At 31.0% G+C, this 125,292-nt stretch overlaps 1 protein-coding gene and 2 long non-coding RNA genes across 3 annotated transcripts; 2 read left to right on the top strand and 1 right to left on the bottom strand.

Annotated features, from left to right (window-relative positions):
- Nucleotides 1–5,200: 5,200 nt before the first annotated feature.
- On the bottom strand, nt 5,201–70,618 carry LOC123301347. The gene is made up of 13 exons (XM_044884085.1): nt 70,561–70,618; nt 52,798–52,886; nt 50,100–50,479; nt 45,894–46,352; nt 41,933–43,279; nt 41,620–41,863; nt 39,252–40,524; nt 35,675–36,934; nt 35,426–35,602; nt 10,579–10,979; nt 7,770–8,145; nt 5,981–6,116; nt 5,201–5,369 (listed from the first exon to the last, which is right to left on the bottom strand). The coding sequence occupies exons 1-13, from the start codon at nt 70,616–70,618 to the stop codon at nt 5,318–5,320; spliced, it is 6,252 nt and encodes a 2,083-aa protein (XP_044740020.1). The 3' UTR covers nt 5,201–5,317.
- On the top strand, nt 33,351–34,114 carry LOC123300815. Its single transcript, XR_006535405.1, has 3 exons — nt 33,351–33,410; nt 33,905–33,985; nt 34,050–34,114. It is a non-coding gene; the product is annotated as an uncharacterized LOC123300815 (long non-coding RNA).
- Nucleotides 70,619–121,666: 51,048 nt separating the features above from the next.
- LOC123300810 lies at nt 121,667–122,479 on the top strand. The gene is made up of 3 exons (XR_006535400.1): nt 121,667–121,787; nt 122,180–122,321; nt 122,389–122,479. It is a non-coding gene; the product is annotated as an uncharacterized LOC123300810 (long non-coding RNA).
- The last annotated feature ends 2,813 nt before the right edge of the window (nt 122,480–125,292 follow it).

Genomic DNA, 125,292 nt, shown 5'->3' with positions numbered 1-125,292 from the left:
AATCGAAAGAAAATACGCTTAAAGTTTATAGATAATTGCATATCAAAGTCATGGGCACAGGCGAATGTCCTATATTACCCTTAACAACTTTTAACAAAACCATTTTTTCGCATTCAGCGTGTTTTCTTTTTTTTTAAATCGCATTTCCTCCGAAAGTTGACGATTTTCGAAAAAATGGCATGAATGGTAAATGTTGGTTTTTTTATGAGGATCAACTTTCTAATTTAAGAAGAACTAGGTCCAATTTGATGTCAGAACATGATGTCCCTCATAAAACTCTGAAACTTTTGTTTAAGCTATTTTTTGATTGACTATCTACAAAACGAGCTTTTAGCCTTTATAGATTAAAATGACCCACCTTCTATTAGTCAGTGAAGATAGAAATAGATCAAGCTTGTTACGAAAAGTGTATTTAAGTTAAGAGGGAGATATAAGTTAGTGAAGATAGAAAGACAGAAAGTTAAGTTTCAAAAACATTACAACATCCGTGTCCTACTATAAGTATATCAAATACTAATGTTTAGACTGTCGAACACGCAGACTGGTGTCCGAAACCAGCTCATGTATATTAAAAAGGTTTTTTGTTTTTGTTTTTATTACTCGCACACTCGTTTTTTTTTTATCCCTCAATAATCTTTTATTTATTCTATTTGTAACATTTAGTTACACCAAAAGAGGGAGCTAAAGATGTTTTACTTCAGTCGAGTGATCTAAAGCACATTGTTTTTTAATCATTTAAACTTAGCAAAACTTTAATAAGCGGGCGAAAAACTTAGGGCTTTTTCAATTGGTACAAATATCTTCGAAAATATATAAGAGGTTAAAAAATTGAAATCAATTTTGAGAACATAAAATGAGAAAAACCAAGAGAAATAAGATAAGAGAAGAAAAAAATCGGTATAAACAAGGAAAGGAGGTGTAGGGGAGGCTATAGATCTTTCTATAAAATATTAATAAAATACTCATTCTAAACATCTTGTTAAACGAAAGAGTATTTCAGACCGAGAAAATATTTTCAAAGAATATTTAAGACTGAGAATTTATTTTTTATTTTCATTATTGTTTTAAGTTTTGTTTAGTAACAGTAATTATTTACTATTTTTTAATTTGATCATGATCGCCCTGCATCAAACGCTTATTGTGATTACAAATAAGCCATTCTGCATTACGTCTAAACTTTGGAAGCAGTATTGTTCAGCTGTTAGGCATAACGCTGTTCAGCTGTTAGGCATAACGGAACTGTTTTGTAAAACAACTAATGGTTTTGTAAAACAACTGACGCGATATTCTATCTGCGACATAATTCCATCTGCGACAAAGAAATTAACGATTTTTGAAAAAACACCCTAGTTTTCTTGAAAAGTAAGTGAGTGGCAAAATAAGAAATTTTACGAATAACTTACGGGTAAAATACGGTAAATTCTCAGTATGGTAAAGTTAGGAAAAATCCGCTAACTGTTAGCGGACCATCCCGAAAAATTTCACGAATGGTTTACAGATAATAAACAGAAAATTTTCCATATAACAATTTACAAAATTCGAAAAGTGTTCCACTACCTTAATAGAGGTTACTGAACCGCCTAAACATTAAAACTGCGAAAATTTGGTTTGTTTATATTTCGTTTTGTAAAGACAAATACAATAAATTTTTGAAATTTTATTATCAACAGAATTTTATTGGTTTTATCATATTTTCTTATTTCTCTCAAAATGATACCATCTGTCCCTAATAACACATTAAAATAAGGTTTATTGCCCGAATGACGAGTAAAACAGGAATATTATGACAAATTATGGCTTATAAAAATATAAAATGGAATATTATATATTGCGCTTACAATTAAAATTAATATTTTTCCATCGCTTTCCCTTATTGGTCCGCTCGAAATAACGTTTTTGCATCTAGTTTAAGACCCTACAAACGCGCACTCTCGAAAATGCTGGGGTTGCGATAATTAACGCTATATATACATAAAAAAACGCCATTTTAAGCCATCCGAAACCATCAACTTTATGAATAGTTTTAAACAAAAATTGTCGGTTTTGTGTTTTCCTAAGAAAATATGAAATCAAAAGTTCTGATGTCTTCAATCATTTTCCTGAAAATCGGGAAAAACGGCGAAGTATATATATTAATTTTGTAATTAACAATATCTTGAAAATAATTGATTTTATAACAGATTTTTTCAAACTAAAGTTTTCAGAAATTTTTTTCCCAAACAAAAAATATAGAGTGAACAATTTCGATATCTTTAGCCGTTTTCAAACGATCAATTTTATATATATTTTTTGTAATTAGTCAGCCATTATCCTCGAATTATGTGTAAAAAGTCCTGAATTTTGTTACTCGGGGGTTTTTGACGTCGTTGATTGGGAATATGACTATAAAAAAGATTCAGAGAACACTTGGAGATATGTTGAAATGTAAGAAGTCTCGATAATGTTATGTTGAAATATACTTAAGATATTTTTTGTAGTTATCCGGAAGGGTCTTAAATTTGTATATAAAACACAGATTTTGTGTTAAAATTAAAACAAATTTTCAATAAACTGGGCGATATTTAAAATTATTATCAGAATATGTGGGTATTAGTGCTTCACGACATTCGATGATGTAGATAACAAGATGAAGGTGCTTAAATTTTACACCTGGCCAAATATCGGGTAGTAATTCCTATAGACGACGTTGATACCAGGGCGTACCGAGGTGCGCTCTGGATCTTTTTTATAGTCATATTCCCAATCAACGACCTCAAAAACCCCCGAGTAACAAAATTCAGGACTTTTTACATATAATTCGAGGATATTGATTAAATAATTACAAAAAATATATATAAAATTGATCGTTTTGAAAACGACTATAGATATCAAAATTGTTCACTATACATTCGTTTTAGAAAAAAAATTTCCAATAACTTTTGTTTGAAATTTTTTTTCCAAATCAATTAGTTTCAAGATATTGTTAATTAGCATCTAAATATATACAGGGCGTTCTGTTAATAACTGAAGATCGTGGGCCTACAGAATAAGCTCATAAAGACGAAGGAAAAATTTATTTACCAATTTTGGATTTGAGCCCTAATTTGGGAGCTGCAGGTATGACAAAAATTTATAAATTGGTAAAATCACTGACTATCATTCGATAACCAGTAGCCAATGATAATCAGTAGATATTAGTAAATGTCATTTAATAATATTCAACTAAAGAAGGGATATGAACTGATTTCAATTGGATTATATTATTTTGAAAAAAACATTTAAAAATTATATTATTTCATTGGTTTTGTCAATTCACACTTTTTTTTTATTATTATATTTTTGCAAGAAAACATTAGATTATTAGTAAAAAAACAAATAACGTCACAGAAGGGGTGTTTTTAATTTAACGTAAACAAACAAAAAACGCCTTTTTTGTGACGTAATTTGTTTTTTTACTTATTGCATTTTAAGTTTTAATAATTTTGTTTGCTTACGTTAATGTTTTCTTGCAAAAATATAATAATAAAAAAAAAGTGGGAATTGACAAAACCAATGAAATAATATAATTTTTAAATGTTTTTTTCAAAATAATATAATCCAATTGAAATCAGTTCATATCCCTTCTTTAGTTGAATATTATTAAATGACATTTACTAATATATACTGATTATCATTGGCTACTGGTTATCGAATGATAGTCAGTTAATTTATCAATTTATCAATTTTTGTCATACCCAAATTAGGGCTCAGATCCTAAATTGGTAAATAACTTTTTCCTTCGTATTTATGAGCTTATTCTGTAGGCCTACGATCTTCAGTTAATAACAGAACGCCCTGTATATTTGGCCGATTTTTCCCGATTTTCGGGAAAATAGCTGAAGATATAACAATTGTTTTTTCCACATTTTTTTTAGAAAAACAAATTTGCGACAATTTTTGTTGAAAGTTGTTTTCATAAAATTGATGGTTTCCGAGATACTGACCAAAAATCTTTTTTTTTTTATATACATAGCGTTAATTATCCGATTCCGAAACTTTCCTTTTTTGCCTTTGAATAAGTTCATGAAATTGCTTTTTTCAGTTATTTTGAGAGGCCTATATTTGTCTAAGCACCGCTCGTTTGACATAATTCAGTACGTAAAATATTTTCTAGATATCAATTTCATCAATATTGTATTTTGTTTGATTTTAATTATATTTTATTAAATATCTAATATAAAAAAATTATTTATTTTTTTAATAATAATAATAATGACTGATTTCATTAATTTAATACAAATTTAATCTATATTTTTTTTATTTATATTTTTATTTATTTATTTTAAATTTTATTTTAATTATATATATTATTAGTTTAATTATATAATAATTCACTATTTTTAATTTAATTCATATCAAATTCAAATTTTTTTAAAAATAATTTCTATAATAAATTCGTAACTACAATTTCTCTAAAAAACAGAAACAACACATTATCATCAATCACATTCAACAATCAATTTTTATTTTAGCACTCGTATATTAGAATGGTTTGTATCTTGGATGAAATTATAATGCAATAGATCGCGAGGGTGCATTTCAGTTACGGATATGTTTTTTCTAATTTTTGAGCCATAAGTTTTTTTTTTTTTTAACAAAATATTTACACTAAGGGACCCGTATAAGTTTGGCACGACAATTTAAAAAAAAAAAACGGCTCATTATATAAATTCGCATATGGTTTTTTTGGTATCGTTGTTTTCAGTCAAAAAACTGTAAATAAAAATTGATCGATGTGCATTCTATTATATAATAATATAAAGTTTACAAAATTACAGAGTCCAAAAAACCTATACATTATTACATATTTTTTTTGTTTAATAAATTTTTTAAATATTTTTCTCCGACATAAAATACTTTGAAATATTTTTTTCTTAACAAACATAAATCTCACTAAAATTTTCGCATTCTCACCCAACAGTATCATCGCAAAATATAACATTAATTTATTGGAAAAAAACTTGAAAATTAATAAAAATATTAAAAAAATAAAACATTGACATTTAAAAAAAAAAGAATATATTAAACACATTTATATAATAATAAGTTATTCGAGAATAAAATTTCTTGGTTTCCAAATAACATCGAATATTTTTTTTTATAACATTTTTTAAATATATATATTTTTTTTGTATATATATAATATTTTATAAATAGTTATTTGTTTTTTATTATTCTATTCGCACGTATTTTTCGATCGAAATTTCTAAGCGCTCCGAGTCATGATAGATTTTTTTTGGTTAAATAAACGTATGTATAGTTTTTATTCTGTTGTCCGGTTTGAATCTGTACTATCGCGTCATCCTACACGAAGCCATCTATCGATTGAATATTCAAGTGCTGCTAGCCATCTGGTGACAAGAGTTAAGATTATTATTAGTTGTTACTTTAAGATTTCGTTGGCTGGCTGTGTTTATCGGGAGTGAGTGCTTGTCATTATCACTGATCTTTATATAACTGGATAGAGGATCTATATTACGTAAACAAAATTTAAGTGTTTAAATTGAAGAATTTCCAGCGCCTTCAAATTAGTGGCTGGAAACTACGAAACCATTATACTAAGTAAAAAATTACTACGATTTCATAAAAAGTTCAAATTTGTTAAATATTCGCTTGCAGCGTTTCGTTCTTTTTAGTTCTATCTTTCCATTTGAAGGCGCTAGTTTATAATTAAAATTTGAGAAATTTCCAGTAATATGGAGATGAGTGCCGCTTGTTAATGACATGAGTAGAACATTGAGCAAAATGGCGATTCGCTTAGCGTGAGCGCTAAGTGTCATTTTATTATTTTCTACCAGGATACAGCGTTCAATGAAGCACATGCAACAACAAAACTAACTGAGCAAATTGCCGGGCTATGTGAGCGCTGCCCTGGTCGAAAAGGTCCTAGTTTACTAAGCGTGAGTGAGTGATACCGGACCCTCACCTCCGCTAAACGCAGCCATTTATTTAGTTTATTTACCTTTTACGATCTAAATCTGATTCTGTATGAAAATATAAATGTTTTTGACTTGAATCCGGTGGTATCACTTCAAAAGCGTGCTTTTTACCTCCAGGTGCTGCTTGTTGAACTCGATAACCATGTAAACATGCCATACCTGAAATAATTCACTCAATACAAATGAAATTTTGTGTCTTTTTTGCATTTGCTGCATATCGGGCATTTTGTAATTTAAAAAATGGAAATTACTCGAAAAAAAGTTTTGCAGCGCAAATTTCTTTCACAGGAATCTTTTACTATTTTTCAAAATGTGTCATACATAGTTTAAGCTTGCTAACAATATAAAGAAGCTTTAAAAATAAGTAAAATATCCTCTTAATTTAAAAGTTATAATATAAAACTCTTATCATGGTCTGAAATGGAACACACAAATTTTTGAATTCGTAATTATTTGGTTTAAAAAAATTTAAAGGGCAAGGATAAATTTAAGAGTTGTTTTCTTTTGAAGTAAATAACTTTTGATTAGAAAATTTTTTTCAGTACCTAAACTTATTTTTCGACTTATTTACATTTTTAAAGTGGATTTAATTTCCTAAATCTGTTTTGTATTTTTCTGTGCTGATAATCTGTACTAATGAAGACTATATGGTAGTCGAAATACGTATTTATATAATACAAAACTGATCTAGAAAATTGGGGAAGAAATCGAAATTTAATTCGAAATAGCCTTGAGTTCTCATTGATTATCTTTGATATTACTTAAAAAATAAAAACTAAAAGTTTTCGAAATAATACCAGGAGGCCAAAAGTGTTTATTTTGCCCCACTTTATTTTGACTTTTAGTTAAAGTTTTAATTCTTGAGAAGCTCTGGTATATTATTCTACATGGTAGAAACGGCATATTTTCGAATTTTTGACGTATAATTCCACACGGAAGAGATACTCGCATAGATATATTATAGAGAGCCTTAAAATAGAGGTCTTGACAAAGATTTTTTATAATAAAAAAATTAAAAAAAAATTTATAGAGGCCGAGAAAATGGCTTAAACCCAATTTGGTCAATTTTCAACTGAAGTACCTCGTAGGTCTTTAGATAGCTAGTAGCTCAAAATGGTTCGATTTTTCAAAAAAAATACCAAGAATAATTTAGTAATTTTTAATCAATGAGCAAAGAAATGGATTTTCCGAAATTCTACCACTAAGGAGGTGAAAAATGAGAGCAAAGTTTGTATCGGACAACGTGACTCCGTGATCCAATCTACTTTAAATTTTGTATAAATAAACCGTCCAGCGAAGCGGGCAAGTATTAGCAGAGTCTAACAAATATGGTTTATATATTTTTACCCATGGCTCTGACATCTTAGCGTCAAAATTCCACATAAGCTGACGTAAAAATTTAAAAATATAAATAAAACTATTGTATCTTGAAAGCAGATTAAGATGGAAGAATCGCGCCTGATCGATCTTGTTGATTCGCTTGTATCTATAAATTACGAGATGGCATTCACAATGTTCATTATACTCAGCAGATAACCGGTATCGAGTCTCCGGTAAAACAACTATCTGTTTAATCTCTACTCACAGGTTTATTATGGTGATATCTTAGGAAATAATGGAGTAGAAAAAAATTGACCGAAAAAATGTCTGTAATAGTGTCCAATTTTTGAAGGGAAGGGCTAAAAACTTCAGAACCCAACCAACTCCTCTATAGTAGACAAACTCAATCCAAATAAAAATAATTTTCGGTTTATTTTTTCCGATTACCAGAAATAATTTGTGAAATTAAAACATTAAAAATAATCAACTCACCATAAGCATTTTTAGCATTAGCATCCTGATAGAAGTACAAACAAGCATCTTTTAATACACAATAACGTTTCACCCATGATTTCCATTTTGTTCCTAATTTATTTAAGTAACCAAAACAATCGGGTTTATGTATGGATTGTGGTGTTAAACGTAAATTTCGTCTAGTCGCTTCTAGCCATGTATCTGTGGCTGTTGAACGTTCAATTGCATGTGATATTACCGCCATCCAACGTGTCGTTGCTTCATCATTATCACCAGCTAATTGTAAACCAGATGCACCAGATTTTTCAATACTAAAACCATGAGGTTTACCACAATCTGGTGTACGTGTTATTTGATAATTTACTAACATTATGGCACCAATTGGTTGGGTATCCTAAAAAATAGTTTAGATTAATTTATAAGTTTAAGTAAATTAAAAAAATTTTAACCCTTAAAGTATTGTCTTGTCATCTTGTACTAATTGCCACTAAATTGTTCTTTATTTTAAGGATCATCCATAAATTACGTTACACAATAAGTATATAGTAGTCTCGATAATGACCTAATAAAATCAGGGCTGTACTGAAAACAGGGAGTGTATGGAAAAATTCATTATTCTTATATATAAAATTTCCATGTCACAATGTTAGTTACCGTACTCCTCCGAAACGGCTTGACCGATTCTCATGAAATTTTGTGTGCATATAGGGTAGGTCTGAGAATCGGACAACATCTATTTTTCATCCCTCTAAATGTTAAGGTCAACCCCTATTTTTCAATCGCGATTTTTATTCTTAATAATTTCCTTCAATTAAGATTATTTTCTCAATTCAATTTGATCTTCCACCTTCGCCGGTCGATAACCGATCAACTATCAATCGATCAGTTATCCTCGCTAGATGTCTACCGTTGTCACCTCTCATCCAGCAAACATCACGAAGTAGGGATGAGAACGAAGCCGGTCTCCTTTCTTATTCACTATAGAGTTTTCGGCCATTTTCTTAAACATTAATTTATTACCCTAAATGAAGCATACTTTTATTGTTTATAACGCTTTCGATTATAAGCACATCCCCGAACACTTATAGTAGATAGTTATTTTTAATGAACTAAAAAAATGTTTCCTAGAAATAAAATACATGGCAAAACAACGTTTGCCGGGTCAGCTAGTAATTTATAAATTAAAATAAAACACTGAAAAAAACACTATTGGAATCAACGTGTTTGAGCAAAACTGTAAATACTTATAATACATATACCCTGTATACAGGGTGACTTTTTTAAGTGGCTTATGCTTGAAACTCGAAAAACTTTTATCGATAAAAATGCTTGCGAAAAATGTTGGGTGTGTAGGTGGACATCTTACGCAGACATTAAACTTGACCCAGATTTTCAAGCTCACTCTACTCCATAACTGGTAATCGATAGATGAACACTTTAAATTATTGATTGAAAAAGTAACATTTTTTGTTCTCAACATTTTTCCGCAAACCGTACAGTTCAGGCAAAAACGGGCTGAAAGGAAAAATCTAGACACTCTTCGAAAAAAATTATCCATTAAATGTGGTTCGTTTTTCTAGGAAGATCCTCTTAGATCAAATTGAATAAACAAACGCACAAAAAGCTAGATTTTTGCTATTAATTACTCTCTAAACTATTCGGTTTACAAAAAATGTTTGCGTATTTATTAAGAACAACTTTATAATGTGAAGCGTTCATCTAATGTTTGCCGGTTATGAATCAGAGTGAGGTTTTAATTGAACCTGAAAACTTAGACCGAATTTGATGCCGGTATGATGCGTGCCTTCGAAACTAATATTTTTCGTTTGAAGCATATTTCCCTTGATTTAGTTTATTTATCGAGTTTCAAGCATATTTCAATTTAAAAAAGAAAAAAAACCTGTATATGGTATGAGTATAAAGGGCGACAAATTTTATTTTTGCCCGTAGCGGCTAAATAGCTAGATCGAGTCCTGGGGGTGGGAGTTATGTCAGATTTGTGACAATATATGACAGAGGTCTGGGCAGACCCGTGTACAGGAGTCAATATATTTATGTATATGAGCAAATCCATCACTTTTCGGCATAAGATGTGTTCGTGGGTGAGTCACCGACTTTGATGTCGATTTTTTCCTCGAAAGTACATTCGAATAGAAGATGATCCTGAAAATTTGAGCCCGATTCATGCAAATTTGGCATATTTTTGAAAAAAGTAGGCCAGTCAAGTTTGTATCTTAGCTTCGATTTTTCAGTCAAGTTTATACCTTAGCTTCTATATAACTTAAAGACTTGTTTGAGATGACATTTTTCTCTGGAAAACTACTTTTAAGAAAAAATTTGTCAATGGCTTACATTCAAGTTTGGTTTCAAAGCGTGCTGCTACCTACACCACTGTTTCAGAGAAGTTTTGCCTATTTCTAAAATAGGCTACTACAGAACGTCAATTTTTGAAATAGACGGTTAATCAGTAGCTGATATTTTTTGTTTAAGTATACTCTAAAGAAGTTTTCGGTTTTTTTCCTTGATTGCTTCTATTTCGTTAGTTATGGCCATCTAAAACCGATAGATTTTTGAAAAATCATCATAATGAGATAGTCAGAACTTTTTCTATCAACTCGAAATCCTTTGAAATATTCAGGGTATATACTACATTATATCCTCAAAGAATCGTGAAAATTTCAATTTTGGAAGAGAAGTAGTTTCCAAGCTATACATTTTTTAAAATATAATGATGAAAGTCGACCCTATTTCGGATCTTAGACTAAGATTAATTATTCAAATTATTTAGGCGGAAATTTGATACAAAAAATTTATACAGTATACTTACTCCATCCAATTTATAATAATATAAACAATTATCCCGTTTCAACACAAACCATCGACGTACCCATTTTTGATTATGCTTCGTTAATTTCCACAAATAACCAGAATATAATGCATCCTCTTTTACAGGAATACCACTTTCTGGCGGTGCTAATACATCACATGTGCGTGTTACTTGTAATTCTAATGTATCACTACCAGAATGAGCTATTTTTACTACTTCTGAATGTGATTTATCCAAGACATTTATACCATTCACACAAATTACAATATCACCAACTTCTAAACCACTTGTTTCAGCAGGCGTATCCGGTTCAATTGCTGATACAACAACTGGTTTTGAGCCATGTATACGAAAACCAAATTCACCAGCTGAACGTGTTACAGTTACAGTTTTATCACTTTCTGAAAATTATGATAATTATACTTATTATTAATAGAAAATAAAGTTTATCGAGAGGATTATTTCCACAAAAATGCGTGAAGAAGATTTATCTAATATCCTAATAAAAGAAATAAACAAATCATCTTGACTTGAACGCAAAAATTGAGATGCAAGCCAATACTGGCTTAAATTATAAGCTTTGGGCTTCTATATGAAATTCAACAATCCTTCGTGTTTGCCTCATACGGCCCCTTAAAGGCGGCGATAAATTGTTTTCGGATCTTTTATTATGTTGGGAAATCTTGGTTAATAATATTCGATACTCAATTCTCGAAAAAATTGCTACGTTATATACAAGGTGTCCCGTGATTCGATGGACATAGCTCAAGAGCGTTTTCTTTGGAAAATTTAAAGTCGAAAGAGCCTTATATACTTTTGTTAAAAACCCAATAGTTCAGGAGTTATGGGCACTATTGCTCTTTAATCCAATTAATCTACGAAACGGTTGACAAAATTGCTGTCAAAAAACAAAAAATACGTTGTTATAGAAGAAAACAAACCAAGAAACACAGCGTTTTTTGTTTAAAGCTAATCAATGGCTAAGTTAAGCTAAAAAATTGGCAAAAGTAAAAAAAAAACAAAACGGTTTTCTTGCGATAAAAAAAAGTTGACGTCCAATGCAAAAAAAATAGATGAGAATGAAAAAAACCTATCAATTGCCATCTGGTAAGTCCGATTTGGATGGGTAGATGGAGAGAAAACTTGAAAAAATAAACGAAAATGCCGCCGTTTTTAAATTTGCTAATAACTGTTTTCTCTTTCGATTTTAAAGTTGATATTTGGTGAGGGTATGAGTTATACATTCACAAACCTTCAGGCTTTTTTAGTAAAAATTTTGAAAATTTTTTGATTTAACGTATTATTTTTATAACTTTAAATTCGATTCTACAAGTATACTTGCCCATATAATCGTTATAACGAATATTACCAACATTTTTATACCGCAAAATTAGAAATAGTTGACAGGCCTAGTTATGAAACAAAGCGACAAAATCAACGATAAAAGTGATAAATTGATTACCTTGAGTGTACTAATAAAACTCCAAGGTTAGATACATTTTTATTATGTCAACTATACCTGTCTGAAAACATTTATTCAAAATAGAAAATTTCATGTTATTGTTAAGACATCAGGAAACTATTTTTGGCTTATATCCAAACAAACAAATATCATTAAATACAAAATACTTATTGTTTAAAAATTATGATATGGTACGTTTTTGTGAACCATTCAGTTATATAATGGAATTAATAGTCTAGACTAGACCAAGAATTGAGGTAGTTTTGTCTTGAATATTGTATTAAGAAATCTAATTTACGGTTTTCAAAAACCATTTCCAATTTTCATAAATCTGTAAGCTAGCTAAAGCTAAAATATCTATCATTTTGTTAATAGCCATAATCGACACATAAGTTTTTCAAAATAAATTTTTCTAATTATAATGAAAAAGTTCTGTTCGGTATGTTTTTTTTTTTTCGCAATATTAATAATTTAAGAAATATTAAAAACAGATTCTGAAAGAAGAAAATTCCCCACTAAAAAAACCTCCCAATAGCCGAAATACGTATTTTAATCCAATTAATAATCTAAGGAGGTCAATGTTAAATTTGACAAAAGTGCTACCAGAAAACAAAATAATACATGAGATCTCTAGGATAATTCGAAATAAATTTCGATTTTTGTAACAAATTTTCCTAGATCAATTTTTGTATTATATAAATAATCCAATTAATCTGCGAAACGGGTGACAAAATTGGTATCAGAAAACAAAAAATACGTTGTTAAAGAAGGAAACAAGCCAAGAAACATAGCGTTTTTGTTCACAGCTAATCAATGGCTAAGGTAACCTAAAAAATTTGCAAAAGTCAAAAAAACGGTTTTCTTGCGATAAAAAACAAGTTGTCTTCCAATGCAAAAAAGTAAATGGGAAAGTTCTAGATCTAAAATTTGAAAAAATGAGCGAGAGACAAATAGTCGTTTTTAAATTTTTTGAAATATCGAATTTTTTCGAAAAAAAACATCTCTTGCAAAAACTTTCTTCTTGGTCGAGGGATTATGGTAGAGCGGTTTTCAGCAGATTAATCTCTTCGCCTAAACTTCTTCAATCATGATATTTTGCATCAATTGACATTTTTTAATGTTTGATGCCAAAATCGGGCCCCGAAAAAGGGCATCTTTCGGGGCATGATCCCTGGATCAAGAGGGTAAACTTTACGAAAGGTGTTCTGAAACTGAAGTTTGGTGAGCCTATTACTTATAACTTCACCAAATACTAATTTTGAAATCGAAAAAAAGTTATAAACAAATTTTAAAATAACTATTGTCGTTCCAGTTTTCGAGTCACTTCCGCACCCAAATCGAGCTTACCTGATGTGAATGGATAGGTTTTTCATATCTAGAACTTTCCCATTTACTTTTTGCATTAGACGTCAACTTTTTTTTTATCACAAGAAAACCGTTTTTTGGCTTTTGCGAATTTCCTACGTTAACTTAGCCATTGATTAGTCAATTTTTTCATTTTGATACCAATTTTGTCACTTGTTTCGCAGATTAATTGGATTATTTATATACTACAAAAATTGATCTAGGAAAAATTGGGGCAAAAATCGAAATTTATTTTGAAACACCTAGAGATCTCATTTATTATCTTTGATAATATTCATACGATTTTTTTGTCACTTAAACTTGGCAACCCTAGTTGTACTATACAATAGATTAAACAAATATTAAAAAGTTAATCTGATCCATATTTAATATATTTGTTTCAAATGTTATTTAGGCCAAATAATTTATATTAAATTTTTTTAGTATATTATACTTATAAACTATTTTTAGTATTGATCTCAAGGTTACAAATAAAAAATATGTTTAATGCATACGAACACATCTCACACATCATGTTAATATTCTGTTAAAGAAATGTTAGTTTCATTCATAAAATTTTTACTTAGCAATATACCCGTTGGTTGTGCTGTAATAATTTTGATTGCTTCATTTTCTTTACACCAGACCATTAACATTAATTTAAATAAATCTTGTAGATTACGTTGTAATGAACCCACATCATTATTTGAGTTTATATCATCTAAACCGTTCATCATATTGTTGAAATTATTTCTGGTATGTTCATTATTCATAGCTGTAAAATTGTAGGTCGTTAGAATTTTCGAGTTTATTTTTTAACAGATGTATTATCTAACTGTCGCAAATGCAAATGACTTGGATCGATAACGTTCAATCACTTGCCTAGCCTAGTCATTTAAGCTTAGTTCCACATCCTGCTACCTGGCGTTGAAACACACACTGTCAATATGGCCCCGACAACCAACAATATTGTTGACAGTTTGATAAGTATAGTATAATTAATAAGTGGTTTTCACGACAAGAGTGGCAGCACTCAAACTATGACGACAAAATTTTAGAAAGTTCAATTTCTTTGAGAGATGCTGAGGCGAGTCAATCACCTTTTGATGCCAGGGATTTCAAAAATGTGTTGCCAGCTAGCTGTGAAACAGTGTCGCAATAGATGTGCTTGTTCAAATGTCGCAGAAGTTTAACTTTCGTTAACAAAAATTTTAATTACTTTCATATGTACTTCGTTTTTAAGTTACGCTATTTCGTCTATTGACTACCAAACAACAATATGTTTATCTAATGACAGATATTTCATCTTTTTTTTGTCAAATGGTCATTCTATTGTGTGAATGGTCTAGGCATTAGCCAGCCAATTCATTAAATGTTGTATTAGATCTTACGGGTAAATATCATTCAGGTCACTACTTGAACGGTGTCGTTTAGTAGAGCTAGGCTGTTAACCGAATAGCTAATTAGGCTAGTTGTCGGCGACATATATATAGAAAATGAAATAGGTGAAAGGATGAAATTGTACGACATAAAGTTTACTAAAATTTACGAATTTACAATGTATAAGATATACGTTATACTCAACGACAAAAAAAAAAAAAACTAAAATAACAAAAATTTAAACAAAATAAATAAATAAATAAATCTAAATTTGCAAATTTTAATGATTTTTGACAGTCTGTAACTTCGTTAATTATGGTAGCATCGAGAAGGAGAAATAGATTTTAAAGTTTTAAATATTTAGTTTTGAAATTTGGAAAGAATCAAATTTTGAAGGCTTGACGCTCGGCACTATCACATTAGGTAAACAGTTATTTCATCAGCCTGATTCTTCAGCTTGAGTCTGGTATGCTTTATTTTCTGTATGCCCACTTACCTCTTGGACGGTTAAGTTTGTCTTAGTGAATGTATAAGCGTATATAAATAAATGTGTATTGATGAAACATTAGCCTAGATTGTTATACTCTATTCATCTTTATATTTACCAGGAAAGACTTTCGAAAAAATTTCAAAACATTGCTGTTCTAAAGAAATTATCAATACAAAATTTCTGATTTCGCCCACAGTACATCTAAGTGATATTTTTCGTTGTTATGCCACTTCTATGCTTTCGCCAAGTAGCACATAGTTGGGCGATTTTGTACCCGAATCAAAGGCAACGCAAGGTACCCAGGCGAGTATATGGGCGTGTTTCATCTTCACATTATCGTGATTACTTAGTATCGTATAGTTCAGTAGCTGTTGTGGCATATACAAAACATGGGGTGTTGGCTATACATGGATAATTTTATTGTAATAAATATGAAGATAATTGTTCAAGATAAACGCATAGAGGGTAACCCCAGCAGCAGTTGCTATTTCGATGTTAACCAGATAGCAATAAGATAATTGCGAAGTAAGACAACAAATTAGTAGTGAGTGCTAATTACTTCGGCTAACTTAGCCGGTGTTTACTTGGCGAGGATAGTTCCCGACATTATGGATGAGAAGTTACCATCCACTTGAAACTATGGGTGTTCTTTCGTTATAGTCGCAGAAACAAAACAATAAAACCAGTAAAAATTCGAAAAACTTGAACAGTTAGTCCGATTTGAATGGAGTTTTCGGTATTCGATTCGTTAGAAAATTTTGTGGCTTAAACTTATTTATAAGAAATTAAAAATATGCAATTTGCATAAATAATATGCATTTTAAATTAACCGAAAATATACTAAATTCACAATTCGGTTAATAGTAATAAAAATGATTCCAAACTTGTTAAACGGGGGTGGTGCCCAGGGTAAACGGTATCCTCGCCGGCTATTGGATTTTTCGAGAAATTTTTTATATATTTGGTCCAAACTTGTTACTCGGGGGTTTTGGTGTCGGTGAACACAAATATCGCGGTGCTCTAGGCACCAAAAACCCCCGAGTAACAAGTTTGGACCGATTATATAACAAATTTGTCAAAAAATTCAGGAGACGGCGGAGATACCGTTTATCCTAGGAACCAGGTACCTCAGAGAGCAATTCTGACGTGATATTCGTGTTCACCGACCTCAAAAACCCCGAATAATAAGTAATTTAAAATGCAATTATAAAATGCATATAATTTATGCAAATTGCATATTTTTAATTTTTTATATATAAATCAATTTTGGCCACAAAATTTTCTGACGCTCTAACAACGCTCGAATGCCGGAAACCGCATTCAAATCCGACTTACCTACTGTTGAAGTCTGAAAAGAACTTGATCTTTGATTCCATGATTTATTTCGTCAATGACTCACCTTCTATTAAAATTTAAAAAATTGTTGAAATGCAAAAATTCTAGCCACGGTTAACACTTTTATTTTAATTGCTCTTTACTATCATTATTTTGTGATAAAAATAAGAAACTGTCATCAAACATCATATTATTATTATACCGTCATTTGAATAATTAAAAGACATGACGTTTAAATATTGGTAGAAGATTCATAAAAACAGATATCAATAAACAATAACTTGCAACAAACATTGTTATACGCCATAAGATAAAGACAACAAATAAAAACAACAACAGTTTAAGTATCAACTTCAGTTTCATAGAATAATTTTGAATAATGCTTGTAGATAACATAAATATATCAACCATATTTTTTCCTATATTTTGCAAGATTTTTTGTAGTTATATTTCACAATTTTAATTTAATCGAATTCATAGAAAAAGAAGAATTTAATCTTCTTTTTCTATGACAGAATGTGTTATAATAATAATAATATTCTTGAAAAATCTCCATGGTTTTATTCGCCATGGGAACTGATTCTAGCGCTGTCTAGTGGTAGAAAATAGAATTGTATATGACTTGGTACCTTTTTCGTAAACCGGAAGATTTCGACTCAGTAGGGATGCAAATTTTACTGTCGTACAGGTACTTGAGCTTTCTGTTACGGAAAATAAAGATTTATATTTATTCAATTTTACTCAAACAAATGCCGGAACATCAGCCAGGCAACCGAGGGTTGTAAGTCTGAGCGGAGAGCCAAACAAAAAAGCCAATTTGTGGTGTCTAGATATGTCTGCCAAGAGTAGGTATGTTGTCTAAAGACCCAGTGATTAGCCTGGTACCTATAAATAAGCTGTAACTAAGTAAGTGCTCCATTTTTAAAGAAAACTTCATTTGATTTCCTGAGCTTCTGGGACATTTAGGACGCCCCTCTCTCAAGTATTGTACTTGTTACCCGAGGACTCCATAAATAGTTCAATATCGGTAATAAATAACTTTTAAGTGAAAAATCCCCTTCACAGAAAAAATGTGGCCAATTGCTAGTCCAAAAATTTTGAGCAATTCTCGTATGCAAATTATCTGTCAGACCAAATAAGTATTAAAGAAATATTTTTTGGCTTATGCAAATTTCATTCTTTCGTTTACGTACAACGATTAACTTGTGCAAATTAATTTCCACAAATCATTTTTTCCAAATTAGGTACATCTTTAAAACAGTTGCAGTGTCTCATTGTTTACTGAACTAATTGGTTAAATTTTTTTTTACCAAACAACTAGTAGTGAACTCAGAAGAACAATTATTTCGCTAATAAAAAACACATTATTGAAAGCAAAAGCACATAATTTAAACAATGTTAAATAATTAAAAAAACAAATCAAATAGTTTGCACGGATTCTTTTACTCTAAATATATTTATTATTGGAATATTAATTATCAAACTCGGGTGGACTCATCGAAAAATTATTTTGGCCACATATGCTGTTGCCATTTGGTTGGTGTTATATACGACACTTAATAGCATGAAATACTCTCTAATTCTCTATCCATTAAAAAATTGACATCTTATCTTAGTCCTTTTACTCGTAAGGCGATCTGCTAGGGGCGGTCTTTGACCTTGACTCCGCTTTCTAGAAAGTTATCATATACATCTTATGAGAAAAGCCGCACTGTTCCGGCATTTATAATTGCATTGGAAAATTTATGTTTTCATATTCTTCCTGAAATTTTCAAGTTTCCTCACGTAAAATTTAAAAAACCAACTCTGTCTACCAGGCATTTAATTAAAAAGGGTAATTTCGGGTTTTTCGATTTTTGAGAGAAAATTGTTGAAGTTTTCGAAATTTTCACAAAGTTAATTATTGTAATTAGCAGAGATTTATCTCCATATAGGACTATTGGATTTAAAAACTTCAACGAAGGATTTTTCCACAAAAATTATTACTTTTTATCAATCAATCCGGAAGGGCAGATTGATTGATAAAATATAGCAACTTAAAAAAAGTATTAAAAAGAATAATGAATGATTTAATATTTTATATTAGGGTTGCTAACCGTCCTGGATTTTGAGTGAACGTCTCGAAATCTAGAACATTTTATCGTATACCACAGAAAAGTATTGCGGGACGGTATTTTTCCTGTAAAGTTAACTATTCAGATTTCCTAATTTTTTACAGAAATTAAAAAAAAAAAAAATTTCTCTCCACACGGCTCCATAAATATCTATGACCTGTAATAATTTTTTTTTATAAGTGGTCCTAGGTCTTCATAGATCCGTGTGTATATACAACTGAAATTTATAAAATTTAAAGAACCCCCGACAAATTTTTCGGGTACGGAACCTTCAACTCGCCCTTGAAACATTTCTTAGAACACTTTCCATTAAATTATCTTTTTCCTTCAAGCCTTTTCCAATCTGAGCCGATTTTGATGATCATTGCCAATTTTTTAGTTTTTGCGAGTATGGAACACTAAACTTTTTCACTTGAAGCATAGTTAAGAACACTCGTCATTGAATTACCTTTCAAACGAAACTAAAAAAATCAAAATCGGTTCATCCGTTTAGGTGCTACGATGCCACAGACAGACACACAGACACACAGACAGACACACATAGCGGTCAAACTTATAACACCCTCTTTTTTTTCGTTCGGGTGTTAAAAAGGCCTTTTAAAACGCGCGGAACAAAGTATAATTATAGCAACCAATCAAAATCATAAATATTATTTATATTTCTTGTTTTCTTATTTAAATCATTTATAATTGTTTAACTGATTAAAAAATTGATTAATAAATATTACAAAAGTCCCGGAATGACTTTTTAAAGTGCGCAACCCAAGTCAGAGCCGTTATTGAAAGTGTGCCACATAGCTGCAATTACTCGTTTAGAAAAGTTTGTAAAGTAGTTCAGAATTTCAGTGAAAAAAAAATCAAATAACACATTTAAACAAAACCAGAAACAAAGAATCAATGAAATTGTTGAAATAGTTCGCTTGAATACAAAAATATTAAAATGTGAAGTCTATCAGTTTAAAATCGTATTTACAATTATTACTTAATTTGTATAAAAATGCATCATTCACAATTTTTTTTTCGAAAAAAATTTTAATTTGTTGATTTTTATGTGAGGAATTCTATGAAGAATAATATTTACCTAAATTATTCATACATAATATACTCATATTCACTCAAAATCCAAAAACGAAACAACAATTTCACTTTTTCATCACACAACTCGCGAAAAATTTTAAAATTTATAAGAAAATTTTTTTTTTTTTAAATTTAAAATTTGACTTAACGATCAAATTATGCGTTATGCTATATAGAAAAACATTCAATGATATGCATATGTATATTATTATTGTATGTCTGGTATGCTTTCGTAAGCATACCTTTATAATGTAGTTGAATATCCTCGATCCGTGGCAGATTTCCTATAATATTTCAAAAAAACACCTAAACATTATTTTACCTACAAACTTGGAAACTATCGTAAACAAAATGTTCCTGTACCTAACTTTTTTAGAATCATAAAAATAAAATTTTATTATAATTTTAAGTAAACAGAATAATAATCGAAGCAAATTGGTGAAATATAGAAATATTCTTCGTGAAATTTGTGTAATAGCTCGTTGAAATCGAAATGATGTCTTGTAAAATGTGCAAGAAGCGTTTTTCAGCACATAAAAAATTGCAAAAGGCTTTTCGCCAGTATTTCATAAAATATTAATATTTAAGAAATTTAAAAAGATCCTTAAAGAGCAGGAAATTTCCAATAAAACATTCCCACACCTGAAAGTCTATCTCCATTCTGTATAATCTTAATTTAACGCAGAAAATATATATTTTTGCGTTATTTTTAGATTATTGTTATATCATTAAAAACGTTTATCTTACACTAAATATTTTTTTTAAGATATTAAATATTAATTTAAAAATTTGATTCGGAATACCCTAAAGAATTTATTACCGTTGGAAATTTATCTTAAAGTAAATTTTTCAACAAGTTAGACAATTGTGTAAACTAAAAAACTGTTACAATAATTGATGTAAAATTTTTTTAGGAAATATTGGTGAAAAACAAAATAACTTTGTTTTTCATCTTCAATTATTTATAAATTTTTGCAATTTTTTATGTGCTGAAAAACGCTTTTGACGCATTTTTCTATACATCATTCCGAATCTAACGAGCTATCTATCATACGTATTTTTACGACCAGTATTTCTATATTTCACCAATAAAAAATTGTATTAATTTTTTTTTGCCACAAATTCATATATAAATGAAAGAATAATTCATCTAGAGTATGTTATTGTGTATTTGTGTATTTAAGTAATTTGTTTTTCAATTAATAATTCCAGTTTTTTAATTAATTATTAATAAAAAATAGTTATATTTTTGAATAAATAAAACGGAAGTGACGTATTAGCCGTTGAGGCTGTGAGCCAATCGGTTTCTATAGAAATTTGCGTTATAATATACTGAAAACCAGCTGAGAAACAAACCATTTATCATTATTCATGTTATTTAATCATTTCTCCGTGCGATGGCGATACGAAAGCGAGGTGTTGACGTCACTTCCGTTTGAATGTATAGTTTAAAAAAAACAATTTTCAATTGTAAAATTACATGAAAAACTAATGAAAAAATTTTGTTAAAAATTTTTCTTAGTAATTTTTACGAAAAAAATGAAATAAAAACAATTGCAACTTCTCTATTTCAACTTGTTGACTAGACTGATAAAAAATATCTAATACTTTAGAAAATATTTGGATTTAAAAAAAAAAAAAAATTCAAAATATCAAACTGGTACGAGTTGTTGAATATATCAAAGCTACGTATATGAGTTAATTAAACTTAAATTGGATATTTTCATGAAAATGATTTTGCACATAAAATTAATTTAATACATTCTTTGATATACACAAAATATCTAAATAAGATTAAAATTTAATTTTAACAAATGGTTTTTAAATATACCTATAAATAAATAAAAGTTTCAATATGATATAAAAATTGCGTAACGCGAAACCTAATGTGCTTGGTCTGCCGTAATTGTACATATTATTATTACTTATAGATTAATTATAATTATGGTTATTATTATTAATAATAATTTTGAATGGAAAATGCACAGTGACGTCACATAAACCACGTAAAGCTACCTTATCGTTTAAAATTTAGCAGTTTTTGTTTATTATTAAATGGTTTAAATATTTATGAATAAAAAAGGAATTTTTTTTAAATAGTAATATCTATGGAATGGTTTGGAAAATACCCAATTTTTCGCTGGGGAGCTAATAGCCGTCAAAATAAACACTAAGCGCGCTTTGTGACCGTGCTAAAAGCGCCCAACACGAATAAAGCTAAAATATTAAATACAAAAAACAAAACCAAATTGACTATCCAAAAGTCCTCCTGCCTTCTTATACAAAGAACGGTTTCATTAAATACTATAAGATCGACAAAAATTTTATGGTAAGAAATTGTTATATTACGAAATAAAATACCCAACTGTGAAAGAAAATCTCACCAAGGAGCTCTTGACCTTTAATCATCATTTGTTGTCTAAGATCTCGAATACACAGATCTGATAAGATCGGAGGGTCGATCTTAGCTACGGTTTTGGCGAGCCAATTTTATAATGAAAGGTGGCAACATATAAATCTATAAGATCGTATCTATTAAGGCCGACTCATAGTGATACAGTCACACCTCCGCTAAATCGATATGCAAAACTGTGAGTAAAAATGTAAAAGTTCGATTACTGGTAGCAAAATAACTGTTTAAGGTATATTGCAAAGTATAGTCTCTCCATATGTGAGGGAATTATACGAAGTTATGGGAAATCTTAGCCGTTAATGTAAGTAAAAAGAAATGTTTGTGTATAGACACATTTATACGAATGTGTGGGTAAAAATAAATGTGTCTATGTTATCAACTTTCAACTAAAATATAAAAATTACCGCGATAATTTTTTATATGTATGACTGTCAAAATTATTCCATTAGGCTATGTTATTACCTGATTTAAAAAACTTAATGACCACTGATTACATTAATAATTATTAATATACATATATTTTACATCTTTGCTTTTGATCAATATTTGCATTTTACTTTACTAATCGAGATATTTTAAATTGTGTAACCTAGGATTGATTATATGGTCATAAATATTTGACTTATCACAACTTCTCGGTTAATATTATTTTTTTTTTAATCAACTTGAAGCTATTAAATTACAAGTTAGTTAGATCATAGATGCGCCATTTTAGATAAAAATAATGATTCTGTTTAGATTTTGTGAGAAGTTAACGAGTCGGCATGATTTTGGTTTTAAAATATTCTATAGTTGTGAATAAGTCTATAGTTAAGAAACTACATTCAATATGGCCGATTGTTAAAGTAACGAAAATAATTAACAACAGTGGAATTAAATTAACAACAGTTTTTGAGATCTCTGATCACGATTTTAAGATGAACACAAGGGAATTTAAAAATCTCATACGACCGATTGTTTAAGTAAAATAGTTTTGTAACAAAAGTTGTCGAGGATAGTACAAAGTATAGCAACTAACAAGATGATTCTGAATTTCACATTGGAAGTCATTTCCAGAGTGAAATGAAGCTCAACTTTCCAAATAATTAGATAACTATTATTTTTTCCAAAACGTAAGCTTATTTAAAAATAACAGTTCCATTTTTTAACGGGTGTTCTATCTCGTGTAAAATAATATTTTCACCTGAATCACTTTTTTCATACAAAAGAAAAAAGATAAACGATATTAGTATTTGTGTAAGTTGAAAAAGAATAAGTAGTTGAATAATTCAAATAAGAATCCGAACACTTTAATATTGATCAAAGCTAGACTTACATCGCATTAAAATCTAGGGAGAGAAGAAATAATCGTGTAAAATCTTTTAGTATTTGCTCCATTTCCGATTCATATTCAGAAAGATTTAAGTTATTACGAAGATAATTATGGGTTCTTATATATTTTATATTGCTTCTTCTCGAGTTCTTGATAAGCATTTGTTTCGCTTTGAAGTTTTGTATCGACTAAATCGATAATTTTAAAATTTTGTCATCATTTTCTCTTTGTCTATTATAGTTGGAAGTTTTTAAAATGACGACGAAGACCAAGGCAAGTGTCGAAAATCTTGGTCTTGCATATTTAGTCTTGGCCTTGCTTTTATAAACCTATATATTGTCTTACCTAGAATCTAGGCTGTTGCACGCGAAGGGTTGTTCTTGATTTTTGTTTTAAATGCGGGAATCTTGTGATTAAAGGCAGTTCAGTTTAGCTCAGCATTGATCAACAATTCTCTAAACCACTATTATATTTCAGCAAATAAAAACCTCCCCCTTCAAAATTTGGTACTATTAGATCTTATATTTTGGACTGTTTTAAGCATTTTTTGTCTCGACGTGACATTATTTCCGAAAACTGACCGTTTTTGAAATACAAGTGATTGAAGGGAAACTAACTTGAGCTTAAAAATGCGAATATTTTTTTTTATAACGCTGATAACTCAAGAACGGTGAGGTGAAAATTCAAGAGGCAAAAGTTATATATCGTTCAAAACATAAGACACAATAAATCAAATATTTGACAGAAGCTGCACAATGATTGTTAATTTCCACCCTATCCAGTTTTTTCGAGACAAAAAATGGTTAGAACAGCCCAAAATATAAGATTCAATAGATCACTTTGAGTCGAGACTCACAAAAAATCATATTGTTCCATAGAATTGCAACCTTTTGACCTTTATCTTGCTTCATTTCATAGATTATTTGAAATCTTTGTATATTTAAAATTCCAAAAATTTAAAATTTTCAGGGAACCAGTTTGGGCCCTAGTTTCGAAAGTAGTTTCTAGATTTTTATTTTTCGATAATTTTTGACAAGATTGCTGGTTGAGGCTACTTACAAATTTTCAACTGCCTATCTTTTATAGTTTTGGAGAAAACGGGCACCAAAGTTTTGTCCTAATTTACGATCTCATGGGTAAACAATGATGTTTACGAAAAAATGTTTCAAACAAAAGTTGTTTTTTAATAATGCACAGTACTTTTTGATAAAGACTAATATATTGATAATAGCCTATTGATCTAAAAGGTTAATTAAATCATTAGATTATTCAATTGAAAAAATTCGGATTATAGTTGAATTGGTCCGCCTTTAAAATTTTGATGTCCCGAAAATTTGGCCGCATTAGATCCGGGTCTCACGGGCCGGGTCTTCACTTTGAAAATTAGATGGAAATTTTTCAAATTCAGTAAATTTTTTAATAATTTTAGCATTAAAAAAATGACGTGGAAAAGCCATTTTGCATTAGGTGTCCAACTTACGATTAGTCACTAGCTGACATTTATAGATAGTGTGTTAATAATTGTTATTATGAGTATGAAAATAGTATCAAAATATTCAATAAACTCTTCTTGTGGAATTACGATATGTTTTTTATCAGGTTATGGGCCCAGCGTGGGCACAGCCTGGGCTAAATTACGATTTATCAGCCGTTTTTATTAGATGTGAAATAAATAGACAAATAGTACAGTAATTAGGTTGTGACCAGAGACTGTCTAATTACGGTTTATCAGTTTGTTTTTCGGCGCAAAACAAGATAAATAGTGTGCAAAGACTATCAGTTTGTTTTTCGTTGTAAAACAAGATACATAGTGTGAAAAGACTAATTGCGGTTTATCAGATTGTTTTTTCGTTGGGAAATAAGCTAAGTAATACAATAATTTCTTTAAAATATAATAACAAACTATATTGCTAGTGTGCCAAAGTTAAAAGTCAGGGAGAATTATGATGAGAGGTGTTTTGCGGCCGAAAATTTGATGAATAAAAAATACATTAAACGAATGGCAGGTTTTCAAATAAAAACGACATACGACGCAAAAACGAAGGCAAAGTTAATATTAACGATAGATCCAGTTTTGTACGTGCACATCAAGGACACCAAGAGCTCAACAGAATTATGGACAAAGCTAAAGACCAAATGGGTACTAAAGAAAAATTATGTTGCTTCGTTATTTAATATCAATAAGGTTTGAAAACTGTGATTCGATGATTACTTATGTCACACAAATGACAGAAACAGCTCAAAGATTGAATGGTACAGGTTCTACAATTAGCGGTGAATGACTCGGATTATTATTATTACCAGGTTTTTCCGAACGTTACCAATAATTTTGAAGAGAAGAATAAAGATTGAGTGAGGGAATCGTTTCAGAATATCCCAGAAACTTAGGATTCTTTTGACAGTTTTCCAGATTTTTCTGTGTATCTTCAGTACTGCAGATTTATGTAATATTCTATGTAATTAGTTTATGTTGATATGTGGGATCTATATTAGTACAAGATCCGAATTAAGGCCGACCTTCACCCATCTGTTTACCGAATGAAAGTTATTTCTTATGAAATGTAAAATATTTACAAATATCCCTGTAGTGGGTTGCCTAAAACATATGGTCAAGACAACTTTTAATAAAAATATCAAAACTTGGAAACCTCGTAAAATTTATTTTTTTACTGATATTTTGTGGACAATCATACAGCACCGCATTTGCAATAAAATTATCTATATTTAGATATGCGAGTCAATGAATTAACAGATGAACTAATTACTATTCACAACCTATTATTTAGAGGCAGACAACAGCTGCTGTATATTCTTTATGGCTTTTACTTTCGAGTAGATGAAAATTCGTTAGATATGCAAGTTAGTGAAAAATTTCAAAAAATTGACCACATTTTTTTAAGCAACCCATTTCGCAGGAGTATTTGTTAACATTTTATATTTCATAAAAAATAACTTTCATTCGGTAAACAGATGGGTGAAGGTCGATCCTAATTGGGATCTTACACTATATTATGAGTATCAAAATATTCAATAAAATAAAATGATTCAATAATTAATTTTTGGTTGTGTAAATCAGGATTTTTAATGTAAATATGAATGCTATTGAAGAGTCAGGAGCAAGCAATACTTATTAATGTCGATGTGCTTTGAAACAAAGAAAGAAGCTGAAACAGCATAATAGAATATGAATAAATGGCTGCTGCTTACCGTCACTTGGTCGGTCGTTACACAGGCGTCTAAATTGAACGTCAGTAGTAGATAAGACGTCGTCATTATTAACGGTTGTATTTTTATTTAACATAACATTTTTATATTTTTTTTAGTTTCAAGTTATTCGTTCATCGATCTATATTTAAAATTATCACACATTTAATTTTACTATTTGAACACATGCATATGATCTCATCAGAAGCAACTCGTGGTGAATAGAGCCTCTGAGAGTCAGATCAATAATTTTTTGATTCACTAAATTATTGTCTCCATTAATTATAATCCCGGCGCCATCTATTTATCTTTGGTTGAGTTTTCTTATTTTTATAAGTCTCTGGCTGTTTTTAGGATGCATTGTATTCAGGAGATTCCCCTGATCATTTTGGTAACTTAAATTTCGTTCAATTGATAGGGAAAACGTGTTTAATAGGCTTTTGTGTCAAATTTGAAAAATTGGTTTATACGTTACATTAGTAGCTGATTTAGGTACACCAAAAAAGTTTTATTAAAAAAACAAAAACACTATTTGCATTATATATTTTGCATTTTCAAAAACCAATTCAAATTTACTTCAAAAACAGTGTGTCATGGCGTCTTGAATGACATCACGGATTGGCATGCAATCATTTTTGTGAATGGAAGTTTATGCAGTTGTAATCAAGTAACCTGCTTCGTTCTATTAAAATCTAATGTTGTTTACATAGCGTTTGTCATGACATGACGTAATGCTTTCTGATTGGTGTTTGCTGTCACGTGACTGAATGCCTAATTTCACCAAAATTATTTTATAAAAATAATAATGATCCTTATTTTTATGAAAAATAATTTTGTGTTTTGTTATCTTCATATCATGATTAGAAACTTTTATCCAACCGATTTATTTTTGGACAAAAACCTATTTTATGTATAATTTCACGTATGTTTTTCGATAACCTTCTAGCACGACGTCTGTGTACGGCGCGCATTCAGGTCCAGAGTGGAGGGATTATTTGAAACTTGAGAACATTGAACAGTATTTTATAAAAATTTAGATACATAAAAACTTATTACAGTATTGTTATGAATCCAATTCTGTTGAAGTATCTAAATGAATGTGTTTTTGGATGCATTTTTTAATTATTTGTTTGTAACTGAAATAATTTAGTTAGGTTAGGTAAGGTTATAATGGCTGTCCTAGAAGGACACACTTAGGCTATAGAGCCCATTGGGATACCATATATGAAATTATCACCTTTCCGCTGATAATTTCATTTATCAGTCCTCAATATCAGAGGCTAAGTGCACCTCCTTCATGCATATACCATGCACTACACCAGCCCATTACAACTATTAATTAAATTAATTTTGTTGCGACGGCGGGAATCGAACCCGCTATCCTATGCATACCGCGGACGGAATTGATTGCCTTAACCAACTGACCTAATAGAGCGACAAATAATTTAGTTGAAATTAAATAAACTTCTAATAATTTTTAATAAATTTTTGAACTATAGTAATAAAATGTTCTAAATAAAATGGCCATTATTAAATAATTTAAAATAATCTCCATATACTTATACATGCCGTGACTTTTTTAAGTTGACATATGCTTGAAACTCGAAAAATAAGTTTTTTCGGTAAAAATGCTACAAGAAAAAAATGTTGGGTTTATAGGCGCACATCTTACGCATACATTAAACATGATCTAGGTTTTCAAGTTCAATGAAAAGCTCAGTCTACTCCAGAACTGGTAATCGATAGATCAACATTTAAAATTGGAAAGTTGTTATTGATAAAAAAAGTAATATTTTTGTTCGAAACATTTTTCCACAAACCGAACAGTTTAGGCAAAAACGCATTTCAAAATTTTTCCACAACAATTGATTTTTCGTATGTCTTCTGCGGAATTTAGGTACTCTTCCAAAAAAAAGTTCTAATAAGAGTGGTTTGTTTTTCTATAAAGACCATTTTTGTTCAAATTGATTGAAGAAACGCGCAAAAAGTGATTTGTAGTTTCTTATAAGGTTTCTTATACATTTTTTCCATAAATTACTGTCTAAACTATTCGCGGTTTATTACAAAAAAAAAAAGTTTATTACAAAATTTATTTTTAATTTAAAGTGTTCGTCAAATGTTTACCAGTTGAATTAGAGATGTAGATGAATTAGAGGGGGGTTGTAATTGAACCGAAAAACTTAAATTGAATTCAATACTTGTATAAGATGTGTACCTTTGAAATTAGTATTTATCGTTGAAGCATTTTCCTGGATTAAACATATTAAAAGAACCGAAACCCTTTAAAAAACTTAAATTAAAAAAAAAACCCTAAAAATGGAAATAAAATAAGGATTAAAATTCGTCTTAAATGAAAATATACGTTTAATTTTTCTAAAATCAAACGATTGCGTTTATTATCCCTTCCTATTCGAATTTCAAATTCTCCTTCCAGACTGGCGCGTTTAGCGCAGACGCATGGCTGAGAGGTTATTGAAAATCATATATTAAATTATCACGTTAAATTATACATTAATAAACAACTCATTTTTTCCAATTAAAAACATTTTCCCTATCGGTTGGACGAAAAAAATAGTAATTAAAGGGCTGAGAGGTTATCGAAAATCGTACGTTAAATTACACATTTAATGAACAAACCGTTTTTTCCAATTAAAAACATTTTCCCTATCACCTGGGCGTAAAAAAGGTATCAAAATAATCAGGGGAATTTCCTGAACACCGAAAACACATCCTAAGCAGTAAGCGCCCAAAAATAACCGGGATCTATACAGATAAAAAACTTTACCAAAGTTAAATGGGTAGCGGCAAGATTTTTAATAATATAGTGCGATTTTGCTTTTATAAATTATTGCTATTTTACTACTAACCAAAACATTGTAAATGTCTCTTATTGAACATTAAAAGGGCAAAAAAATATCTTAATAAAAGATTATAGCCTTTGGGCAGTATCAGTGCCTTGCTTAAAAAATTGTCAGAAACCGAAAAATAACCGCGCATGATATATTTAAAACTCTTCTCATTTAATCTTCCTAGCTAAATTTTACTTAGCAATCACTTTTTGGAAAAAATGATCTGAATAAACGTTGTTCTACTTGAAAGGGATCATCTTATTGCCGAGTAATTGGCAGTCTCATCAGGCACTTCTTAGATGCTATCGGAACTTGGATGCAAATTTTCAAAGCTTTATCCACATTTGATGGAGATGAGCAAAGCTCTTAAAATATCCACAAAAATTCGGTGATAAAAAAATACAACACATTTTCTGCACAAATTAAAACTGAAAAACTCGGGTTAAAACAGCTATAAACGTTCTTGCTGGTATTTTTTTTAGTTAACATGTGCTTGAAACTCGATAAATAAATTTTATCGAGGAAAATGCTTCAAACGAAAAATGTTAGTTTCAAAGGCACACATCTTATACCAGCATTGAATTCGATCAAGTTTACTGGTTCAATTAAAACCTTACTCTGATTCATAGCTGACAAACATTAGATAAACGTTTTATAAATTACAAAGTTGTTCTTTATAAATACGCAAACATTTTTTGTTTTGCTAACCGAATAGTTTAGACAGTAATTGATAGCAAAAATGTAGATTTTTGTGCGTTTGTTCATTCAATTTGAACAAAAATGGTCTCATAGAAAAACAAACCACTTTTGTTGGATTTATTGGAAAATTTTTTAAACTTAAGAGTATGAATTTCGCAGGAACAATTACACGAAATAACTTAATTTGGATACGAAAAACCATTTTGAAAAAACTTCTCAATCTGTTTTTGCCTGAACTATGCAGTTTGTGGAAAAATGTTACTTTTTTAATCAATAACAACTTTCTAATTTAAAGTGTTCATCATCGGTTACCAGTTATGAAGTAGAGTGAGCTTTTCATTGAGCATGTTTGCATAGGCCAATTTTACTGTCTGTGTAACCTGTGCGTCTACACATCCAACATTTTTCGCTTGAAGCATTTTTATCCATAAAAGTTATTTTTCGAGTTTCAAGCATATGCCAACTTACAAAAAGCCACCGTGTATACAAATATATTTAAAATTAAAAAGGTATTTTAACATAGTTCACAATTCAAAATCTAAAATTTTCGATTTTGTTTTTCGTAATGAAAACAATAACTTTCTCTCAGAAAGTTAAAGGTCTCCCTCCCATCTCGTACATAAGTCACTGGGTAACTAAGTAAGTTGAAAATGTATGTGATTATTTCTGGATCATTGTAGAGAAAATATTTATTACGTCAATTTATTTTCTAAATTATTTGTCGCATATTTAGAATACAAAATTTATGTAATAATTATACTCATGCCCTCAAATGCAACTATTTTTCTATGTTTTACGCGTTTGTTTCGAGCGTAATAGACTAGTTTAATTGGCCATTACAAAGTGAAAAATTTCGAAACCCAGTCATAGTTGATGGATTGCTGCTTAACATTAGATAATTGCTTTATATTGAAATGTCATTGTGGAAAACATTTAAGTGGAAAAAGGGAGTAATAGAGCAGGTTCTTAAAGAATGTGAGTTAATAACTGATGAGATATATTTTCAAAAAGTTGAAAGTGCTCACTCTCGAATGTGTTGTATACCATCTTGATTGAATCATTTTTGGCGAATTTAAAGGAACATGACACAAGGTTTTTCGGAATGTTTTTTCGAACAGTGAAGTCTAGTTTTTCTATGCATACTAAACAGTAACAAGCCTTAAGATATAAATATCTTAAAATTTCGGCATCCAGGGCTAGTTAATAAATCTTTACAAAAACTGCTCGACTGCATTGTTCAAAGCTGATATAAAGACGTTGAAAAAAATTTGTGCGATCTTGCCCAGAGAGTGGGAACTACCCATTCTCGACGGTGGAAAAGTATATATAGAAAATGACAACGGAAATCGATAAAAAAATGAATTATAAGCAAAAAAAGTCATTCAAGCATATTTCGAAAAGTCAATACTTTCCGAGTTGAAATTAGGAGTATTTAAGGCAAAATAATTGAAAAATTTGACTTTCGTCAAAAAAGTAGTTCAAAAAACGTTATGCATGAAAATTTACGGAGTTGTAGTGAAAACAATGTTTCTCGTACTTTTTATGTTTTATGCAGCACAAAAACTGATGAATTTATCACAGGAACTGAAATTAATGCTTGCTTCCAATTTACTTGATTTAGGAACTGGCAACATGCTGAAAAAGTTTCGGATATATAGTTTTTGAAATATTGCAATTTAATTGCAACATTTTTTTTCGAAATATACAAAAAAAATGTCGTTTATCGTTAAATAACTCGTTAAATAAAGTTACAAAATTTTTTCCAATTAAATTGCAATATTTCAAAAAATATATATCCGAAACTCCTAGAAATCGAGTATGTTGCCTGTACCTAAATATAGTTAATAGGAAAGCGGAAAGCATTAGTTTTAGTTCCCGTGGAAAATTCATCAATTTTTATACTGAATAAAACATAAAAACAAGTGAAAACAAACAATTGACTGAGTTAATTGTTGAAATACCATGCATAGTCAGTGTTGATTTCTTTATCACATTACACATACAAACATGTGACACATACATAACTGATAATTAAGTATAGTACATATTATAAAATTTCCGCCTAATTAGCGCCCTCACGGGTAAACCGTGGTGTTTACGAAAAAATGTTTCAAACAAAAGTTGTTTAATTTTTGATAGGAACCATTTTTTACATTTAAACTTTTGTTCTATCTCTAACGGTTTACAAGATGGGTCCTACGGACCCAAGACCAATTGACCTATGATGCTCATTTACGAACTTGACCTCACTTTTTACGTCCTGAGTACGCTAATTTCAGCTCGATATCTTTTTTCGTTTTTGAGTTATCGTGTACACAGACGGACGGGCGGACGGACAACCGGAAATGGACTAATTAGGTGATTTTATGAACACCTATGACCATAGACAACTAATTATAATATAGATAAGAAACTTGAACTGTTTTTACCATGTGAGTTCCAAAAACTTATCACTCTGTTCAACAGATTTCACTACTGTAGATCAAGTTCTTAATTTATACAGTATAGGCAATGAATATTACAAAAACGTTGTATGTATCACATAAACTTTCTAAATTTCTACAATCATTTTGATCATAGTTGCCTGGTCAAATTTGACAGACTAATACAAAAATTTATCTGAAATAGTGTCAAATAAAATATTAATTAAAAATTAAATAAATATTAAGATGGTTTTTCATTGTTGTGTATTGTGTAAAAACACAGAAGGATATTAGTTTACATGTGATTCCTAAGAATTTTGAGGTAAGTACAAAAATTGTTAACTTGGATAGAAATATTCTTGAAAGACTTAATTTTTCAGAAGTTTAAAAATTGGACAATAGCAATTGGTCGAACGGACATCGAATACTCGAAACGTGAAAACTATCGTGTCTGCGATTTACATTTCGCCGACGAAATGAAACTCTAGGCTTCAACAAGAAAATTGCGAACTAACTTAAAGCCTAATGCTGGCCTTCACTTAAGTAGTAAGTTAAAATCCTTATGTAACTAACGTATGTTTAATTTATTATTGTATGTCGGTCTTATAGAGGAACCACGAATGTAGACACAATTTGATTATAAGGTAATTTTTATTTATTTTAGGTTCACAATTTTTACATGCAGAGACCTCGAACATAAATTTGAACAAAACTGCATCAAAACGACCTGGTGAGTGAATTTAATTGTTAGATACTAACAATTTTAATTTAAAAAGTAAATATAAAAATATAGTTATGAGAATAAAAATAAAACCTAAAGAGATATTAAATATTCATTAATGAATTTTTTAACTTGTTATGTATACTGAATAAATCGCCATGAAACACAAGTTTATTTCCTTAAACGCTTGGAAAATTTACCTTGTATTAGCGTTTATTTGAAAGGAGAACTTTTGATAGCGAACCACCATCCAATTCTGTATGATTTTTCATGAGAAGGCATATTTTGTGCTCATTTACAATCTGTTTGGATTCAATTATACTTTATTAAATCACAAAAAATGGAATTGTTATTGAAATTTAGGAGCTTTTGTACTTTTTCACTATTTGACACCTAAAATCATAATATTATGTATAAAGAACATGAGTTTTTTAATTGTTGTTCAAAAAATTTTTAATTAATTTTTATCGATAACGGCAAATTTAAATGAAATCAATTTTTAGGATCGCCTATTGCTTCTACGAGTCGAAAGATTATGGCCATAAATATCGAAGAAGAACAAATTCGACCTGCGTTTCAAATAGGTTTGTTGCCAACCTTGTTTCTTTTTTTTCTATTTTATCAAAAATCTATATTTTATTTTCATAGATTTGAAGAAAAAAATGTATTTACTAAAAGAAGGAAATGTGAGAAGGGTGAAAGAACTATCGAAAACACCAAGAAAATATTACCATATTGCGAAAGATATGTTAAAACTTGCTCGAAAGTTGAAAGATAAAAATGAAACATATCTTAAAAGATTGGAAAATGCAAACACGGATGCAAACATTTATTAGTTTTAATTTTAGTTGTAAGAAACACGATTTAAAATTTTTAATTGTAAATAGAATGTTTTTATTTTATACAAGGGTGTGAGTTCGGAATGTAAATGATATTTTGAGGGGAATAAATTTAAGATTTGCTACTGATAGGATTCAAAAATTAGCTTTACGTAAATATAAGAAATATAAAATTAGACATAAAAGTATAAACACAATTAAAGATTAGTTGTTTAATAAATTTATTTTATAATTTAAAAGCGTTTTTTTTTTCTTTAAAATATTTAATTATTTTTTGTTTTACTGTTTTAAGCACATGATTTGGAAAAAAGATATTTGATAGCATTTCAAATAAAAATTTGATACCAAAACATGTTCTAAAATAGTAAAACAAAAAAAAAAGTAAAAATTTAAATTAAATTTAAGTATTTAGAATTTGGCATTGAGTATTTTAAAAAAGGCGGTCAATCGATTGAAGCGCTGTCTGGTGAACAGAGTGAGAACTAAATCTCAAGTTTCCTTGGTGATGATAGAGATGCCTATCTATAGTATAATATAAATATTTATTATCTATGCCTATGACAAAATTTTTTTCTTAGCATCATTATTTTTAAGCGTTACAAACTTGGTACTAAACTTATTATACTATGTATATTTCATATATACATGGTATAATAAAGGCTCGAGAAACATTGTTTTCATTATAACTCCGTCAATTTTCATGCAAATGACTTGAAACTCAAGGTTTTTTATAGTACTTTAAAAAGTGTATGATATACTTTTTGGAAAAAACGTCAAATTTTTCAATTATTTAGCATCAAATAATCTGAATTTCAACCGCCAATAACTAGGAAATTATTGACTTTTCGAAATATGTTTTAATGATACTTTTTGCTTAGAATTCATTCCTACATCGATTCCCTTTTTCAGCGAAAAATTTTGAACCCTCAGGGCAAGATCGCAGAAATTTTTGTTTTTAACTTCTTTAAGTAAGCTTTAAACAATGCAGCTGAACACTTTTTATAAAGATTCATTGACTGGTCTTGGTTTCCGAGATATTAATCTTTCAGCTCTCCAGTAAACCCAAACTAAATTATATTATTTGCAATAAAAGGACTAAGTTGTGACTTTAATTCCAATAGTAGATTAATAATTCCACCATCCTAAGACAAAAGTGATGAAAATCCGTTAAAAAAAAATAATTACCAAAACATTTCGATGCTTGTCGTTTATACATTTCAAGACACGATTTGCGATGTACCATTCTATGTGTAACGCACTGATAACGTTTACGAAATTCATGCTCCGAATTTGTACTATCCATTGACTGTATTGAATCTCGACGACTATCACTACGTGTAGAATCTGGTGATTGAATTTCACCTGGGAAGGGAGGTAGACAAACATAATCTTATTGAAGTTGTTTATAATATTAAAACACAAAATTATCCCTACCGATGTCAATATCAACACGATCTCCAAAGCATTCTTCATCTTGCGATCGTTGATAATATTGCTTATACCATACTAACTTTTCTTCATTGTCCCCAATAAATATCCAAATTCCACTCTTGTATGGTTCACAATATATTCCTAAATCATCCTCGTCATCAATTATGCTTGGTGATGAAGCTGTAGCTTTTAATGCTTCCAAACTTGTATCAGTTGATCTGGCTAACGGACGGAGTTTAACACGTGCACTCTCCTCTTTACCTCTTTCTTCGGATTTCGCTCGAACATCTTGTCGATATCTATGGTGATGACGACGATCACCATGATGATACGAGCGTTCTTCTGAACGATACCGTTTGTCTAGTTTTTTATATAAACGTCCCGTACTGTGCTTTGTACGGGGTCCGTCTGGTGAATCTGCAAAATCAGCTGGCGGACGAACAATATCAGCTGGTGGCAAATCCTTACCATCTGGTGATACTTCCATTCGTTGACCATCATCTAAATCATCGGTTGTCACAATATCCACTTCTTTACCACAATGTAAACAATGTACACACTGATGATGAGGCTCGGTGATTGTAGTGGTACCCCCACTTCCTTCACTATAAAATACACTATCACTACCGGGACTAACAGAACGTAATGATTCTGCACTCACTGCTTTTAGTTTCACAATTTCACTGTTATCCATTACTTTACGAATTTTTCGAGGGGAACCACCTGGTGATTTAGCATAACGATGTGGACTTAAACGATTTAAGCCAGCACTAGCGCGAACATCTAAATCTAAATTCTCTAATTCAGCATGCACTTTGGGTTGCATTGATGATCGTCTACGAGGTAACGTGCTGCCACCTGTTATAACTGTTTTATTACTACTTTCCACACTACCACTGCGACGGCGTTGTCGATGTGACGTAGATGACGTTGATGGCTGTGATCCAGATGAAATTGGCGACTTTGAAGCAATTGAACTAGATTTACGACGTGATGATGCTTCATGCCCACGTATACGCCGATGTCGACGAGGTGACTGACCATTAGTATCTAGGAGAGTGTATGCGGCACTAGTATGACCACCACCGCCACTGGATTCATCGGAAGTCAGTGCTGCCACTGTAGGAACTTCTTCATGAGGTGGTGTACGTACTACTGCACTCCAGTCTTCTGGTCGAAAACCATCATGCATGGCTGGGCTGCGTACCATTCCAGTACCACCTGGTGTTGTTGCCGTAGATTCCTTGTCAGATTTCTTTACTCCTGTTACATAAAAACAATGCATTAGAATTTTTTAATAGGGAGGTGGGGCACAGTGGAACACGGGGCACAATAACTTACGGTTATTTCATTGTGCCCCGTGATCCACTGTGACCCACCTGTCTCTGAATCCGGTAATATAAGATTGAGTTGGATAAATTAAGGCATGAAAAACGCTACACAATGGTTGCAAATAGCATATTTTTGTAGAAAAAGAATGATTTTAAACAAACATTACGTTCAGGTGAAAACTTTTTTTTCCTACAAGAATATGCTAAATTTGAGGCCTTACAGTTATCTTGCATCCTATATAATAAAAACTGTCATATGAATTCCGACCACCGGAACAGTAATTGTGGTCTTTTTGATATTTATATTGTCCAAAAATTTATTTGCTCGTAATTTATACCAGAATTTGACATCGATGAACATTTAAATTGAAACCAGCTATAAGCTCCCCGACTGTTACTATTGCTAAAACTCCATGCTTAAAGCACAGGCTAAATTTTTTCGGGCGAAATGACCCACCAGGAATCATGTTGAAAAAGATGCCCCTACATGTAAAAGTAAGTTTAAGCACCTTGCGTCAGTTTTGCGTGGTAATGATAAGTAGAGGTGAGAATTGAATGTATAAGAATGCGAAGCGAATTACATAAATGCCGTACAGAAATAAATCAAGTAGGGCTTCGGAAATTGACGGACGGTTAAAAAATTTATATTTATGTTATCGGTGCTTTTGTACGGCATTTTTTTTTGTACGGTAATTTTTTATGAGGTTCTAACACACGGAAGAAAGCCATAGAAAAATACTTCAACGTTACTCCTCATTTTTACCTATGATCGCGCAATTCTCATGGTGACTTACTAACACCATGATGACTTACTTTTACATATAGGAGCAACTTTTTCATCATGATTCTTGGTGAAAATCATGCGCTTGTAGTCTATAAATTTTAGTTTAAAATGATTATTTTGAATTTCGTAGGAGGATTTTCAAGGTCGTTGATTACAATGTCAAAATCATAAAATACTTTTACCTCTATTGCCGACGGATATCAGCATTATAATTAAGAACTTCCAAAAACTCCCTTTTATTGATTTTGTTAACATTTTATGACTTTTCAAACGGTTTGAACATTTTGAAATTTTTCCAATATCTTAACGACAAAATTAAACAAAAAAAAAAATCAAATAAATCCAGGTAGGAGCTGCCGTAAGAAGACCTAAAAATTGCATTTGGTTTGCACAAGTTCTGGGATTTGAAGTCAGCTTTTGGTGTATAGAAACTTAAAAGTATTAGGTAATATATTGTGATGGAAGTAATTCTTTTTGAAAACAAACAATTGACAATTGAATTGAGTTAATTATTTAAATACCATGTATAGACAGTGTTGATGACGTTATCGTTTGTTTTTTGACGTCACGTAAATAAAAAAAGATATCCACCTAATTAGCACCCTCGTGGGTAAACAGCGATGTTTACAAAAAAATGTTTCAAACAAAAGTTGTTTATTTTTTTATAAGGAATATTTTTTACTTTTAAACTTTTGTTCTATCTCTAACGGCCTACAAGATGGGTTCTACGGACCCAAAACCCAATTGACCTATATTGCTCATTTACGAACTCGATCTCACTTTTTACGTCCTGAATACGCTGTAAAAATTTCATCTTGGTATCTTTTTTCGTTTTTGAGTTATCGTGTTGACAGCCAGACGGACAGACAACCGGAAATGGACTAATTAGGTGATTGATTCTATGAACACCTATACCAAAATTTTAAAATTTAGCATCAATATTTTTAAGCGTTACAAACTTGGGACTAAACTTAATATACTTTGTATATTATATATAATATCTGGATGACCGAGCTTTGCTCGGTGTTTTTTTACTTAAAAAGACAAATTTCATAAGAACCGTTTAAAACTCCACATAACTACCAATTTGAATCCCTTGGTACACCAATAGATGTCAGCAACAGTCCTATTTTACATTGTATGTTTCTGTTTTTCATGAAAAGACGGATAAAACGACATTTCTGATAAATGAAACCTTGTTAGATCGACTTATCGCCCCAAAAAACCCCTACATACTCATTTTCATGAAAATCGTTGGAGCCATTTCCAAGATCATTGATATATATATATATATATATATATATATATATATATATATATATATATATATATATATATATATATATATACAAGAATTGCTCGTTTAAATATATAAGATACATGGTATAAAAAGTAAAAATGACAAATAATAAAGATATTTAAACATTAAAAATCTATCAATTTATCCCACTCTCCTATACATTACCTTTTCGAGCTGAAGAAATTCTTTGTGGGCTCCGTGATTTAGTACGTTTCATTTTTTCCATTTCACTGGGAACATCCCTACCACCGTTGGCACCGGGGCTTCGTTTCTTTACATCATCAGATTTTTCTGAAAATTCCAAAGTAAATCCCTTTTTTCGACGGCGTTTTTCTTCTTCTGACCATTCTTTACGTTCGCCAGGTCGGCGTATTAACTTACTACGACGTTTATTATCTTCAATAAAATCTTCGTGATCATCCTCATCGCCAGGTGATTCGTAATTACCTGATGATGAGTAATGTACACTTCGATTATCATCATCTGATATTGATTCTCCCTTTTCCCGCGTCTGTTGTTGTTTTGTAGGTAAAGGCACTGTTGGTCTTTGATGATGATCAGTTTTTGAGCGATGTTGTTCTTGTTGGTTCTGTAACTCTTTTGCGGTTGCAGTAAGAATATCAGCATGGCTTCCTTGTATGCTATAGCTACCACAACTACTGCTACTGTCACCTGACGGCGATGTAGGCTCTTTACTGGATGCACGTCTTTGTTCTGTAGTTGTTGGTTCTACCGCAATTACTTCCAACGGTTTTGGAATAAATTCTGGTTGAGTTGCCTGTAGTTCAGGTGTTAATGGTATTTCACTAAGCGATTCTTCTAAAATAGGAGGTGGAGAAAATGATGGGGGTATTATTAAATCTTCACAAATAGCTTCACCCCGTGCCAAACTATAAATTGATGAGGCACTTTCAAAGGAACTACCATCTTGTGTACCTGTTTGACTTCCGTATGTACTTTGTGTACTTGTTCCATGTAATGATCCACTACGCCGTGAGCTATCGGAATTCGCTGTTACATAATCATCAGTTGTGGTTGTTGTACTTTCCGATATATCGGTTGTTTTACCTGAATCCGTTTTACCTAATAGCATTTCAGCAGCTGCTTGGATAGCTTTTGCATTATCTGGTGATTCTAATGACCTGTGTGGTGTTTCTGATGGCGTTAAGTCCGGAGTACGTGTTATTGGACTACGACGCTGTTTACGCAATTCACCTTTGGCCGGCGATCGCCGAACACTTGGTATTGGCGCACTCGTTGGATGAGTTTGCAATTGTGGAACCTCTTGTAGTTTAGGTGGACGTCGACTAGGAATTGGTGTAACGGCAATTGTTGGTGGGGTTATTGTGACCATTGCCGCTGTTGTTGGTGCTGACGTCATAGGTTGGCTAGTCAAGGTGATATCTTTCTTAACTTTTGGTGAGGCTGCTAGTTGAGTCTAAATAACAAAAACTTAGTTTTTAAATGATCAAAACGGTAGCGCATCCATGTTCAGTGCCAGGAACAAGTCTTTTCAAGCAATAATGACAGCGCAGGCGAAAATAGAAACTTTTTGAATTGTATCATCCAAAAATTAAACACACAGTTTGCCATAAATATTAATCTATATCATGAGCTTAATTATAAGGTGTATGTATTGGGCACTAATAGTTTACAAATGTTTATTTATTAAATGAACCTCTATATTTTCTTTGTTTATCGCATCACGCATTAACGGATGGAGCTATTTCGTTAATTCTTTTTCTGTTGTGTTAATTATTGTCAGGAGAAGGTTTTTATTAAAGAAAAAAAATTAAGGAAGTTGAATGGAACATTAGAAAATTTTAAACAAAACATTAAATCCAATAAATGGTGGAAATGGACATAAATAATTCATTACCTTACTATGTACTTACCTATGTACGTATTTGAATAGTACCTATTGATTTATTATTTGGGTATTGTGAATATTTATTTATTAGAGCTATATGCGAGCGCAATGAGCTCCATCGCCGAAGACAAGACCTCCGGCCCAGGCCGAAGACTTCCGGGAAGTCGATACGTTATGTACTACATTGGAAAAAATCACTTTTCAAGATGCTATGATATATATATATATATATATATATATATATATATATATATATATCATAGCATCTTGAAAGGTGATCTTTTCCAATGCAGTACGTAATGTTACTTGACGTAATGCATTTATATTATTAGTTTCACTACTCGATGATTCTAAAAAAAAAGCAATAATAGCTATTGTCATGGCGGATCAAAATTTTTCAATTAAACTTACTCTCTATGAAACATTTTCATATTCTTTCGTGCGTGTGGTCCCTAACTGGTTCGGAGCACCTACACAGTTGTCTACTATGCTTATTGGTTAATCTGGCACCGCAGAAAGCAAATAGATATAGTTTAGAAATTGCCTAAGCATCTAAAATAGCCGATACTAGTTTCTATACATAAAAATAGTTTCGCCTGTGTCGGTAATTATTTGAAAAAATTGTTTACTGATCATGGAGATACTTCTGTATTACACACATACCTGCATATGGTCAAATTGAAATTCTTCTTCCAAGGCATCCGTGTCCATTGAGCTTCGTTGTTGGTGTTGAAGGAGTAATAAATGTTTTCGTCTAGATGAAGGTGTCAACAAAGTACCTGAACCAGGTGATGTTGCAGTCAATGAACTTAAATCAGATGTACTTAATACTGTTCCATTATCTGTTCCTGAATCCGCTTGTAAAACGGTTACTTGTGATTCATTCCAAATACCGTCTGAATGGTCCCTGTTATCAAACAATTAACACAACAGTAATTTTTTTTGCTTGGAGAGTTTTAGAATAAGTTTAACTTACCGAATGTCGTTATTTAATGAATCGGATGAGGCAAAAGGTGATTTTACTTTTTCTTCAAATGTTGGCACAACGGATTCTTCGACGTCTTTTTCAGCATCTAAATCCATACTTGGTGATGATGGGCCTGATTTCGGACTTGATGATGATCTTTGATGCTGTTGTGAAATGTCTAAATTATCACCATCACTTGTTAAAGAAGTTCCGTCATCGCCACTTTGTTGTCGCTCCCATAAAATTAAATTTTCATGAAATTCTTCATCTACAGATTCTTGCATACGAAAACCAGTAGATGCTGGTTGACCAGAAACAGGACTAAATAGCCCCGATGGTGGCCCACTCGGTGGTTCCTTAAAGATATCCTCGTGTAATATTGGTGAATTTAAAAAGTATGGTGTAAACGATCGTTCTGGTTCAGACTTTATATTCTCTTGACTAGATGACGTTATTAATTGATCCACAATTAATTCCTCGTCTGTAATTTGAGATTTACGCCTTTCTTGTAGAATTTCACCCTCAGACATAGTTTTTATGAGAACACGTTTTTTGGATGTTCTTGGTTCTGCAATGGGTTCTGGTGATATTTGAGGCTCAAAGTCAATAATTATCTCTTTTTGTGTTGAATCAGATTCGTCTTCGTCCTCTTTCACAGGAACAACGGCTGCTGGTGGAGTTGGTGGAGGTAAAATTTGCTGTGGTTCAGGCTTACTTTCTTCCTGCTTTACTAAGCGTCTGTCTTGCGGTGGGGATTTTAAACGTTCCGGAAGGGTTGGCTGTGGTTGAGTAGTTATTGGCTGTGGAACTTTCGATGGTGGCGAATCTGTTAGCATATACGGTGATTTTGGCGGTTCTTCCGATTGAGTTCGTTGCAATGGTTCATGCTCCGGTACATTTTGTTGCATAAATACGTTTGGGTCTCCAAAAAAATGTTCAAAAGGTGATGTAGGCACTGGTATACCAAATTTACTACCCGCCTCCGAATAAGATTTTGTTAATTTTCGACCATTAAATAAGCCACCATTGGTTTGTGCACCTTGTGATACCATTTTAACGCGTTGTATTGTACGTGGGCTAAGTGTTAAATTGTTTGGCTTTCGTCCTAAACACACCTCAGTCTGTGTAGCTTGTGTTTTCATTGGTCCACGTTTAACTTTCTCTAAGACAACTACTTTCGGTGCAATTTCTTGATGATGAACATCGATATCAGTCGGGCGATTTAATGGTAAAGGGTCAGCGGTTTTTTTCCCATCCAATAAACGTTCTTGACTTCGTGCAGTTATTGCTGTCAACTTTGTAACATCTTCAAACGATGTTAAGGTATGCGATCGAGCGAAACTTACATGTTTTTGTCTGGAACAATAAACGAAATAAAAAATTTATTCTATAAAAATTTTTTAATTTTCTTGTTAAGAGAATCGCAAATATTTTGCTAGACTGTGGGAAGCAGGTCAGATTAGAAAACATGTTTTTGAAACTTATCTATCTATGTAAATAACAGGGATCTGAAAATAAATGGTTTGAAATGTTTATAAATTTAGTAAAAATGTTTGTGCTTAATTGAGCTATTGAACAAAACTGTTTTTGATAAAAAACTTTTCAAAAGAGAAACGAAAACACCCGAAAATCAAATTTTTGTAAAATATCGTGTGACGTAATAATTTTAATGAAGAATGGTAACAGAAGATAACTGAATTTTTTTTTTTAATTTAACATTTAGGTGTATTGCAAGAGGGTTGTGCATTCAGTTAAAATTAACATTTTAGATAATTATCCAGCAGGTGGAGTTACAGTAAACCGATGAGTTTTATACCAGAAACATTTGGATTTTTGAGTTCCAAATTTTTATTGGTTTCGAAATAACTTATATTAAATTATACATCTCTTTTAAAAAAATTTTCTTGGCAAAGTTCAATATTATTTATGATAAATAATTGAAATAAAATACAAAATCTGCTTATTATTTTATATTCAACAACCCAACTATCGAAGTAAAATCCAAAGTTTACCAAGTCCCGTAAATGATTTACGGAAATTTTCGTAATGGATTAATCAGAAATGGTGACGACACCCAGACTAGGTACGCATATGCTATTTTGTGTAGAAAATGGTTAAGCCACATTTTAAAAAAAAGTTAAGCCCTAATTTCAATAGTTATTTAGATGAATTGAAAAATTGAGTTTCTCCCAACACTAAAACATACCCGTTTTGAGGAACACTAAAACATATCCATTCTGTAAAGGAGGTTGAGGCTTCTTAATGGCTTTCAAACTTTGACATGTTTATGCAGTTCAGATGGCAAATTTGGAGGATAAATTATCTAGAAACATTAGCATTGCTTTTTAATCCAATTCATCTACGAAACGGTTGACAAAATTGGTATCAAAAAAGAAAAAATACGTTGTTATAGAAGAAAACAAACCAAGAAACACAGCGTTTTTTGTTTACGGCTATTCAATGGCTAAGTTAACCGAAAAAATTCGCAAAAAAAAAAAAAAAACGGTTTTCTTGCGATAAAAAGAAGTTGACGTCCAATGCAAATAACTTAATTGGAAAGTTGTAGATCTCAAAAAACCTATCGATTGATGTCTGATAAGTCCGATTTGGATGCGCAGGTGTCGAGGAAACTGGAAAAAATGAGCGAAAATAGTCGTTTTTACTTTTGTTTATAACTATTTTTCTTTTTCGATTTTAATTAAAATTGATTTTACTTTAAAGTTGATATATAGTGAAGATATGAGAGTAATAGTTTCACAAATCTTTTTTTCTTTCATAAAAAGTGTTTTTTTAGCAAAAAATTTTGAAAATTTTTCGGTATATCGCATTATTTCGAAAAAGTACACCTTTTGTAAAACTTTCCTCTTGGTCGAGGGACTATGGTAGAGCGGTTTTTCGGAGCTCAATCTATTCGCCTAGAGATCTTCGAGCATAGTAATTTATCAGTAAGTGAATTTTTTTAATTTTTGATGCCGAAAAAAAAACTCGTTGAGCTCTGAAACTTGCACACGTTACTTATAAATACTTACTTTACATTTAAAAAAAAAATTTGCTAATTGTTATCTTTCGTGTAACAACGGCTATGATCCCGTTAAAATCGAGTGTTTCTGCATCTCAAAAATTTAACTTCTTCTGAAGCCCGATTTTGGCATCAACAATTAAAAAATTTCACTTGCTGCTAAAATATCATGCTCGAAAAAGTTTAGACGAAGAGATTAAACCCCGAAAAGACGCTACCATAGTCTCTCGACCAAGAGGAAAGTTTTTACGAAATGTGTTCTTTTTCGAAAAAAGCGATATTTTCAAAAATTTTCAAAATTTTTATCAAAAAAAAAAAAAAAAAAAAAAAAAAAATTGAAGATTTGTGAATCTATTACTCATAACTTCACTATTTATCAACTTTAAAATCGAAAAAGAAAAAAAGTTTTTAGTAAATGTAAAAACTACTATTTTTGCTCTTTTTTTTCGTACTTATCAGACGTCAATCGGTAGGTTTTTTGAGATCTAGAACTTGACCATTTAATTTTTTTTTCATCGCAAGAAAACCATTTTTTGACCTTCTTCGAATTTTTGGTTAACTTAAAAAACGGTTTCTTAGCTTGTTTTGTTCTATAACAACGTATTTTTTGTTTTCTGGTAGCAATTTTGCCAAATTTATCATTGGGCCTCCATAGAGTAATTTTATTACCTCACCATTGGGGCAATGAGAGTAAAACGTAAAACTTTGCTGAACTAATACACCTAATACATTACCCATAAACAACAGAGATAACAATTATCAGTCGACAATGGCCAATTTTTGTCATATAATACGAGTTTTCTAAGTGCCATACGTAGCGCACGCAATTGCGTTAACGCACGCACGCATTCAAATAACAAACCAAATTTTTTTATCGTTATCTCACAAACAACTTGCTTATATAATTTTAAAGTAAGAACGCGATTTTTAGAAAATCCCATATTTTGTTACCTGTGTGGATGCATGGTACCATCATGATGTAAAATTGTTGGTGGAGGTGGTGGTGGGGGTAAATCAGGAGGGTGCGCCGGGCATACATAATGATGATGGGATTGTTGAACACCGGTTGGTAAATATTCAGAACTGTAACTTAAATAACTACTTATGGGCATTGAACTGCCCCCACTAATTGTGCTTTGTCGTGACGTAGGCCTTGATAATGATGATGTTGCATAGCTGCGATGTTGTTGATCATAAATATAATTTGGATCACCATCAAGATCACCAGTTGGTCGTATTGGTCTTGGTCGTTCCATTCGTATTGATTCTTCATCTTCAGGCATCCATGTGTATCGTTTTGGATCTGATATCATACATGTTGTTGAACGAGGTCGACGTCGAAAATATGAACAATCTAACGCCTCATCGTATGCATACAGTTCAGCGGATGTTGGTGCGGTAAAAGGGTATCTTCAAACAAATAACAACAACGAACAAAATTGGTATTGGGTAACTATGTGCTACTTAGAATTTAGAATTTGATATACATGGAAGAAGAATAAAAATTCTTATTTTTATTTATTTTGCATAAGAAGTCTAAATTTAGAAATGTTTTATTAATTGATGAAAGATTCATTGAAAATTGATGATAAATTGAATAGGTTGTTTACAAGATAAACAATGTAGAAATGTAATATCTGCTAGATAGTCGCATCAATGAATGTTTTTAGTCGGGAGTCCCCAATAACTGCTCCGATTGATGATTTTTTTTCAAAATGATCCTTTTTGTATATTATTTAAAATCAGAAACATTTCAGATGGGGGAAATAATCTGAGAGGGGGGGGGGTATGCTATTTCGCGGCTGATATGTCGTTCCCTGCCTGAATCGCTAATGATAGAAGTTTGGAATTTCGAGAAGATATTGATTTTGTACTGTAGGTGTCACATAAGAAAGGATTTTGCCCCTTAAAAGGTGAAAGGGGGTGAAAGTTTGTATGAAAATATATATAAACCATCATTTTTGAGTTTACTACTAAACCGATTTTAAAAGTTATTTCATCTATAGAATGCTACATTATCAGCAAATAAAATGGGAGATATTTTAAGGTTCCGCACAACAAAGTAAAAATCCATTCAATATTGAAACGTTTTCGTAAAAACTCAATCGGCCACGAAAACCGATTCAGCGGTCGGAGTTTAATAAGCTTTATAATGTAAGATTCTATGGTATGAGACCGGCGAAATTATATGAACATGAAAAAGAATAATTTATAATATAATAGATTAATAATTAATTCATTAATATTAATAGCAGAGCTATCCTGGTAGATATTACAATCCTAAATTGCTTGTATTGTAATCAATCTATTCAATGCTATTTTCATTAATTAACAGGTGAGGATACTTATATGTTTCTAATACCGGATCTTGGGCCATAGTGATCTTTGTGAACTAAGAACTTATTTGAGTGTCAAATCATACTTTTAAGGCTGATCCAAATCTTCTTCCATTATCAAAATCTATGAATAATATATTTCATGCAAGCAAATATTTCATGGCAATATACCCACCAGAAAGGGTTAGGGAAAACGATATATTTTAAAGTTATGTTTACACATATGGCGTACATCGGAAGAAAGGTAAAGGATTTTACACTTTGAACAAAACCAGAACGTCTTATGCCAATTATAAAAACTATTTTTACCTTAAGAAAAAAATAAATTTCTGATATATTGAATGCTGAATATTCTGGAAAAGTAAATTACGCATCATGGCCTTTTGCACCTTCTGGTCACGACTACGGACTGATTTAAGGGAACGTACACATAAGCGAAAATCAGGTGCACTTATTTCAGCATTCCGGGCGACTAATTTTAGTCCCATGTCAGGAAAATTTTGTCACATTTTCGATATCTACCGAAAACATGGCCTATAGGAATCTTTGGTAACACTGAATGGAATATTTTTGTACCAGAATGCGCAAAATGAATGTTATGTTTTGAATACCCTATAACTTTATTATTTTACTTCAGTATTTTGTAAAGAATACACTTAGCAGATAATTAGGTAATTATAAGGTTTACGAAAAATTGTTAGCCTAATAGTTAGGTCATTTAGAACAGATAATAAGGAAAACGGTTGGAGAAATCACTCCCGAGGTATGTAGGAGTGTATTTAAACAATTTTGTAAAATAACAATTATATGTAAGGAACACGAAGGTGGGATACGTTGAATGAGAAACGAACTGAAGATAACGGTTTAGAAAGTGAATGACTAAATGAATTGTTAACGATGGGAATGTTTTGAATTCTTAAATTTTAAATTAAATTTTCCAAATCCTATTTGTAAAACACGTTATCTGTTATTCCAATAGGGTATTCCACTATTTTTGAAAAAGTACTTCAAAATGTTGATTTTGCTAATAAAAAGCCACCAAAAATTTATTTCGGAAAAATACACACGCTTTCTTGCCAAAAACTTAAATTTTAAGCCTTTTTTAAACTGTCAAAAACGCGGGTATCCAATTTGATTACGTAATATGGGTATGACTATACGAAATAACACAAATAAGTTTGACAGATATATCCATAGACATCTGATTATAATAAATATAAATACTTATTATCTATGTATATATTATACCCTGTCTACACTGAACTAATTGATGGTCTATGACTCATACCGCTATGACATCACAGCAGGGCTTACCCGCGTTTAGGTCACGTGATATACAGTTTAAAAATTACAATTTTTAATTTTAATATTTTAAAAGAAAAATGTGCTTTTATGACTCGAAATCAGAATATTTAAGTATATTTTTACATAAATTTTAACTTTTTACAAATTTCATAATTTATTTTTGACTAACGATAATACCCTATTAACCAGCCATCGTAATTAAAATGTTTATTTGCTAATTTGAAACATTTATAACAAAATAATTAATACAGAACATTTATTTTTAATACACTAGGTTACAATTATTATTGTTGACGTAAAAACAGTTATCTTCAGTACGTTTTGGCTCAACGTATCTACCTTCACGTTCCATACATGTAATTGTTCTTTTACAAAATTCTTTAAATTCACTCCTAGATATCACGGAAATGATTTCTTAAACGGTTTCTCTTATTATCTGTTTTAAATGGTCTACATTTTTAAATGCTCATTAACACTCCTGTCGAACTTTATTCACCCTGTACATTTGATGTCAAAAATAGCTGAATGAAATATTTTCGAAAGCAAAGACTTTTATGAAGACTAGTTTTTTTTGGTAATCCTTTTAACAAAAGTTTTCAATATGTAACCAACTTAAGTAGACACTCTGTATATGCTCAACCTTAGTTTTGACTGCGAATGTTTTTGCCCAAAAAGCTCGTACTTGAACTATTTATAGTTCCTTTTTAAGTAAAATAAACTTATAAGTGGGCTTGACAAATTTGTTAAGCTTTTACGTTTCTCACCCTTTCAACCCTCAGTACGAAGCGGAAAGGGGTGATAAAAATTTCTGAGCTATGGATCCAAAAACACGAACGAACAAGTTTTCAAATGAGCATAATGAAATCGTATGTGTACAACTTCAAGTGACGTGCAAGTGATGAGACTGACCTGCTGTCTCATGTACACACATATACAACAGATCAAATGATATGATTACGCGCGAATCACATACAATACGTTAATATATTGTCTGAAGACTCTTTCTTTGCCTTATACATAAGAACTCTTTTTACTTCATATATTTTAAATAGCTAACGAGATGGTTGCCAAACGGTATACCTATTTGGTACTTGAATATTTTCATTCGATTTGGTTTTTTAAATTACCACTATACACATTTGTATTGACCATTTCAGAAAAACATTCGATATTTTCCGAGCATTCCTGCAACGCTCAGTACAACACTAAAGCAAATAATCTTTGAATATAGTTTTGCATCATTTTTAAACCGTTTTTTAAAAGAATTGAAAGTCACGTGGAAGTTTCGTACAATGCACGAATGAGCAAAGAAAAATTGCCGATACTTGCGAAATATTTTTTCGCGTTAAAAAAATTAGTTTTTAAATTAAAACTAAAAATAGTTACAAAATCTTGAAATCTAAACATTCATTTCGGGCTACCGTGTACTTAAAGAACTACTTGAGTAGGTTGTACATTCACTTAACAGGTTGAACATTCCAGCTAAAAGAATAATATAATAGGTAATTAATTATACCTAGGATATCGTGGATATGGTGCAAAGTCTGATGGTTGCCGTCTACATAATTCATGAATATTCTCGTCACTCGGTACTTTTCGTCTGACACATACTGATAGTAACGATGCACGTGTACTACTACTCGTACATGGACTATCTTGGTAGTTTGATAAACAACCAAAAAATCCACCATGTGACCGCGCTTTCTCCAACACATCTAGTTGTCTATCGGTGATACAATATTGTTCTCGAATGTCTTCTTTTGAATATAATGGTGTACCACGTTTATTACGAGTGATATCCGTACAGCTACTACTGCCCGCTGATATTTTGTTCCGTCGACCCATCGTCTCATCTTCTGATTCGTAACTTGCGGCTAATGTTTGATGAATGTCAGCCTGAAAACAAGAAAATAATTCTTACCTTACCATTACCATAACAGGAAAAGTAGCCAAAACAGGAAAATTTAACCCTCTCAAGATTTGGGGTTTTACTTTTTAAAAGAAGTCGATAATTTGATTTCTCAATAAATATTTTAGTATTGAACAAAATAGGGAAAACATTGCAAGTAAATAGCATGAATAACATGGAGCCATCCACAGATTTTAATTCAAAATTTGTTTACGATGCTAGTGAAGGCACAAAATGGTGCCCTGTGGTCATGGAAAGTATTACTCGCCTTCGGTAGAATTAACTTTTTGCCCACAAAATCGATCTTTGATGGACTTAATGTAAACCCTGGCTACTTTAAAATTTAAAAGTCGAATGATCCAAAAATAAAATTACGCAGTACGTAGCGAATAATTAATAAAAATGAAAAGTAAGGTCTTGTGACGTAATTAAAACTTTTTATTATATATGTTACAGTCAAAACTCTTAACCGGCCAAAATTACTTCTATCTGGAAAAATCAGTCAAAAAACTTTTGTCCAATGAAACTGGTCAAAAGTGGTTTTATCAAATTGAATTTTGCTAGCTTTTACTTCCATCATTTTAACTTCAATTAAAGTTAATAATAATTAAAAAAAATCTATAACGTACTTGTTACTTTTTCTGTATATCAGTTATAATACCAAATATTTCTGATAAATCATTTCTCAATATTAAGTAAATAGTTTTATTTCAATTTCAAACAATTGAAAGTAAAATTGACTGACTCTCTACGAGATTACATACCAAAAGAGCTCGGTTATTACAAGTCCGGCTAAAACCTCCTACGTGGACTAGTAAATGAATGCAATCACAGGGTTAACCAAAAAGCGAAAAAACTCGCAGACACGTGCTAACTCGACCCCATTAAAGGCATGGCCAACTTGTAGATAAGAAAATAAACGCAATCACAAGGTTAACCAAAAAGTAAAAAAAAAAAAATTGCATACCCATTATAACTTGCCTTCATTAAAGGCATGGCTAACTCGTTGTTCAGTAAGTGAATACAATCGCAGGGTTTACGCAACGATCACAAAACCCACAGATCTGTGCTAACTCGATTCCATTAAAGGCATTGCCAACCTGTGGATCAATGAGTGAACCCAGTCGCAGAGTTAACACGAGTGGTTCTTAAACCGAGTTGTTTTTATCAGATTTGTTATGGTCGAGTTGTTTTGAACAGAGTTATTAAATACTGCTATTGAGTTATTGAGTTATTCATGGTTCCTTTCTAGTGATTAATAGTAGTTTTGAGCAAACGCATCAGTTAAAACCACAATTGACCGCAAATTTACAGTCAAAAGCACTCTAACCAATGATTTTCAGTCCATACTACTATTGACCAACCTGTGCAGTCAAAAGTACATTTGTTTGCTTTTTTCAGTTAAAAGTACTTTTAACTGGCTTTTAAAGAGTTTGGACTAACACATATATATCGCAGCCAAGTAGCTTAATTAGCCGTCTAATTAACAGCATACCCTTTTTACAAAACAGCGCCGTTCAACTATCGGGCTGAACGATATTCAGTCATGCAATAAAACAGGCAAATGACTTGGATGGATAACGTACAATTACTTGCGTAGCCTAGTCATCCAAATTTAGTTCCACTTTCCGCCACCGTGCGCTGAAATGTACACACTGTTAATACGACGTCACAAAGGAACAATATTGTTGGTATTTCTCACAGTTTGATAAAGTTTATGCAAAAAAAAATCTTTTATTCAAAACTGGTTTTCACGGCAAGAGTTGCAGTACTCAGATACAAGCAATGGCAACGAAATTTCAGAAAGTCAAATTTCTTTGAACGAAATTTCGCCTAATCAGTCATCTTTTGGTCGCCAGGGATTCCAAAAATGTACTTGTATATGCTTATTTTAAAAACAGAGTTCTTTGCAGATCAAAATGTCATGGAAGTTTAACTTGAATTAACAAATAATATTTTAATTACTTACATGTGTAGGTACTTATTATCGAGTTGGGCTGTTTTATCTCAGGATTACCAAACAACGATATGCTATATTTTAAATAATATAAAAAATATCAAATGTCAGATATTTCATCTTGTTTGTCAAATGGTTAGCTTATTGTATGAATGGCTTAAGCATCATCCATCCAAGCCAGTTCATTAAATGTTTTATTACACATTTGGGTTGCATATTATTCAGGTCGTAAGTTGAACGGCGCCGTTTAGTAAAAAAGCTAAGCTTTGAACTGAACGGCTAAATAAGCTAGTTGGATACGACACATACATATACATAATTTAAGTGTTTAGTTACTAGGAGTTTTACCTGAGTTGAGACGTCAATTGCAGATAATGATGTAACATTGTGATGCCCAAAACCAGTTCCGACTAGCCGATGATTTTCAGCTATTAAATCTGTAAACAAAAGAACATAAATTAGCCATTTAAAATTCATCGCGGACAGTCAAGTTGCTAATATAATTTTGATAAAGATACAGTGTTAAGCGCTTTATTGCTTCTTACTATCATAATTCACTGCAGACCTCTTCAATTTCTGAATAAGCTGAAAAAAAAAACAGAAAGAAAAACACTCGACCAAATTTTGATCTGAGACCTAATTTTGGAGATATGGGTATGGAAAAGATTTGAAATTTCTTCATTTGTTCATTTACACACCAATGATGGTCAGTAGACCTTAGTAGCTGCCCCTTAATAATATGAAAGGGACTTAAAAACTATAAAATAATTTAATTGGTTTAATTTGTTTTCTTAAATTAATTATCAAATTATCCCACTTTTTTCGATTATTATTATACAATTCTGAAAAAACACATATTATTAATTAAATTCCTCCTTTCATATACCAGGAGCCAGAGGTATTTGACTTTGAAAATGTGTGGATCGCAAGAAAACTTCGGTTTTAGGTTAACTTAAACATGATTAGCCGTGATAACAACGTATTTTTATTTTATGATAGCAATTATGTCATTTGTTTCGCAGATTAATTGGATTATATACATGTTCTGTAAATATGTTTGTGTTTGTTTATTACTATATGTACACTGAGAAAGTGAGAAGAAAGATACTCTTATTACTTTGTGTGTAAGAGTAACTATCTTTCTATACTGACATGACATATAAAAACAAACGATTACGTAATCAACACTGTCTACAGGATATTTAGCTAAATTTATTCTTTATAAAAAGCTCTGCTTTCAAAAATATTAACATTCAGCTATTCACATACAGGACATCGAATATACAGGATGGTCACAAATTGAGAAAGTTCGATAGGAATGTTGATGGTCGTTGCAATGTAGACCATTTAGAGCAGATAATAAGGGAAACGGTTCAAGAAATCACTTCCGAGATATGTAGGAGTGTATTTAAACAATTTTGTAAAAAAACAATTATACATGTATGGAACGCGAAGGTTGCATATTTTAAGGCAAAAACGAACTGAACATAACTATTTTTACTTACGTCAACAATAATAATTGTAACTTAATGTATGGAAAATAAATGTTCTGTATTAATTATTTTATTATAAAAGTTTGATGACTGGTGAATTTGGATAACAGATAACGTGTTTTATAAGTAGTATTTGCAAACATTAATTTAATATTGAAATGCTCAAAACATTCCCTCCGTAGTGGAAACGAAAAGGCTGATAATGCTGCAAAACAAGCTCATGACAACGGCACACCAACACATGAATCCACAGCCCAGGACGCAATCATTCAAGGAAAACAAAAACTCTTTCTACTTCGAAACGAAAACTGGGAAAACAGCCCACCAAGCAAACTGAAACTGATCAAATCCGACACCCAAACCTGGGATACCAGTTATCAACAGCATCGAAAATTTGAGATAGCCCTTGCTAGATTACGCATCGGACACACCAAACTCACCCACTCGTATTTATTAACAAAAAATCAACAACCACAATGCACAACACGTCATACAATATTAACAATAGAACACATACTAATCCACTGCAGAAAATATGAAAATGCAAGAAATAAATACACCCTGCCACGTAATCTAAATCAACTTCTCTCCGACAACAACACAATACTCTCCAAACTCAATTATTACCTCAAAGACACAAAATTAATTAATAAAATAAAACATTAATACACCGTATATTATTGGCTGTACATATGACCTAAGCTGTTTAACGTACAGCCGTTAAACTACATTAATAAAAAAAAAGTTCCCTTCGTTAAAATTCATTCTTAAACAGTTATCTTCAGTTCGTTTTTGCCTCAACGTATCCATCTTCCTGTGCCATACATATAATTGTTTTTTTTACAAAATTGTTTAAAGACACTCCTACATCTCTCGGGAGTAATTTATTGAACCGTTGGTCTTATTATCTATTCTAAATTGTCTTCATTACAATGACCATTAACTTTCTTAAGTTTTGACACCCTGTATATTCGATGTCAAAAGTGAATGTTAATAATTTTGAAAGCGATTTTTATAAAGAATAAATTTTTTTCGTAAAACTAAAAATAAAAAAGTTTTCCATATGTAGCCAACTTATATGTAGACATCCTTTATATATGGTATTTCAACAATTAACTCAGTAAATTGTTTATTTTCACTTGTTATACCATGTATATATGAAATATACATAGTATATTAAGTTTAGTCCCAAGTTTGTAACGCTTAAAAATAATGATGCTAGGAAAAATATTTAGTCATAGGTGTTCGTCAAATCACCTAATTAGTCCATTTCCGGTTTCCGTCCGTCCGTCCGTCCGTCTTTGGACACGGTAACTCAAAAACGAAAAAATATATCGAGTTGAAATTTTTACAGCGTACTCAGGACGTAAAAAGTGAGGTCATGTTCGTAAATGAGCATCATAGGTCAATTGGGTCTTGGGTCCATAGGACCCATCTTGTAAACCGTTAGAGATAAAACAAAAGTTTAAATGTAAAAAATGTTCCTTATCTAAAATTAAACAACTTTTGTTTGAAACATTTTTTCGTAAACATCACTGTTTACCCGTGAGGGCGAAAATTAGGCGAAAATTTTATAATATGTACTATACTTGATTATCAGTTATGTATGTGTCACATGTTTGTATGTGTTATGTGATAAAGAAATCAACACTGACTATGCATGGTATTTCAATAATTAACTCAGTCAATTGTTTGTTTTCACTTGTTAATTAATAATTTTATTTATTATATTACCTGCATTCAAATATAAAATAACTTATTAATTTATAAAACAGAAAATTTCTCATGTTTTCACGTAATAAAGTTTATCTGTTTTCTCTTTACAAACATTTGTATTAATAATATTTATCCACTTAATGTAAAAATAATTTTTCCTATTTTATGGAAAATTAATTACAATTTTTTATTAACGTTCATATATAAAAGCCATTATATATAATTAAACATAATAACAATTCTCTGAATTGTATACACTATATATACCTACACTCACTGTCAGAAAAAGTGCCACAGTTAAAACATTCTAAGCGTACGCATCATATGTTATGTTATAATAGTAACACTTAGAATGTTTTAAAACGAGCAATTTTTGTGACATTGAGTATACCTATGTATCACTTTTCCTCTTTTATTTATTTTACTTTTTATTCGCAAAAATTTTCCTAGAACACGTTCAGGAGAGTTTTAATACTTCACAGAAGGAATGAGAAAATAAAAGCTAACTAAAATATATACAAGAATACGTAATAGTATAATAAACGAACCTTTTTCCTTCGAAAAAATTGTTTTCTGGGTGTATCGACTTGCGGTTTTTTGCATTGGTTTCAGAAAAATATCCTTAAAAAAGTCTTAATGGTTTAAAGCGGAACTTTTAAGTTTTAACCCCCCCGCCATTGGGGTGAAGGGTGTTTAAATCGTAAAATAAATCAGATAACTTTTAGAAGATTTAAAAAGGTCAAGTAACCCAAAATTTAAGATATTTTTATTAATAACCTTTTTTATGCACTCACCTTTCTTTCGGGGATCTGAAAAACTCCCAAAATGAAAAAGACCATTTTTTTGCAAATTGAGACTTTTAATGACGATAAGGAGGTTTTTGTGGTAGATTTAACCTTTTTAAAGCATGTAAGGAAAAAAAAGTACTCTCCCTAGATTCAATATCAAAGAAACAAAAAAACCTTTTACAAAACTTTAAAGAGGATTAAATAGCAAAGGAAGGGACAAAATTGAATCAATTTGATCATAAATTCAAAATCAGCAAACTTAGAAACCCCGTTACATACCTAAACAAGGCTTAAATGATTTTATTTATTTCGGAGGTCTACTTATGTGGTCTAAAAGAGGGAAAGGGGTAAGAAATTAAACGTTTTGGCAAAAAATTCGATGTCACCAACCATAAAAGCTCCTATAAGTTTCAATTTTCAAACAACTGGTAATTCTTATTTAGGAAAAACCTCCTTTATATGTCATTAAAAGTCTTAATTTGCAAAAAAATGGTAATTTTTATTTCGGAGGTTTCCACCTTTGTATGTTAAAAAACAAATTTGACATTTTGACTGAAAATTCAAGGTCATCGATTCCAAAAACCCCGTTATACGTTATTAAAAGTTCTAATTTGGAAAAAAATGGAATTTTTATTTCGGGGGGTCCACTTATGTAAGCTAAAAGAGGAGAGGGTAGCAAATTAAACATTTTGACTGAGATTAGTGACCCCAAAAACCCCCTTACACGTCATTAAAAGTCTTTTTCATTTTGAGAGTCTTTCAGATCCCCGAAAGGAGAGGGAAATGCATAAAAGAGTTTATCAAAATTATCTTAAATTTCGGGGCACTTTAGCATCTTGACATTTTTAAAATCTTTTAAAAGTTATTTTATTCTATCTGATTTACATTACGATTTAAACACCCTTCACCCCAATAGCGCGGGGGTTAAAACTAAAAAATTCCGCTTTAAACCATGTAGACTTTTTTAAGGATAATTTTTTGAAGCTAATACAAAAAACCGCAAGTCGATACACACAGCAAACAATTTTTTGAAAGAAATAAAAAAAATTCTAGCTTCGTTTATTGTACTATAAATGTTTTCATTTTTTTATATTTGTAGGACCAATATACCCTTCACTAATTCAAGTGGTTGGGTTTCTAAAAGTAAATTAACCATTCTAATTAGGAATTGATGGAGAATTTAGAATGTATATTGTACCCTCTTGTTATAAGGAAAAGCTCACAAACTTATTACTATGTAGAATAATTAAAAAAAATTCTCTGAATAAAGATGCACTTTAACAGTGACTTTTATGTAGTCCTAATACCGTCGTTTAAGTGTCCAATATTCGCCTATTATACACTGAATCACTAGATTTTTACTTCTGTCTAAATATGGACCATCTAGCTTGGTAATATCTTTACGTATCTTAGTCTTAAATTTATCCAATAGCCGAATGACCGGTATGCCCAATGGTTTTTAGAGAGTGTCATCTTTTTTTTTCAGATGTATAACGTTCCTCTTTACTCCTTGTGTGTCGTGAAAGCACATTTTCCATTTCCCGTAAAGTGATTACTGAGGAACTAGGGTAATTCTGTTCCACTAAATGGGTGTAAATCGAAAAAACTCTAGTTCGCACGAATATAATTTTTATGAGTACACTCAGAGAAACATTTTCCGCCGTCTCCCATAAAATATATATATTACACATGAAAGTTCGTATAAATATTATACGTATTTCGACTACCAAGTAGTCATCATCAATATGAAATAGCTAATCGTAATTACTTTTATTGTGTATGTTACTCGTTGCTAATTTGGTGGCGGACTGCACGATTCAGATAAGGCTAAGGATTCCTGAAACATACTGTATATTGCCCAATAATTTCAACATTCTAGTATTACATAACGTACACAATCAATGTATTATACGAAGGACTCAAACTAAGTTATGAATCTCTCTGCCTCTAAGCCACCAGGTAGTCTAGTAACCATGGGGTGGGGTAATTCCTCTTCATTGTCGTGATGCTTTGCATTTTTAATTTAACTCAAAATTTTATATAATTCTTATATTTTTGTAAATATACTTTTTGCTAACTTCCCAGTAAAGGGAAGAAAGACCAAATACAAATTTCATATCTTGAGTCTTCATGCTCAGGATAATGTCTGAACACAACTTTTAGGTGGTAATCGGAAAAAATAGACCGAACATTTTATAGACCCGGAGTGTTGTTGTAATTACGACTTGGGTGGATTGAGTATGTCGATTTTAGAGGAGTAAAAATGGGGTCTTTTTTTCCTAAATGCCTCTTTATTAAAAAGGTATTTGTCTGTGCTGTGATGCATGTGTATCCGTGTATTCGAGGATATTTTTTCGTTCACGATTTCTCGTGAATGTTGAATTTGCACCAATCGTTGAATAATAATATAAAGATGTGCTAAAAAGATTACCAAAAGTCCCTCAAAGCAATTGGAACATTGAGGGAGAAGAAATATAGAACGAAAAATTTTGCTCTTAATATTAGGAAACTGGAAATTTTTATAATGAGAGCTGAGATATTCTGTACTTGCTCCCGTGGTGTGTATTATATTTTTTCTCCCCGACGCATGCGGAAAGCGGCAACTTCGTTTTGCATAGTGGGAAGAAAGTTGACACCTTTTGTAGAGAAAAAAATATTTTTCCAAGTGTTGGTTATCGATCTTACTTAGTACCTCTTGCATAGGAATCACATATTTTACCCTTACTCTACACATCTTTGTCGCAATGCAATAATTAATATTATTGCAGTGTTTTAGACAGTTATGGAAAGTTAGTCTCATCATCGACAGATATGGAAGCTAAATGTATAGTCCATTAGGATCGTTTTCATATGAACAACTTGTTAAATTTAATATACACTACCAAGTTGATAATTTTATAGGTATGTTTCACTAGATATAAGATAAGATAAAAAGAATTTATTGCCAGATTATAATATTACAATACAAGTATTACAAATATTCGTAGATGTTCCAATGTTCTATTACCATCTCTTATTGCTATCTTTGGTATATTCCAAGTTTTGTTTTACGTATTAATTTTAACAATTTTTATGTTTTTTTTACAATGTATTCTTAAGGATAGATTTAGGGAAAAAAGGATGTGCAACGATTCACTAGATATAAATAATTCTATTAATAAGGTAAATAAGGTAGTGGAACCAATGACAGCTCAGTTCCACAAAATAATAAATAATAATAAGTTGTCAATGACTACATATTTTTTAAATCATTTCTTTTTTGAGAACATGCGTAGAAAATTCTCACATACAAAAAGGAAACCCATCTACACACAAATACGCCGCCATTTTAATGTTGGTTTTAGTTTTCAGTGACATAACGACGTTCGTCTTTATAAATAGTGAATGTGAAATAATTAAAGAAAAATAGCTAAAATAGTTTAAATTATGTTATTATAAGAAGTAAATTTTCCTACCAAAACGTTTCGACATTGAAGGAAAGAAAAGTTTCTGTTTTTTATTCGATAATTACCTTTATTTTTTTTACCTTTTTTTTATTTAATACAATTGTTTAAGGCATCGTGCCAGGACCTTTTCTAAGATTATAAATAGGTATTGTATTTGATTGCTCCAAACAATCAAACATTTCCCACAAAATATTATGACTCGTTATAAATAAATATGAGAGATCTTATCATGTGCAATATTTTCGATTTAAAAAAAAAATTATGTTTTATAGTTTTATTTTTATATATAGTTTTGATTTTTTTAGAGATTTAAAATGGTTCATGATCCCTTTTTTGACAAAATTTTCAATTATTTTTATTTTCAATGATTTAATTCGTATTGAAAATGAAAATTAACACATGTATTAATAAAGAAACGCAATCAAATGATAATTTTACATAGTTTCGTAAGATAGCCCATCAATTCTGTTTTGAATTTAATTTTTTTTTCAGTTCTAGAACCACTTAAATATAACAAGTTTATAAAATTTGTATTACCAGTAATTATTTCTATGATGACAATTTAAAAAATATTAATTTCGAGAATTTATGGCGTTTCAAAGTTAAGTGGGCTTTACATAGTTCTAAGTCGCCCTATTAGCTCAGTTGGGTAAGGTGTAACCAATTCCGTCCGCGGTATGCTTAGGCTAGCGGGTTCCATTCCCGCCATCGCAACAATATTAAATTAATTAATAGTTGTGATGGGCTGGTGTATTGCATGGTATATGCAGGAAGGAAGTGCACTCAGCCTCTTAAATTGAGAAGTTGATAAATGACATTATCAGCGGAAAGGTGGTAAAACACATATATGGTATCATAAAGGGCTCTATAGCCTAAGTGTGTCCCTCGTGGACAGCCAATGTAAGCTAACCTAACCTACATAGTTCCAGTACCTTAGTGCCAGTACAGAAATTATAATTAACAAAACAAATACTAGAGAGAGTGTTATACCCTGAGTAGGTATTTTTCAATTAAAACTTTCTCAACAATAAAGTTAAACACAACACTCAGTTGAAGATCGGATGAAGGTGAGTGAAGTATGTTATGCATTTTTTTGAAAATTTTTACATTCTGTCTAAAATCCAATGGTCTCTCATATTTCAAAACCTATTAATAAATAGATTCATATTGTAAGTATTTTACAAAATAAATAGACTCCGATAAATCGGTGGTTTATCGAAGACCACTAGAAAATGTGAGGCAATTATGGCATCGCGTCGAAGACGCTATAAATACTCTAAAAAATGACGAAGAATTTCTGCAAAAGAGAATTTATTATAATTTTATTCGTAGTGTAAATCTTTGTATACGTGTGAATGGTGTGGATGGTGGGTACTTCGAACAATAGGGAATATTCATGTATTTTTATACCATGAAATGTATATGAAATAAACATAGTATATTAAGTTTAGTCCCGAGTTTGTAACGCTTAAAAATATTGATGCTACGAAAAAAATGTTGGTATAGGTGTTCATAAAATCATTTAATTAGTCCATTTCCGATTGCCTTTCTGTCTGTCTGTCATCTGTCGTCTGTCCGTCTGTCATCATGATTACTCAAAAACGAAAAAAGATATCAAGCTGAAATTTTTACAGTGCTTACAGCTCAGTACGTAAAATGAGAGGTCGAGTTCGTAAATGAGCAACATAGGTCAATTGGGTCTTGGGTCCATAGGACCAATTTTGTAAACCGTTAGAGATAGAACAAAAATTTAACAGTAAAAAATGTTGCTTACTAAAAAATAAACAACTTTTGTTTGAAACATTTTTTTGTAAACATCACTGTTTACTCACGAGGGCATATATTAGATGCAAATTTTGTAGTATGTATTATTAATACGGGATTATCAGTTATGTATGTGTGACATGTATAGGTATATGTGTAATGTGATCAACACTGTCTATACATGGTATTTCAACAATAAACTCAGTCAATTGTTTGTTTTCACTTGTTTTTAAAAAAAAATAAACAGTAAAAAAATTAAATACTGTTGAAAAATGTTGTAATTAAGTGTAAAAAAATATTTAAAATAGAGAATTAATTTGAGATGATTAAACGCAGTCCTTTTGGCGCTCTCTGTTGATGACTACGTAACCTGTCAGTTGTTGACAGTTCAATCTACTGCTTACTACAGGTATAATACCCACGGATGTAGTAGTTAAAGTATATATCCATGGTAATACCATACAAAATATAAGTAATTAATACCATATAGTACGTCAACAAGTCTGACAAGCTACATACTGAATTTGTACTTTTATTAATTAATTTTAATTTATTAAAAAGATATTAATCACTAAAATAATGGTTTAGCTCAAATGTCCAGCCAATAAAGTTACGGAAAAAAATATTTGAACCAAATTTAAATTTCATGAATATTCCGTATTATTATGATTACTTTGTTTTTTACTTGTGTGTTTTATAAAGTTTGGATTGAGTAACGACTGTTCTTAAACATTTCGTCGGTATGAATAATTAATGCTGTTTAAGTCTTATTTTTGACTAAAAAATATTTGAATCAAAAGTAAATGGAACTTAATTTTTGTCTCAATCTTGCTGCTATCAAAGATTAAAATAGTAAATTTTGAGTAAACTATGAGAATAATCAATGTTTATGAAAAGCATCTTTTTTGTAGTAAACACTTCATCTAAATTCGATACTTGAAATCCTTTATTTCCATGGGCGCAATAATTAGAGGAGTTTTAGCTGCTATCCAACCTAAAGTTATGAAAGGAAAACGATTTCAAAATTGCAACTTCAAACGCGTGTAGCGCCAAAATGGAGTAACTTTCACTAGGGCAAGTTTAGCCAAATCAAGTTATTTGGAGCTAAGCTATATGTGGCATTGTAAAAACATTTTAGGGACACTCTGTACATGTATGTATGTATGACTGTATGTTGTAAAAAGTTTTCTTTTCTAAGCAAAACAAAGAAATGAGTCGTCATAATATTCGTTTCCTTAGGTATTCAATAGAAAAGATTGTTCATTCATTCATGAATGAAATGAATTGACAATAACATGAAGGTATCTATTCTTGTACTAGAGCTAGTACCTTGGTATCTACTGGCAAAGTAGTTTTGTAGGTATGGGTTAGTCCTGTAATACTAAAGCTTTAAGTGATTAAACAATGATTATCATCAGTATTTCATAAAAAGTGTTTTTTATATACGTATTTTAGTTATTATTCCCTTTATATATAAGGAAAGTATTTATGCCATTTTATTGTATGTATTTGTGTCTTTTATTTTTACCATCGATGACCAAGTTTAAGCTAACGAAAGGGTTAAGGCGAAGAGGGGAAACTTAAATTTCTCTAGGTACCATTTTTGAACTCCCCCCTCGACATCTATTTTCACTCAAGAGTTATTAAGGATGGATACCTTTCTTCTTCTGTGTAGTCTATCTTAAGAACAAATCAATCGATTTCATTTTTTTTATAATGGCGAATAGAAGATTTTATGCCCTTTCAAATAATGTATAACAAGGGGTGCCATTTGAAAGTTGGGGTGACTAGAGGCGAAGGGGTGAAACTTAAAATTCTCTAGCTACCATTTTTTGGAATAATAGCTTTAGGGATCTTCTAATGTAAGTTCAAAGAGAGGGGCGTTAAAATTGAATCAATTTGATTATAAATTCGAGATCAGCGAATTTAAAAACTCCTTTACATGCTTAAAAACTACTTCATTAAAAGTATGAATTTGCAAAAAAAAAGATCTCTTTCATTTTGAGACTTTTTCAACACCCGAAAGGGTTTTGTCATTTTAAACTACTTTGACCTTTTTAAAATCTAAACCCCCTTCCCTTCAATGGGTCATTTTACGGGTATGCGACTAATTATGAAATCGAAAGATAATGAAAAATGCTACAATTGAGAGAGTGTTGAAAATGAACCCTGTATGTCAAAATGACATAAAATGGCAGCCATTAAAAAATGCATTAAATGAAATTTTGGCCCAACTATTTATCGGATTTGACTAAAATTTTTAAGTCAAAGTTGTAGGTATTATAATCTATTTTTGGTATTAGTTTCATTAAAATCAGTCAAATATTTTTCAAGTTACAGTCAAATGAAATGTTTTACCAGAAATGTGTGCATATATATACTTTTAATTAATTAATAATGTTCTCACAAAAATCTCTCTCGCGACAATCACGCTAACGCGGTGATTGGACCCATTAAAATCTAGACTAGCTCAAATCTTCCCAATAATGGGTTATTGGGTTATTATGCAACAGTTATTATTTCATTTATAAAACCAAGTCTTTTGATTAGTCGTTCTAAGATTTATGGTCTTTTTTTAAGGTGTACTAAAATGATTCAAAGAACATAAACATATGTATTTTTGAAACAGTTGCAGTTTACCTTGATATATCCTATAAAATTCGAACCAGGATAATACTAGCAACTAATAAAACGATATCTATTATGTATAAAACATATTTCTTTCCCGGTTCGTTTCTTCATATCTATTTCATATCATTTTCTTTATAATTCTTTTCCTATGTATATTTGAAGGAATTTCTTTTATTTTTCCAATACTTTTGTTCACATATTATTAGAATGGCTTCAAGACTAGCTATATTTTTAATTTTCTCATAGAAAATTATTTTTTTCACCCAGATCAACTAAATTTTATGATATCTTTAAATTTCGGAATGTGTGTACATATAAAGTTTAAACAATGCAACAATAAAATTTAGGAACGACATATTTATGTCAGTTGCGTGTGTTGCGTGCATAAAATAGGTTTGTTGTGACTGGACATAAAATTTGGAACTTCTGTGATAATAATTCTAAATTGGAAATAGTTTAATTATTAAAGCTAGCTATGAAAAACACGCTTTGCTGGGTAACTTTAATTTTAAATACAAACATTGTTGTGTTATAACCTTCACTTCCTTCGTATGCCGTCACTTATCCTCCTTTTGTTCACAATTTCATCGATTTTATTATTTTGGCGTGGAATTTTAATTTTTGGGCAAAAGCTCTAATTGTACCCTGCCACGATTCACTCTGGAACATAGTTGCCTAGAAATAGATGAGAAGTTTCTAGTAAATTTTATGAAATTTGATAAACCCCTGATAAAAGAGTTTAAACAACTGTAACTTACAGTTTTTTAATGTACATAATTGAATCGATCATTCATCCCCCGCATCTTCCCCTCCACCTATGTCCCCTTGCATTAGGGTAACAGTTTTGTAATGTACACATCATGCTCTTTTATTTTATATTCTACTTGGATACATTTGAAAATATTCTATTGTTCATCCCCACTTTCTCTCCACCTTTTCATCCTTGAAGGTTAAAAATAATTAAAAAAAACCAAGCCTGTATATCGTGGCAAAATTTGAGCCTAATCGATGCACAATTTTTAAGTTTTTGAAGCACACCCCGTTCATTCCATATTTCATCCCCTTACAGCCATTTTTCGCATTAAAGAATAGCCTATCTGTTTTCCAAATTTCATCCAAATCCGTTCAGTCGTTCTGGCGTGATTGAACCCATTCATCCATGCAAACTTTCATGAATATAATTAATATCAGATTTTCAGTCTCAATCCCTAACCGTTCCGATTTTGTCGAAATTATTTAAAGAATGTTTTGGATATCTATTATTTAAAACCAGAAACTATCGAATTTGGGGACGAACATATATGGGCCATTTCTGCCAAGATTAAATAACAACACGGTTCTAAACCTACATTGCATGTAAGCCATTTCCATGGAAGCCACGTTCTATTTTGTAGTTTACCATGTAAAGATTGTGTTGATTACGCAATCGCTTGTTTTTTAGTAGTCCGGAAACGAAGCACGGAAGTTCAATTTGAACAGTAAGGCGGATTTGAATGCGGTTTTCTGCAATTTGCAAAAATATTATGCATTTTTATTGCATTTTAAATTGACCTTAAATATACTAAATTCACAACTCTGTTAATAGTGATGCAAAAGATTCTAAACTTGTTTCTCGGGGTCGCTGAACACGAATATAGCGACAGAATTGATGTCCGAAGTGTCTGGTGCCCAGGGTGAACGGTATTCACATCGCTTCTTGGAGTTTTCGGGACATTCGTTATATGATCAGTCCAAACTTGTAACTCGGAGCACTCTGGGTACCTCGGCCGTCAGGCACCTGCTGCTCGCTTCTGTTTGTGATATTCGTATTCAGCGACCCTAAAAATCCCCCGAGTTTCAAGTTTGGGATCATTTTCATCACTATTAACAGAATTATGAATTTAGGATATTTACGATTAATTTAAAATGCAATTATAAAATGCATATTATTTATGCAAATTGCATTTTTTTAATTTTTTTATAAATCAATTACTAACGAATCAAAAGCAGAAATCCAAATTCAAATTCATTGTCGTTTCACTATAATAAGTCAATCAATACTATAATTTACTAAATCAGAAAGGTGTTAATCTGACTTTCAAAGGCCATATGGCCACCATCACACAAATATAAAAACTTTTCTTTTTTAATCAATAACATTCTTATATGTATATAAGAGAAAACTGTTTTTTAATATCTTAGATTTTCTTCGATTCATATCTTACACATTCATTTATAAAAGACATTATTTTCGTTTTTTTCTTCGTTCTAAATTCTTAGTAAATGTAAAGACAATTTCCAATATTAGATAGATCGAAAACTACTACAAACAATTGTCCTAATAAAGGGATTGGAATTTTTAAAACAGTTCCTTCACTAACATACTCGGCGGACCAATCATAGAATCTGTGGCTCACAGAAAATTGTCTGAGCTGACTGTTGTTTGCATAACTGAACATACATACTCGCTGATTAACCTAGTTTTTTGTAAATATAAATATTATAACAAGCCGTGGGGTGGGGTCTTGACGTCCTTTAATATGGACTAATCGACCCGTGAAGAATTTCGCGGAGGAGTACCCATGACTAATAAACAGGCTAGAGAAATAATATATAAGTGATACAAAATTATAACCATAATTTACTTTCTTTTTATTATGTATAGGCAATGTTATTACAGATATGATATACAAAATATATATTGAGGAAAATCATATCTTAAAAACCAAATTGGTTCTATTTATCGTAAGTCAGCACGATAAGATTTAAAATGAAAGGTAAATCATTGAAATTGATAAAGGAATAAGGACGATCTCGCGCCACCACGGAGTGACATAATTATTAAGTGTGCTGCTAAGTTCGTAACCTGACACATAGATGGCGGTAATAGTTATAAATCCATATGCTTTTTGTTAACCCTAACCTTCAAAAGACATGTGTATATATTTGAAAGCAGTCGTAATATTAGTTTGTGAGATATATCATTTTGAGTGAAGCAACTTTCTTTTTCAGAAAGATTACTAGACAAGATATTTGTCAATATTTAGTTTACACTGTATGCATCATATTAAAAACATCAATGAGTTGAAAAATTGCATTCGTGTCTAGAACTCGAATAGCCTAATTGGTAGGGCGCTTGACATGAATCTAAGAAGTCCGAGTTCGAGTCCTGGTTCGAGTGTATTTTTTTCAATTCTCTTTAATTAAGAAAATGTCATATTATTGGAATATTTTAATAATAATTACAAATGAGAGACATTATTAAATTCCGTGAAAATATTATTTTAATAATTGATTTTCTTGAGATGAGTATTCATGCGAACATCTGGTAGAGTTGAGTCACTCTGTTGATGTAAAATACATACTACGTAGATAGTATCTTGTAGAGTAGGGTAGGTTAGGTTGTAGTGCCTGTCATAGACTGCGACACACTTAGACAATAATGTTCTGATTCACAATAAATAAGGTTGGCTCATTCACAGTCACTATTTTCCTTTATGAACCTTTGCAGACGTTTAAGAACACGAAAAGTGACGTCAACACTTCAAATAACAGAGGTCGTCAAAGAAACACTAATGAAGTGAATGAATATTGATACAAGAAAATCCACCTTCTCACGACATTAAGTGGCAATGACAAATAAAATAAGTAGTCGTCCCTTTCTCCTCCTCATCTTGACAGTTGCTGTAGTAGCCGTGATACACTGGAAGATTCGGGTGTTTACGAGCTTATCGTCTAGCCAGTGCCCAGTGATGGCTATAACAATATTGCTTATTGACGCCTTTGGAAGTGAGATAATAAGTTCAGTACTTCGATTATGTTCTGGCCATATCTGGCATGTGCAGACTACATAGACGTTCCTCCACTCATCTCATAAAAGCCTTCCTTAAGAATTTTATTGAGAATTTATGTTTTCGATTCGCAAAAGGTATCCCCAGATGAATACAGTACACTTAATATTGTTTGCAAGCTTTTTGCCATGCATGGTTAGCTTTTTAGATTTATTATACCTAGCATGCCCCTATGGTCTGGTACCAACTTCGGATTTACATTGACTTTTATCGACCCTTTAAAGAAGATCAACAGTTCAGTGCTACCTTTGAGGATAGGTATCAAAGTGTTCAGTCTTAACAAGTCACATACATCGCTAATGACCATCATTTCTGTGAATAGACGCCGCAGTAAGATGTCAATCGAAATGGTAGTCTTAGGTCTAGCTTTAAAAAATAAACCCACACAACCAACTTTTCCCTCTTTTCCTTAACCAAGTTCTTTCCCCATTCCTGCCTGGAGAGCATTGTTACTTTGAACATCTTTCCGAAGTAGTTGCATGTAGTTAACGGATTTCGGTACGAGCCTTCGTTACAGTGTATACCCAAATTTACGTGGATCCTTGGCCACGTTATTATTTATTTGTGCACAGGCTCCTGATCTAATCTTATTTTAGTAACTTTTTTCTTCTGAAAATAAATTGATTAATTTCTTTTTCATACCATGTATAAATGATATATATCAAGATAGAATAAATTCGGTCCCTAGTTTGTAACGCTTAAAAATATTGAACAAAACAAACAAATATTATACAAAATTTTGGTACAGTTTTTTCTATGAACAAATCACCTAATTAGTCCATTTTGGGTTGTCTGTCCGTCTGCTTGGAAACACGATAACTCAAAAACGCAAAAATATATCAGGCTGGAAGCTTTTATCAGGACACAAAAAGTGAGGTCAAGTTCATAAATGAGCAACATATGTCAATTGGGTCCATCTTGTAAACCGTTAGAGAAAGAACAAAAGTTTTAATGTAAAAAGTGTTCTAAAAAAAAAAAAATTAACAACAACTTTTTTTTGAAAAATTTTTTGTAAACATCATTGTTTACTCGTGAGGGCGTAAATTCAGTTAAGAAACATTATATAGTAGATATACAGGTACCTATTGCATATAGGTACCTGTATACTGAGGAAGTGAGAGGAAAGTAATACTTATAACTTTGTGTGAAAGAGTGACTATCTTTCTTCACTTACATAACGTAAAAAATATATCTTTGCGTAATCAACACTGTGTATATCTACATGGTAATTTTTACAATTCACTTAGTCAATTATTTGTTTTCACTTATTTTTATTAATTATAAAATTTTTTTTAACGACATCTGTTAAATTTTATTGTTAATCGATGATTTTAATATTTTATGGCAAATGTAAGCAGAACACTATACAAAATTTTCTTTGTTTTCGATTGTCTGCTTTTAAGATTGTTTAAGTGCTGTGGCTCAATTATTGGGGTATACTCCATCGAAGAGAAATAGTCTTAGCATAATGATGGTGACTTTGTATATGGCTTATTTTTATATTTTGATTGAATGTTGAGCGACTATATTAGTTTTGGTTTTAAGAACATTATCCACAAGCTTTTAATTGATATATTTTTTATGGCATCAAAAATTGCGATCTAGGGAACAAACACGCGCAAGAATTTTTAATAGAAAATTATAAAAATTTAGTGAAAATATTCCAAATTATTTTCGTAAATCAACATATTGTGTAGTAACACTAGTTTACAAATAATATAAAGGTCATGTCCTTCCAGTGGATTTCATATCGTTTTATTTAGAGGCAATAACTAAATGCAAACATATTGTTTTTTTTATTTTAATCAATCAATAACAGTTAGTTAAAAAGCTTAAATCAGGATGTTAACATTTCCGTAAAGTTAATTGGCCTTGCAATTTAATTAGCAAGTGTAATTAAACGAATTCTCCATTCTCCTAATCAAATTAATACATATCCACCAATTAATGCACAGATATTGATTTAGGCTTTGTAGAGCATAAATTAACATAATGGATAGATTAACAATATAATACTGTATGGTACAACTTGAGACTATACTAAGAACCTATTGACCTGATTTTGTTCGTAATAAAATTAAAAAATCAAACAAAAGCTTCTCAATGAATCTGATTATTTTGGTCTAATAGCCAGTCTACTTGCAAAATTACTTGATGTCCATCTATCCATTGTTGATAAATAAATACTATAAGGTCATACCATTACCAACAGCCCAACGTGGGTAGCTATCTTTTATTTACTTAAGTTTATGTCCGAACAATTTTAACATATTTGACGGGGATACTGGTTTTTCTTTGAAAAATGTTGAAATTGTTTCGATATAGAAAATGGATATTTTAATCTATGCTTCTGAATATCTCTGGGTTGGTAATAGTGCAGCAGCTGACTGTGAAAATTATCTTGTGTTGTTTTCTGTCAGCCACAATTAAAAAGTGTATTTACCAACCATGTTTTCTATATCCCATTGTGAGCGTTTGTTGTATTTTGCTGTAATATACATTTTTCATTTTCGTTATGTACATTCAACTTCCATGTCTAGACTTTATCAGCCAACCCTAAAAATGCAAAGTTTGGATCTGAAAACAGATAAAAAATACTTGGCTAACATTCAACTAAAATCTTTCGAAGAAATAAGTTTCGGTCTTTGGTTAGTAAAGGCTCAAAATAGTGTAAATATGTTTATTGTATTATATTTAATGCAGTATCCTCTTTACCATTGTTAACTTTGAGCAGGTCCGATTTAAAGGGGACACAGTTCCTAATTTCAGCACTCCCGTAATTGCGTCTCTACGGAGACATAGTTCCTAATTTCTGATTGTGCTATACGAGTAGTGCCCAAGACCCTAAAATTTTTGAATTTTTTTCCGTTTTTGCTTGCCGCCTCAGGGCTTGAAAATTTTACAATTTTGAATAACGTTAACAATGCAGTGTTTTTACCCGATTTTCAAGGAGTGGTTATGTTTTTCGCGCGTATCTTGTATGTATGCGTGTATATTTGTTTGTAAATTTCTTTATTACCTCGTATCTTCTAAACGGCATAATGGTTTCAACATTTAAGGTTTCATTATATTGGTCTCAAAAACCCTAGTGTTCTTAGATAAATGTGAAAAAACAAAACAAAATGGCGGATTTTTGAAGCGAAATAGTAATACGTTAATAAAAAAACGTAAAACTAATCAAACCTATCGAGTAGGGTATCAAAGTAATCTGAACCGACTCAAATAATGGGTCCCGAAAGTTAAAGTCGCTATATAAACTACTGGACTTGTTTGTTTCTTCTCTGACTTCATTCAACGTAGTCGGGTTTTTTATTTCTTTAATTATGTATTTTTAACCTGTTTAAACTCATGGGCCGGATGTTTTAGTTGACAAAAAACAATTCTTATCCTATTTCGAGGTCCAAACATTCCATTTTTATGGTTAGTCGACAAAGATATGTATATGGAAAATGAAATTAAACTTCTTAATAAATCTCTTTTACACTTTTTAACATGTTTTTATGAACTAGCTTTTGTATCCCGAGTGGAATTTTGTGATTGGTTTTAAACTAAATTCCCGATGAGCTAGAGACTTGAAATTTCGACCATAGCTCAGAAGTGGATGACAATTGCATTCACATAACCCTCAAAAATATAAAAAAAAAATTTCATGTAACATGTTTTTATAACAGACTAAAAAGTAAAGATATTTTCTACTTTTGATAGTTATTAAAATACGTTTCATCATAAAAAAACGAGCACCTACTCCTTCAGCATAATTTCAGCAACGATTTCTACCAATTAAATGCGCCCCATGTTTTTCGTTTCATTTTACAAGTACTTTAATAGAAATTTATAATTTTACACTTTTTAGTCCGTTATAAAACATAATAATTTGATTTTGTTGTATAGACCAATAAATATTCTTTAACCAAAGCAAACAATATACACCCCAACAAGAATAACACAGAGTACCGGCCGCCACCTGTATTGATAACATTTTTACAAATGTAAAAAAGTTTGAAACAAAAGTAATAAACAATCTGCTTTCAGATCATACCTCACAGACAATAAACTTTTGTATAGAGATCAGTCCAAATAGAAAGAATACTATCAAATTTATGACATCATTTAGTGACAATCTGATCAACGAATTTAATTGGTATTTAAGTCAAATTAATTGGTTAAAACTTTTAAAAAAATCTTAAAGATGCAGATACAATGTGTGAATTTTTTTTTTTGGAATTTTCACATCTTTTTGAAATCTTTTTTCCGAAAAGAAAAGTATGCTTCCAGGACTCAAAAAATAAATGGATTTCTGAGGAAGTTAAAAATTTAACAAACAAAAAAAGGAAACTTTTCCATATTATGAAGTATATCCAGGATTCCAATGAACTTAGGCAACGACGGCAAGATTACAAAAGAATATGCAAGCTAACTAAGTTAAAGGTTAGATCCGACAAATTTGCATATAATTCAAATAAAATTAGAAACTCCTCGAACAGGAAAAAAGCAATTTGGAAACTAATAAAAGAAGCATCCAATAACGATCACAAAATCGAAACCATCAAGAAACTCAAACTTAATGGGAAATAGGAATACATCTACGATAAACACAAAATCGCAAATGAGTTGAATGAATATTTTATTGATGTATCTATCAACAAAGTTAAATCTACCGAAACCAGAGTATGATTGTAATATTAATGGTAACAATGCTTCAATGTTTCTTTATTCATGTTCTCCTCCTGAAATTTTTGAAACTTGCATAAACTTAAAAAATAAAACTCAGTTTCTTGGGATGAAATACCATTGAAAGTGATCAAAGAGTGTGCACACATGATCTGCGAACCACTCAGTCTTATTATCAATAAATGCTTCGAACAGGGAAAGTTTCCAAGTGTCCTAAAAATAGCGATTATAAAGTCTATCTATAAAAAAGGTGATAAAAGTTTGTGTGATAACTATAGACCCATTTCACTCTTATCCAATATTTGAAAAAGTCATTAAAAAACGATTAGAATCATTCTTTGTAAAATATAATCTTAACTCGGAAGTACAGCAAGGATTTATAAAGAAGAGGTCTATAGAAAAAGCAGTCTTCAAAACCATTAGCAGTATTTCGAATGCTTAGAACAAAAATATGCCAGTTGCAGGGCTATTTTTGACTTTTCGAAATCTTTTGATTGTGTTGAAAATTACTATTGTACAAACTTCAAAAGTATGGGATAAGAGACAAAGCTTACAAACTGTTAGAATCTTATTTAACAGGGAGATACCAAGCTTTGCAAATTCAAATTGGTAGAAGCAAAGTTCAATCTGAATATCTACCCATCAAAAATGGTGTACCACAGGGCAGCATTTTGGGACCGTACCTATTTATAATTTACATAAATGATTTAGTTCTTTGTTTGGATCAAAAACCAATAATATTTGCAGATGATATTTCTATTGTGTTTGAGGCTGAGAATATCAGTGAACTACAAAATTCTATCACTAATACCGTGAATGATTTATGTACATGGGCCCAAAAAAGTCGATTATGCTTAAACTTAGCAAAAACGCAAGGTGTTAAATTTAGTAATTATGGGGAAAAAGTCAACCATGTCAAAATAGACACTATATTAAACATAAAATGCGACGAAACTATAAAGTTCTTAGGAATACATATATATACATATATTGATAAAAACCTTGATTGGAAAAGGCACATTGATATGACAAATAAAAAAGTTAACAAATACATTTATTTACTTAAAGCACTCAAAAATCAAATTCCTATCAATGGTATACTTAATGTGTATTATAGTTACGTATATGCAAGTATGAAATATGGAATAATTTTTTGGAGAAATAGCAGCTATGCTGAAAAATTATTCAAAACTCAAAAGAGATGCATCATTTTTGAACTAAACCGATATGAATCTTGTAGAGAAGTATTTCTGAAAAACAAGTTGCTTACTCTCCATGGCATTTACATATTGGAGTTCGCCTTGTTTGTTAGAAATAATTTTCAATTATTTAATGAAAATCAGCGCGAACGAACATATGATACGAGATCCAATGCTCCATACCCAATAGACCAGACAAAAGTTAATTTAATGCTTGATGCCCATATAATGACCTAATGAAAGTTTTCAATAAAATACCAATTGAAATTCGTAATCTACATGGTGACTCAAGATTTAAGAAAGAACTAAAAAGTTTATTGACTGAAAGGTGTGATTATAAAGTTAAAGACTTTCTGTACGCTATGTAAGCTAATTATAAAGATCATGACTATTTTCCATGTACAGTATTGTATATATATATTTTGGAAATAAAATTTTTATTATTATTATTTATAAATAAAATACTAATGTAGCATACATAATATAAATACTAAATAGTAAATATTAGTGATGGCACGAATATTTGCATTCGCATTCGCGAATATTCGCATTTTTTTGAACATTCGCAAGAAACTATGCGAATGTTTTCGACAACGACACAAATTTTTTTTCATGTTAGTGCCACCATCTCTAACAACACACATTATCTTTTCCATGGGAATTTTCCATGACGATAAAATAGTTTCTAGATTTACGGCTATATTTTCTCCCGTATGTCGGTCATCATTAAATACTTGTGCTTTCAAAATAATCATTTTTATTTCAAAACCTTTTGTAATTCCGTGACAAGAGAAACTTATCAATGATACCCCAGAGCAAGAATCTGTTGTTAACCAAATATCTGTTAGACCAAATATCTGTTGTTACAGATATTTTTTCAAATGATTTAATTAGTTCGAGAATTTTGCTTTTTACCTTGCTATGTAAATAAATTATCGCAAATAAAGGAAGAAAAATATTTCCGAGTTTTTAAATTATATGAAGGGTATGCATGTTTGGACAATCTCACAAATCCGACGCTTTCCACAAAACTAAATGGTAAATCTTCCAGTGCAATCATTTCGCCAATTAAATTATCAAGTTCCAAGGACTTGGCATTTTTTGTTGTCCCATTTTTTATTTTTTTCAATGCAATCATTTAAAGTGTTTTAAGTCGGTTTTGGCACATTGTTGCGAAGAGGACGCCAAAGGATTTAATTTAGTGGCAACCTACTTTTCATTTTCTCGTGTTTTTAATTCCTCATATTCATTTTTATGTTTAGCTTCTAAGTGATTTCGCATAGCACTAGTCATCCTTCCTTTGAGGGAATATTTTTTACGTTTTCGGCATATCATAAATTGCTTAATAAGTCCAAACTTCATTAATATGTGCTTTACTCATATTGTTATATTACTTTTTAAATCACTGTTAAATTTGACTGTTGGGCACATATAATTAACCTCTTCAGACTTGTGTGTTTGAATAGACATGCAACCGCATGTCTAATAATATTAATTACTCTGTGCAAAATTTATTTGATTTAAATAATTTTTGTTTAATAAATTCTTCAAAAATAAAGTGATTATTTATTATTTAATGGAAGCATAATTGCATATTAACCCCATAGACTTATTTGGTTTGTTTTTAATGGACTTATACTTAACATTTGCATTTGCATTCTCATTTGCGAATGTTGGATATAAACATTCGCATTTGCATTTGCGTATGTATAAAATACAACATTCGGCCCATAACTAATAAATACACTCCATGGAACAAAAATTATATTTAACAAGATAAATAAATATAAATAAAAAACAATTGTATTGAACTATCGGGAAATGGGAACAAACACATTGCAAATGGTTTTTTTCATTTTATTTTAACGATAAAGTTGAAAACGAATACAAATTTAAAATAAAATAGCCCAACAAACAATATGTCACCTTATTATCAGCTCTTAAAGGCATTATATTTAAAAAAACTTTTCACCAAAACGAAAGTATTACCAAATACTGAAATTTTGTGTGTCAATTAATGAGTATTTGATACGCCTTCTGTATAAATTTTAAGTGGATTCTCTGTCAAATAAACCATCTTATTTTTTTTAAAAACGATTGCAAACTATTAATTTTGTATCAATAAGCATTTTAATATGTTTCTTCATTTTCTCCCGGTTTTGTACTCCGAATGTTACATTTTTTCTAACGATATGAGAGAGAACGCGTATTAAAAGAGAAAAAATTTAGTTCTCATAATAGTAGTCCTAACAATGTTTTTACAGCTTTATGTGGTTTAAAACTACCCAAAACTACCCATTTGGAATTTATATATATATACACCTTTATGGAAATCGCCTGTAAAAAAACCAGCCTTTGTTATTTCATAGTTCAGCAAACCCCAAATAGCTTAAAAAGTACTTCTACTTGATAATGTGTCTTGAAAATAGCTAGACCAAAGCGTGTTTGTTACTTTAATAAACCAGCGATCGCTATGAAATAACAAAGGCTGGTTTTTTTACAGACGATTTCCATAAAGGTGTAGAGTCTTCAGCTCTCGTCGTTCCAGCGTTGAGTAGGATAGATGCCTCCGATGTCTTACCAATCATCAATACATAGTATAAAACAAAGCCACTTCCCGTTGCCTGTCCCCATGTCCCTATGTATGCTTAGACCTTTAAAACTAAGTAACGGTTTTGATGCGGTTTTCTAACAGATAGAGTGATTCAAGAGGAAGGTTTTTATGTATAATACATGCAATAATTTAGTAAAGAAACACTGATAATTTCAGAGGCTAAACGAAATTGTGAACAAAAGGAGGGTAAGTAACGACATATGAAGTGCAGGTTATAACACAATAATCTTTGTATTTAAATTTGAAGTTGCCCAGCTAGTATATGCATAAAGCAATATATGCAATGAATTCACAAAGGTTTAACCAAACGTTTAACGACTTATTTAATCATTTAGGTAGGGTTGAGGCCAAAAACAACGGAGACCAATTCTGTAGTTAACTACTGAGTTACTAAATAGTTAACTAGTACTTCAACACCTGAGTTACTAAGTTTGGAATCATTTTCATCACTATTAACCTAATTGTGAATTTATTATATTTACGGTTAATTTAAAATGCATTTATATAATGCATATTAATTATGCAAATTTCATATTTTTAATTTCTTATAAATCAATTTTGGTCAACAATTTCCTGAAGCGCTAACGAATCGAATGCACAAAACCGCATTCGAATCCATCTTAATGTTTAAATTTTTCGAACTTCAACGCTTCGTTTCTGCGACCATTATCCATTTTTGAGATTACGATAACTCGATCGTTGCAATGTAATAAAATAGAAAATAATAAAATTATTAATTGAAATAGAAATCTTTTTTCTTTAATTATACCTTTTTACTGAAAGCATATATCTCATGTATTCGAAATCTATCAAAATATTAAAAACGGTATATAGAAAAATTGCTTTCGGCGGGTTATAATTAACAACAAGTAAACGACAAAGTCCTATGTAGGTATGATTAAAGCTTTGAAAGTTGCAATTAAAGTCGCAATTGATGAAATACATCTTCAAATTAATGAAAATGTACTGAAAAATTAAGTTGACAGAATGGATTACTGCGTAAATTCAAATGAAATCCAAAATATTCAAATGAAATTCGTGAAAATTCAAACGAATAAATAACGCTATGCCAGTACCGCATATCAAAAATTCAAAAAATTTAGAAAGTTGCCAGTTTCCATAAACTTTGTGCATCGTCATTTACTAAGGTTGTTTTTACCAACTTGAAGTATTGCAAATCCCTAAAATCGACAATCGACAAAAATACTAATTTATAAGTTTGTTTGTGTCACAAATAAGATATGGAAAAGAAATATTAATGAATAATATTCCTTTTATATTCCGGCATGTCTTTTTATATCATGTATATAAAATATACCAAGGTATACTAAGTTTAGTCCCAAGTTTGTAACACTTAGAAATATTGATACTATGAACAACATTTTTAAGCGTTACAAACTTGGGACTAAACTTAATATAGGTACTATGATATGTTTCATATATACATGGTATAATAATAATTCACTTAATAGAACATTATTGATGTTAAGCAATAGACCAAATTTACCACGGATTATTTTGTTAACAATTTTACCTTCAACTTGTGGTTAGTTATAAACCTACCTCAAAATTTAGGCCATTTTAGTGCAGCCTAAATTAATCGTAGTTAATATATACATGTGTATAACCAAATGTAATAGGTATCATGTACATCCTGATATACACCAGTGCAGAGATACACATACCACTGCTTTACACGTTGATGACGCTTTAAAATGGATTACTATTCTACAAAGAGGAAGAGTAGAGATGTTTTAGTAATAAACAAACTGTTGTGTAACATTAATACCCCCCTCCCTTCGTTTATTTGATGGAGATATGATATAATATGTACACAATAGTGTTTTAAAGGATGATTTATGATATTTGTGCAAAAAAATAGCACATATTACATGTGTCATGCAAAAATATGGATGTGGAAGAATGAACCACGCAAAAAAACCGTAAATTAGTTTTTAACATGATTTAAAAAATTTGCCATATTACGGTGATGCATGTAAATTACCTAACAGTTAGTGTAACATGGAATACTCTCAAGAACGCAGTAACCTCATATTTTCAACTTTCTCTGATAACTTTTCGAAAAATGAAGGAATTGAGTTGAAGTTCTGGAAAAAGATGTAACTTATGAATATAAAAAGGGTGGTAGATTTTAGCTCAATTCCTTCATTTTTGGAAAAGTAATTAGAGAAAGTTGAAAACATGACGTTAATTCGGTTTTCTTGAGATTTTGAGATTGTTTTCCTATGTTCAGAGTTCAATAGCAAGCAAGATCAATGCTTAACAATCTTTTTCAATGCTTTTTGATAAAGAATTTTTACTTATTTTTTATGCCTCTTAATCCGTTCAATAGAAGCAGAAATATTCAAGAAAACGTCATCAAAGAAAACAATATAGAGATAAATTGTCCCAAAAACGCGTGCAGATTGTCATGCGGATCTGGAAAATACCTTTTTTACATAACTAAAAACTAAACCTTCTCCAAACTAAGTGTCAGCCTCCTTGCGAGGAGTTATTAATCATGATTTGAGAGTTATGTAAGATTTACAATGATGTAAATGTGATCTTAATTTTTCATTCTTTTTAAAATATTATTCAAAATCTTAGAATAAAATAACATTTGATTACCCACCCCCTGATTCAAAGTGTTTGTGATTGGATGAAAGATATTTCGGAATATTTTGGAAAGCACGTATTACATCAACATTTAATAAAGACCTATTTCGTTCCTTTTGATTTCGTTCATTTCGATGAATTGGGTATTTGCATGTTTTATTAATAACTTATTCATGTAACAAACAGCCAAGTAAATTTTTGCACTGCACCTTCGCCACCAAATTAGCAAAGAGTAATATTCATAATAAGAGTAATCACGATTAGCTAATTCTTACTGATGATGTCTACGTGATAGTCGATTAGGGCAAAAATCGAAATTTATTTCGAAATATCCAAGAGTTCTCATTTATTATCTTAGATAATATTTATACATCAAAGTTTTGTTTTTATCTCATTCTAGCAAAACAGAATTTAACATGGAGTAGCTATAGTATACGATATGTAGTTATGTTATAACATATGGCTGATAGACACACTGACGTCATTGTTCTTATCGGATCTCTCTATTTAATACCTGTTTTAAACTGATTATATCAAGCGTATTTCTTGGCTGATTTTAATTTTAATTTTACTTTTAATCATCTCGCTTACGGTTTTTTTTATAACAAATTCGAAAAATAAATTTCATGTAAATACCCAATTAACTAACTCCTTGTATATGTGTAATATGAATACAGGGTGTTTCTGCATATATGGTACATCACGTGTTTTAAGGCAGTGTCAATTTAATTTAATTTAGTATTTTCATTGTATATACATATATCCAATAGTAGAAGATTTTTGTAAATAATAAAAAATAATAACAATTAGTCCTGGAGCTTGGCTTATAAATATTCGTCATCACCTAATCTTTGAGACTGCATGTATGCTCTTTATGTCTAGTCGACTACTTCTGATATGAGAAAATTTTTGGTTCTTGCCTGGAAATGTTATTACGTTTGAAAGTTTACCTAGCCACAATAGATTTTTGCAAAAATATCAAAATAATAATAATTGTTTCAAAAGTTTTTGAATCAAAACATTAAAAGTGGAAGAAAAAAACTAGACTCGTACTTTTTTGTAAATAAAGGTATTTCATCTTGTATAATTTTTATTTTAAGTAAAATTTTACGAGTAACAACAATAATAATACTTTCAGGTCTATTGATTTCATGAAACATTGCAATAATGTATGCGATTTAAAAGAGCTCACTACTTTTATCCAAACAGGCAATCAGGCATATTACACGCTTGCATTTATATCGGAAATGATGAAGAAAATATAGGGCTAAACAAGCTCTTAGATATCCGACGTCTAACAGTCACAACAAATTTTTTCAACTTACTATTTTAATTTATATATTTTTATTAAACGATACAAAAAAATTCAACCGTGAAGGACTAAATTGTCTGTAATAATAACTTTTTTGTATTTGGAGAATCCCAACGTATAATGACTGATAATATTTTTCCCGGCAAAGTGTTTTTTTTTTCCTCAAAAATTAATATTTAATGAAAAGCAATTTAAAAAAAATAACATTTTCTTATGTCCAACAAAAAAACACATTTACAACACTACCTGTTTGATGTAATTTCATTTATCATATGCCTGGCCCCGGGAACATAAAACTATATTTTTCAAATATATTATTTGTCTCATTTACCTGTAAAGCAATAAAGCAATAAAGCAATAAATATTTCATGTTAAAACGAATCAATAAAGGTTAAAATTTATCTAAACGGTCAATTACAATTTTGAATGATGCAAAAACTCCTACTATTTAAAAAATATTTGTATAAGGGTAAGCCCTTATGTATGTAAACTCCGCCTCTTAAAACACGTGATGTACCAGTTTTACAGATATACCCTGTATACTCTTTACGGGCGTAATATAACTTCAGGGTTTCAAATCTACCCTAGCATATGGTTATTAAAAAAATTGACAGGTATATAAAATCACATGCAGTTTTGTGCGTCATTGTCTTTCCATTGCTTTATCGTTGAATGTACAAGCTCCTATTAATTTTAATGCTTTACTGTGATAACGACGACAACGATAAAAATGTCGTTACGATAACAGTCGTTCTTTGTGTAAAGGCCCTAGAGGGTACAATTATAAAATGAAGAATCTGGTTGAAAATTATTGAACTCGTAGTAATTATACCATGTGTACAGCGTTCGCAGTTTAATCTATACATCTAAAAATCTCATTTTGTTTTACACAAAAAATAACTAAAACGAAAGTTGCAGAGTTTAATGGGGGGCATCCTGTTCTGACATCAGATTGGACCTAGTTCTATCGGTTGCTTTAATAGTCAATTTAGATCCTAAGCGGTAAGAGATAGAATAACACTTTAAATTAGAAAGTTGATACTAGGTACAATAGGATGTCAGAACATGACGTCCCCCATCAAACTCTACCACTTTTGTTATTTTTTGATATTTTATTTTATGATTTGTTTTCTACTACTACTACTTACAAAATGGCCCTCCTGTATATGAACTATATCAGTGTATACTAAGTTTAGTTCCAAATTTGTAACGCGTAAAAAAATTGATGCTACGAACAAAATTTTGGTATAGGTATACATAAATTTACCTAAAAAGTCCATTTCCGGTTATTCTAAGTCTGTCCGCTTATGATCGCGATAACTTGAAAATGAAAAGAGATACTAAGTTGAAATTTTTATCGTTACTGCAGTGTTAATTAATCAAGCGTTCTTGAGAAAAATGCGCTAAAAATATATTTCACGAACTTTTACAAAATCCTTTAAAAAACACGGTTCCTGTATGCTATCCTATAGGAACCATGCATTTTCCCCCGAATAAAAATTTGACAATGTAATTTTCTGACCCCTTAACTACCACTACCTATGCAAAAAATCATGCCAATTTTTTGCGCTATGAAAAACTAAAACAAGTTTATCCTACGGGAACCATACATTTTACCGGGATAAAACCCTATGTACTATTTCAGATAAAATTTATCGCTGTACCAAATTTCATCCAGATTCGTTGAATTCGTTCTGGCGTGATTGAGTAACAAATATCCATCCATCCATTAAAACTTTCACGATTATAATATATATCAGATTAATTATTTTAGCATATATATATACACTGTCCATTATACATGGTATTTCACCTATTAACTCAGTCATTTGTTTGGTTTCACTTGTTTTATTGATAAAATTTTAATGTGAGTGTTTTTCTCAAACAATTTATAAAATTTTGGCACTATGCTATTTAATTTTTTTCTAAATATTGAATCAATAGTTGAAAAATGTAATATACTGAGGAAAATATTAACATTTCTCATATGAGACATGAGAAATGAAGTGTAGAGAAGAAAATTCAAGAAAATAAATAATGAAATTTCAGTTGTATGTAAGATAAAAATCTTTAGACTTAGCTGTAAATATATTGTTTCATGGTTTAGATACAAAATGCAGTCAAATCCTTTTACATGAAAGAAACTCTCAAACAAAGTTGCTGTATCTCTTATTTAGATCGGTGATCACTCAGTATACGTGGGCAAAATACCGCCCTGGTGCGCTAATGAATTCATTCCCGCACCAGGGCGGTAATGAATTCAATTAATATAGTTACTTTTTTAACTTATTATTTTTGTCAATAATCAATTTTAAATAATTATTCTCGTTTATTTTCACATTTTAAAAGCGTAGATAAAGTTTTGTACGATATGCGTGTGATAACGCATTATTAACATACTTCTGTGATTGTCCAACAGGTACTACGCACATGAAAATTGCATAGGCGTACGTTAATAATGCTGTTGTTGACCTCATGTTCTGACATCAATTTGGACCTTGTACTCCAGGTTTCATTAGTAACCAATTTAGATCCTAAATGGTAAGAGTTAGAATAACACTTGCTGTTAGAAAGTTGCTGTTCTTAAAAAACCCATATTTTAATTTAAAAAAACAATTTTTCGAAAATTTTGCTTTTGGAGAAAATGTGATTTAAAAATAGGTCATTATTGCATTTAATCTAAAGAAAGAAAATTCGCTGGGTACAGAAAAATGCTTTAACCAAAATTTGTCAAGGACAATAAAAGATATTCGCCTGTGTCCATAACTTTGATCTACAATTATCGATTTATTGATCCAATACCGCACCTTTCTACATATTCACACACTTACACACGTATACATACGTACACACCAGCGTAACGTTGACCCGCGTAACTCTCGCGTCTCACTCTAACACGCTTCCGATTGGATGCCTATTTTAATTAATAGCTAATATGGTTATCAGTGCTGGATTTACACTAGGGGCAGTCGGGGTTAGTGCCCAGGGCGGCAAATTTTCTAGGGCGGCAAAATTTTGAAAGTGAGAAAACATTTTCTATACAATATATAATTAACTAATTCTTTTAAATAAAGATTTTATCTTTCAAGAAATATAATTTATGCATTATGTATCAAATTAAAATTTTGTATATTATAATATATTAAATTTAAGTGAAAACTATTAAAATAAAATTAATTTATTTCCATAAAGGTTTGAACAAATAAAATTTGATACTTTTTTTTTCTGAAATTGATAAATTAATATAGTTTTTTTTGAAGAATTACAAAAATTTTTTTTCTCATGTTTATTGAGAATTCTGGACATAAAGCTGAAGATTTGCTAGTTGCTGTATTATCTGTTCTTCAGTTTTTTTATCTTGATCTCTCAGATTGTCGAAGTCAGTCATATGATAACGCGAATAATGGGGATCAGGGATTTATTCGGGCTTACAGGCAAGAATTCATGAAATTATATCTTGCAGAACATGCTTCTTGTGCTGCTCATTCTTTGAATTTAGTTGGAGTTGAATGCGCCCCAGTTGCAGTAGAATGCGCCCCAGAAGCTGCGTCATTCTTTCATACAGTACAAACTTTATACAACTTTTTTACTGCATCGACGCATCGCTGGGAAGTCTTACAGTCTCATACTGAAAAAAGAATTGCGTTAAAAACTTTATCTGCAACCAGATGGTCAGCTCGTTATGAACCGGTTCTTTTTTCTGCAATTAATTAGTTATTCTAATTCTTAAAAAATAAGATATCAAAACTATTAAAATAAAATTTCAGTCATAGGGCGGCATTTTCTTCAGTGCCCCAGGGCGGCAGAAATTTAAATCCGGCCCTGATAGTTATCCATGCACCTGCACACGATAAAAAAATGGAAGAGGACTTTTCGCCTTAGAATTTCAATTTCTACCTGATGTAGTGAGGGCGCCCGTTCTGAGACACCCTGTATACATTTAAGTTTTTCTAATATTAATCAAAAAATTCTATAAAAAAAAACTATAAATTACGAAGCCTCACTCTTTAACTTTTGGATCGAAATATGACAAACTTTTTTTATGAAGTTTTGTTTCGCACGATGAGTTAGGAACACCGAATATAAAACAATGCACCCCACTTAAATGTTATAATTCACTGTATGTCGCTATAAAGGATTTCCATCACATATATCCTTGGTTGTTTAGATTGAAAATATAAAATATTACATATTACACTCCGCAAAAATAAAAATGCAACACATTTTTGCCACATAAAAGAAAATGTTTTAGGATGCATGTAGCTTTTTGGTACAAGGTTATCATGGGTTATGCCACGGCTCGTTCCAAAGGTTAGAAAAGGAACTTGAATATGCTTGAGGTGTTATGCCACTGTAAAACCGAAAGATTATAAATATGGGGAAAAATAATCACAGGTTTGAAATGGGCTGTCTTAAATTTCCTATAGGCGTTTCCACGACGATACAAGGTATAAAAACTAAGTATTTCTCTGTCTTTAAGGTTGAAAATACTTATGCCTACCCTCAAATAGCCAAAGCATCCCTCTACAAACGAAATTCAAATGTTTGTAAATAGGAGTTGGAGGCTGTGTCTATTTTTTTGTTCGGAGTGGGTTTATGTTTGGAAAAATTGGATTCAATCGATATTTCTCTTTTAATGTGGTTTTGAAATAACAACGAACTAAAGAACAATTTAGAACTAAAATAACGTCGAATTCCATGCATGCTGAAAGGATTAGCATTAGATTGTTAACATTCAACGTCATTTCAGTTCTACTTTTAGGCAGAAATTGGAAACTTTCATTTCCTTAACGCAACACCTTTCTTCTTACAACTCAGAAAATGAAAAATTTCTAAAACACGCATTTTACTTAAATACAAACTATGAAACATGCGGTATTTTACATTAATTTATTTGTTCTTAATGAAGAAAAAAATCAGTAAATTTCTCTCAAGAAAAGAGGCAGGTTTATACTTCGGTGCCATTTCAAAGATAAAATAAAGGAGAAATGCAAAAACTTTAATTTTCAAGGACGATCCAAAATACCCACTTCATTTTAAAATATGCCTGTAGAATGCAGTTTTTACCAAACACAAATCCACCGACTCTCCGCTATACTAAAAAAGAGATGAAGTCCCCAACGATGCTTGGTCCGTATTTCAAAAACATTTTTCTATAGTATAGTATAGTTATTGGCATTAGGGTGATAGCAGACTGGTTTTTTGGAACTATGCTACTTATCGCACGATATATGTTTGCTGGTTAAGAGTTAAAACCAAAAAAACTGCAACAGACACCAAAAACCGACATCTAGGTTAGGCTGGGGTGGAATACACTTCGACCATAGGATCCGTTGTGATACCGAAAAAGGGTTGGACCATCCTCGGCCACTAATCAATGAACCATTTGGAGCTGTACAATAACAGCAGGAGTGCTTTGACGTCGACGGACTTTAGGTAGGAAAGGTCGTCAAAGAGAGGCTGGTTCAAGTAAGTCCATCTTCTCATAGCAAGATCTGTTACACTGACAGAGTAGATGAGACATTGTCTCCTCCTCCTCACCACTGTGACAGCTCCTGCAATAGTCGTGATACACAGCCACGCCAAGGCGTTCAGTATGCCTACTGCCCAACCAGTGTACTGTAATAGCGGCAACAATTTTGCTACTAGAGGCTCTTGGAAGTGATATAAGAACTTCGGAACGCCTACGATTGTATACTCTATGTCAAAAAAAACGCTCGTTTCAAAACATTCTAAGTGTTACTATTATAACATAACATATGATGAGTACGCTTAGAATGTTTTAACTGCGGCGATTTTTATGGAATCAGGTATACTTAGACCAGATATGTCTTCATTACCACAAATACGTTCCTCCCTCCATCTAAGATTGGCCATTTTTAAGATGTCCTCTTTCAGGAGCAATTTGCAATTTGTATGTTTTTACATTTAAAAAAGAACTTTCACCACTCCAATTTTTTAAATGGTAAAACATAAAATTTTTACAAAAAATACAAATGGCCGATTATAATAATATTTTTGCATTATCTCAAAATTCATGGCAATATGAATTGATTGAAAAAGTTTTAGTTTCCCAGGTAAACTACTCGTCGGTTTTTGGTGTCATTATTATTTATTTTTTTTTTTTTTTTTGCTGCAATTATTTTGGTTCTACCTCCCAACGAGCAAACAAATTGTTACGATGTAACCGTTCATTAGTGTGAAGTTGTCTTTATATTCAACCATCTTGTGGTTAACACTAGCCTTCATATATCTATTGGTCTGTTAAACGTCAAAAATGTTAGGGTTTTTGTTTTTTTAATAAATGTAGTGGGGAGAAAAATTTCGTTAGATAGTTATAAAATGAGATACGGCTCGCTCTTCTCTGGTGGACCGCCTCAGCGAACATATCACTGACATGCTAGGGGGATAATACAATATGGCTTAGCAGATCACAACGTGGTTTTGTGGGTTAAAAAAATAAAATAAATGGATTTTAGATACTATGGTAAAAACATACTGTAAAATGAATATGTATACGATGTCTTGAAGGTACTGTAAATCTTTTTTTTAATTTGGCTGTGCTTGCATTGTTTATCGAGCAATCCACGCTATGTCGAGGTAATTTTAAATAATTTTAAGTCGATACATACGTATCCATCGGTCCAAGGATGTTGCGAAATTGTTGTTTTTTTTTTTTAGATTCACAGCGTGAAAAGACGCTTAAATTATTTGTAATAATTATTTAAAAACATTTTCAAGAAAAATCTAACACGTTTCATTTAATGATGTTTTGTATGTTTATGTCGCGGTTTTGCAACGACAAACGTGTTAATCGTTTCATTATTATACACTCTAGATTTTCTTAATAAATTTAATTCGGTATATATTTTTTTTGGTAAATTGTTAAAGTTTAATATATGGTTAAGATTGTTTTGAAAACTTGTGTTAGTAGCGCAGTTTATTATAACGTTTTTATTTTAAATTTATGTAAAACGTATTAAACGTTTCATTATGATACGCTCTGGAATTTGTTAATAGATTTTAGGTCGATATACATATATTTTAGTAAATTGCTAAAGTTTAATTTTGGTTAAGATTGCGATTAATTTACAGTAGACGTAATACGTCACGTCGAACTCACTTGTTAAGTTTTTTTTGATAGTTTTGGAAAATTATGTTAGTATCATAGTTCATTATAACGTCGTTATTTTTTTTAAGCTAATGTAAAACGTGTCGAACGTTTCACTATTATACAATCTAGATTTTGTGATAAAATTTATGTCGATATATATATATATATATACTTTATTAGATTGTTAAGGTTTAATATTTGGTTGAGATTGTCTCTAAATTATAGTAAACACAACATTTTGAGTGGAATTCATTTGTTGAATTTTATTAATTTTATTAACATAGTCTTGAAGATTATGTTATTAGAGTAGTTGATTATAACTTTGTACTTTCGTGTTAAAATTGTTAATGCTTCATTTTTCGATGTTGTTAATAAATTGTTATTGATCAAAATTAGTGGTACTTTATGATACCTTTTTCAGATGTTGGCGATGTTGAGGTTGACCTACATTGATGCATATTGGGGTTCCTTGACAAGGAATTAGATCAGCGAATAAATCCTCTGGGGATGGTTTTGAGTTCTATTACTCGATACCCTGCTTTGGGCCCGTTTTAACATCTGGTACTCGCTTACAGTGTCACTCAAACTCTGATTAATCAATTAATTAGTAATCATTTTCACCGTCTACAACACTTCATCAAATATATTTTTATATCTTACAATTTCTCATATCATAACCCCCTGCCTAAGTTTAATTTTCCATTACAAAATCAGAATGATGATAACGTACAATAAGGAACATAGTTTCAAAAAATTAAGTTGTGAAAGTGAAAAAAAATTAATAACCGAAGTTAAAAAAAAATAAAAAAAAAAATAAAAACAGATACTTTAAAGTAAGTACAATGCAATTTTTATGTTATGTTATAATAAATATCTTGATCAAACCAAACATAATGTACTCACATATTGGGTTGACTACTACTAAATCAGAAGTATGCTTTTTTAAACTAATACCACCATTATTTTATACAGTAAAATTAAAAGTAGCTATAAAATTAAAATAAGCAACTCAGTTATTTGACTTCTAAAATTAATACCTTATAAACCTAAATTATACCTAAATTTTTTGAAAAATATCTTATAAATTAAAAAAGGTAAGCGCTACATTTATAATGTATCAAGGTACGAAAGGAATATAGTTCCTACTGGGTGTCTCACAATACCTCTTGTTCTTTTTTTCAATTTGGCATCGTTGAAATCGAGAAAAAAGTATTTTCATACTTAAAGACAGAAGACAACTTGTTTTTACACCTTCTTTGGAGGCAATGCCGTTTTTGGAACCAATCCACGATCAAAAGCTTTGTTCGTAAATATTTAAATCTTCACGTTCCCTGACTAAAAGATAAATATAAATTAAAAAGATTTGAATTGGTCAAAATAAACTGCAAAATAGTGGTTGGCCAGCCTTAGGGTTGTTTGACTTTTTCGGGGTAATTTTAGTGTAAGAATCTTTTACAAAATGATCAAAGTAAAAAATTTCTTCGTGGACACATCCATAGGAAACCTAACACGGTTCGTGCGTCATTTCAAACTTTGTGATTTTAAACGTGTGGTTTGTAAACTACCGGTTACGTAGACGACTGTCCTAGTGTAAGGGACATAAAACCTGTAGCATATCCAAATTTACTTCCAAGCATATTCAAGTTTACCTTTGAGCCGTGGTAAAGTCCATTTTAATGTCCTTGTACAAGAAAGTTACACGCCTATTTTGTGACAAAAAAGTGTAGCGTTTTTATTTTTGCGGAGTGTACATGTATATAATATGTGAACACAAGTTGCCTATTCATCATTATTGTACATTGTTACAGTACATGATATCAAAGATATTATGATAAGAGCTATTATTATATTCTAGCAAGCATCATTCTAGGCAGTACATCCCTGCATCCTTGTTTCTTTATTTAAGCTTATTTTACATTTATTTTAATTTGTGTTTCCTATTCCACTCTACGATAAATAAGCCTTCATGAATTTGGTCTTTATACGTTAGATCAATAACTTTCTGATTAAGTAACTTATTTGACCCACAAAATCCGTCATTGAGCATGATTAATTTTGACATGGAAAATTTTTGCAGGATTCAGTTTAAATCATGCTCCTCAACGTAAAATTGCAGGTTGCCGGTGGGTAACCCGGTAGGTTTAAACTAAATTTTTTTTAAACAAATAAGTAATATTGATCGAAAAGTATCCAAAATTTTATAATTTAAATTGGAGTCAAAATTAACAAAAAATATACATTTTTCTCAAAGTCCTCCAGTTTTTCAATATTGGCTTTTTTCTGAAATATGGTCAAAATTTTCGAGGTTTTTTTTATTTTTATTAATGAAACCTTTACATTGCAAACAACATATCAAAAAAACAAAAACATCTGATTTGATGCAAAGTTCAATATTTAATCTCATTGGCCTAATTCTTTTTTCCGCATTATTGTTATATACCAAATGTTTGAAACCTGTCTTACAGTTATCTTGCTGTGCTATGCAACTGTTAGCGATAAAATAGAAATCATATATATCGTTCGAAATGTAATTTTTTGAGGAACTGTAATTTTCTGAGGAAAAAATAAATGACATGTTTTCAGCTATATATAACAGATTCCAAGTTATTTAGCAAAATGTCTCAAAAAAAATAAAAAAATAAAAAATTTAATAAAGTTTCTATATTTCTGCAAATATTTCTGGTATAATGAGCCTAAATAATAATATCAAAAATGCCGTTGGAAAGCACATTTTCCCCTGATTAAAAATCATTAAAAACATATCCATATATCAAAATACAAACGTGAGTTATATAGGGAAATATTGGATCCATATATAAAAATTTTTCGGCTAAAGATGTGAAATATTTTAGCATAATTCCAAGCCAACCGACCCCAATAAGTATGAAATAAGAATCTATAGACTCAACTCTCTTGCTTTTATAGTTTTTAAGAAAAAGGAAACTAAAGTTTTCATCTAGACTTTCATGAGAAAACATATATAATTACGAAAAAATGTTTCAAACAAAAGTTGTTTACTTTTAGATAGGGAACATTTTTTGTATTTTAATTTTTGTTCTATCGGTTACGGCTTAAGAAATGGCTCAGTTAAAAGGATTAATTAGCTGATGTTATGAATATGACCTATATACGAAAATTTTGTTTGTAGCATCAATATTTCAAAGTGTTACAAACTTGCTTTGTAGTATCAACATTTGTAAGTGTTAACCTTAATATGTTCTACAAGCGCTCTAGCCCTCAAAAAATGTGATGGGCACGGCAAAGCATCCGAAAATCGGCCAGATGCGAATCGGAGTATGAATGCGCTCATGATCTATATAGTGCAATCCTACAAAGGAGATGATTACAAAATATATAATGCCATTACCATGATTTTGTACAGTGGATTTTTAAATTAATAAACCTGTAAAATATTAGTTTCTTCGCTCACAAAAATTACAAAAGTAAATGTGCGATCGTTTGCACATCACAGTGTCACATTTAGAATCTAAACTACTGAACAAATCTTGATTAAATTTTTACAACTTAAATTAAACACCAGTATACATTTTTCATTAAATAATTGTATTTATTTAAATAACAAATTCAAGCCTTCGTTTAATATCCAGATGATTTCCAAATGTTTAGGAAAGCAAGCCCGAATAATCTTTCCTATCCCATTGAGGCACGCAATCAAGGTTTTACCCCGTGAAGAGTAGAAAACGATATCTCTGTGGTAGCTACGCTGACCGAAGAGGTACGTTACAAGTCTTAGTCGCATGCTTCAATGAGATGAGCTTTCGACTCTGGTCTGGCGATTTTATTTTCACATTCTGTTTTTCATTTGGCCATCCCGAGCCAGTATTCATTTATAATAGTTGATTCACTATAATTAATGAATCGCCGGTATCTCTAATCCACTTTTGTCACTGCTTGGATATCGATATTCAAGTACTTGAAACCAATATTTGGTTCATTGATAACGGGATCTAATATAGGGGTGTGTATTGGTTCCCGAAAGTACTCTTCTACTGATTTCGCTAGGATTTTTATTCGATTTTTGGAATCTACATGCTTTGAAACAAATTTTTAAACAAACAAAAAAATGTTCCCTTCAATAATAATCAGACGGGGGTTTAGTATGGAATTAGGAACAATAGACTAACTTTTTAAAGCGATTCATTGTGTTTTTTTTTTATTAAATCATAAGTCTATTTAGGTGATGGGCATGCCCATCATGCCCATATGGGTGGATCCACCACTGATACACTAACATATTTCATACATATAGAGTATAAAGAATCTATCACAGAATTTTGTATTTAGTTTTCGAGGTAAAACAATAACTTTCTATCACATAGTTAATTGTAGTTCAGTTGTACATAAATAAAATAATGATTTCGATTTTGAAAGTTTAACAGTGTGTAAGTAAATACAAAAAGAGAAAATAAAATAAAAACTATATAATTTTATTTGTATATTTTATCTTGTTTCCACATCATTCTGATTGTTGAACTGAATAAATTTATGTTGGAGATTTTAACGACTTGACATCCGAGTTTTAATTAAAATTTTCATTTCGTAAAATGCCAAAATGCAGACAGCAGAGTAACTTCGTCCTGTGATTAGCTGAACCTCATCCTAATTACTAGCTGGTTCTAAGTAAATATAATATATTGGTCTAGAAGTTGGTTAACTTTTCTGAAAATTCTATGCTCAACAAGTTTCTCTAAACAATTATTTATCTTAAATAGACCGCTAATCAACCCAAAAAGTGGATCAATCTCCGATTTGTAAATGTTTGTTGATTGAAATAGAGATTCAAATCCGGAGATTTTAAGGAAAAATGAAAACACAAATGGTACAGCCCAAATATCTTAAGTCTTGGATAAGAATAGTATCGCATGAGATATCCATAAAATATGACTCCCAATTCCAAAACTTTTACCTCGACTATACAATGGATAGGGTTATGTGTTTGACCCAAATGTATGTTCATCTGTTCCCATCTAGCTTCTAAACTACTTATCATAATTTGACAAATGAGGTATCATTAGAACTGTCTTTATCGCCCGCTAGTTATAGGCTAAGTGGCGTCATATTAAATTGTATTTGGTATCAAATTAAAGGGCGTCATTAGCACTTTTCCAAAATATATATATTGTTATACTTTATCTCAAAATTAAAACCGCAAAATAGTTTAAAGTGTATGTATTTTCGTCTATTGCCACCTAGCTTCTCTTATCATAATTTGACTAGGTATCGATAGAAGCGTCCACTGGTTATTCGCTAAGTGCGTGAGTTTCGTTTCCATGGTAACGATACACTACTTTAATTATAGAATTGTATGGATGCATATATAATTGTATGGATTCCATTTAAGACTTACATTGAAAATTTAATATTATTGTCTCACAAATTTAAATAAATAATTATGATAATTTACATTTGAAAAATAATATTTGTGCAATTTGATTTCTTATTTTCACAATTTTTAATGCAATAAGTTTAATTAATTCGTGTTTTACAATAATTTTAATTTAACATTTCTATAACATTAACATGTAAAGAACTGCAAATTAGTAATAACAGCCCCCTTTAACGAAAAAATTTCACTGGAAGCGCTGGCATCGATTTTATTGTCCCTACCATGACTACACACACAACGAATAGGCTATGTTCCGTCACATTAAATTGAATATGGCACCCTCTAGAGGACATAAAGCTATGATAGCACTTTTCACATATATGTTGGACTTTCTCAAGAAATTGGTTTAAACTCCAAAATGGTTTAAATAAAATAAAGTTCGAAAAAAAATTACATGTGCAATATAATTTCTTCATCTGATCCGTCCTTACTATATAAACACGATCAATAGGCAACTTGTGTCACGTTAATGAAATGTTTAATACATAAGTTTTCTTTGTAATAAAATAAAATTCGAAAACTAAAACCCCGGCAATTACAGAATTGCGCTCTTAAAAGTATGAAAACAAGAATATATTTTCATCTGAAATTGTTATGATAAGTAAAATCGTCATTACAGTCGGGGGACCTCTAAGATTAAACAGTTTTCCACAGGACGGAAGAGAGGTCCCTCGTCTGTAATGACGATTTTACTGATCATAACAATTTCAGATAAAAATATTTTCTTGTTTTCATACTTTTAAGAGCGCGATTCTGTAATTCTCGGGGCTTTGGTTTTCGAACTTGATTTTATTACAAAGAAAACTCATATATTATACATTTCATGAACGTGAGACAAGTTGCCTATTGATCATGTTTATATAGTAACGACGGACCAGATAAAAAAATTTTATTGCACATGTAATTTTTATTTTTTTGTAAATGTGTTTATTGTATTTGTTGATTTATTATTTTAATTCTAGTTTGGACATTGAGAATGGAAAAGCAATGATTTAAGAAAATGTTTTATACAGAAGTTGTAAACTTAATTCGAAATTAAGTTTAAAATTAATTCGTATCTTTTAAAGTTTTCCACTAGACAAATCTGTTTCTAACTAATACTAATAACTGACTATAGTAAACTAGCCATATAGTCCAGTCGCACGGTAGTCAAAATCAATAAGAAAAAATTGCAAATGGCTGAAAGTACTCTTAGGAGTTATTTTGTGCGCCCATCGAGAATTTTTGACTCATTTTGCTCTTTGAGGTGTGGAAAAAAAATTACAAAGGAGATGCAAATTTTCAATTCAGAAGGAAAAAGACAAGACGCTCCCTCCATAAACACAGTATATCGGTGTGGCCCCCGCATCGGAAAATTTGTATTTAGACTAAAGGTAGTCAAATCTACTTCTGCATTTTTTGATTATTTTCTTAGATCGAAAATTTGGCCCAGGGCAGGCTCAAACGCGTTTCCCTCAATATCTCCGGTTCTAGATGAGATAATATAAATCGACCGGGGGCGAAACTTGGGCCTCGGCTTGCTCTTATAACGTGTAAAATTTGGCCAACCTTAATAATAAAGTTAGCTCAGAAGTCGGAGTATTGACCAAAACAAAAATGAATGGTATTTTTAGGTTATATTGACCTAAATGTACTTCCGAATATGCTTAATTTTGGCGCTGGAAGTGGCGATAGTCAAAAAAACAAAATCGAGCTGAGATAACATTAAAACTACTCTCTTTTGCGGCATTCATATTATTTTTAGAGTCAACTTCCTATTCGAAAAAAATCATAAACGGTAATCAAAAACGGTAAAAATGGTCATATATTTTTTTGCTCACCTCGGTGAGCAAAATGACCCGAAAATTCGTGATCAGCCGAATAAAGAGAAGTATTTTCAGCTATTCGCAAAAAAAAAATCAAACAAAACTTTCCAGGCGACTTGTTTATAATATTATATTTATTAAATGATACATTATACAATACATATGAGTTATGGTTTAGTTTGTTTAGTATACTGAATATGCGAATTTGAATATATGATGAATAATGATGTGGGGGGACTTCAGTAATGTTGATTATATCAAATAATATGTTTAAAGTGTGTATTTAATTAAATATGACACAATGGTATAACAACACTTCAAACATTTAAATCTACAATGGAACAATGTATAAATAACTCTATGGTAGTAGTCTCTCATCTATCATCACTAATCTATTATCAACAAAATGGTGTGTAAAATTTATGAAAATATTTTGAAATTCTCTTTTATTCAACCTTTTTTGCTTTGATTTTAATTACTGATTTGAAAGATCCTGTGATATCTTAATTTGAAATTCCATTTGCATTAGTGATGCGTTAATTTAAAGATTATTATATTTATAATATATTTTTAAAATTAGCTACGTTTAGGCAATTTGTATAACGTTACTGTTATATATTAAGACAGCATTACTAATGAAATGTTACAATTTAGGTGAGAACGACTTTAAAATACTATATAGCCATATTTGATATATAGCCTCACTCACTAGCAGCCAATTAACGAAAACTTAGGAAAGTTTCATTTTCCACACTGTTACCCAGTGGAAAATGGGAAAAACCCCAAAAATTACACTTTTCAGTTCTATACATGCTAGAAAGATGGGATTTTCACAAGTCGATTGGAAAAAAAGTTACTTCACGAACAGAAAAGTGAAATTGGTTTTTGAAAATCTTAGAAGTACGCAAATATTGTGTTTAAATAATGTTTAAAATTCTTCATTAAACAAAGAAGCAGATATAGGTTAGTAACGTCATTGTCTGATATCATCATAGAGATACATATAAAACTTTGTTTTGCTAAAAGAAGATGGGCAATCAATGTTTGAATGCATATAACTTCTTCAATTTTTTATTTTATTTTATACAGTTTTTAACCAATTTTAATTTAACTTTCAAATTTTGTCATGGTTCACCATTCCACTACAACTTTTTTGAGGGTTTCGCACCAAAAAAAATTAAATTTCATTAAATGATGGGAGCGCATATAAATCATACATTACTATGCATTATGTATTTTTAATAGTATTGAAATGTTATTATACCATGTATATATGAAATATACATAGTATATTAAGTTTAGTCCCAAGTTTGTAACGCTAAAAAATATTGATGCTACGAAATAAATTTTGGTATAGGTGTTCATAGAATCACTTAATTAGTCCATTAATAATTTAAATTAGTCCAGTAATTAGTCCTAATTACTCAAAAACGAAAAGAGTTATCAAGATGGAATTTTTATAGCGTGCTGAGGACGTAAAAAGTGAGGTCGAGTTCGTAAATGAGCTACATAGGTCAATTGGGTCTCTTGTAAACCCATCTTGTAAACCGTTAGAGATAGAACAAAAATTTAAATGTAAAAAATGTTCCTTATAAAAAAATAAACAACTTTTGTTTGAAACATTTTTTCGTAAACATCACTGTTTACCCGTGAGAGCGCAAATTATGCTCAAATTGTATATAATGTATGTTATGGCTGGTTATGGCTCTATTAGTTATATATATGTGACATGTATGTATGTGTAATGTGACAGAGTAATCAACACTGTCTATACATGGTATTTCAACAATTAACTCAGTCAATTGTTTGTTTTCACTTGTTTAATTTTAAAATTACATTATAATTACAACTTACTATGTACTATGTATTGTTAATAGTATTGAGGTATTATTTATTATTATTCAGGTATTGTGAATAGCCAGCCCGAAGGTCAGACGTGGTCTGTTCAATAGATAGGAGTAAAATTTGGATTAAGCAGGATGGGATGGGGTTTAACGAGGTTTAATAATATAATGAAACGATATAGAAGTTATAAGCATTTCCGTGAGCGGCTAGCAATCTGCGCACAACGGATAGCCGTCTTCGGAGATTAGAATCTAGAATGATGGATATGATATTATGTAAATTATTAATATGATATCAATAACGAGTATTAAATGCATGCGATTAATATTCATGTAAACCACACTGTTCCAAAAACATGATTGGTTTGTTTCACAACTGCACTACTGAGTTAATAGTTATCATACATATTGAACGTCTGTTTTATGTTACACAGTCAAAATGAACTTCAATGGAAAATTTGTTACGCAGATACTACGTAAACAAAACGAATTTATTTTTTAATATAGTTGAAAATAAAATCATCACTTTCAAATAAATGAAGTACGAATCATCATTATAACAAGTGAAAACAAACAATTGACTGAGTTAATTGTTCAAATACCATGTATAGACAGTGTTGATGAAGCAATCGTTTGTTTTTTGACGTCACGTTAATAAAAAAAGATATCCACTTTTAAATAGCTACACACACACTGCTATTCCCATATTAATGCGTACTATAAAATTTGCACCTAATAAGCGCCCTCGTGGGTAAACAGTGATGTTTACAAAAAAATTTTTCAAACAAAAGTTGTTTATTTTTTTATAAAGAACATTTTTTACATTTAAACTTTTGTTCTATCTCTAACGGTTTACAAGATTGACTAACGGTTTACCCAATTGACCCATATTGCTCATTTACGAACTTGACCTCAGTTTTTAGTTCCTGAGTACGCTATAAAAATTTCATCTTGATATCTCTTTTCGTTTTTGAGTTATCGTGTCCACAGACGGACGGACAATCGGAAATGGACTAATTAGGTGATTCTATGAACACCTATACCAAAATTTTTTTCGTAGCATGAATATTTTTAGGCGTTACAAACTTTGGACTAAACTTAATATACTATGTATATTTCATATATACATGGTATAAAAATAATAAATAAGATAAATAAGTAATTGGCTGAGTTAATTGTTGAAATATCGTGTAAAGTCAGCGTTGAATGAATATAAGTGTTATCGATAGTTTTTTCTAAAATTTTGTTTTTCGTTTTATAGAAATGTTAAATTTCTATGAAATTTATCATTTTATATATTAGAAATCACAAAATTCACTAGTTGATGCTATCTACAAATTTTTAACTCTTTATCTTTTATGACAAATGATACAAACAGTAGTTCTTAGTGCAGTAGAAGATGTACTCGGCTATGATGTACCCAAAAAAGGTAAAGATTGGTTTGATGAGGAGTGCGAAAGGGCTCTGCAAGAAAGGAATATGGCATGGATGAGTTTGTGCAGCAATAGTACTAATAATTATTTTGTTTTATTCTTAATTTTTCTATATTCATGACGTTATAACAAAATTTATCATCAAAGTTTAAAATAAGATAAAAGTAATTTCAACCATAATACTACGCTACTTGTACATCCCTTTTATGGAGAGAGGCATTTGGTTTTTTCTTTTCTATGTCTTTGCTAATATGTTTACTTTCTATAAAAAAGTTTTTTTTTAATTGTTCTAATTTGTTCCAAGTGAAAATTATCAAAAACTTTCAAAATAATATGTCATTTTTTTGAGATTTCTCCAATAGAGCAATGTATTTTATATCGATTTTCAATGAGTTTTTTCAAAAATATTTGCGTGGATACCTAAGGAAATTTTTACTACATTTTTCTTTGAGTAAAACTCTATCGATAAAAAATTTTGAGCTTTAAAATCAAGCATTGTTATCATGCTCATACATCCTTAAGCATAAATATTTTAGCGATGTGTAATCGATGAGCTTTCGAAGAAGTTTGTGGATAGCTGTGGAACATCACCAATTGTAACAACACTATTTTATTCTAGAGGAAATTCGTTAAAAATGAAGTGGGTCAGAGTTGAGATGAGAGGAAGAAAGTTGACTTGAGTAAATGTTGTAAATTGTAGTAGTATTTTGACTTCACATACATTTTCATAAGATAAAGTCAGTCGTTGACAAATAACTTAAAATTTATACAGTGTGTCGCATTTAAGAAGAAAACCCTCATATTTTCGTTATTTATAGGATTATCGATTTGAAATTTTGCATAGTTATACAAGGTGATGGGTCATATTTTTTAATAAACCTAACCGAAATCAGAATTCAAACTCAGCCTACTACAAATTGACAAATAGGGTCGATTCTTAGTATTTTGCCTAGCGTCAGAAATGGTTAGAGATATTGAAAAAACTATTTAAAAAAGTTGATTAGAATATGTTTTATACCCATATACCGATTTTCATGACAAAATTTTCATTTTTAATTTTATAACTAGTGTACCATGGAATGTAAAAACTGGACAAATTGATCATTTTATAGTGTTATGTATTTCAATAAACTTATAATAAGTAGGTATGAGGGTGGGCCAAAGTAATGGAAAAGTTAAAAATGCGAGTTTTATCATGAAAATCGGTATATGGGTATTAAAAGATATTCTAAGCAACTTTTTTAAATAGTTTTTGTTGATATCTCTAACTATCTCTGATGCAAGCAAAATTTTCAGAATCGGCCTTACTTGTCAATTTGTAGTAGGCTGAGTTTAAAGTTCAGATATGGGTTAACTATCTTAAGAAATGTGACCAATCACTCAGTATGACTGTACAAAGTTTCAAATCAATCGATAAATAACGAAAATACTAGGATGTCTTCATCTTAAAAGCGACACACTGTATTAATAAACTGTTTAACAAGTCTGTTATGTTATCAAAACAGACATCTTACATATTAAATTCATTACCATAACTATAACTCATTAACATGATGCCATGATTATTTTATAAATTCATTAAGAAATTTGGGAAATTATGTAACGGTCCCCAAAAATTATGTTTATTTGGTTGTGCTAATTGAATTTTTCTCTGAGTTTTTAATCAATAAATACCTCTCACTTAGACGCAATTATTTCTATTGTTAATTTCGATTATTTTACACACAAAAAATTATAAAAGTTTTTGTCAATCTGGTTATTTTCAATTTTATGAATTTTTATTCAAAAACTATACATAATGTTCGATTAACATCTATGCATATACATATCACGAGTATGGTAGAATACATGTGTTAAGCAATGCGTCTAAGTGAGAGGTATTATTTACATGTGTTGAAGCTTCGATATGCGTTGAAATAGCTGTAAGACGCATGTAGAGAGGGAGTTTGTTAGTTGAATAGATGAACTACAACAAATAAGCTACGATACAAGTCACTTTTGAAATTTCATATAACACCTCTTACTTAGATGCATTGCTTAACGCATGTATTCTGTCATACTGGTGATATTTATATGCCTAGATGTAAATCGAACAATCTGTATTTAGCCAGTCTCCTGGTAGTCAAAATCGAGCCCGATACAAAAAATATTGCCTATTATAAAAAGGACTGAAAATACTTTTCGAAGGAGAAAAGTCAGCCTTTTGGGCTGAGTACGAATTTTTGAGTCATTTTGCTTCCCGAGGTGAGGAAAAAAATATGGCTATTTATAAGCGCGAAACTTGAATTGAACATGGAAATTTCGGTTTTCTTGAGCCTAGCTTTGAACAGAGGGGTCAGATTAAGAAAGTTTTCAAACAAAAGTTGAACTTTTTTTTAATGTTTTTTTTTTTGTTTTGTTATTTTTTTGTGAGCTTGAGATGGCCCCTAAAAATAAAATGTATGCCGGGAAATATAGCGGTTTATTAGAAATATACCCCGCTTTTGATTTTTCGAATATCGCTATTTCCGGCGCCAAAATCAACCATTTTCGGAAAATCGTAAAATCGAGTTTTTAGGCCTGAAAATACAGTTACTAAAAACAAAAACAAAATAGCATCCATTGTAAGTTTTGGTCAATATCCCGGCTTCTGAGCTAACTTCCGGAAATCGACAAAATGATAAGTTTTAGAGGTTAGAATTATTTTAGATTAACTAAATTTTACGTTATTAGAGTAGACGGCCCAACTTTTGCCGTCAGCTGATTTATTTTGTCTCATCAAAATATGGGTGATAAATTTGGGCTTCCGTAGTTAGCAAATTTGGATTTAAATTAAGGTTGACCAAATCTACCATACACATTTTGAATATTTTCCTAGACCCAAAAATGAGCTTAGGTACAACTCTTGTTTGAAAACTTTTTTGATCTGACCCTTCCGCCTGCTAGGCTCAACAGAACTGAAATTTCCATGTTCAATTCCAATTTCGCGTTTAAAAGTAGCTATATGCTTTTTTCAGTCACCTCGGGGTGCAAATTCGTGATCAGCGCACAAAATTACCCCTTAAAAAAATACTTTCAGCCTTGTATCTTTATGGGAATTATTATATGCTTATATCTACAAAGGAAAGATTTTAACAGATTGAAGACTTTTCACGTGGTATTTCTTGTTTAAGGTAGTACCTACACGAAAGTGATATTTCAAGAATTTCTCAAAACTCAGAATATAAAATATTTAATTCATAATACACATGCTGTTAAAATTAGAGGATGATTTACCATGTCATACATGAGATATTAGCAATTAAAAGTGACGCAATTTGTACGTGTACATGGGAGAAGCGTATAAAAATACACAAATTTACAAATATTATATTTATTTATCAATGAATGACGTTCACCATCTCTATGAAAAACTAATATAATGTAGAATACTATATTTAGAAAATATATAAAAAAAAATAAAAATTATTTACCATATAGTTTCGATAAAAAACTTAAATAAATAACTCGTTTTAGCGATGATTTTTTGTGGAGAGGATATAAAGACTAATGGTAAAGGTATATATCATAGTGTGTGTGTTTATACGTATAGGAGATACAGTAGTGAAGAACTACAGTCTTGTGAAAATAATATATGGTATAGTCATAGTAGTCATAGCACAGTTAATGCGCTGAATGATAGTATTAGTCCAAAACTTTTTGACTGGACTGTCGCGGAGGAACTACCTTAACAAAAAATAATCAAAATAAAGAATGATTAATGCGATTTTGCAACTGTACTGCAAGAAAAGTTAACGAACAATTTTAAATCTGATATTAACGAAGATTTGTTGTGCGATGAAGTTTTAGGTTTGCACAACTCAGGCAGCCAGGCAACACCTTTCGCATAATTTTTATCACAAATCACAATCTTCAAGAGCGATCTATATCCCAACATCTGGCTATCATTGCGTATTCTGTTAACAATACCAGTGATTGTTGCAAGTTGAACGCAGTTTTTCTATACTAAAATTGATAAAAATGTATACTTGCGGTCTAAAATGTCTCAATTAGTCATTGTCATGGGCCGATGCAGGGAGAAGCGAGCCGGGTAACCGCCCGGAGCAGCAAAAATGTGGAGCCGCAAATTCTTACAATATGATATATAATAATAGGTATAATCGGAGCTCAATAAAACCAGGGGTATTCCGAAAACTGGTATTGTATGAAAAAAGTCAATATAATTTATAAATTAAATAAAACACTGACAAAACACTTGTTGGAATCTACGTATTTGCAAAAATTGAAGTTTAATAACACAACATTTTACAGAGTGTCTTTTTTAAGATGACATGAAAATAACTTTTATCGAAAATAACTTTCGTCGATAAAAATGCTTCAAACGAAAAATGTTTATTGTGTAGAAGCACATCTTACGCAGACATTAAACGTGACCTTGGTTTTCAAGCTCAATGAAAAGCTCACTCTACTCCAGAATTGGTAAACGATAGACGAACACTTTCAGAAAGTTGTTATATAAAGTAATTTTTTTTTTCGAAACGTTATTCCGCAAACCTTACAGTTTATACAAAAACAAACTAAAAAGATTTACCCAAATTGTTTAAGTTTATCGTATCAAAATTGTTATTTCGTATAATTGTTTCTGTGAAATCTAGGCACTTTACGAAAAATTTTTCCAATAAATTCAATAAAAGTAGTTCGTTTTTTCTATAAGGACCATTTTAGTTCAAATTGAATGAACAAAGCTAAATTATTGCTATCAATTACCGTCTAAACCATATGGTTTACAAAAAAATGTTTGTATATTTATAAAGAACAATTTTCTAATTTAAAGCGTTCATCTAATGAATCAGAGCGATGTTTTAATTGAACCTGAAAACTTAGAATTCGATGTCGGTATAAAATGTGTGCCTTTGAAACTAACATTTTTGAGTTTGAAGCATTTTCCTCGATTAAATTTATTTATTGAGTTATATGCCAAATTAAAGAAGACTGGTCCTTGGCCCGACTGGACAAGGACCAGTCGGGCCCTGGTCCTTGCCCATTGAAAATCTACCTGCAGAAAAAAACATAGATATCACTAGTCCTATCAGAGTGTTTGCTGACACAAAATCTAGAAAAAAAAGTTTTATTATTTTTTTAAAATTGTTTTTAAAAGTTTGACGACGTGACTTACAGACAGACAATATTAATAGGTAGATTGTTTAGAGGATGAATGGGTAAAATATGATATAATTAATGCATTTTTATAGCTTTCTATTAATTAAATAAAAATAACTTACAAATTTCAAATTTAGGACAGACCGGGGCTAGTTGAGCAAGTTTTTGCTTCCAGAGTTGTAGCTTCTTAACGAGTAATCATATTTATTTGATTCATATATCAATAGATAGCCCACTCCTTCTTAAGTTGAGCTAGTGTATGGGGCAAGTTGAGCAGGGTTCGAAATAAATAAATTTACCTTAGAAATGTACCCTATTATAAATCAATCATAAATGTATTCGTATATTTGAATTATTTAACGACGACGAACATTTGGTAAATGTCCATAAAATATCCCCACCATTCGTAAAAGATATAACCATTTAAATAAATTTCTTGTTCACAGCCATTTTCACAGCCATTTTTTATTCTAAAGCTTTGACAGCATTTTTAAGCTGATGAGGAGTGTCAATAGCCCTTGTTGTTTCCGCTTATTTTGTCTCATCCTAAAATGCAAAATTATTTTAACAAATAGAGTACAATGGCAAAATAAATTGCTCAACTAGCCCCAGTCCATAATTGCACAACTAACCCCGCTACGATTTTTATACAAAAATGAATATTTACAAAAAAGGGCGTAATTCTTAGAGCAACGTAAGTATTAAAATTAAGTAGCCAATTAAATTTACTTATCATCGCAATTTACCGGCTTGTCAAACGATTATTTTACATTGTGTTAATCAACAAATTCTTAAAAATATTTTCTTTACTTTTGACCGCTAAAATCAACAAACAGCTCTTGATGTTACTGGTTCACTGCAAGTCATTCTATGACGATGTGATGAACTAAGCACACCACTACCTCTCTTTTGTTCATTTGATGTATTGTCCTACGATGCGTAGTTTCGGCGATATTTCAATTGACCAACTTGCCCCATTGTACAACTAGCCCGGTTAATCCTACTGAAATAAGTACATCTAAACGGGCCCAAATGCATGACTCGCCCGGGGCACATAAATGGCTAAGGGTTGTCCTGTCTACGGCTCCCTCAAAACTTAGCCCGGCATTGGCATAGCATCTAGATTAAATGCTGAATATTCGAAAGACAAACAAAACACAAATGAAATGGTTTAATAATGAGCCAACTATACAAATATTTGATATAAATCTACCTACCCTTCAATATTTGTTCATAATTTACAAATCAATCAAGGTTTGAAATATTCTTGGTATTTGCTGTTTGCATTCTGAAAATATATGTTTGTCCTACAATAATACTAATAACAATATAATATAGTTGGTGAATGTCATAATATTTCAAATCAATTGAATGGATTTGATTTAATCTAGAAATAGCAAAAGTTCATTTAATTCTAGGTAAACCATCTAGATTGAATCGCCATATAAATTATTCATTTATGTCGTAGTTGTAGGTGCAAATCAGATTTTAGTGTATTTTTCTGCACGGAAAAGAAGCTATTGGTCTTGAAAAGATGGTGTGACAAAGAAAAAGTTTTTACAAATGCCCATGGTCCCATTTAGTAAAATGCCTTTCGTTAAAATAGATTTCAAAAAAGAAAAAAAAATTTCTTATACAAAATTTAAAAAATCGAATATTGCACTTTTAACGATGTTCCAGCATGGTATTTGCAGTTTCTATGTTAAAGCAATGGTACATTTTTTTTTTCGACAGAATTTAACGAAAAATTAAATTTAAGAATTTAATAATGCTTACTATTAATTCCCAAAGTTTCAGAAATTTTGACCGTTTAAAATGGGAAATAATTATGCCAACGTCCCAATTTCGATCAATTTACGTCAAAATTAATATCTCGAAAGTGAAAATTAATTTCTAAATTTTTTTTTTTAGAATTGTATTGTATAAACATTTTTTTCTAGTTTTTCTTCAATATATAATAATATCATAAAAAATAGTTGGAGAGACCGGACATTTTACATGCTTTAAATGGGACATGACCCTCAAAATCGCGAACTTTGTCTTTAAATATCTCGCGATCTAAACGGTCAAAAATTATGAAATTTTAGGAATTCATAAATAAAGCTATTATAAACCCGAGAAAAAAAATTCGGCCAAATCTGTCGAAAAGTGATTTCATGCTGGTACTACCTTAATTATTCAAGAATTTTTATTTCGAAAACTAAGCGTCAAGAGAAAAAATTACAAGATTATTTTTTTGCTTAAAATTGATCAAAAAATATAAAAATATTTGTATTTTGAAAAAATTCAAAATTTTGCACTTTAAATCTCATGTGGGATTTTATGTATATCAAGGTTAGGTTTGGTTATATTGGCTGTCCACGAACGACACACTTTGGCTATATGACCCATTGCGATACCATATATATAGGTTAGATTAGGCTGTCCACGAACGGGCCCATTGCGATACAAAATATGTGTTTTACCACCTTCCCGCTGATAATTTCATTTATCAGCTCCTCAATTTCAAGGAGAACACTTCCCTCATGCATATTCCATGCCCTACGCCAACCCATCACAACTATTAATTAAATTAATTTTGTTGCGACGGCGGGAATCGAAACCGCTACCATAAGCATACCGCGAACGGAATTGGTTACTCCTTAACCAACTAAGCTAATAGGGCGACTATGAATATCAAAGAATTTATTAAATTAATTTTATGTGCAAAATTATTTTCATGAAAATACCCAATTGTTTCTAATCAATCAAATTCTGTTACTGAAAATAAAATTTGTAATTGACACTTGTAATTGCTTGAGAAACCATATAAAAAATTGATTCTTTATACATAAGAATTATTTACTTACGTTACGCATATATTTTTCATAAATAAGAAGAACAAAGATAAAAAAAAACCACTTACCTAAAACAAAAAAGAAAGTTCAAAATTAATTATAATAATGATATGTATGGCTGAACTTAAATTCCACAAGTGCTTTCCACAGCCTAAGAACCGCTTGATAGGTAATAATACCATACATATTTTATATTAGGCGAACAGCATTCTATAAAGACATTTCCAGCATGGTATTTCCTATGCTAAAGCTATGGTAAACAGAATCGACGGAATTTAACGAGAAATTAAATTTAAGAAATTAAATAGGACTGATTATTAAATCACAAAGTTTCAGAAATTTTGACCGTTTAAAACGCGAGATAATTATGCCTACATTTCCAATCTTGACCAATTTACGCCAAATTAATATCTCGAAAACGAAAATTACTAAAATTATTTTTCAATTTTTTTTAAAGCATTTCTTTTATCATTCTTTTTTTTCATTTTAGTATCGAGAATTTTTAATATCGTAAAAATAGCTGGGACGATAGGAACTTTTATGAGGAAATCGCGAATTTTTCAGATGATTATTTCCCGATCTAAACGATTTCTGAAACTTTGGGATCTCACACCTAACATTATTCTGAGCCTGTGAAAATAATAGACCAAATTTGTCGATAAGTGCATTCATGCTGGAAATACCGTAAAGAAAATAATTCTAAGAATTAGCTCTTTTGGGACTCGATAAAGGATGTCGTAGTCGTTATTATTAGAAGTGTTATATTTCATGATAGCCTGATACCAAAAACCACGTTAACGTACGCGATCGTACGTAATGTTTTTGAAATTTTGCTCATCGCACAAGCCTCATTAAAGGACCCCGGACACAATACATTTGGTTTCGTTTCAATTTTTTTGAAAACTATGAATTATGGTAGTTTTGATCATGCTGATCAAAAGTTCGTATGGGCCCAACCCTCAAAAAATCTTCTCTTCCGAGTTCAAAGGTTATGCTTACATTTAGGGCTCGGAAGAAAAGTTTTCAGGGTTTTTGAGGGTTGAATTCATAAGAACTTTTGATCAACAATTTTAACCGAAACCAAAAATCAATATATGGTGTCCGGAGTCCTTTTGCACAAATCAAGTAGATACACGCTGGACTACTAACTAAATTACGGAAAATTTTTTCAATAAACGGTCCGAAACATCGGACAAGACTTTATTATATTATAAAATTGATTTATTATTCTTGTAATTGATATATTATTCTTGGAATCATACATCAATGAGGATAAGGTATTTATTGGATTTAATATAATATTTAGAAGGATGTAGTTTGGTAAGGGTGAGGTTAAGCAAAGATTACCAAGTTACAAAACTTACTTAAAAAGATTTTAAATCATATTTGATCAATTTTGGGTAGGGTTGAATTAACCACTTTTGACGATTTCATCCCCTCCAGCTCCACGGCTCCCAGAGGGGAGTTACATCAAACCTAGGACCTTGTTGATATAAACCCGATACGAAGTTTCACTGCTATCCCCTCAGCCTCTCTCTAGAAAATCTCATTTTCCTGTATTTGGAAAGGTTTCCCTAAGGTGTGGGCCTTCTCGAATTTTCTCGGATATGTGGCTTATATCAATGCTAGGAGCACCTTAAGGTCTAGCCTTGTGCCAAGTTTAATCGAAATCGTTAGAGCCGTTTTTGAGAAAACCCCAAAAATCCTGTTTTGGCCTTGAGGGAAGTATCCTTGAAAAAAGGCCTAGGGAAAAAATGAAAAAATCGTCTGGAATTATGTCCAAACTGAACCTATGTAGTGAACGATTTGAGAAAAATCGGTTGAAAATTGAAGGCTCCAGCTTGGTAACAGACATACCGACGGACGGAAAATTTTTTAAAAACCACATTTTGGGAATCAGTGAGCCTCAAAACGTGTATTTCCGTTGAAACTCCGATATCGATTTTTTTTTTTCTATCGCAATACTTTTTTTCTATTTATAATATAATAAAATATAAAAAACAAAAAATGAGCACCTGTTAGACACCTTAAATATCATCTTCACGTTCGGGGTCATTTTATTCTATCTTTACTGAAAGAGATATAAGTCTACTTCAAGTTAGAAAGTTGTTCCTAATAAAAAGACACTATCTTTTTTTAGCTCACGGGTTGGTCATGCCTTTAATTTGGTTGGGATTCCGGTTTCATTACGGCAACCCTGTTATCAGCGAGTAGGCAAGGCCTTTAATTAAATTAAAGCACGAATTGTCCACGGGTTGGCAATGATTTTAATGGGATCGAGTTCGTACAGTTCTGAGAGTTTTTGGCCTTTGCGTTAACTTTGTGATACACTGATTGGCCATGTTTTAATATGGTTAAACAATAAAATAAAAAAAAGTATCGAACTTATAGTTACCGTTTGAAAATTTTTTTAGAAAATTATGTTCTATGCAGTGTGTTCATTTCAAAAGTATCCACCCTTAATAACTCTTGACCTGATGTGATTATTGTTTTGAGTGAAAACACGTCGATTTAGATACCGACGGGGAAGTTCAAAATTGGTATAAAAAAAAAAACAGAAATTGTTAGGGAGAAAATCATTAAGTTGATTTTTCCATCTCCATGGATCCCGATATTCCGTAATTAGAGTCCCTATGGGGCTTGCACCATTTTAGAAGGTTGAAACGTACAGTAAACTTTTTTTAGTATATAAACAATCAATTTTAATAAGAATCGTTAAGGAGGAAAACCTATAAATGCCTAGCAGACAATTTTAACGAGTTTTTAAAATTATCTGCTAGGTTCAGTTCCAACTTAACGAGTCCCAAAAATAGCTTTGCAATATCTTAATATCTTGATATGCTCAGAAAACTTATCACAATACTCTTTAGTATATAATTAATCAAATAAAATCAAATCGTCAGGGAGGATAATCATCAAGTTAGTTTTTCCACCCCCATCTCGTATTTCGGTATTCCATACTTAGAGTCCCTTTCAACTGGTTTTTCACCACCTTAAAGACTTGAGCGTTTTTAAAGTTTATAATTATTTAAGTATAAAACTCATAAAAATTTATTATTTTCAATAATATTATAGTTTTTTTAATTTATAATGTTGTACAGGGATTTTCGTATATTCATGAGAGGAGAATAAATTTGTCTGCTAGCTTTCGTTCAATTTACAATGAGCTCATAAAGGGTCTACTGTATCTACATTCTGCATGGTCCGTTTTGCCCTGACCATTTTCCCTTTCGAGAGATTACGAAGACAAATTGACTTAACACTTGTTGGAACCATGAGAAATCATTTGATCACACATAAAAATCATTATAAAAAACACAATTTAAGTGAAAGCTAATATAAATTTCCTTTGTTTAACATCAAAACATTTAAAAAATCATTTACCCCGATAAAATCCAATGGTAATGAATTACAACTACAAAACATTATTGGTAAAAAATGTTATTCTTACAGATGTTCTCCTAATAACCTAGATATATAATTACTATTTTAATACATGTTCTCCTAATATTAATTAAAGAACTTTTGATTTTTTTTACCACGTTTCTATGACATTTGTTGTTTGTTGTTTTTAGCCACAGGTAAAGGGTATCCACCGGTTAAGGTAAATACGTAATTCCGCACGGAGGAATTCCACACGGGTCGGGGTTGTATAATAATAATAATATATAGCAGATTATTATTATATAATATAACATATTCAAGTATAATATATGCTTTGATCGCCCGCAGTTCGAAAACTACTCGTTAAAACTTTAGCCGTGTAAGCTTTTGATCAGAATGAACCAAAAAACATTTTCGGGTGGGTTAGAAAAAGTTTCACAGAAAGCCATTTTCCTATCTAATATTGCAGGATCCTTTTCGGCTGTCACTTTTTTTATTTGGAATTCATAATCTGTATAATATAAAGAAATCGAAGCTTCTATTTTATACAGAAACTGGCACTGACAACTATTTATAAATGGCGATAAACGATAATTTCTTTTCATTATGCATAAATATACAAAACGATATTGAATTCAGAGGCATAGAGACAGACAGACGGGCAGACATACTAACTTGTGAAGTTGACATTTATTTATTCAATATAATATAAAACATTGGTTTATTTTGTTATCCTTTAAATTGTAGATCGCCATATTCGAATAAGATTGTCATAGTAGATATTACTAGTTACATACCATAGAATTATACAATATATTTAATTATATTATTTTAATCTATAAATAAACATATTACATATATAGTGCTTTTTTAAGTTGGCATATGCTTGAAACTGCAAAAATAAGTTTTATCGATAAAAATGCTTCAAACAAAAAATGTTGGGTTTATAGGTGCATGCATAACGCTTAGGACATTAAACTTGGCCAATGTTTTCGTACTCAATGAAAAGCTCACTCTATGCCAAACCTGGTTATAGATGAACACTTTAAATTGAAAAGTTTTATTGATTACAAAGATAACATTTTTTGTTCGAAATTTTTTGTTTAGGCAAAAAGGATTGGAAAGGACCAATTTCTGCGTGTTTGTGCATGTTTTTATATAAATGTTAACTAAAAGGTCTTCAAATTCATTAAAAAATGTGTTTTTTGCGGCTGTAGCCCATTAATATGTATAAATCTGAAAACTTTTTTCATCATTACATAACACATAACAGATTATCAAAAGATTCGATCAAATTAAGAGCTAAACATGAGAGACGGGGAAAAACACGAGGTAAATTTTTTTTTTGCTTAGGCCTAGGCTTGAGTTTAGACCGGAGACTAGGTTCAAAATCTAACACCAAAGGTTGAAAATAAAGCAAGTTAATCTGCCATTATCCTACGATCACGACGAAACTAGCTGCATAGAAATCAGGGATGATATGATGGATATTTCCATGGATGATCAAAATGGATATTTCTGTTGAAAACTGAACCACGAGTTTTGTCGAAAACATTATATTTCCTTTACTTCACACCATTGGTAAATAAGAAATAACAAATTGGCACAACGAAGTAAAAAGAAACTTAAATAAATTTTTGTATTTGAATTTATTACGCAATTAAAACAAATTACATTTTGTACATATTTTTAGTCATATCTCCCCGAAAATAGAGACTTATGTACTGTATTGAAAGTCAACGGGCGGGGGTGAGGATATTTTAATTCCATTTCATGACCTCCAGAATACTTTATTTGGTTTTGGATGTCTCATATACAGGGTTATTAACTTTCTTTTAAATTTTGTTCTTCGGGAAGAGGTGGGAGGGTTGTAATCTCAACATTTCGATTCACGACTTTCTACCTCTCAAATAAGGGAGAAAATCAATATTTTTATTACTGACATTACGATTCTGGACTTACAATTTGGATTATATATATCAGGCAACTCTATGGATATAATATTTAGGCTGAAAACAAATTTTAAAGGGACGAAGGGAAAGCCCAGAATCTTATGAGTCGGGAATTAAAAAACTGATTTTTTCCCTTCTTTGAAAAGTTTTTGATTTTTATTATGAAAGTCAGGCACGAGTAGGTACTCCATAAAAAAATAATGGGGGTTTAACCTCCGTTTTTGTGACGTATGCCTAATCACAGAGGCCACCCACATCATTATTTGTTAATCTTTATTTATTATATTACAAACATATTTACAATTACATTTTTGGTGTGGGTGGAGTCGGTTACTTCGTTCTTATCCAAGCGGCGATAATGTGATCAAATCTGCACTCCCATTAACTATAAATTGTTCATACTGCCGCTGCCTGGATTCGAACCCGCAACCTATGTCTAAATTGTCTAACGTTCTAAAACTAGCGTCTTAGACCGCTCGGCCATTTAGGTACTCCATTAATTTTTTGGCTGGACTCAAATTTTCCAAGGGTGATGAGAAAGTCTATAATCGATGTCTCCTTATTTATAGATAGGTACAATTTTTGTTATGTATGCCACGCAAAAGTACTCTGTAGAAATAATATTTTGTCTTTACAAAATTTTACAAGTGGGTGACGTGAAAGTTCAGAATAGTAGAGTCGAGTAGTAAAAATAAGGCTTTCCTTCCTTATTTGGGAGATACGATTTATTTATGGAATTTTGATTGAACATAAAAATTCTAGAGGTGATGTGAAGTCCAGAATCGCAGTGTCAGAAATGGAAACGTGAATTTTTCTCCCTTATTTGTGAGGTACTATTTTGGCCATGTATGACAGGCAAGAATACTCTGTGGTTATAATATTTTGACAGAAAACAAATTTTAGAACCGCTTGCCAAGAATGAACAAATTAATTTCTCAACCTTTTTTTGAGAGGTATAATTATCGACACGTATGTCAGGCAAGAGGACTCTGTGGTTACAATATTTAGAGTGAAAAAAATTTTTTGGACATGATGCGAAAGTCTGGACATATGATGTTTTGTATGGAAAAACTAAATTTTCTCCTGTATTTGAGAGGTGTTACTTTTGTTTTATATGCAAGGAATATATGGATGGGTACAATATGTTGTTGTTAAAAGAACACTCTAGAATGTCAATTTTCAAAAAAAATTCAATTTTCTAGTTTAGGTTAGGTTAGAGTGGCTGTCCTGGGGTGGGACACACTTAAACCATAGGGTCCGTTGTGATACCGTAAATGGGTTGGCCCATCTCCAGCCACTACTCCATGAACCATTTGGAGCTGTTTAAGAACAGCAGGAGGGCTTGGGCGTCGACTGACTTTAGGTCGGAGAGGTCGTCGAAGAGAGGCTGGTTCAAGTAAGCCCATCTCCTCATGACAAGCGCTGGGCAGTGATAGAGAAGATGAGACATTGTCTCCTCCTCGTCACCACTGTGACAGCTCCTGCAGTAGTCGTAATACACTGCCAGGCCTAAGCGTTCAGCATGCTTGCCGCCCAGCCAGTGTCCTATGATAGCCGCAACAACTTTGCGAACAGAGGACCTTGGAAGTGATATGAGAACTTGCGAATGCCTGCGATTGTACTCAGACCATCTCTGTCTTGTAGTACCACAAGTACGTTCTTCCCTCCATCTAAGATTGGCCTTTTTCAGAATATCTTCCTTCAGGAGTAACTTACTAGGTATTTATTGATGCTTGTGTCCGGCAGCATCGTGGCATTTCTGGCAAGCTCGCCGGCTTCACAATTTCCTGCAATGTCTCTGTGTCCCGGTACCCATACCAGGTCTACATGCATTCGTTCCGCCAGCTCATTTAAGGACGTACGGCAGTCCTATGCTACTTTTGACGTTAGATAGACTAAGCTGAAGGATTTTAGAGCCGTTTGGCTGTCGGTGAAGATTGTAATGTCCCTGCACCTAAGGGTGTTCAGTCTTAGACATTCACAAACATCGTGAATAACACTCACTTCCGCTTGATACACACTGCAGTGATCCGGCAGCCGAAATGATAGACGCAGATCAAAATCTTCAGAAAAGATCCCACAACCCGCAATATGTTGTTGTTAAAAGAACACTCTAGAATGTCAATTTTCAACAAAAAATTCAATTTTCTAGGTTACTCAAAGAGATATTTTTTTGTGGTAAAATTATTTTCAGTAATTAATAAAGTAATTCGAATATCGCTTCCGAAAAATGGGCTGCGATTCATTTTTTTAAGTCGATTTTTTGAGCGATTTTAGAGTACAATTTGTTTTTTGCTTAGTGGTAGAACAAGGTATTATTTTTAACCCCCGAACTAAAAAAAGGAGGTGTTATAAGGTTGACCGCTATGTGTGTGTGTCTGTTTGTGGCATCGTAGCGCCTTAAGGGATTTTAACTTTTTTGGTTTCTTTGGAAAGGTAATTTAACAGAGACTAATCTTATATATGTTTCAAGTGCGAGTTTAGGGTTCCGTACCAGAAAAATTAGTCGGGTTTTTTTTTTTAATTTTGTAAATTTCACTTGTAGTACAATTTTGTTAAGTAAAAGCTTTAGTTAAGTGTCAATGATGTGTCTTTTGAAGGTGTTAAATTTTTAGCCACCTTGCTTCTTTTTAGTACCTACCATAAGTTTTTTGGCGGCTTTTGAGGCTTTGCATACCTCTATCAAATTGCGTAAGACTGTTGATAATTTGTATATTTGTTAAGTTAGTGTCAAACAAGAGCTCCCTTCCCCCATCCCGAAACAATGATATTTTAAAATAAATTTTTTTTCCGGTACTTTCTGGATTTAACAGTCTCTCTAACTGAAGTGTCTTTTCGTTGTGTTAGATCTTCAGTGTGGTGGAGAAGTTTCTGCCCTTTACATTACATATTTTAAGAATTTCCTAGCTTCAAAAGAATGAAAATTCTATTTCAATAAAAAGCATGTAACAATAACAAACATTAAATGAGAGAGAAATACGACTTTAGTGATGGAGTTTTTTTTTACACATAACCTAATTTATGTGCAATAAATCTCGTTTCCTATCTACAGACTTGTGAATGGGTTAAATTCATTTAAAATAATCCAATTTGAACAAAATAGATTTGTCACCATCCAAATGAATGCTCATCGAATGGTAAAGATTGTTCGTAAAATAGTGATTGAACCAGTTATTTCTTTCAAAGACAGTTCAAAATTGAAAGTCAAATATTTGTAAAACTTTTATATCTTTTTTAATTTCAATTATTAATTAGAATTTTCACATCATTATTTTTTATCTTCGAGTTATACTTTAATCAAACTTTTTGCTTTTCGTAACGTGCTTATATAGTGCGGAATTATCTTTATTCGGATGCAAGAATAGGTAATTTCTTGCATCCGAATAAAGATAATCCCGCTGAAAAAACTACAATTGAATTTTTTAGGCAGAAAACTCTTATTTTCCTGGGTTAAATCCTAAGGCGTAAAAATTTTGACCAATCCTTTGCCTACTTAGGCCTAGATATACTTAAAGTCTAAAAAACCTCCGGTTTTAAGTGGGCTTATTTGTCATATAAAATAATTTAATGGCAACATATAGCCCTGGGGCAGAAAGGGTGCTTTGTTAAATGATTAATACATAAGTACTTGAAAGTTTGTGAGAAGATCTAGTGAATATCTAGAGTTTTTTTAAAAATATATTATTTCAAGTTTTTTTCAAGTGTGAGAAATTGTGAGAAGCATCTAAACTTTGTTCTATCTTTAACGGTTTAAAAGATCAATTAACCTATGTTGCTCATTTACGAATTCGATCTCACTTTTGACGTTTTGAGCACGCTATAAAAATTCCCGCTCCATATCTCATTTCGTTTTTGAGTTATCGTGTTGACAGACGGTCAGACAGACAGACAGATAACCGGAAATGGACAAGCGTTACAAATTACAGTATAAACTCAATATACCTTGATACATTTCATATATACACAGTATAAAAATAATGAGTTTTGAAATTTTATATTTATACCTGATGTTAGTTCATTCGATGCATTTGGACTTCTAGATTAAAATTTGTTTGGTATTTGTCTCTCAGATAAGCCAACCAGTCGAAATTTTGAAGGATGTTAGCGTTTTTCGAGGTGTTTTCGGAAATAAATGATAAAAACCTCAAAGTTCTATCTTTTCCTTGTTCGAATCAATTTGTCATTATTCAACAAACAGTCTGTATAATAAACACAAACGTATAATAGTTATAAGATACGAAACTGTCTGTGTAGTTTAGTCAAAGTTGACGATACTTGAAATTAAGGGAATAATAAAATTTTGCACAGGAAATGTATCAAATATACATTAAAATAATATAATTTAAGAGCTTTTAAAACTATGTGTCTATATAGGTACATGCATACATACATACACAGGTGAAGGTATCTGTAGTGCTTTTGTAAATATCTAGATTCTAGGTATACCTACATCTGTATGTAAACCTGTTTGTCTGTTTATTTTGAATAAAACTAACTACCTCTCAAAGTTTGTAAAAGTCACATTTATGTAAATTACTTATGATATATATTTTTATACATATAAATAATGTTCACTGTGGAGAAGAATAAGACTGTATTTAGACAAGACTTATAGTAAGCATACGGTAGATAAACATGAAAATTCTTTCCAATAACTCCGATTGACTTCAAATTTGATGGTAAGAAGATAAAACTCCAAGAAACAAAATTTATATGATGTCGACTGGTGCTTTTCCTCAGGGGATGATACCCCCCTTTCTAAGGGGTGGAAAAAATGTATGATGAAAATCACGATGGTGAATTCTAATCAAAAACTGTCATATCAGCATATTTCGAAAAATAAAAATTTTTCGAGTTATTAGCCATCGTAATTCACCGTTTTTCGTTGAAAAAGTCTCGTTTTTCATCAGTTTTTTCGAATAGCTAGAAAATTGACATCCTACGAAAAAACGCTTCTCACAGAAAATTAATTTTATAAAAAAGGAAGAGATTAGTGTACCTATTATTCGTTTTGGTACGATATTTGTTGAAATACAGCTGGTTGAAGAAAACTGCCCTTTCACCGACAACAGCTATTGGAGTCAAATAACTGAAATAACTGAAAATATTGATTTAAAAAAAAGTATATCTAACACTTTTTAAAGCACTATTTCAAGTTATTTGCACGAAAACTATCGGAGGTATAAAGAAGAGAAAGTTGCTCGTAATGAAGATGATAAAATTTAGCTCATTTTCTCTAAAGCTTTTTTTTGTAACCTTATTATCCTTTGAGTTGTTTAAGGAGAAAGACATTTTTTTTTAAAACACTTTTTGCATTTTAATTTCAATATTTAGATGAAAATATATCCCATACAACTTGAACATACTTTTTGAGAGCATGTTGTCAGTACCTTAATCGATAAATGGGAAAGCGGCAAGCATTAATTTTAGTTGCCGTGGTAAATCTATCAATTTTTGTGCTAAATAAAGCATAAAAAAAGTACGAGCCACTTTCTTTTCATTATAACTCCGATAACTTTATTGCAAAAGATTTGAAATTTTTTTGAATTTTAAGGTTTGTTATAGTACTTTAAAAAATGCCTGATATACCTTTTTTTTAAATGTATAATTTTTCAGTTATTTTACGTTAAATACTTCAAAAGTTGTTGCAGGAAAAAACAGTGCTTCATTCAACTGTATCTCAATAGATATCGCACCAAAGCGAAAAAAATATTACATAAATATTTTCCTTTTTTATAAGCTTAATTTTCTGAAGAAAGCTTTTTTGCTAGAAAAACGGCGAATTTCAATCGCCAATAACTCGGAAAGTATTGACTTTTCGAAATGGAATTTTTGCTTAGAATTCAGCCCTCTATCGAATACCATTGGGATTTTTACCATAATTTCTTCAATCCCCTAGAAGCGGTGGTTACCACCCTCTGAGCAAAAGAACCACTCGGTACCTATAATTTCTGGCATCAGATTGTATCTAGTTCTCCGGGTTGCTTTAATAAATAATTTAGATCTTAAAAGGTAAGGATCTCATACAAAAACTATTATTTTCTATTTAAAACATTTTTTTTCGATTTCGTCATGGTGCATTGAATACTAGAGTCAATACTAGTTATTCGTCTGTGTTAATAACTTTTAAGTTCAGGTAAATTTTCAAGATCATTTGAAGAGATTCAAGGTCAAACAATTTTTGCGTAGCTACCGTGTTCTTTTTCGATTAAATGCAATAAGTTCATATTTTTAAGTCTCATTTCCTCCGGAAGCTAACGATTTTCAAAAATAGGTATGTTTTATATAAAATGTTAGTTTTTATATGAGGATCAACTTTCTAATTTAAGGTAATATTCTATCGCTTACCTTTTTGGATCTAAATTAACTATTAAAGCAATCCAGAGTGCTAGGCCTGATGTCAGAACACGATGTCCCCTATCAAACTCTGCAACTTTTGTTTAAGTTATTTTATTATTGGTTAACTACAAAACGGAATATTAGGCATTATATATTAAAAATATATTAGGTCTAGCCTGTATACATGCTAGTACGAACTTGCAGTGACTTGTTAAATTCATTAATGAATAAATAGTAATGTTAGGATCAAACTCTCGCTAATAAGGATGTAGGAGCATCTTCTCATAGCGCATCTTCTTCTTTAAGATATATCAAGCAGAAATTTTTATAAGTCAGTTTTTACGTCCTAGAAAAGCGTGCTTTAAAAGTAAGGTCAAGTAAATATAAGTCAGTTGGGTCTTGGGTCCGTAGGATCCATCTTTTAAACCGTTTGAAGAAGAACAAAAGTTTTAATAGCCTTAAGTGTTACTATATCTTTACTATAATTTATGTAATGGTATGTTCTTCGATAAGTGTAATCTTTACGTAAAGAGATATATGTTTTAAATGTTGAAATTATCATTAATTTAATGGAGTATGTAATTAGATACTTAGTAAGTAGCAAGTTAGTTAGTTAAAGAAGTACTTCTTACCAAAAACATGCGTAAGGTTTACGGAAGTAGTTACAAAACTTTTTCAATTCCAAGTATAGGTAGATCGATTTAAATAAAATATTATTGTAATAGATACATATTGTATAAATTATTAGAGGAAAAAGAATTTGATGTTCTTAAAAAAAGGTTTAGATTCATTTAGAGAAAATTGAAAATGATAAAAAATAATACACGTCATATTTCCAAAGCATGTATTATAAATGATGTGGATACATTTGTTTATGTTACTACAATAACTCGATCATCTTAGTCAAAATAAGTGGTCAACCTAGGAATCTAATGGACTTAGCTGAATTTTTTTACAAACATTTATTTGAATAGTAGAAATGTTGTCTCAAAAGACACCTTTGATCACGTGAGCGCGTCCTTAGATAAGGTCAAAGGTCTCGAAATCAGTTTTTCGTGAATATCTCCTTTTTTGCCTTCCATTGTATTAATATTTATTTAAAAAGTTGTAGAAGATACAATTTTCTACATATTTTGTTTGAAACTTTTTGATTTATACGTTGAACTGTTTTTGAAATAGAGGGCGCTCCGCTTAACGTACTTCATTGTTGGATCACTATTTATGAATATAAGGTATTAAATAATTATTTAAGTAGTATTTAATGAATACTTAAGGAAAAACCCGCTTAATAGACTGGGTTTGCGATTGATCCTGTCTATTATACGGTTTTTTTCACTAAATTTTCACTTACATTATATTTATAAATATTGACCCAGTACTAAGGTAAGTATTGCTGAGTGCTCCTATTTTTGCGCTCTCTATTCCTCTGTTATTGTTTGTCTGAAAAGATCTTTTTATAAGTTGGAACGTTTTTGAACTAGAGGGCGCAGAAGATGGAGCTAGCAACGATTCGTACCTTAGTGCAAGATCAATATTTATAAATATAAAATATTCAATTATTATTTAAGTAGTATTTAATCGATAACTAAGTCATAAAACCGTATAATACAGGGCCAATCGTTAGTCCCAGTGTATTATGCGGTTTTTTCCTGAATTATTCATTAAATACTACATAAATAATTATTTAATACCTTATATTTATAAATACTGATCCAGCACTGAAGTACGTTAAGCATGCGCACTCTCTATTTCAAAAACGGTTCAATGTATATACGTATATATTCAAAAAATGTTAATACGAAGGTAAAAGAAGGGAGATATTCACAAAAAACTGATTTTCGCAACCTTTGAACTTGAATATCTAAGAGACAACAATTTATACTATCAAAATAAAGATTTGTACAAAAATTCAGCTTATTCCGTTAGATTTCGCGGTGAAACCCTAAGATGATTGGAGTACAAAATTAGATAATATCCTTTGTTTTATATTATTGATAGCAATATTTTTTAAGAAATAATCTAGTTTGTGCGTTTTCCATTACGTGACGTCATTCTTAAAGTATCATATTATACAAATTTATAGTATATTTTTTTCTATGCGTTAAAGGATGTTCTAAAAATGAAAAATGAATGTTAGAAAGCCTTCTAACAGTCATACAATTCATTTATATTTCGTCAATTTTTTTATCTCTTACCAGAATTGTGTTTTTTTTTTTCAAACCCTGTATCATATTATCTTGATAATATCTTGTACTCTGTGTACGGAATGATTGAATGTTAGATATTAGATAACATTCTATTACTGAAGAAAAGTCTCAAATGAAAGATAACATTGTGACAGATTTAATTTTTAGCCCAGGACAATATGGGTTTTTCTGCTTAAAAAATTCAAGTGCAGTTTTTTCACCGGGATTATCTTTATTCGAAAGCAGGAAATGACTAATGAAAAAACCAGAGCAAAATCATGTGCGAAAGACAAATTTCCCAAGGTAAAAGGCCGCAAAAATAGGTTTTTTTACCCCGACTATACAATGGCGAGGGTTGTGAATTTGATCGATATGTATGTATGTTCATCTGTTCGGATCTAGCTTCTTAACTTACTTACTTATCATAATTTGATGAGATATCGTTAGAAACGTCTTGATCGCCCGCTGGTTATAGGCTATGTTCCGTCGTATTAAATTGAATACGGCGCTTTCCGTATATATATATATATACATACATATATATATATATATATATATATATAAATTTAATTTCGAGAAAGTATAACAACATATATATATATATATATATATATATATATATATATATATATATATATATGTTGTTATACTTTCTCGAAATTATAACCCCAAAATGATTTAAATAAAATAAAGTTTAAACTAAAACCCCGACAATTACAAAATAGCGCTCTTAAAAGTATGAAAACAAGAAAATATTTTCATCTGAAACCTCTCAGAATAAACAGTTTTCCACAGGACCGAAAAGAGGTCCCTCGGCTGTAATGAAGATTATACTTACTACACTCATATACTCATAACAATGAAATTGTTATACTCATAACAATTTCAGATGAAAATATTTTCTTGTTTTCATACTTTTAAGAGCGTGATTCTGTAATTGTCGGGGTTTTAGTTTTCGAATTTTATTTTATTCAAATATTTAGTAAACTATTATGTTTATGGCAGTTTTAGCTATTATAACATTTGTTCGAGAGTTTACTTTTTTAATACATTTTTGGAAGACTTAAATCACCACTCCGAATAAAACAATCATACGCTATTATGTTGGGCTGTTGCAAAGTTCACGATGATGACAGCCGATAATGAAATGCTTTGAAGAATGTATTTCAATAAACAGCTCTTCCAAGTACGGCGCTTTGAAACTTACCGCTTGTATCATTAACCACTTATATGTATAATTGCTTGCATGGTACCTAACCGCTTTGCTGGGTCTAAAACTAAAAGCTACCGCGTTATAGCCTTCACCTTCCTTGCTCTCACTTATTCTCGCGTTAAAGCCTTCCATAGCACTCGAAATAGAAATATCGATTATTTTACACAGGTTATAGTGTGGCATTTTTAAGATGACTTTATATTAAAATCTTCTATAAACTTGCCAACTGTGGTATGTTGACAAAGTGGAAGCGTTTTTTTATCCGCGATCTTAGTAAGTGTGATCGAATCTGAAAAAAAAATTAAAGTGGACAAAGGAACGGTCTAGGATGGAGTAGTAGTCTGTGGAGCGACTACAACTCTATGGTCTGAAATCAAATGTCAGAATATTTGACGACAACAAAAGAACACTTGTGAGTTTTATTTCTGCACTTAAGTTAATTTATTGAATTTAAAATATAAATATTCTTTCTTTTTGTTTTTAGCGTTTACAAATATGTCAGTACTAAAGTTAAAATCATTAAATGAATTTAAAAAAAAAAATAAGAAACTAAAAAAAAAGATCACAACTTCACAAAAATCACAAGGCGACATAACCTTATTAAAGTAAGTTTTGTTTTTTTTTTTTATTTTTTCATTTTTTGTTTTATTAAAATGTGTGATCCTAGTTTGAATTGAACATTTCCAATTTTGGCGTAAAATTCTTCTTGTGCAGTGAACCAATTCACTATCCTCGGTATCTGACCCGTGACTCGATTTAGTCAAGCATTACACGGGGCAGAATACAGCGAAGATTAAAGACCGCGAAGTCCAGCTCCGAGCGAGTTTTCGAGACACCCGTAAATAGGGCTGTCTAAACTCGTGGTCAGCTACCTTCTAAGCGCGGTATTGGTCCACATACACAACAAAATTTATATATTTTATGAAAATCGAATTGGAAATGTTCAATCGCTTATTTTAAAACTACGTATATTAAACGTTTTTGAATTTTTTTGTAGGTAAATCTCCAATTACTATTAGATACGGATTAAAACAGAAGAAAAAATAACAACCGTACCTTAAAATCTAGGAAAAACCACCATAGGAAACCGAGCGGTACACAGCCAAACAAACAACACCAGCCGTTGATGAAATGTCCAGGTATAAATAATTAATCGTTCATGTACGTCCATTTCTTTGAATTTATACCAATTATCTTTATTTCCAGAGTACATTATTGACTGCAAGATTTCCAGTTTCTCCACGATAGTATAATTATCGATGTAATATTAAAACGTGCTCGCGTTGCGGGCACGAACGTGTATATATATTAATTTTTAATAAAATTTCTATTTGATGTGTAAATCCATGAATTTTCGATGTAATATTAAAAACGTGCTCGCGTTGCGGGCACAAACGTGTAAAATTATTAATTTTAATAAAATGTTTCTTCGAAGTGTACCCTTCAAGGGTGATTTGTTCAAGAGAGCTCATTTTTAAATTGTTTTTGGCTTTTTTACTCGGTTCTGTATTCCTACGCGAACTACGTTGTTTTTCGTTTGTTAAATTTTAATAATTATTGCGCATGGTGGCTATTCACACGTTAGCGTGTACTAACGTCCGTTCACACGCTAGCGTGATTTTAATTCAACTTTTTTAATTGAATGATTTTTCTTTATTTTTTTATTTTGTGTGTGTGTTTAGATTTAGATAGGATTTTTCTGTCCCCATTCGTATAATGATTTTGATCGCGCTTATTACTATAATTTGACTGATTTTTAATTACTGTCAACCAAACCTACAATCAAAATACTTTGAACCTTATTGAACGGTTCAATAGTATATGTACAGTTTTCAAATTTTTTTGTACGTGAAATAGACATAATGCATTGAGTATATCAGAAACCGCTAGGCCATAAATTGTATTCCGTTCACCATTTTTACAGAAGTCTTTAATTTATGCTTCGCAATTATGTTCATAGATGCCGCAGTAAAATGTCAAATAATAAATGAGTATGAGCTATAAATGAGTAATAAATGAGTTCTAATGTATGAGCTATACTATTTTGAAGTTTCGTTAAAACCCATTGAGTAGTTTTTGCATGAAAGCAAAACAAGCAAACTTACGTTCACATTTATAATATACTAGCTGACCCCGTGAATTTCATTTCACCTACATTTCTTTTATTTGATTAAAACTTTTTATCAGCGATTATTATTCATTAATAACTAATACTGTTACTTACTCCGCCCGCTTAGCATATTTTCAAATATACCCAACGGCTTCATTACAAAACTATGCAAAAAAACAACGCAGCAAAGCGGGTAGTTCGCAACTAGTTAATTATAAAAACCACTGATTACAAAATAAAACTGATAACTGATATATATATCATTATACTTATTTAACTTTATATAAATAAGTAATATAATTAATTATTATAATTATAATAATTTTAAGAATAATAATCAATACATAGTATAAAACAAAGCTGCTTTCGTCTGTCAATTATCAGTTTTATTTTGTAATCAGTGGTTTTTATAATTAACTTTTTGCGAACTACCCGCTTTGCTGCGTTGTTTTTTTGCATAGTTTTGTAATGAAGCCGTTGGGTATATTTGAAAATATGCAATTATTTATTTCCACCCCCTCTCCCCGAAGGTTAAAAATAAATAAAAACAATGCCTGAAGCTGGTTGTATATCTTGTCAACATTTTAGCTAAATCGATGGACAACTTTTTAAGTTTTTGAAGCACACCCCTTTCAACCACTATTTCAACTCCATACTCCACTTACTATATTAAGCATGTATTATACATAAAAACCTTCCTCTTGAATTCTATGTATAATTATATTTTACAATTTACAAAATTAAATTAAATATCAATTTAAGTTTCCGATTTTCGATTTATAAAGAAACTTCCTTAACATACTGCTTGTGAGAAGAATAATTAGAATTATATTTTGTAAATATTATATTCCACATGAAGTTAAGAATGAGGGTAGGAATGTTAAAAATATTTTACGACCTGTTCTCACACCCACCGACTGTACAAAAAAAAAATTCATGAAAATCGATTAAGCCGTTTCAAACACAAACACCTTAACACGATGTTTATATATTAGTTAAGGATGATTTAAAAGTAAACACACTATATATTTTTGAATAAATTTTGTAGACAATTTTCTTTACAGATATACGTAGTTTTTATATAAACTTTGTCTAAAACAGGAAATTAATAAAAAGATTATCGTATCTTCATTCAGTGCCTAACTTTTTTTAAAAATATATTATTAAGTGGTAATAAATTTTATCATTAAACATTATGTATGAATAATTTAATAAAACCGTGTAATATTATTCCCAAATAATCATAATTGTAGAATGAGCAACGTACATAGTTATATATTTGAGAGAGATAGTAAAATATGATGATTACATTTACCATACATACATACTTGTACTCCTCCACCTAAGTAATTTGAGTTCTCGACATTACCTTTTTAATCTCCGGTTCTATGCATGAAATGTAAAATATTATTGCAATATTATAAGAACGTACAGTAATAGACGAAGAAACGAAGGAAAAAAAGTTCGACAAATTTGAGTAGTAAGTCGGATTTGAATGCGGCGGCACTTGATTTGTAAGAGCGTCAGGAAATTTTGTGACCTAATTTGATTTATAAGAAATTAAAAATATGCACTTAGCATAATTAATATGCATTTTATAATTGCATTTTTAATTGTCATTAAATATTAAATTCACAATTCGGTTAATAGTGATGCAAATGATTTTACACTTGTAACTCGGGGTTTTTGGGGCCACTGAACGCGAGTATCGCGACAGAATTGTTCTCAGAGGTACCTGGTGCCCAAGATGAACGGTATCCCTGTCGCCTCCTGATGTTTTCGAGAAATTCGTTAATAATCAATACAAACCCTTTACTCGTGGGTTTTGGGGGTCGCTGTACACGAATATCGTGACATAATTGGTCTCATTGGTATCTGGTGTTCAGGTTGTGCGCATTGTGAACGGTATCAACTCAACTAACACGTAATTAAAACAAAAAGAAGTTATCAAAATATAAAATAAGAAAAGATAACAAAAAGGAAATAGATAAAAAAAATCT

The sequence above is a fragment of the Chrysoperla carnea genome, chromosome 5 (genome assembly GCF_905475395.1).
Source record: "Chrysoperla carnea chromosome 5, inChrCarn1.1, whole genome shotgun sequence".
Lineage (NCBI taxonomy): Eukaryota > Metazoa > Arthropoda > Insecta > Neuroptera > Chrysopidae > Chrysoperla > Chrysoperla carnea.
This window is presented reverse-complemented; position numbering and strand designations above follow the sequence as displayed.

Excerpts from the sequence above, each read along its gene's own strand:
- LOC123301347 (XM_044884085.1), bottom strand. The coding sequence starts at position 70,618 with ATGTATATTACAGCAAAATACAACAAACGCTCACAATGGGATATAGAA. Across the intron at positions 43,280-45,893 it reads GGTACCATGCATCCACACAG|ACAAAAACATGTAAGTTTCG; the intron begins GTAACAAAATAT and ends TTATTGTTCCAG. Across the intron at positions 40,525-41,619 it reads TTCAATTTGACCATATGCAG|ACTCAACTAGCAGCCTCACC; the intron begins GTATGTGTGTAA and ends TTTGTTATTTAG.